The following is a 144,179-nucleotide window of genomic DNA, read 5'->3' on the forward strand; positions in this document are numbered from 1 at the left end:
TTGGTATAACAAAATTTAATCATTTTTTTTTATTATCTAAAATTTTTGTTTTTCACTCTTCATTCTTTATTCGAGTGATTTAATCACACTTTAGTTGCAAGACGATTCCCTCGCACAAAGATTTGAAGAGAGGAGATAATTTTAAAAAGAAAAGAGAAGAGAAAGAAAAATTAGATTTTAGGAGAAGAGAAAAAGAATGTATTGAATTGAAAATTAACAAATTACAAGTAGAAAGACTCTTCCTATTTATAACGAGATTACTTGCACATCAGTTAGTTATCAAAATATCTCTCTTTGACGTATTACAACATGCATTCAACTTAATGCAAACTATATTCTGCTACCTATCAGATACACATAGCTTCGACTACTACTTGTTGTATTCGACTTAATGTCAAATACATGTAGATTTAACTATTACAAACTATAGTCGACTATTACTCTAACGACTATGTTTGACTTTGACTCTTTCGAATACATGTTGCTTCAAGTAAATCGAATCATGAATCTTACAAACATGCATAACACAAAGAATTACATATTTAACACACCACCCAGTTCATTGTATCTAAGCTATCTACATTCATCATAGTTCTCATTCTCTTGAACAATTCCACCTGCACAGTCTTTGTTATGATGTTTGCCATCTAATTTTCAGTTCTTCGGTGTTCCAAGTTCAGTTTCCCGTTTGATACTAGCTCTTTAAGATAATGGAATCTCATCTCAATGTGTTTGCTTCTTCCATGTGCTATCGGATTCTTGGCCAAATTGATAGTAGACATGTTATCAATCCTCATGATCATTGCTCCATGATTTTCACCTGCAATCTCTTCGATCAGATTTACCATTCATGTTGCTTGACATGCACAAAGAGATGCAGTTATATACTCAACCTCACATGATGACAGGGTTACAAATGTTTTTTTTTGTTGATTTTCAAGCAACTGGTGCACCATCTAGCATAAACACATAACCAATTGTGGGTTTTCTATCCTCAGCATCACCACACCAACTTAAGTCAGTGTATCCCACTAGTTTGCGTTTTTTTCCTTTATCTGTTGTGGGAAAAAACTCCATAATCTAGTGTTCCTTTGAGATACCTTAGTATCCTTTTGGTGGGTGCAAGATATCCTTTTGGTGGGTGCAAGGTGAGACACCTTTGGCTTTTGCATGTACCTACTCACCATGCCTAGGTCAGGCCTTGTGTGACAAAGGTATCTTAATGATCCAATGAGTTTTCTATACTGAGTTAGATTGACTTCATCTTCATTAGTATCCTTTATCAGTTGCAATCTTGGTTCAGTTGGTGCCGAAGTTGTATTGAAATCCTCCATCTTTAATCTTTTGAGTATCTCACCTGCATATCTTCTTTGATGCAGCATCAAGCCTCTACTACCTTGTAGAATTCTATACCAAGGAAATATGAGATGTTAACCAAGTTAGAAATTTTTAATTCCTTGCTCATGTCATATTTAAAGTCTTTGATCTCCTTCTTGCAACTGCCTGTTATCAACAGGTCATCTACATATAGACAAAGTATAAGCAATTCACTCTTGCTTCGTCTAGCATATACACCATTCTTAGTTGTGCACTTTACAAACTAGTTCTCCCTTAGAAATCCATTTATCTTCTTATTCCAAGTTCTCGAAGCTTGTTTAAGTCCATATAAGGCTTTATGAAACCAGTATACTTTTCTTTCTTGGCATTGCTTCACAAAATAGACTAATTGTGCTACATAAACTTCTTCATCTAAGGGGTCATTTAGAAATGCACATTTCACATCCATCTGACACGTATACCATTTATTCATGTTTGCTAGGCCAAAAACCAACCCGATTGTGTTTATCCTAGAAACTGGTGCTAAAACTTCATCAAAGTCGATTCCTTCTCTCTGAAGAAATCCTTCGGCTATAAGTCTTTCCTTGTGTTTGGTTACTTCTCCTCTTGGATCCAGCTTAACTTTGTACACCAATTTCTCATCAATTGGCTTCTTACATTGTGACAATTCGACTAATTACCATATTTTGTTGACTTCTATAGACTTAAGTTCCTCCATCATGGTGTGCATCCACTTCGAGTCTTTCGATGCCTCGATTACACTGACTGACTCAGTATTTGCATAGAAAGTATAGTGTATCAGCTCACCTTCATCATTTACCTCATCATCTGATGTGATCACATATTTCTACAACCTTCAAGGTATGTTTCTTGTCCTTTGAGGTTTGCTAGTTCCTTCTTGAATTCTTCCTCCTTCTAGTTGAATTCCACTATCAGCTTCACTAGTTGGTTTATCACATAGGATTATCACTTAATACTTATTGATATTATCATTCCAATCTCACTCCTTCATCTCATCTATGATCACGTCTCTTTTAGTTACAACTTTCTTGTTCAAGGGATCGCATAGTTTGTATCCACCAGTTGAGTGATATCCTATCAGGATCATATGGCTTGACTTGTCACCAAGTTTCCTTCTCAACTGACTAGGAACATGTTTATGTGGTATGGATCTAAATACCTTCAGATGACTTAAGCTAGGCTTAACACTAGACCAATATTATTCTGGTGTGATTCCTTCTAGCTTCTTTATTGGCCATCTGTTCAAGATATATGTTGCAGTCAACACAACTTCACCTTATAATTTGTTTTGTAGATTCTTTCCCTTTAACATACTCCTTACCATGTTCATGATGGTTTTATTCTTCCTTTTAGTAGTACCATATTTTAAGGAGTGTGTGGTGGAACCACCTCATGCATGATCCATTATCTTTCACATAATGCATTGAACTCTCTTTACACATATTCTCCACCATCATCAATCCTCAAAGTCTTGATCTTGTGAACACTTTGTATCTCCACCATATATTTAAACTTGGTGAATACCTCAATCATATCACTTTTCTTCTTGATTAGGTATATCCATAATTTTTTACTGAAATCATGTATGCATGTAAAAGAAGTACCTGTTACCTCCATTCGAATCTACATGAAGAGGATCATACACATCTGAGTATATGATCTCAAAAGTGGCTTTAAAATTACTTCTTGCATCTTTGTTGAAGTTGTTTTTGTGTTACTTTGCTTGAACACGTTCTTCACACACTTCATTTGGAGTCTCGATTTTTGGTTGATCTGAAACCATGTTTCTTCTCTTAAGATTGCTAATGTCTTTGAAGTTGAGATTCCATGTCTATAGTGCCATATCCATTCATCCCTGCTAGCTACAGTTTCCAAATATGTGTTTTCCATCATATCAAGTTAAATTTTGAAGGTTCTCTTTTGAGACATAGGTGCCTTCAAGATTAACTTGTCACATGAGTCAAGTACTCTTAGAATATTATATTTTATTAACACTTTATAATTCTTTTCGATTAGTTTCCCTATGCTGAGCAAATTCTATGCCATGCCTGGTATGTAGAATACATTGGAAATGACCTTTCACCATCATTCCTTATGATAGAAATATCACCAATACCTTCAGCAGCTAGGGTATTGTCACTTGTAAAATTTCCACCTTGTTCTTCATCGAAAGGCTGATGTTGACAAACCAATCTCTCCTTCCAATCAAGTGTGATGAGTAGCCAAAGTCTAAGTATCATTTGTCCTTGAGTTTTCCTTCTTCTTTTGTTGTGACCATCAGCAACACTTCTTCTTCTTCATGTTTTGCAAGTCTTCCATCACTTTATCTATTGTCTCTTTTGTTTTCAGGATAATCACTAGCATAGTGACCATGTTTCTGACAATTGAAACACTGAATATGACTCTTATCACATCTTTGTCCACCATCTCTTCCTCTACCTGCACCACCACCCCTGTGATTCCTTCGGTTTGTGGGTTGTCTCTAATTTGACGAATTTCCTTCTTGTTGGTGGCTCCTACCATTTGAATTGTTGTAACCTCCTCTACCTTTGTTTTCGTTCTATCTTCCTTTGCCTTTCTTTTCTTTTTCTTATTGTGCATGTAGAGCCACATCACTTTTCGTTTTGCTTGCATATCTTTCAGCCATTCTTTCTTCATGATATTCAAGCATCCCTTAAAATTCTTCTTTTCATGTTTGAAAGATCCTTAGATTCTTCTATGGCTAGCACCACATAATCAAATTTTGGATGCAATGACCTCAAGATCTTTGCAACTATCGACCTTGATGTCAACACTTCTCCATACATCTCGATTTGATTCACCAATTGTGTTACCCTAGTAAAGAAATCAGCCACACTTTCACTTTCTTCCATCTGAAGCAACTCATACGTTCTTTTGCGAGTTTGTAACCTCACTTCTTTCACCTTCTCAGCATCTCCAAAATATTTCTCCAAAATGTCCCTTGCTTCCTTCGATGAGTCTACATCACCAACTTTCTTTAAAAAAATTTGGAACAACGCATTCATGGATCATAAAGAGAACTTTATAATCTTTCTTCTTCAAATCTTTATGTATCCTTTTGTTCATCCATGGATTTGTCACCAATTAGTGCCACTGCATTCTTCACAAGATCCCAAAATCCTGATAGCAGAAGGAAACCTTCATCTGCTTACACGAATTATCATACTTCTTGCCATTCAAGATGGGAAGATTTACAGGAAAATTCACATTTAGATGAGAAGTCGTTGCTCTCTGCTTCCCAAGAATCTCAACCTGGCTCGGATACCAAATGTTGGAATTGATCTTGATAGAACAAGATTTAATCACTTTCTCAATTGATCCAAGATTTTCGTTCTTTACTCGAGTGATTTAATCACTTTTTTGATTGATCCAAGATTTGCATTCTTCACTCTTTGCTAGAGTGATTAAACCACACATTGGTTGCAAGATGATTCCGTCGCACAAAGATTCGAATAGGGGGGATCATTTTAGAGAGAAAAGAGAAGAGAGGGAAAAATTAAGTTTTGGGAGAAGAGAAGAGAATGTATTGAATTGAAAATTAACAAATTACAAGTACAAAGTCTCTTCCTATTTATAATGAGATTACATGTGTAACGCCCTGGACTGCTTTCAGGATTATCGACTGACCCCACAAACCAACACGGGTCTTTTCAGCATGTTTTGTCCTCAGCATGTAACACCCGAGACCAGAGAGGTTGGAGATTGGTTACATGTAACACCCGAGGGTGAGGGAGTGGTTATCGGTGCATGAGTTATGACAATGAGACACTTCAAGCATCTTCTAGGGAACAATCGAATTCACATCGGAATGAGAGGGATTCTGAGGATGTGCAGGTATGAGACTGCATGGTTGAAAGAAGGCTTATAAGGATTAATTGGTACTACATATACCAATAAGATGCATCTTCTTTCGGTGATCTAATAGATAAGAAATCCATGGTTAAGTATGCTTGAATTAGAGTAGTATTTGGATGGGTGACCTTCTGGGAAGTTTCTCGGAAAGCGTTTGTAATGCCATGGACTGCTTTTAGGTAGTACCAATTAATCCTTATAAGTCTTCTCTCAACCATGCAGTCTCATACCCGCACAGTCTCAGGATCCCTCACATTTCGATGTGAATTCGGTTTTTCCCTAGAAGCTGCTAGGAGTGTCTCATTATCATGCCTCGTGCATCTACAACCACTCCCTCGCCCTCGGGTGTTACATGACCACTCTCCGTCCTCTCTGGCCTTGGGTGTTACATGCCCACCAGCTTCCTCTTGGTTCATCCTCGAACCATATCGTATTGGGAGAGGTATGGCTCTGATACCATTTGTGACGCCCTAGACTGCTTTCAGGATTATCGAATGACCCCACAAACCAACACAGGTCTTTTCAGCATGTTTTGTCCTCACTCACGGGTTTTTCGGGAAACTTCCCAGAAGGTCACCCATCCAAATACTACTCCAATTCAAGCACGTTTCACTATGGACTTCTTATCTGTTAGGCTACCGAAAACAAGATAAGTAGTTCTCAAAATGTCTCCCTTTGACTTATTACAACATGCATTCGAATTAATGCAAACTATATTCGACTAGATATCAAATACACACAACTTCAACTACTACTTATTATATTCGACTTGTTTTCCAATACATGTAGATTCAACTATGACAAACTATAGTAGATTATTACTCTAGCGACTATGTTCGACTTCGACTCTATCAAATACATGTTGCTTCGACTCAGTAGAATCCTGAATCTTACAAATATTCTTAACACAAAGAATCACATATTTAACATATATTACTAAACCTAGTTCATAATAAAGATACATTTGATTTAAATAGAAAGAACCCAGTGGGGCATGACGCAAAATTAAAGATGATGGTTTTAGATGATATAACTATCATTCAGGAAGTGTGGAACACTTCCACTTAAAAGGATGTGGCTTTTACGCCATATGTCTCTAAGAATAAAAAAAGAAACAAAGAGCTTATAGGAGTGGAGGGATGATAACACCTGATTTCGTAGTAGAACTAAGCAACAATCTTCGTGAAGATTTTATTCTAGAACACAAGAGGGCTAGGTAACGAACCTATTAGACGTTCACTTAAAAATATTTATTCAACGCACGGACTTGACATAACATTCATAGAAGAAAACATGATCTCTTTCCATCAAATACCAAAATTGTACTTGACTTAATTTAATGTCACCAAATTCGGTATGAATACAACACCAGATCTCCGCCAAATTTATGGGTCTATGGAACAACGATTGGAGTTTATATCTTATTTATTACTCATGATCAATGTGTGGTACTAGAGATTAACAATTAAAACACAATAACTTACCTAGCCTTAATTTATGTAAACACTTCCTTTCTCAGAAGAAGGGTTATGTAATACCCCGTTCCGGAATTTTAACTAAAAAGTTGATAGTGCATTGCAATAATGTTTGAAGGCCCAAGGGTAAAATGGTAAATTTACCACCAAATATGTTTTTGTTAAAATTCTCAATGATTTCCATGTGATAGATTAATTTAAGGAATCATAGATTGGAGAGTATACTTAGAATCCCAAAGTCCATCAATTAGAGAAAAAAGGGAAAATGAGGTTTCATGAGAGAGTGCGGGGCATACTATTCTTTTGGGCTTGAATATTTTATTAGTGGATATTAGTTATATTTGAAGAAGAAAATCTGAATTTCTTCTCCTTATTCCCATAGCAAGGTCACGATGGAAAAGATAAAAAGAGGGAAAAGCTTAATTCATCCCCACCTTCCACCATCAAATAGGTTTCACCATTCCACCATCTAGCTTGGATTTTGGTAAGAAATATATTATATTATTCTTTTTCTTATCTTGATTCATTATTATAATATCATTCTTAATTGTGTTTCATGGTGATACAGTGTCATCATGAGGAGGAATTGGGGCCTTAAGAAGAATGGAAAAAGTATAAGGAATTAGGTGTTGAAATCCATCCATGCATGTGGCTGTGAAGAAAAGGGTTCACCATCATCCTTGCGAAGGTGAGTTCCCCTCCCTCATTCCTTATTATTTTGGGATTAAGGGTTGTAAAAAAATAGGGTTGGATTATTTAGATTGACATTTGTTGTATGATTTATATGCACATTAGACGTTTGATGTTTTTGCTTTTAGGGAATTAAAATAGTGTTAATGTCTATGATGTGCTTTATGAATATTTATGTGTGTTGGGTGTTTGGAAATGGTTAATGGATACTATATACCTTAAGAAGTAGAAATCTTATGCGATTAGTGAGAAAAGAGGTAGAATAAAAATGTGTAACTTACGATTATGACACCATGTTAGTAACTTGCTCATAACGTTTGCTATAGAGATCCTTTATGATTGAAATTTAAATCATTAGAAACTAGACAAAATTTAGAACAAAATAGATTTATTGTTATACCCACTAATCACATATCTAGAATAATAGTTAACTGTATATTTAATTGGTACTAGATACATGAATGCAAGTATTTGGAATTGACCCAGATTAAAATTTTACAATGAAATAGTAAAGTAACTCATACATCATGAATTCGCCAACACTGTGGAAAATACTCTATTGAATCTTCAATGCCAAGTCTAAAGCTGTGAGTGCGGGGGTGAGATACTAATCTCAATGATCTTCCCGATTTAAACCATTAAATCACTCTCTACCCTTCTATCCGATTAAGGCATACTTGAATATTCCGTCGAGGAAACTCACACCTTTTCCACGTAACGTACTAAGTTGCAAATAACTCAATTATAACATTATTACATTAACTCCTACCATATCATGGAGTCAAGACTAATATAGGAGAGACTACGTCTCAGTGAAGTGAGTTCCTAACATATCTAACATAGGATGACACCATACTCTTAATGAATACAATGTATCATAACATCATATTTACCTTCATCTATAGAATAAAGTAGAATACTATATAATTTACTCGCCTCAATTGCCTCCAAGCGTAGTTCCACGGGCTTAGGCATGTTATAATAAATTAATAAAGTAATCTAATTAATCCTACCTTCCATAACCAAATTGGTATTTTTGTAGATACACATAATATGTGTAAACTGTCCTAGTCCATTTTTTAGATGTGAATCAATATAAAGAAGTCTAGTCTATTAAGACCTTGTCTTATTGAATATAATTAGCGTTCCAAATATCATGGTTCCAATATATTTTAGATTTATAATGTGATATAAATCCCTCTCGCCTATTATATAATTGGTAATATATAGTAATATCACTCATATTCTGTCATATACATATAATATGTATAAACCGACATAGTCCATTCTTTAGATATGAGTCAGAATAAACAAGTCTAGTCTACTGAGACCTTGTCTTATTGATGATAATTAGCGTTTTAATTATCAGGGTTCTCAATATATTTTGGATTTATAATGTGATATAAATCTCGCTCACCTGTTACATAACTGTTATATATATATATATATATATATATATATATATATATATATATATATATATATATATATATATATAATATATATATATATATATATATATATATTAGAGATAGAGAGAGAGAGAGAGAGAGAGAGAGAGAGAGAGAGAGAGAGAGAGAGAGAGAGAGAGAGAGAGAGAGATGTGTATATTCTTTCATATATGACTTTGTAAAATCATCATAATCTAAGAAATATAGCATGGAATTACAAAGCTTTCAAATCACATAGAACTATAACTTAGCTTTCATACACATTCAGTTTCATAAAAAACCAATACCTAAGAAGGTTTTCAAAAATAGTAGAATTTTGGTCAAAATTGAAGCACGCATTTCTCCACCATTTCCTAATGAAATTAAGCAAAATAAAACTTTATTTTATATGAAATCAAGTCTAGTTTCTGAATATGTAATTTTCTTTTCAATTTAAATTGCCTACTAATACACTTTTTGAAATTACTAAAGGGACTCCAAAAACGGGACAAAATTTTGGTCATAGTTGCGAGTCATATATCTCCATCATTTCCTAATGGAATTTAGCAAAATAATAGTCTACTCTATAGGAAATCAAGTCTAGTTTCTGAATATTTAAATTTCTTTTTAGTTTAAGTTCTCAAAAGATATTATTTTTAAAATTCCTATGGAGCTTCAAAAACGAGATTCGGGAAAACAACAACTATAACATCATATTCACTTGAACTTATTCATAATTTCTTCATAGATTCGAACATGCATTCAATTAATTGGGATCTAGGGTTAAAGAAAAGGACAATAAAAACTTAAGGGAGGTGAAAATCACCTTTTATCCAGAAATTGCAGAGATGATGTTGATGGTGATTCTTCTCCTTCTAGCCACATGCATCATCTCCTTCAATCTTCCTTTGATTCTTTCCAATTTTGAGCTAAGAATTTTTAATCAATTGAAACTCATGGAGAAGTTTCTTAAAGTGAATTTACTCTTGCATAAAAATGAGTGAGAATTAGAGAGAGGTTAACAAAGAAAATGGAAAGATGAAGTGTAAAGATACTTGCCTTGGTTTAAAAATTGGATAAGACATTCCCTCTTCTTTTTTATCTCCTCTATTTCACGTGAAACTTTTGATTTGGAAGAGGAAAAATTCCAAGTTTTTGGTTCCAACTTAAACATATATACATGAGAGAACACCTTACCAAATGTACCAAATTGCCCTCAACTTACTTGAGGAGATTCTCACTATGTCCTTTTCCTGTAATAGTGGATTAATGACTTAACCATGGTCCTCAATCACATTAAGTCCTCTATTGAACCAATATGTAAGACCATTTTAATTTTTCCAAAATATCCTTGGTGGTAAGTGTTGGTTCTAGGTGTTGGCAGCAATTTTGGTAAAACCAAGAGTGTTCACAAGATGTCACATGTGATGTCTTAACATAAGATATCTTGTACCTGCTGGATATTTAAAATATAATTATGCAGGATTGTTCCAGGATGTCAGACCTGATGTCATGACATCTGTATACAGAACATTCAGTCTGAATGTTATGTATTATGTGATTGCGCTTTTAATGGCAATCTGTGTATGATTGATGAGTTAATTGAACACGCTATCAATCAGTGATTACAACGTGATTAACTTATTTTCCAAAGAGATCTAATCAACTGTCATGAGAAGATTTAAATGGAAAATAGTTTTAGGGTTTTATGATGTCCAAGCCCAGCTGAATGCTTCTATAAAAAGGACATGAAAAACCTGATTTGATACACAAGAAATACATAGTGGATTATTGAGAGAGAATAAGGGTTTTAGTCTTGTGTGGTCGTGTGACTTGTAAGTCATTCAATTCATCCATAGATGATTGAATTGGTCTGATTTTTGAGTTGTAATTTGTCACTCTAAGCTTTTAAGCATGAGTGTGTGTCTACTTGATTGAAGCTGCTAAGTAAGATCAAGTGTGTGTCTTTGAAGAGTGTCTTCTTTTCAGTATAATTCTTGTTTAATATCACTGGTATGATTTAGGGGGAGTGAGTGGGATCTCATATCTAAGAGTTCTTAGGTAAAAGTCACACGGGTAGAGATTAGGTGAAAAAGACTGCAACTTGTTGTCGCAGCCCGAAAAATACGGAGGTGCGAAAAAAACAACCGGCGAGAAAGAAATGACAGAAGAGTCGCCACCGTGCGTTATTTATCCCAAAGGAGGGAAAGGAAACGCTCGAAGTAAACCTGGAGAAAGGAAAAGGAAAAGACAAGGTCTCGCAACCAAATCTTGGGTTCGGGAGTCGATTATGCGAAGGGAAGGTATTAGCACCCCTACGCATCCGTAGTACTCTACGGGATCCACTCTTGTTGTTTCTTGTCTAAAAGGGTGTGTGTTTACCTAATGTACTATTTACTAAAAGCAAGGGTCAAAGAAAAATGACTCGCACGGATGTCGCATCCATTGCATACGTATCTCATATGAATATGAGAATCAGAGTCTTCGTAGCTCGGGTACCTATGGGTTAAAGAGATGTGTGCTCGCTAAGACGTCGCGTCTTATGCCTACGTATCTCATCGGGAATGAGAATCAGAGCAAAACGTAGTTCAGCTAACTACGGGAACAAAGGTCTCGATTGCAACTAGGGCAAGAGAAAGGGAAAGTCTCGATCGCAACGAGGGCGAGAGAAAGGATCGCAACGAGGGCGAAGGCAAACAAGGATTAGTTGTTAGTTGTTAGTCAAAGTCAGCAAGATATCGCATCTTGTGCCTACGTATCTCATCTGAACATGAGAATCAGAGTTGCCGTAGTTCGGCTACACGCACACAAACAAACACAGGCAAAGGCAAATGTGGAGCCTGACTGCCAATCACTGGACTTACATCAGCATCCGAACCAAACACACACAAAAGGGGCAAACGTGGAGCCCGACTGCCAATCACTGGACTTACATCAGCATCCGAACCAAACACACACAAAGGGGCAAACGTGGAGCCCGACTGCCAATCACTGGACTTACATCAGCATCCGAACCAAACACACACAAAAGGGGCAAACGTGGAGCCCGACTGCCAATCACTGGACTTACATCAGCATCCGAACCAAACAAAACCACACTGGAACCCGAATGCCACTTGATGGACTTACATCAGCTTCCAAGCACACAACAACCAAACAAGTTAATAGGGAGTCGGGAACTCGAGCCTATAACTGTCAAGCACACACAAAAAGAAAAAAAGAAAGGTGCCCGGAGAGATCTCGCACGATCTCCTGCCTACGTACCTCATCTGGTATGAGAATCAGGGCGACGTAGTTCCCCTGAAAGGGAAAGAAAGAACATGCAAACTAGTAGGGAGTCGGGAACTCGAGCCTACAAGTCATCAAGCAAGCCAGAAGAGACGCTGAGACGTCAGAAGAAACGGCACACACAGACTAACAGGGAGTCGGGAACTCGAGCCTGATAGATGCCAAACAAAACACACGCAAAAAAGAAAAGGGTGCCCGGAGAGACCTCGCGCGGTCTCCTGCCTACATACCTCGTCTGGAACGAGGATCAGGGTGATGTAGTTCCCCTACATAGGGGTTGCCATCTGAATATGGACTTAGAAAAGGAGGACACCAGTTGTGTCAAAGGAGAGTGGGCGATGTGTTCACGTCCTAGCAGTAGGTGTCGCAGCTCGCTGAATCGAGTCTTAGGCAGTTACCTCTTTGCAATAGAACGGACTACATGCCACAAGATCGGAGACGCTCGGAAAGGTCTAAAAGAAATGGGGAAGCTCTGCCCTAGAGTTGTCATGCAATGTGTACTTAAGTGTTAGGATTTACAAATGGGGATATCTACCTAATGTTAGCATGCAAAAGGATATGGGAATCCTACCTATGTTATCATACAAGGGTTCTACCTAATGGGTGCTACCTAATCGGAACACGAATCGACGAATGGAGCGAGGAGAAGTGTTAGGGATAAAGGTAGATGGCGATGCATGAAGCAATCGACTTACAAGGTTGATGGCGATGCATAAAGCAGTCGACTTATAAGGTTGATGGCGATGCATAAAGCAATCGACTTACAAAAGGGTGGATGAACACGTGCTGGTTCTGTTAGGTTTTGAAAATGATTACTCGACGTTGGATCGAGGTTTTGATCTTGTTTTGAAATGGTTATCGAATGTTCATTTTAATTCTTGTATTAACAAGTGAATAAAGAATGAAAGAGTAAATTTTATACATTTCATGGGGGAGGGATACATTTGTTATGAATGGGGGTTGTCATGGCAATCAAAACAATATAAATATATGCCTCATACACCATACAAGTAGGCCACAATCAAACAATAAGATATTTAAACAAGTACATGATCAAATCAAATAATCAAAGAAACGAAATGAATGAGCATTAAACAATGTATGAGTGTAAGTGCGAAGGAACCGGCTCATTGTAAGAAAGCCCAAGAGTAAGCTATGTGAGGTCGATGGCGATGCTTAAAAAGCAATCGACTTACAAGGGTGTAAAAAGTGGGCTCGATATTAAACCGAGAAAAGCATGATTTTTATAGTTTGAAAAAATGGTTTTTGAACTATGCATTTACTAACAAATGAAATTATAATAGACATAAAAAAGATATTAACAAAATACTAAAAGAATAAAAAATGCTAAAAGAAAAATAATATAACTAAGAGAAATAAAAATGCCAAAAAATGCCACACATGAGTGTTGAACCCACCCCACTCAAGAATATGCACACTGCCCTTCTCCACCAGACCACTCAGGGTTATTTGCTACTGAGATACTACACTAAAAATATGAACCGGGCTAAAAAAAATAAAAAGATTTAAGAACAAGATAAACATTTTTTATGGTTTTTGTATTAAAAACAAATTAAATTAAATAATAAAAGAAAAATTAAAAAAGGAAAAAAAAGAAAATGATTCATCGCCATCGTCCTCAACCTCATGAACCCCCTCAAGCTCAGAGAAATCTCTCCCTCTCAACGTAGCCGCTTCCGTCTCTCTCAACACTGCGTCTCTCATGACTCAACAGTCGCGTCTCTCTCAATTTCACTCACACCCAAACCCCTTAATCGCATTTCAGCAAAGTCTCTATCAACAAACACACGAAAATGATAAAAGGAAAAAGGAAGAATTCTCACAAAGTGTCACGGCGGCGATGAAAGGCGTGAAGAAGTTGGCCTCCCAATCCAGGTATTCGATTTTGGGACTTTAGGGTTTCGGTTGAGATTTTCGCCTCCAAGTTTTTCTGTGAACAGTGGCCGCTCTTCAAAATCGCCCCCTCTTTCTTACTGATTTCTCTCCTTTTATAATCCCATTGCTAGGGTTTGGATGAGATCAAAAGAGTATGGAATTGGAAGTGCTTTCTTTTTTGTGCTGCTCTGTTGTCTATCCCATTTTGGTGTTTGCTCTGAAAAAGGTAACATGTACCTTGTACTTCTTCTGTGAAAAATGTTTCATTTTTGTTGCTTGTGAATTCTTACCATCTTACCGAGTTGTAGTGATTTTACTGCAGTGAATTAACTACCTTTTTACTGCAGTGAAAATGGAGGACTTGGTTTGATTTCAACATCTGAAGGATGGTTTGTGATTTTTCCTTGAATTTTAGTAGTTTCATGGTGAGTTGGTTTGATGCAAGATACTATCCATGATGATGAACTGTACTCATGTCAAACACTTCCCTGCTGCTGATTATTGCTATTTTGTAAGTTTGCTGTAATAGCCTGAACTTGGTGTTGGATGCAGGATGAACCATGATGAACAACATGACTGCTTTGATTTGCTCCTGCTGTGATGTCTTCAGTAGTTTGGACTTGATGCAAGCATGTAGTGTTATTGTCTTGGATTGATGCAAGAGTGTTTGGACATTTTGGACCAAGGTAGGTTGTGGTTGGACTAGGCAATGCTGTGATTTGCAGGTTCAGTTGGTGCAGCACAACACATAAAACGGCATTGTTGTAGTACAAGTCATGATTGGAGCCATGTTGAGGTACATCTCATGAAGGGGTATGCATTTGATCTCTTGTTTTCAACTCCTTGGTCTTTATATCCACCAGCATCAACTCCAAACCTTCCAAGCTGACCAAGAAGAGCAATGATAGCAACCGCAGCATTCTCCACCACACAAGAGTCCAGTACATGAAGCAGCTGAGGAACAAGTTTTGTGTTGGTCCATTGCCAGCCCATTTTGCTTGCAACAAGCTCCAACAATGAGAGAATATCACTAAGTTGGCATAAGGTAACATCAATATGAACATCTGGTTGAGTACGACAAACCACATGGTTTTTTTCAAACAGCACGACGCATCACAATTTATGCTATTGGTACATGGAACCACATCCTGACTAGACCACTGTCCGTTATTATGATTGTCTAAAAGGGATTTGAAACTTGAAGAATCAAACTGTCCTTGCTGAAATAGATGCTTCTTGATCTTTTCTAAAAGCAAGAATGTAACAACATCAATGGACTCGGCACCTTCCGAGAAAGGGCATTTATTGTTAGTACATAAATCAATACGCAACTGATTTATTGATGGAAGACAAGAAGCAGGAGTGACAGATATGCTCCCTCCCTCAAGAAACATAACTAGAGATTTCAAGACAGTCACCGTCAAGCCAAAACTGCACGAGTCAAAATACTTCTTTCCGCCCAGGTTAGCAAAAATGTGAAGAATAGTTAGCGCCATAAAAGAACCATATCTGCACAATCTAAGAATATTATATGATGCCTCATAAAGAAATCCAATATAATCGGTTGCAGCACATATTGATGCTAGTATAATACCCGCCGCTACCAACTGCTCATCCGTAGCTTCTTTAGAACATGATGTGTCTACGCCATCCAGAAAACTATCATTTATGAAATCAATATCAGATGAGGTCTCAGTAGGTACTATGTCTTTTAATATAACTCTTCCTTTTATAAGAAAATCTTCAATGAAGTGGAGCAGCTCCAGCAACAAATTTTTTCTAACAAAATGATCCTTGTGCCTGCTATTTTGGCTATGATTTGCATGAATCTACAAGATGATGACAGGGTTATGGCTGCTGCAGGACCACGATTGTAGGATGTGTTGACAGGATATTGTAACAGCAGGTATGACTCTGTGTAGCATAATTGACATTGTTATGACTCAAATGGGATATAACTACATGACTTGCATTATCTGTTGACTGCTCCTGCTACAGACTGTAGGTTCATTACTTGCAAGGGAGCATGGCTGGCTACTGATGTTGGTTGGGACAGGTATGGTTGATGCGGTGACAACAGCTGCTTGGACAGATGACGAAACTGAGGCATTGGCCAACCAGCCAAAGCATTAGCATTAGTAGTTGCTGCGGCAGGTGGAAAGGGACCATGAGCTCCCACTCCAAGGGAAGTATAAGCAGCAGGCTTTGCAACAGCAGAAACTGGAAGATTGACAGGTGTTGGTGCCAGAGGACCATTGGAAGGTGAACATGAGTGATCGATAAATAAAGTTTTTATATCTGGGTTTGGCCTTGGGTTTTTTTGCAAAGCTGGTGCTGCCGGTTCAAACTTTGATTGATTAATGTCCGCAATCTTGACGACTTCAATGCAGGAAAGATAAGCTTATCACGGAACAGAGGATTTGCCTCCATGAGCTTTTTTAGCTCTAACAGCATAATCCCTCGAGCAGTTTTGGTGTCACCATACTTGGACAGCTGCTCATTCTCCCTGAAATTAGTTAGAGTTAACAGTTGGGTTATTTCTTTGTATAGTTCTTCATTGAAGGTGGCGAATACTTTTAAATCACCCACTAATATCTCAACAACCTTTGCCTTGTCTTGCCTATCAAGTGCTTCCAGATATTTCTGCTTCCTGATTTCAAAGAATATTTTCATGGAGTATCTATTATCATCCACTTTGGTAAACCCTGATAAATACTTCTCAACTTCATCCCATTCACCGGCCTGCACTTTTTCCTCAAAGTATTTCATATTGAAATAAAACCCGGATTCTTTCTCAAGCCTGTGACAAAAACATCGGTGAGGTTAGTTCCAAATATGAGGCTTGTGAATCTTCCTGCTGGTGCATCTCTTCCTCTACCGTATGATGGTAATGGTTCAATCACAGGCCACTCAGTTATATCCTGAGAAGCAAGAAGAACAGCATCTTTATCCAAATAGAGAGTAAAGTGACTAGTAAGACTAAAACTACCAGTGAGCCATTTTCCGGCAGGAACAAAGAGCTGAGAACCACCTTCGGAACCATACTGACTCAGATTACTAATTGCAGACTGAAAAGCCTTTGTGCTCGATGTAACTCCGTCTCCAACACCGCCGAAATCCGTCGAAGAAACACTGTGTGCTCTACAATTTATACCATTGTACTCAAATGAAGCAGTCACAATTTTAGCTTTTTTACTCTCAGCTAGACACAGAAGTGTCACCACAAAGAGAGCAAAGACTAGTTTAATCACTTGTAGCCTCATGTGAGTTTTCCATAAGAGCTTCATCGTAAGAGAAAGAAGTTTGGAACTTGATTTTGGTATATTATTTGGCTTGACCCTTCAACTCTATGCTTTTTTTTTCACTGAACTGTTTTTTGAATGTGTTATTTCAATGCAGATTTTTTAGGTTGGGCTGAATAGATGCTAGCATGGCTTTGGTTTGCTGCAACAGGTTTTGGTATCTTAATGTGGTACCAAACAATGAACATGACTGCCAGTTAACTTGGGCTTATTTGTATTTTTGCAGACTGATATGAATGATATGCAACCTTGCTAATCCACGGCCATTTCCCGATCAGTTTGTGGCAGCAGATGTGTTGTAGCAGGCTAGCGTGATGACGATGGTATGGTGCTGTTGCAAAGCAGGATGTGACATGATTGTGGCAGCAGCATTGGCTAGACCATCTACATCCATGGATTTGTTGCACATGTATAAGGTTTTTGTTGCATCCAAAGGGCATGAGCAAAGGATAATGGTTGAACTGTTAGGGGCTCCTTGGTCCATGGTTAGGGGCAGGCCAATGGCGAATGGTTAATGGTTCAAAAGCTACAAAGTCAAGGTGCACCACATGTGTTACTTGTGATGGAAGCTACCAAGAACGAACATAAATAAACATGAGGGTTGGATGACACATTGAAGAAAAAGGCCAGGCCAAGTTGGGTGGGCAAGAGCAAGTGAGGGTTGACTTTGGTCAAATTTGACCAAAAAGTCAACTGTTGACCAAAGTCAACAGTTGGTCAAAAATGCCAAATTTTGTATTTTCTTATATGGAATCACATGTAATGGTTTAAAATGGATGAAATGGATTGGAATGGTTTGAAAAAAATGATTGGAGATTGTTTTCACAATTGGCTTGAATGTTTGACTCTTGAGAAGAAAATAACTTGACTGATAATATGTATGAACAAAACCATGAAATAAGACCATAAGGTTATAACATCCATGAACCAATAACATGACTGGCAAGTGGTTAGAAACACAAGAAACTTGGTTGTTCAGATGACCCAGACCATAGAGGTATCCACAATCACAACACCATGACTTTGAATCAAAACCAATCCTCATATAAAAACAAAGCAAAGTTAGGTCAAGCATGCCAAACGAACAAAAAAATTCAGGATCAAAATCGGGGTATGACAGCTGCCCCTATTTAAGCGTCTTCAACTAGAGAAAATGAAGCAGGACGTTCTTCATATGATCATAGTGGGAGATGATTAAATACTAAGAAGACCCGGATTTTGATCCTGAATCCCCATGAAATAGTTAACAATGTCTGTCAGAATCGGCAAAGAAGCAATCTCGAAAGAAGAGTCCGTCAGGTACGGTGAAAATCGGCCTGAGTACCGAAGCAGAAAGTTGACCTGGATACCAAAATAAATGGTAACACAGGAATACCCATGGCCTGAACGCCGCACTAAGCATCGGAATATGAGAGTATCAATGTTGGTCTGATCACCGGAAATCTGGTCTGAACACCACTTCGATCTGGAAATCGGAAACTGGCTTGAATGCCACTTCGGTCTGGATACCGGGAACTGGCCTGGACGCCACTTCGGTCTGGATACCGGGAAAACTGGCCTGAATGCCACTTCGGTCTGGATACCGGGAACTGGCCTGGAATGCCACTTCGGTCTGGATACCGGGAAAACTGGTCTGAACACCACAAGTTCTTCGTCCTGATGGTTGAGAACTTCTTCGATCTGGAAATCGGAAACTGGCCTGAATGCCACTTCGGTCTGGATACCGGGAAAACTGGCCTGAATGCCACTTCGGTCTGGATACCGGGAAAACTCTGGCCTGAACGCCACTTCGGTCTGGATACCGGGAAAACTGGCCTGAATGCCACTTCGGTCTGGATACCGGGAACTGGCCTGGAATGCCACTTCGGTCTGGATACCGGGAAAACTCTGGCCTGAACGCCACTTCGGTCTGGATACCGGGAAAACTGGCCTGAATGCCACTTCGGTCTGGATACCGGGAAAACTGGCCTGAATGCCACTTCGGTCTGGATACCGGGAAAACTGGCCTGAATACCACTTCGGTCTGGATACCGGGAAAACTGGCCTGAATACCACTTCGGTCTGGATACCGGGAACTGGTCTGAACACCACAAGTTCTTCGTCCTGATTGTTGAGAACTTCTTCGATCTGGAAATCGGAAACTGGCCTGAATGCCACTTCGGTCTGGATACCGGGAAAACTGGCCTGAATGCCACTTCGGTCTGGATACCGGGAAAACTCTGGCCTGAACGCCACTTCGGTCTGGATACCGGGAAAACTGGCTTGAATGCCACTTCGGTCTGGATACCGGGAACTGGCCTGGAAGCCACTTCGGTCTGGATACCGGGAAAACTTCATGTCTATCAGCATTGGCGAAGATAACAAAACAGTGATAAATGAGCCGGCACGCATGCCAAAGACCCAAACTGGGGATAACAATCGAAAGATTGACCAAAGAGTGCATGAGATATATTATCTGTAACCGTCAAAATGTAGATAATACACTCGCATGGAAGATTATCCATAACCGGGTTGCAGGTTGTTAAATGACTAATCGACCGAAAAGAAAAGCATCAGGGTACCAGGACTAGTCATGCAAAAGATGACCAATCAAAAGAGGATAAAGTTGCTAACTATGAGCAAATACCCAAAAGAAAGGGGAAGACCCACTGGGGACCATACTGCTTGATCAGGGCAAGTATCCAAAGGGGACAAGACTATCAATACCACAAAGAGGGGATTACATCTACCGGTTAGTAGGCAGAAAACCACGGAAAAGTAACCAGTCATCGATAGGATGAGCACACAGGGTTAACTCCACCAAGGGGATGAAAGTGGGATTTTACAGCTACCAGTTAATAGGTAGAAAACCACAAAGATAGGACTTACAACTACCGATTTGTAGGTAGAAGCCACCAAACGAATCTACTGTGAGACAGAGTGAGAAAAAAGGATTTACAACTACCGGGTAGTGGGTAGAAGACCGCGAAATCCGCCAACAATCAGAATGAACCACAATGGTTACCTCTGCTAGGGGTTGAAAATGGGATTTTACAACTACCAGTTAGTAGGTAGTAAACCACAGAAATAGGACTTACAACTACCGGTTTGTAGGTAGAAGCCCACAAACAGCATGAACCACAAAGGTTACCTCTGCTAGGGGGTGAAAGTGGGATTTTACAACTACCAGCTTGTAGGTAGAAAACCACAAAGATAGGACTTACAACTACCGGTTTGTAGGTAGAGGCCCACCAAACGAATCTACTGTGAGACAGAGTGAGAAAAAAGGATTTACAACTATCGGGTAGTGGGTAGAAGACCGCGAAATCCGCCAACAATCAGAATGAACCACAATGGTTACCTCTGCTAGGGGTTGAAAATGGGATTTTACAACTACCAGTTGGTAGGTATAAAACCACAGAAATAGGACTTACAACTACCGGTTTGTAGGTAGAGGCCCAAAAAAAATTCCGCTGAGGATGAGATGAATGAGTGCCGGTTAGTGAGCGACTATTCATTTATGCCCCAGGGAAGCACAAGAGACAGCGAACAAGAAGCCAATTTAGGATCGATCCAAGAAGGCAAACTGAATCAAGACTCATCCTAATGAGGAAAGAACTCAATAGGGAAAACCCATCCCATTATGGAGGGAACGGAAGCAACCGTCATCCACGAGGATGTATCTCGGTGGGGAGCGCAGAAGGAATGGTGGACATTTTCTGCCTAAGGGGTCGACTCTATATGGAGAGATCAGACACGCCCACATATGCTAGGGGAATTGAACCAAGCTTGCAAAATGATGCCAACTTCGGGGAGTAACACTGCTGGGGATACCCACTTAACTAAGGAGTCACTTGTTGGGAAAACACCAACTTCTCAACCATGCTGATGAACCCAATTCTGAAGCCGATCCAATGGCGCGATGCTAAACTCTTCCCAACAACCCAAACTCGGCTGGTCACCACGGCCTAGGGCTAATGGATATGTTTGCAATGTTGATGCATGAGTTTTTTCTTTTACACAATGCCCCATGATCATGGAAATGTTATGCACTAGTGATGCAATATGCTATGCTTATCTAAATGATGAATGCATAAACACACGTCTCCTCCAGAGACAACACCGGGGAACTCCAGGAACTGTGCTGAGGATCTTATAAGCACGTCAACTTCCACCCTGTTGGGGAAAGACAAACCTTGCTGGGGATGCACTCCATCGAACCCAAACTGCTTGGAGATTACCCTGCTAAGGGAGGCAACCCATTCTTATCTCTACTGGGGATGATTTTCTCCAAACCCGATCCGCTTGGGGATCTCACTGAGGGAAAACCATCGACACAAACCCTACTGGGAAGGCAGTAACCTTCAGGCTCGCTGAGGAGAAACCATGAGAGGTTCTACAGGGAAAAGATACAGTCATGCTCGAGACACGAACAATTGTCTTACCTATTGGTAATCATACCGCCCTTGGGAGAGCACTGTGGGTCTCCTAAGTATCCTTCCATCATTGTGAATATTCACTTAGTTCGAGAACAATTTTGAAAAATTTATTTATTTTGAAAACAATGATACTTTATCAATTAAAACATGCAAAATGTTTGTTGAGTTGAAACAAATAAGAGTGCAAATAATTGGATAAAAGCTCAAATTGATGTGATGGAATGGTAGTCTGCAAAGGGCGAGACTCCATAGATCTGTACAAGTTTGAAATCGGTGATATATATTGGAGAGGGCTACATTGAACATAATGACCTTTCCTCTACCATTCTGAATTTTCGATGTATTCAAAGCTTCAGTCGACGACGAATCGAGAATTCCTGACGGATGGCAGATATAGAGCACAGTCTTGTCGAGATGCAGTTACTTGCCAAATCCCTAATTTTTTTGCCTAGATTGCCCCAGTATGAGGTGATCAATCTAGCGGGATGCAAATTCTTTTTTCAATGTCTCTAACTTTTGCCTGGATCGCCCTTTCGGGTTTTCAATCCACCGAGACGCTCCTTTTTGCCTAAGTCTCCCTTTGGGGTGTTCGACTTAGCGAGCTATTCTGCTTTTTTTCTTTTAGGCGAAGTATTTCTTGACTGCATCGGAATTCACAGGACGAGTGAACTTCTCCATCCATTGTTGGAAGTGTCAAAACATTGCTTGAAAAGGCTCTCTTGATAACATATGGACATTCATAGCTTGGGGGTTCACTTGCCCCTGGAATCGGGCACGAAAGACAAGACCTTCTTGAGCACAAGGTCACCTTCTCGGAACACACGAGGCTTGACCTTCTTGTCGAATGCTTTCTTCACTCTCCGCTGATATGACTGACCATGACACATGGCAGTTGATCTCTTCCTTTCGATTGGATTCACCTGGTCGTAGTGACTCTGAATCCATTCAGCATCAGTCAACTTGGGACTTTGAGGGTGCTATTTTTTTTCTTTTGTTTCTTTCTTTCTTTTTCTTTCTTTTGATTTGGGTTTCTTTTGATTTTGCACCCTCCTCTTTCTTTTTTCTCTTTTTTTTTAATGCCCCGGTTGGCTGTTCTGCTGATTCTCGAGATGCAGCTGAGTGTGATCTTCTTTTCTTGCTCAAGAAGTCGGGAAATCTCGTCAGGAATCCCTTCAACATCATCTTCGTCCGCTTCAAATACAGGGAATTCAAAATTGGGAGATGACGTCCGATCATTATGTTTAATGGGTTTAAGAAACAACCTGCATAATGATTTTGATATGAAAAGCTTTTTGGAAATCAAACAAGACAATCGTTATGCAGATGAAAAGATTGTTTTTATTCCTGTTTTTAGGGTTTTTTGTGATCACCAATTTCATGTAAAAAGTGAAAAAGGAAAACAATTGGAAAAAACAAATGTTTAACATGCATTTATTTGAATGAAAATATCATTGCACAAAATGTTGCCAACAATGTCATCACTTCTCCTTTTGGCATGGGAGAAGGGTTTTTAAACAAAGTGATTATTACTCTGACTTATGAACGACTGTAGGAACGCCCACAGTGACCCAATTGCGATAGATCCCACCAGGGATGACAAATGTCAGAATCCTTTGCATCAACAGCTTCTGCTTTTGAACAACCCTCTTTGTTGAAGATCTTAGAAGAAAAGCCACCGCCGGCCCGGGGCTTGTTGTCTTCAAGCTTGATTAACACTGGGACCTAAGTCCTCGAAGCTCAGAATCCCTGATCTGACAAGGTCCTGAACCTTCATCTTCAGCTGGAAACAACTATCCACATCATGACCAGGAGCACCCGAATGATACACACAATGCTGTTCAGGCCTATACCACCACCGAGGGTTGACGGGGATAGTCGGCGGGTCTCTGGGAGTAATCAAGTTCCGCTCTATCAATGAGGGATACAGCTCTGTATAGGACATAGGGATCGGATCAAAAATGATCTTCTTCCTCTCATTACTCGTACTGGCTTGATTACCATTGGGAGGCCGGTAAGCCTGCTGCTGAGGACGATGTTGTTGATGTTGGTACTGCTGAGTTGGTCTTCTCTGTTGTTGTTGAGTTTGAGTGGCTGGAATAGTCACAGCAGCAACTTGCCGATACTGTCCTTTGTTCACACTCCTCCGACGGTGCACAACGTTTGTTTCACCTTCTCCCCTTCTGGGTGCCCCAGAGGATGGCTTTTTAGAACTTGAAGGATTTGAAGAGCCAGGATGGCGAACCGGAGCAAGAGTTGCTCTGACATTAACAGTCTCTGTAGCAAGGGGTTGTCCACTGATTATAATACCCCTTAAATCTTCACCCACGGCATAGTTGTTGACGGGAATAGTGACAGCAGTAATTTGATCATTGACAAAGACCCCCTCTGGTGAAGCACGACTAGGCGGCAGAGTCACAGCTTCCTGGCTCTGGGCTAAGGCACGCAACTCCTCTTGCCCCTGAACAACCCCTTGCATCATGCTCATGAACTGAGCCATGTCCTGTCTTTGGGCTAAGGCACGCAGCTCATCTTGCCCCTGAACAACTCCTTGCATCACGATCATGAACTGGGCCATGTTTGCCCTCATCTCAGCCAACTCAGCTTGGACTTGATCCATACTCCTCTGATGATTCAATCTGGTTGCGGTGCGGACGATGATCAACAATCCAGTCTCAGTCAAAACCCAGAGTGAGAAGTCTCTCCCAAGCATGTCTGCAATGCAAGGATGATATGTGCATGATATGCATATGATGCGGATGCTATTTTATCATGAATGATCCTGAAAAGGATATGCACATGCGAGTTAAATTTTTTCATGCATTATTATTTTTTGGAAAATAAACATGCTATGATGCAAATGATGGAGCCAAGACTAGCAGGCTGTGCATCTTGGCACACAGGATCCGAAGCTTCGGCTTGAACTCTGATCACAACCATCTGAAACCCAAAGTCAATCTGATCAACTGGCATCTGAACCCATGTCTGGAGAACTGAGTCACCATCTGAGTGAGCACCCACAGATTCAGCCCAGGGATCCGAAATAAACGGAACCCGCTGATAAACCACGGACAGAACTCCGGCGTCCCAGAAATAAACGTCCATAAATTTGGCTGAGCCAAAGTCACCATCACAGCACCACTGGCAGAAACCGTATCTGTAGAGATCAAACCCTCCCCTCACAGGTAGGTTCTAAGAACAGAAGTTTGTCAGCTTCAGCCCTTCAGTCGAGAATAATACGTTTACCACTGAAGGTTTGGCATTATTTCGGAATAAAAGACCTCCACTGACTCCTCTCAACAGGACAACCTAAAGCAAGTTCCCAGTCTCGGGGTCCTCGGATTGAGCAGCGAGAATGCGCCCACCAGAGCTAACATAATCACGTCTCGGAGGAGAGGCCTCGACTGAGTTCTCGGGAAATGGTCACCAGAGTCGACGATTTCTAAAGGAATATCTGTCATTATGGAACACCCATAGGACAAAATATATCCAACAGAAACCTCGTCTGGAATGTGGGTCTCATGAACGACTTAACGTAGCAACATGCCACGCAAGCCTCATGACTATCCACTCTAACACTTATGTGTATGCTCAAGCCTGGGTAGTGGGCTTATCTCTCATAGAACATCCCCCCTCAACAAATAAACAACCCACGGAACCCACAGATACAACAAACATATCTACATGAATGCAATAAGATAAAGCAGGTAAATGCGGAAAATAAATAACTGTACAAAAGAATAAACACCCAACAAACAAGAAACCTACAAAAGCTAGGAGGGACTCGCTTAGGGAAACCAGGTCCCCAGCAGAGTCGCCAGCTGTCGCAGCCCGAAAAATACGGAGGTGCGAAAAAAACAACCGGCGAGAAAGAAATGACAGAAGAGTCGCCACCGTGCGTTATTTATCCCAAAGGAGGGAAAGGAAACGCTCGAAGTAAACCTGGAGAAAGGAAAAGTAAAAGACAAGGTCTCGCAACCAAATCTTGGGTTCGGGAGTCGATTATGCGAAGGGAAGGTATTAGCACCCCTACGCATCCGTAGTACTCTACGGGATCCACTCTTGTTGTTTCTTGTCTAAAAGGGTGTGTGTTTACCTAATGTACTATTTACTAAAAGCAAGGGTCAAAGAAAAATGACTCGCACGGATGTCGCATCCATTGCATACGTATCTCATATGAATATGAGAATCAGAGTCTTCGTAGCTCGGGTACCTATGGGTTAAAGAGATGTGTGCTCGCTAAGACGTCGCGTCTTATGCCTACGTATCTCATCGGGAATGAGAATCAGAGCAAAACGTAGTTCAGCTAACTACGGGAACAAAGGTCTCGATTGCAACTAGGGCAAGAGAAAGGGAAAGTCTCGATCGCAACGAGGGCGAGAGAAAGGATCGCAACGAGGGTGAAGGCAAACAAGGATTAGTTGTTAGTTGTTAGTCAAAATCGGCAAGATATCGCATCTTGTGCCTACGTATCTCATCTGAACATGAGAATCAGAGTTGCCGTAGTTCGGCTACACGCACACAAACAAACACAGGCAAAGGCAAATGTGGAGCCTGACTGCCAATCACTGGACTTACATCAGCATCCGAACCAAACACACACAAAAGGGGCAAACGTGGAGCCCGACTGCCAATCACTGGACTTACATCAGCATCCGAACCAAACACACACAAAGGGGCAAACGTGGAGCCCGACTGCCAATCACTGGACTTACATCAGCATCCGAACCAAACACACACAAAAGGGGCAAACGTGGAGCCCGACTGCCAATCACTGGACTTACATCAGCATCCGAACCAAACAAAACCACACTGGAACCCGAATGCCACTTGATGGACTTACATCAGCTTCCAAGCACACAACAACCAAACAAGTTAATAGGGAGTCGGGAACTCGAGCCTATAACTGTCAAGCACACACAAAAAGAAAAAAAGAAAGGTGCCCGGAGAGATCTCGCACGATCTCCTGCCTACGTACCTCATCTGGTATGAGAATCAGGGCGACGTAGTTCCCCTGAAAGGGAAAGAAAGAACATGCAAACTAGTAGGGAGTCGGGAACTCGAGCCTACAAGTCATCAAGCAAGCCAGAAGAGACGCTGAGACGTCAGAAGAAACGGCACACACAGACTAACAGGGAGTCGGGAACTCGAGCCTGATAGCTGCCAAACAAAACACACGCAAAAAAGAAAAGGGTGCCCGGAGAGACCTCGTGCGGTCTCCTGCCTACATACCTCGTCTGGAACGAGGATCAGGGCGATGTAGTTCCCCTACATAGGGGTTGCCATCTGAATATGGACTTAGAAAAGGAGGACACCAGTTGTGTCAAAGGAGAGTGGGCGATGTGTTCACGTCCTAGCAGTAGGTGTCGCAGCTCGCTGAATCGAGTCTTAGGCAGTTACCTCTTTGCAATAGAACGGACTACATGCCACAAGATCGGAGACGCTCGGAAAGGTCTAAAAGAAATGGGAAAGCTCTGCCCTAGAGTTGTCATGCAATGTGTACTTAAGTGTTAGGATTTACAAATGGGGATATCTACCTAATGTTAGCATGCAAAAGGATATGGGAATCCTACCTATGTTATCATACAAAGGGTTCTACCTAATGGGTGCTACCTAATCGGAACACGAATCGACGAATGGAGCGAGGAGAAGTGTTAGGGATAAAGGTAGATGGCGATGCATGAAGCAATCGACTTACAAGGTTGATGGCGATGCATAAAGCAGTCGACTTATAAGGTTGATGGCGATGCATAAAGCAATCGACTTACAAAAGGGTGGATGAACACGTGCTGGTTCTGTTAGGTTTTGAAAAATGATTACTCGACGTTGGATCGAGGTTTTGATCTTGTTTTGAAATGGTTATCGAATGTTCATTTTAATTCTTGTATTAACAGGTGAATAAAGAATGAAAGAGTAAATTTTATACATTTCATGGGGGAGGGATACATTTGTTATGAATGGGGGTTGTCATGGCAATCAAAACAATATAAATATATGCCTCATACACCATACAAGTAGGCCACAATCAAACAATAAGATATTTAAACAAGTACATGATCAAATCAAATAATCAAAGAAACGAAATGAATGAGCATTAAAAAATGTATGAGTGTAAGTGCGAAGGAACCGGCTCATTGTAAGAAAGCCCAAGAGTAAGCTATGTGAGGTCGATGGCGATGCTTAAAAAGCAATCGACTTACAAGGGTGTAAAAAGTGGGCTCGATATTAAACCGAGAAAAGCATGATTTTTATAGTTTGAAAAAATGGTTTTTGAACTATGCATTTACTAACAAATGAAATTATAATAGACATAAAAAAGATATTAACAAAATACTAAAAGAATAAAAAATGCTAAAAGAAAAATAATATAACTAAGAGAAATAAAAATGCCAAAAAATGCCACACATGAGTGTTGAACCCACCCCACTCAAGAATATGCACACTGCCCTTCTCCACCAGACCACTCAGGGTTATTTGCTACTGAGATACTACACTAAAAATATGAACCGGGCTAAAAAAAATAAAAAGATTTAAGAACAAGATAAACATTTTTTATAGTTTTTGTATTAAAAACAAATTAAATTAAATAATAAAAGAAAAATTAAAAAAAGGAAAAAAAAGAAAATGATTCATCGCCATCGTCCTCAACCTCATGAACCCCCTCAAGCTCAGAGAAATCTCTCCCTCTCAACGTAGCCGCTTCCGTCTCTCTCAACACTGCGTCTCTCATGACTCAACAGTCGCGTCTCTCTCAATTTCACTCACACCCAAAACCCCTTAATCGCATTTCAGCAAAGTCTCTATCAACAAACACACGAAAATGATAAAAGGAAAAAGGAAGAATTCTCACAAAGTGTCACGGCGGCGATGAAAGGCGTGAAGAAGTTGGCCTCCCAATCCAGGTATTCGATTTTGGGACTTTAGGGTTTCGGTTGAGATTTTCGCCTCCAAGTTTTTCTGTGAACAGTGGCCGCTCTTCAAAATCGCCCCCTCTCTCTTACTGATTTCTCTCCTTTTATATTCCCATTGCTAGGGTTTGGATGAGATCAAAAGAGTATGGAATTGGAAGTGCTTTCTTTTTTGTGCTGCTCTGTTGTCTATCCCATTTTGGTGTTTGCTCTGAAAAAGGTAACATGTACCTTGTCCTTCTTCTGTGAAAAATGTTTCATTTTTGTTGCTTGTGAATTCTTACCATCTTACCGAGTTGTAGTGATTTTACTGCAGTGAATTAACTACCTTTTTACTGCAGTGAAAATGGAGGACTTGGTTTGATTTCAACATCTGAAGGATGGTTTGTGATTTTTCCTTGAATTTTAGTAGTTTCATGGTGAGTTGGTTTGATGCAAGATACTATCCATGATGATGAACTGTACTCATGTCAAACACTTCCCTGCTGCTGATTATTGCTATTTTGTAAGTTTGCTGTAATAGCCTGAACTTGGTGTTGGATGCAGGATGAACCATGATGAACAACATGACTGCTTTGATTTGCTCCTGCTGTGATGTCTTCAGTAGTTTGGACTTGATGCAAGCATGTAGTGTTATTGTCTTGGATTGATGCAAGAGTGTTTGGACATTTTGGACCAAGGTAGGTTGTGGTTGGACTAGGCAATGCTGTGATTTGCAGGTTCAGTTGGTGCAGCACAACACATAAAACGGCATTGTTGTAGTACAAGTCATGATTGGAGCCATGTTGAGGTACATCTCATGAAGGGGTATGCATTTGATCTCTTGTTTTCAACTCCTTGGTCTTTATATCCACCAGCATCAACTCCAAACCTTCCAAGCTGACCAAGAAGAGCAATGATAGCAACCGCAGCATTCTCCACCACACAAGAGTCCAGTACATGAAGCAGCTGAGGAACAAGTTTTGTGTTGGTCCATTGCCAGCCCATTTTGCTTGCAACAAGCTCCAACAATGAGAGAATATCACTAAGTTGGCATAAGGTAACATCAATATGAACATCTGGTTGAGTACGACAAACCACATGGTTTTTTTCAAACAGCACGACGCATCACAATTTATGCTATTGGTACATGGAACCACATCCTGACTAGACCACTGTCCATTATTATGATTGTCTAAAAGGGATCTGAAACTTGAAGAATCAAACTGTCCTTGCTGAAATAGATGCTTCTTGATCTTTTCTAAAAGCAAGAATGTAACAACATCAATGGACTCGGCACCTTCCGAGAAAGGGCATTTATTGTTAGTACATAAATCAATACGCAACTGATTTATTGATGGAAGACAAGAAGCAGGAGTGACAGATATGCTCCCTCCCTCAAGAAACATAACTAGAGATTTCAAGACAGTCACCGTCAAGCCAAAACTGCACGAGTCAAAATACTTCTTTCCGCCCAGGTTAGCAAAAATGTGAAGAATAGTTAGCGCCATAAAAGAACCATATCTGCACAATCTAAGAATATTATATGATGCCTCATAAAGAAATCCAATATAATCGGTTGCAGCACATATTGATGCTAGTATAATACCCGCCGCTACCAACTGCTCATCCGTAGCTTCTTTAGAACATGATGTGTCTACGCCATCCAGAAAACTATCATTTATGAAATCAATATCAGATGAGGTCTCAGTAGGTACTATGTCTTTTAATATAACTCTTCCTTTTATAAGAAAATCTTCAATGAAGTGGAGCAGCTCCAGCAACAAATTTTTTCTAACAAAATGATCCTTGTGCCTGCTATTTTGGCTATGATTTGCATGAATCTACAAGATGATGACAGGGTTATGGCTGCTGCAGGACCACGATTGTAGGATGTGTTGACAGGATATTGTAACAGCAGGTATGACTCTGTGTAGCATAATTGACATTGTTATGACTCAAATGGGATATAACTACATGACTTGCATTATCTGTTGACTGCTCCTGCTACAGACTGTAGGTTCATTACTTGCAAGGGAGCATGGCTGGCTACTGATGTTGGTTGGGACAGGTATGGTTGATGCGGTGACAACAGCTGCTTGGACAGATGACGAAACTGAGGCATTGGCCAACCAGCCAAAGCATTAGCATTAGTAGTTGCTGCGGCAGGTGGAAAGGGACCATGAGCTCCCACTCCAAGGGAAGTATAAGCAGCAGGCTTTGCAACAGCAGAAACTGGAAGATTGACAGGTGTTGGTGCCAGAGGACCATTGGAAGGTGAACATGAGTGATCGATAAATAAAGTTTTTATATCTGGGTTTGGCCTTGGGTTTTTTTGCAAAGCTGGTGCTGCCGGTTCAAACTTTGATTGATTAATGTCCGCAATCTTGACGACTTCAATGCAGGAAAGATAAGCTTATCACGGAACAGAGGATTTGCCTCCATGAGCTTTTTTAGCTCTAACAGCATAATCCCTCGAGCAGTTTTGGTGTCACCATACTTGGACAGCTGCTCATTCTCCCTGAAATTAGTTAGAGTTAACAGTTGGGTTATTTCTTTGTATAGTTCTTCATTGAAGGTGGCGAATACTTTTAAATCACCCACTAATATCTCAACAACCTTTGCCTTGTCTTGCCTATCAAGTGCTTCCAGATATTTCTGCTTCCTGATTTCAAAGAATATTTTCATGGAGTATCTATTATCATCCACTTTGGTAAACCCTGATAAATACTTCTCAACTTCATCCCATTCACCGGCCTGCACTTTTTCCTCAAAGTATTTCATATTGAAATAAAACCCGGATTCTTTCTCAAGCCTGTGACAAAAACATCGGTGAGGTTAGTTCCAAATATGAGGCTTGTGAATCTTCCTGCTGGTGCATCTCTTCCTCTACCGTATGATGGTAATGGTTCAATCACAGGCCACTCAGTTATATCCTGAGAAGCAAGAAGAACAGCATCTTTATCCAAATAGAGAGTAAAGTGACTAGTAAGACTAAAACTACCAGTGAGCCATTTTCCGGCAGGAACAAAGAGCTGAGAACCACCTTCGGAACCATACTGACTCAGATTACTAATTGCAGACTGAAAAGCCTTTGTGCTCGATGTAACTCCGTCTCCAACACCGCCGAAATCCGTCGAAGAAACACTGTGTGCTCTACAATTTATACCATTGTACTCAAATGAAGCAGTCACAATTTTAGCTTTTTTACTCTCAGCTAGACACAGAAGTGTCACCACAAAGAGAGCAAAGACTAGTTTAATCACTTGTAGCCTCATGTGAGTTTTCCATAAGAGCTTCATCGTAAGAGAAAGAAGTTTGGAACTTGATTTTGGTATATTATTTGGCTTGACCCTTCAACTCTATGCTTTTTTTTTCACTGAACTGTTTTTTGAATGTGTTATTTCAATGCAGATTTTTTAGGTTGGGCTGAATAGATGCTAGCATGGCTTTGGTTTGCTGCAACAGGTTTTGGTATCTTAATGTGGTACCAAACAATGAACATGACTGCCAGTTAACTTGGGCTTATTTGTATTTTTGTAGACTGATATGAATGATATGCAACCTTGCTAATCCACGGCCATTTCCCGATCAGTTTGTGGCAGCAGATGTGTTGTAGCAGGCTAGCGTGATGACGATGGTATGGTGCTGTTGCAAAGCAGGACGTGACATGATTGTGGCAGCAGCATTGGCTAGACCATCTGCATCCATGGATTTGTTGCACATGTATAAGGTTTTTGTTGCATCCAAAGGGCATGAGCAAAGGATAATGGTTGAACTGTTAGGGGCTCCTTGGTCCATGGTTAGGGGCAGGCCAATGGCGAATGGTTAATGGTTCAAAAGCTACAAAGTCAAGGTGCACCACATGTGTTACTTGTGATGGAAGCTACCAAGAACGAACATAAATAAACATGAGGGTTGGATGACACATTGAAGAAAAAGGCCAGGCCAAGTTGGGTGGGCAAGAGCAAGTGAGGGTTGACTTTGGTCAAAGTTGACCAAAAAGTCAACCGTTGACCAAAGTCAACAATTGGTCAAAAATGCATTTTTTGTATTTTCTTTGTAAATGGAAAATGAATTATTGGTTAGGGTGAAATTTAGGGTTTAAAGAATTTGGGTTGACTTTGGTCAAATTTGACCAAAAAGTCAACTGTTGACCAAAGTCAACAGTTGGTCAAAAATGCCAAATTTTGTATTTTCTTATATGGAATCACATGTAATGGTTTAAAATGGATGAAATGGATTGGAATGGTTTGAAAAAAATGATTGGAGATTGTTTTCACAATTGGCTTGAATGTTTGACTCTTGAGAAGAAAATAACTTGACTGATAATATGTATGAACAAAACCATGAAATAAGACCATAAGGTTATAACATCCATGAACCAATAACATGACTGGCAAGTGGTTAGAAACACAAGAAACTTGGTTGTTCAGATGACCCAGACCATAGAGGTATCCACAATCACAACACCATGACTTTGAATCAAAACCAATCCTCATATAAAAACAAAGCAAAGTTAGGTCAAGCATGCCAAACGAACAAAAAAATTCAGGATCAAAATCGGGGTATGACACTTGTGTTGTTTACTGGGAGTCTCTAAACTGATTCTATTTAGTGGATTTCCTTCCTGGCTTGGTAGCCCCCAGACGTAGGTGAGTTTGCACCAAACTGGGTTAACAATTGCTTGTGTCTCTTGCATTACTGTTCTTTATCTTTATCCTGTTTGTATTGTTCAGATATTAGTGTCGTGACATTACCTTCGACATCTCATATCTGATACCAGAATTTCAATTGGTATCAGAGCAGGCATCCTGCTCTGGTTCTGGGTGAGATCTAGGGACGATACTTTCTGGTACTATGGAGAGAGATGGAGGATTTGTTCACAGGCCACCTATTTTGGATGGATCCAACTATGACTACTGGAAACCTCGAATGGTAGCCTTCCTAAAATCTCTGGATAATAAGGCTTGGAAGGTTGTGTTAACAGGCTGAGAACATCCAGTAGTTACTAAGGAAGGAAAAGCTACAACTGATAAAAAGCCTGAAGAACAATGGACCAAGGAGGAGGATGATCTAGCCCTTGGAAATTCTAAAGCATTGAATGCTATATTCAGTGGAGTAGACAAGAATATCTTCATATTGATAAACAACTGTGACGTGGCTAAAGATGCTTGAGACATTCTCAAAACCACTCATGAAGGCACCTCTAGAGTGAAGATGTCTAGACTGCAACTGCTCACCACCAAGTTTGAAAATTTAAGGATGAAAGAAGATGAAAATATTCATGAATTTCATATGAGTATCCTTGAAATTGCTAATGCCTCAGGAGCCCTGGGAGAGAAGATGTCAGATGAAAAATTGGTAAGGAAAATACTCAGGTCACTCCCTAAGAGATTTGCTATGAAGGTGATAGCCATAGAAGAGTCTCAAGACATCTCCAATATGAGAGTTGATGAGCTAATTGGTTCCCTCCAAACATTTGAGATGGGAATGTGTGATGGATCTGAAAAGAAAGCCAAAAGCATAGCCTTCATGTCAAACACTGAGGAGGAAGAGGAGGAAAGTGGTCAGGATGTTGATGAAGATCTGGAAAATGATGTAGCAATGCTGGGAAGACAATTCAACAGACTTCTGAAAAAGATGGATGTAAGATCTAAAGCAAATGTCAAGAACATCTCATCTGACATTAGTAAATCCAACAATGCTGGAAGAAGAACAAGGTCAGATGAAAAACCCAAAAAAGGAAAAGGAGTTCAGTGCCATGAATTTGATGGGTATGGACACATTAGAACTGAATGTGGAACCTACCTCAAGAAACAGAAGAGGAGTCTTGCTGCCACTTGGTCTGATGAAAGCGAAACAGAAGAGTCTGCAAATCTGGTGACTGCCTTGACTGGAAGATGGGGTTCTGATGAAGACTCAAGTGATGATGAAGTAACCTTTGAAGAGTTGGCCACTACCTACAGAAAGTTGTGTCACAGAAGTGCAGAAGTGTGTCAACAGGTTGAAAGCCAGAAGAAGGTGATAACTCAACTGGAGAATGAGAAGGTAGAACACTTGGAAACCATCTCTAAATTAAAAACTGAAGTAGTGGTTCTGAATGCCAAACTAGATGAGAGTCAACAAGTTGAAATCCAGAAGAAAGTGATAGCACAGCTGGAGAATGAGAAGGCAGAACATGTGGAAATCATCTCCAAGGTAAAGACTGAAGTTGTATTCTTGAATTCTAAACTGGATGAGATGACCAAGTATGTAAGAATGCTAAACAATGGATCTGACACCTTAGACAAGATTCTCCAGACTGGACAAATAACAGGAGACAAATCTGGCATTGGATTCAATGAATCTAAGCCTGAGTGCAGTTACACTGGTGGCAAACCTAAATCCAAACCTAAGTACAGCCATATTAAAAGCAGACTTGAGATGTCACATGATATGTCACAACATCGTAAGGGAAGATAGCAGAAAAGGAAACACCAAAGATGGAGATGTCATTACTGTGGAAAATTTGGCCACATAAAGCCCTTCTACTATAAGTTGTATGGTTATCCTAGTCCTGCTCACCATCAACCTAGACCCAAACATCACAGGCCTGTCAACAAAAAGCAATGGGTTCCTAAGACTAATGTTACAAGTCTAATAGCTCACACTTCCTTCAGAGTTTCAACCAAAGAAGATTGGTATTTTGACAGTGGGTGCTCCAGACACATGACTGGAAACAAAAACCTGTTAACTGGCCTCCATCCTCATGCCACAAGCTATGTAACCTTTGGTGATGGAGCAAAGGGTGAAATCAAGGGGATTGGTAAGCTTGATTGCCCTGGAGTTCCTGACCTTGACAATTCCCTACTTGTTAAGGGATTAACTGCAAATCTAATAAGCATCAGTCAACTGTGTGACCAAGGTTTAAATGTAAACTTCACCAAAACTGAATGTCTGATTACTAACAAAGAAAATGAAGTGATCATGAAAGGAGTTAGGTCTAAAGACAACTGTTACATGTAGAGTTCTCAAGAAACTGGTTACTCTTCAATGTGTACTTTAGCCAAAGAAGAAGAAGTGAAGATATGGCATCAAAGATTGGGCCATTTGCATCTTAAAGGTATGAAGAGGATTATGTTTGTTGAAGCTGTTAGAGGAATACCTAACTTGAAGACTGATGAAGGAAAAGTCTGTGGGGAATGTCAGATTGGAAAACAGACAAGAATGTCACACCAGAAGCTCAGACATGACACCACTTCCAAAGTTCTGGAACTCCTCCATATGGATTTGATGGGACCCATGCAGGTGGAAAGCCTTGGTGGGAAGAAGTATGCGTATGTAGTGGTGGATGACTTCTCCAGATACACCTGGATCAATTTTATAAGATAAAAATCTGAGGTGTTTAAAGTCTTCAAAGATCTTTGTCTCAAACTTCAAAGAGAAAAGGAAAGTCAAGTTATCAAAATTAGAAGTAATCATGGGAAGGAATTTGAGAACAACAAATTTGCTGAATTCCGTTCTTCAGAAGGAACTCATCATGAGTTCTCATCTCCCATTACTCCTCAGCAAAATGGTGTGGTGGAAAAGAAAAATAGAACTCTTCAAGAATCAGCCAAAGCTATAATTCATGCTAAGAAATTGCCCTACCACTTTTGGGCTGAAGCTTTGAACACAGCCTGCTATGTTCACAACAGAGTGACCTTGAAAGGGACTCCTACAACCCTATATGAAGTCTGGAAAGGGAGAAGACCTACAGTCAAATACTTCGATGTGTTTGGTAGTAAATGCTATATCTTGACTGATCATGAACAAAGAAGGAAGATGGATCCCAAAAGTGATGAAGGAATTTTTCTGGGCTACTCAACAAACAGCAGAGCATACAGAGTCTTTAATTCCAAAACAAAAGTAATGATGGAATCTATCAATATTGTGGATGATGATAAACAGACTGATGTCACAAACGATGTTGAGACATCTCCAAATGATTCCCCAACTGATTTCTCAGACAAAAAAAATGAGAGTAAACCTCCTCAACTGAACCTGAAGATGACAAAATCAACAAGGGAGGTATTGACAAAACCCTATTTGTTAAGAATGAAGGAGGAAAACTCATGGTGGCTCAAATATATGTGGATGATATTGTGTTTGGTGGGATGTCAGATCAGATGGTCGAACATTTTGTTAGACAAATGCAGTCTGAGTTTGAGATGAGTCTTGTTGGAGAGCTGACCTACTTTCTTGGGCTACAAGTCAAGCAGATGGAAGATTCTATCTTTCTATCTCAAAGCAAATATGCCAAGAATATTGTTAAGAAGTTTGGCATGGAGAATGCAAGTCACAAAAGGACACCTGCTCCTACACATTTGAAAGTCTCCAAAGATGAAAATGGTGTTTGTGCAAGATATCAAGCTGACTGGGCTGGAAGTGTTGGTGATAGAAAGAGCACATCAGGAAGATGTTTCTTCTCAGGGAACAATTTTATATCATGGTTTAGAAATAAACAAAATTGTGTGTCACTATCCACTGCTGAAGATGAATACATAGCAGTTGGGAGTAGTTGTTCTCAACTGGTTTGGATGAAACAAATGTTGACTGAATACAATGTCACACAAGATGTCATGACATTGTACTGTGACAACCTGAGTGCTATAAATATTTCCAAAAATCCTATTCAGCACAACAAGACAAAGCACATTGATATTTGTCATCACTTCATTAAAGAACTTGTGGAAGAGAAAATCATAACACTGAAGCATGTTATTACTGAAATGCAATTAGCTGACATATTTACAAAGGCTTTGGATGCTAATCAGTTTGAATGTTTAAGAGGGAAATTGGGGATTTGTATTCATGAGAATTTATAGCAATTAAAATGGAGTGGAAAAAGGAATAAAAATATTGTCTGCCCACTTAAAAGAAAATGTCCCATTTATGGTAAATCATTACCTAGTATTGGTACTAGCATCTATACCATTTTCACACGCTACCTCAACATAACCACTTCCATCTTCATCAAACTGCTCAGACCATCTCTGCTAGGGCAACAAGAATTTTCTCAAAAGTTCAACAAAATGTCACAACATCCCTCATCCTCTGGCTCAAAACCCACTCACAAAGCAAGGACTCCCTCCATGGAGTTTCTGGGTGAAGGTGTTTTGGAGGTTATTCCTCTTTCTATAATCCCAGGAGACGCCCCTGGTTCTTCTTCCACGGCAGGAAACAATCAAGGTAACAACTCTAAAAACCCTCCACCTAAGGATGACATGCACTATACAGATCGTGTCATTAGGAACCTGGTTACTAGGATCCTAAATGAAGGACACTCAGTCAAGGGAGTTTCGACTCCTCTGTCTAGAAGGGACCCCTCACCTGAGGTGGAAACTCAAACTGAGAAAGATGATGACTCATCTAGATCAGAGAAAGACATTGTTGCTGAGGGACTATGTTCTCTAGGTAAAACCTTGCCTAGTATGAAACCTGTAAATGCTTCTCAATCTAAGAAGCATGAAACTGCTGAGAAGGTTATTGATTTGGAGGAAGAGAGATCAGAAGAAGAAGATGACACCTTGGTTCATCACTTGAAACTAAGTGTTGCAAAGAAAATGAAGATCAGGAAAGGCAAGACTGTGGCTGAGATGTTGACAACCAGAACTAGTAAGAAGGCTGCTGCTGTAGGTCCTTCTAAATCATGGAGTAAAGTAGAGGTCAAGAAGAGGAAGGTCAGAGAAAGCTCTGATTCTGAAGATGATGTCGAAGACGATGTCCCAGACATCTCTCCTGCCAAAAGGCAAACTGTTAGAAAGTCTCCAGCTAAGGTTGCAGTTGTGTATTTGGACAACATTTCCTTCCATCTGGAAGATGGTGCTGCCAAGTGGAAATTTGTTATACAGAGGAGAGTTGCTGTGGAGAGGGAACTAGGGAAGGAGGCTGTAGAAGTGAAGGAGGTTATGGAATTAATCAAGTCTGCTGGTTTGATGAAAACAGTTAGTGCATTGCCCCAATGTTTTTAAGGTTTAGTGAAGGAGTTTGTGGTGAATATCCTAGAGGATATTTCTGACAAGAATAACAAAGAATTCTGCAAGGTGTTTGTGAGAGGAAGGTGTGTAAGGTTCTCCCCAACCGTAATCAATAAATTCCTAGGAAGAGGAACTGAAGGAGTTGTTGAGTTAGAGGGTATCGACAATAAAGTCTGTAGGACAATCACGGTTGGCCAAGTCAAGGAATGGCCAAGCAAAAAGCATCTATCTGCTGGCAAATTAACTGTAAAATATGTCATCTTGCATAAGATAGGATCAGCCAACTGGGTGCCAACAAACCATACCTCAACTATCTCTAATATTCTTGGAAGGATAATTTATGTTATTGGAACCAGACTCAACTTTGATTATGGAAGGTTCATATTTGAACAAATTGTTAGACATGCCTCCACTAATGCAGTAAAGCTGCCAATTGCCTTTCCCTCGGTCATTTGTGGAATTATTTTAAGCCAACAACCCGGTATTCTAAGCACAAGTGATATCCCTAGTAGAAGGAAGCCTCCATTGTCCATTCATTACAAGTTATTTGAAGGAAGTCATGTCAATGACATTGTCATGACATCTGCAAGGAAGGAGCCAGCCTCACAAGGTGGCCTGATTGCTCAATTAAAAGAAACCTGTAAGGAGCTGGAAACTGGGATTAGGGTGGCCAAGGCTAGGAAAGAGGCTTTAGAGGTTCTCATTAGTAGCTTGGAGCAAGAAGAGATGGATAAGGTTGGTGAAGCCAAGGAGTCAGATCTACATACCTCAAGTGAGAGGTCTAATTCTCAAGATCAATCTAGTGGCAGTTCTAGATCTGAAGATGAAGAAGATGCTACCTCCTCAGACTAAGTTGTGGTGATGGTCCCCCTGTTAATGATATATGTTATGGATGCTATTTTGGATGCTTGGATGATTTGTTGTTTTTCTGTTTGATATTTGTAATTTTTGGCAGTCCTTTCTGATGCCATGATGTAATATTTGGACTCTTTATGAGTTCCCTGGATTTCTGATTATCTCAGCTAATGCAGTTGTGTATAATTATGGTTTTGTATCTCCTGACATTGTGTTTTAACATTTTATATGTTATAACATCCTTTGTTACATTCTCTGCTGGACTGATTGACATTTATTTTGTCTAATTGGTCACTTTGGTCTATTTTGACTAAAAATGGGGAGAAGTTATTATGTGGAGAACTGTAGTTAATGTGTGGAGATATGGAGAACTGCAGTTATTATGTGATGTATGGAGATGTGGAGAGCTGCAGTTATTATGTGCTGATGTAAACATATGAACAGCTGATGTTGAAGGAGATGTCTGATGTTGAACAGAATGATGTTCTGTTCTGTGATGTTGGAGGAGATGTCTGATGTTCTATGCATGTTCTGTGTTGCACAGGTGATGTTGAAGGAGATGTCAGAGGGTAACTCTGAATGTTACATGTGCTGAAGGAGATGTCTGTATTGAACAGACTTCGGGGGAGAAGAAGTACCCATGTGTTTTTTATCTGTGTATTACTAGTTGCTATTATAGCTAGTAATTGTGTTTGCTTCCGCTGCTGCTTAACTGTTGTTATGTTGTTTAACTGCTGATGTGTTTTTTTCTTGTGAACAAATGGACTGATATATGTTTTAGCCAAAATTTGCCAAAGGGGGAGTTTGTTGGTTCTAGGTGTTGGCAGCAATTTTGGTAAAACCAAGAGTATTCACAAGATATCACATGTGATGTCTTAACATAAGATATCTTGTACCTGCTGGATGTTTAAAATATAATTATGCAGGATTGTTCCAGGATGTTAGACCCGATGTCATGACATCTGTATACAGAACATTCAGTCTGAATGTTATGTATTATGTGATTGCGCTTTTAATGGCAATCTGTGTATGATTGATGAGTTAATTTAACACGCTATCAATCAGTGATTACAACATGATTAACTTATTTTCCAAAGAGATCTAATCAACTGTCATGAGAAGATTTAAATGGAAAATAGTTTTAGGGTTTTATGATGTCCAAGCCCAGCTGAATGCTTCTATAAAAAGGACATGGAAAACCTGATTTGATACACAAGAAATACATAGCAAATTATTGAGAGAGAATAAGGGTTTTAGTCTTGTATGGTCGTGTGACTTGTAAGCCATTCAATTCATCCATAGATGATTGAATTGGTCTGATTTTTGAGTTGTAATTTGTCACTCTAAGATTTTAAGCATGAGTGTGTGTCTACTTGGTTGAAGTTGCTAAGTAAGATCAAGTGTGTGTCTTTGAAGAGTGTCTTCTTTTCAGTATAATTCTTGTTTAATATCACTGGTGTGATTTAGGGGGAGTGAGTGGGATCTCATATCTAAGAGTTCTTAGGTAGAAGTCACACAGGTAGAGATTAAGTGAAAAAGACTGTAACTTGTGTTGTTTACTGGGAGTCTTTGAACTGATTCTATTTAGTGGATTTCCTTCCTGGCTTGGTAGCCCCCAGACGTAGGTGAGTTTGCACCGAACTGGGTTAACATTTGCTTGTGTCTCTTGCATTACTGTTCTTTATCTTTATCCTGTTTGTATTGTTCAGATATTAGTGTCGTAACATTACCTTTGACATCTCATATCTGATACCAGAATTTCAGTAAGTTCTCATTTGCATAGTAGCTATCACAAGTGAGAGTTTAAGTGGCATAAAAGATACACAAGAGAAAAGCTGAATGTTTTGATTGCTGATGTGCTTGCTAGGAGAGCCATTTCTCGCTAAGGGAGACTTGCAGAATCAGCAAAAAAATTTTTACTACCATTTAATCTTATGTAACTATCATCCACCAAATTTTTACTGTATGGCACTCGTTTTCAAATAAAACACTAGAGGCACTTTACAAAATTTCATTTGCCTCTCATTTTCTCTCTCACTCAACACCAAACCCTAGCCTTCATTTTCTCATTTCCTCTCTTATGTTTCTCTCACTCTCAAAGCAACACAATATTCACACCATCCATTTTTTCTTGTGCACTCAACTCTCAGATATGCAAGTTAATATTTTTGTTTTATCATTTGAACTTTATGTAGATAAAAATTCAGATTAGGTTTTGGCACTCGAAGTAGAACTTTGAATCTATTTTAGGTTGTATTCAGGGTAGCGTATATGTTCTATGATAGATCTATAACTCTTTGCTCATTAAGAAATGTTGTGGATATGGTTGATACCTCTTATGCTCTAAGAAATCCATTTATAGGCTTGCTTGCTTAGCGAGACTTTCTGCGCTAAGCGAGCCCTCGCTGCAAACTAGGCTAGGTGAACTTTGTTGAACCCAAAATTTGGGGTATTCTCGCTAAGCGAGCATAACAGGGCACCTGAATAAAAATGTGTGCATCTTTGAAACATCTCAGTAGTGTTTAGCATTTGATTGGGGTCTATAATTCATTCTAACTACACTGAACAGAGTAACAAGTTTTGCTTGTTATTCTTAATTTTGGACATGTTTTGTTGTAGGAATGGCTCCAAAAAAATCATTGCCTCTAAGAAACAAAGGACCGCAACCAGCATTTCTAGGGCACCAAGGGTATTTGATTCAACAAGATTTTTGGGTCCTGAGCAGGAAGAAAGGTTCTGATAGTTAGATAAAAGAAAATTTTGGTCTGAAAAGAAATTTGAAATAGAGAATAGGGAAACTTCAAGAGCATATCTCAGATAATTGAAATAAGGAAGTGGAGCATGTTGGTTAGCCCTCCCGACTACCTTAACTATGAAGTGATTCAGGAATTTTATGTCAATGTTCTTCCTGCAAATGAAGAGAAAATCACTTTCAGGGCCATGGTTCGAGGAAGAACCATATGCTTTGATCATAATGCCATTAATGAATATTTAGGAGATCTTATCACTTTGTGGGATGGTGAGTTGTGTGCCTATGCAAGACACCTCAACCATGGGTCCTGGAACACACTGAGTTTATTTTGCTGGAAGGAAAGAGTGTTCAGCTTAATGCTTCCAGGATCCCCATCAGATTTTTAAGAGAGGACATGAAGCCAGACACCCAAGTGATACTACTCATGATAATCCGCAACATCAACCCAAGGAGCCACACTTCCTTTATACCTTTGCAGACACCTTACCTCTTTGATTTCATTTTGGAGAATTGAAAAGTGGGTATAGCTCGAGTAATAGAGAATGAGCACAAAATGATCGCTTAAAGTGGCCATAAACTTGGCGCAAAACACAAATGCCCTCTAGTCTTCATAGACGTCATTATAGGATTATGTAGGGCTGCCCAGATGATTATCCCGACACAAGTACACAAGACCATTTCTGGACCAATTAATGATGTTTATGTCTCCAGGTAATGATTAGGGAAGAGAACTTGAAGCACCGGTAGAGCTCCCGCAAATCCCTCATCTCCTTCATCTCCAGCAAATCCCTCATCTTCTTCAGCTTCAACAAATCTTGGATTCCATGACTGGGATCCAATGATTATAGTTGTTTTTACTTATACTAGGGACCATAATGAGTCCAATCATAGAGCATTTGCTTATATGAGGGACTAAATGTATAGGCTACAGATGCAGATATGAGGGTCATAGGAGGAGGCCCTCAAAGGCTTTCCAATCTCATATTTATTGGCCTGGGGTCAGACCATTTTATCCTGGGGGAGGCAGATGCTACTGGACATGGGGATGAAGATGGATAATAAGAGGATGAGGAGACTGGAGAGGGAAAAGAAGGATTAGAAGAAGATACAAACTCAAAGGAAGGATCTGAAGAAATCCAGGAGGACATGAGTGATTAGTAGGAGATAGATGACTGAAAAACTCACCACTACTGAGTGTTATCTTTAAATATTTCAATCATTCATATCTCTTTATATTATGCTTTTATTACTTATCTTTTGTATTGTTAAACTTATTTGGATTTGTGTTGTGATGTTGGGATTTTCGTTGGTGTTTTAAGAAACAATAACTTTTTAATGGTGCTTTATGTTATTTGAGTTTGTTTTGAATTTGTTTTAAGTAGTAAGAAGTAATAGTGTTTTTTATTTTAATTTGCATAATTGTTTGTTTTTTTCATTTTTGGTGTTAGTGTTCAAACTTGTCTTCTAAAATTGCTTGAAGAGGCAAAGAGTGAACACTCAAGATTTGAGTGAATCAACAACAAGTGCAATGGTAATGATAAGAATTTGAAAATGAATTGCATAAGCAAAGGTACATGTTTATTGCTTTCTAGAATAAAGCATGAATATGAAACTTGTATTTTTCCCTAAATCAATTCATGTATTTTTCCGTAACAACATATCTTAGCTTGATTCACTTAGAACAAACCAAAAGGTGAGGAAGTTTTTCAATGTTTACTATATGCACAAGAGACTGACAATTGCTTGTTTTAACTCAGTTGATTTAAGTTTAATCTTGCAATTGTTTTGAATCGTATGAAAGCATAGAAATGATCAAGGAATTTTTCTTTTAATTTGAGCACAACCACTTGACCAAAAGTAATATACCTTGTGAGTGAGCGATAATTCTTTAACCCTTTCGAGCCTAAGTGACGGAATCTACATTAGTTATGAACGGTAGAACTCATTAAGCAAGTCAAACACTTAGTGAATTTTCTCTATTCATTCAAAAGCTAGTTCATAATTGATCCTCAGATAGATTCTGATTCTTCTTGAAAACTCAAACCCTAAACCTTCATTGACTGTTTAATTTATGTCCATTTCCCTAGGCTAGGGAAGAATTCAAATCAAATTTTAAGGTTTTGTTCAAGTTGGGGATAAAAAATATGAAAGGTCATTTCAAAAATAAGTAACATGAAAATAAAAGTGATGAATGACAAAATTATGAAAAGAGGAAGAAAGAAAAGTTTGAAAGAAAATAAGTGGCAAGAAGAGATTGTGCCTACCATTTTGCATCAAGGGTGTAAAAATCAAAAGAGGAAACAGGTGTAAATGAAGTTATGTGTTGAAAATAGCAAAAGAAAGTAATGCTCCTCTAGACTTTGGCCATTTTTGTTCAATTTCCTTTAGATATGACATTTCTTTGTTAACCATGCCACAGTAAAACACTTGAAAGACCTTAGTGATCTATGATTTTGTGCTTTCAAAATGATATGCTTGAATGGATGCATAAGTTGATCAAGATGTTATAAAGATTGTTGGATGTAAGTTCAAGTCCCATATATTATTTTCAAATTCTTCATCCACTTATAAAGAAGTGTGTTAGGTGTAATTCATAATGGCATATGTTATTGCCTTGGAATGCTCGGCATGAGTTTTGTGTTTAAATCTTGTTTCATGGTTATGGTTTGATTCTAGTATAGTGATAAGCATAACACTAACATTTTCATGTGCATTTTACAATTGAACCATGCAATTTCATCTTTTCTATCAAATTGGTTGATGATAAGAAAACTTGATGAATTGGCTCTTTCATTCAAATAGCTTTTTGAGACTTTTATTTAAGGACAAACAAAGTTCTAAGTTGGGGAGAGTTGATAGGTTCTAAAATATGGTAAATAGACACATGGAATTAGTGCACTTATTAACTTATTTCGCACGTTTCGAGTATCAAAACTCCAACCATAGAGAAAATATTGGATACCAAACATTTTTTGACTGCATAACTAATTCTAACCATTTTTATAGGTATTTTTGCTCACCTTGAAGATTGGTCAAGAAAAGCATGGAATTTGAGCTTCACTACTCTCGCCCAGCGAGCTCTAGGTAAGGAAAGACAAAATGTTAGTTGTATGAAACATCATCATCCTCGCTCAGCCAAAGTCCAAGCGAGCTCTCACCCAATGAGCATCAAGTGAGCTCCCGAAGAGGAAATATAGAACATCATCAATATGAAAAATCATCATTCTCACTAAGCCAAAGTCCAAGCGAGCTCTCGCCCAGTGAGCCCCAGGTGAGAAAAAACAGAATGTCAGCATCTCTCAAATTCAGCATTCTCGCCTAGCAAGGTCGAAGCGAGAAATCTCTCTAAGTAATCCTGTTAGACGATAGTACCGATCTAGAAGGGGAGGTTGAATATATCAGTTTTGAATTTAAGCGCTTTTTAAAAATGTTTTCAACGGTTGCAAAAGCACCCTAGATTGAAATCTTCTAAACGATCATGTTAATGGAAAGATTGGATATACGTGAAACCGAATGGAATTACTTAAGATAAAGAATATAAACCCCTATCTAAATCAATCAATTAACTACTATGATCCTTGATATCTTTACCTCTAATAGTGCTCAACACAATAAGAGATCAAGGAAATATTACTAAGTTTGTGTGAAATTAATTTTGTCGAACACTTGGTGTGCACTTCACACTAAGTATCAATTTCACTCAAGTTGAATGTGCAAAATTTTACTCAGTTGCAACCAAAGTGATTGCAACAATTTATCGAACAGTTGATATGCACACAAATCAAGCGATATTGATTTAATGATTAATTTCACACACAAAGTAATTAATGTAGAATTTAAAGAGTTTAGGGATAGAGAGAACAAGATCGGATTTGTTGAGGCAGTTCACCTATCGTCCTCGCTTAGGGTACGTCTGCCCTCAATTCTAAATCTAGAATTGAGATGTTTTTATTAACAAATTGCAAAGTCAATACAAGAGAACAAATTATCACTGGTGATCAACCCCTAGAGTTGTTGCAGATCCTATTTTATTCTTTCGAGTTGAACCAAGTACTTCAAGCACTTCGAACAAACATCTGTTTACCGCTACCTTATTGGAAGAACGCCTTGTTCTCCAAAACTTCAGCTCGGCTGATTTCGAACGCAAGTTGCTTGAACCCTAAGCTTTTTCACAACCCTCCATTTACCACTACTTGTTTGACCGAACCTTCCGTTCTTCAAACTTTTCACTCGGCTGAATCTGCGAAGCAAACGTTAGTGCAAAACCCCCCAATTATTGGAGGACAAAACCTCATGGGTTTTATTCAATAAAAACCCACACAAAGTCTCAACCCAAACTAAGATAATCCAATCTTATTTGGATGTTATCACAGCTGCAATGCACAATGCTCAACAATGATTATTATGTGTGATTATTGAGAAATGCAATGAAGAATGAAGATGATGATCACTTTGGCGTATATCTTTCACTTTTCTTGTTGGAATATTGAATAAGATACATTTGAATATTTATATGATGTATGGACAAATAACTAACATAACAGAAAATTTTCACAAAGTTACACAGCAGAAAATTAAGTAAAACATGCGACGAGTCGACTCAAACAGGGGATGAGTCGACTCAAATAGAGTTTATTATAGGGTTGAGTCGACCTACGAGTTGACCTGTTCAGACCCATGGCAATATGATTGGGAAATGAGTCGACCTAAAGAGTGGATGAGTTAACTCATTCAGGTTTTTCAGGAATGAGTCGACCTATGACTCGACCTGTTCGGACCCAAAGGTTTTGCTCCGAGTCATGAGTCAACTGACAAAGGTTAAACTTCTAAAAATGATTTTTGCAACATATTATGACCAATTTAAGCCGATCTCCTATGAACCTAGTATGTTTACTATGATTAAGTGCATGATTCACATATATGATATTCTCCTATATGCTTGAACACACGGAACCTATATTTTGAACATGTTAAAGGATGAATGCTTTCTATGCTATGATGATATTATTCAAAGACACAATGTGGGCGACTAGAGAGGTTTGACATCATTAAAATAAAGACTAGGCATATTTGCCCTCACATACTCCCTCTTTTTGATGATGGCAAACCGTGGCATAAACACGTACTTTGATAGATATCCTCCCCCTGATTTTATGCATTCCTTTGAACATCCTACTATATTATCCATCTGCTAATGTTTGTTCCTGCTATAATATCCATCTTCTAATGTTTGTTTCCATTGCTTTCTCCCCCTTTGACAACATCAAAAAGAGGCAAGGAAACGGTCAACATGAAGTAAAAAAATATTCAGAATCACTTAGTCAGCGACTTTGCAACACATGGTCATTAACAACAATGCACAAATCATGTAGTTAATGAAAGAAGTATATGCATAATTAACACACGGTGAAAGAACCAATATAGAAATAACATTACAATAGGTGTTCAACGAATACATTAAGACAAATAAGTATCTAGAATAACATGCACACATAAGGAAAATTGATATGAGTTGAGTTTGAACAGTCATCTAAGGTCGTTGTCCACGGAATGGTTCATGTATGCCTCTATAACCGGAATGTGGATGCACAAGTCTTTCTTCTTCATAGAGGCTGGTTAATTCAATGACGTTCGTGTTCAGCGTGTTTACGGAGCCTGCGAGAACGCGATTTAAGCCTTCAATCCTTTGTAGGATGGCAGAGGAAAAGGAGTTGAAATTGTCACTGTGAATTTAGATTTGGCTCCTTAGTTCCACATAACGTTCCTCTTGGATGGAGGCAAAGGATGCAAAATTGTCACCTTGACTCTGACTTTGTTCCTGCAAGGCTGCGAACCTCTCGTCTTGAAGTGTAGCGAAGTTTTGCTGCTGGATTTGCATGGTTCTTAACATTTCCATTACTTCAGAGTTTTCGGATGGAGAAGAGGGTGTGGGCATATAGGATGAACGATTGTTGGTCCATCCTATGTGTTGCCATTCACCCCATCCTTGATTATTGGACAGATGTTGTCCGGGAATAGGACCAAGCCAATCACCATGGTCAGTGACTTGATGGTCATGCTCCATTGGTTGAGAGTGGACTTCGTTATTTTCTTTCTCTTCTTCAAATTCTTCATCTTCATCATCATCATCATCATCACCATCCTCAATATCTTCCACACGCAGAGCGATCCCAAGTGTAACCCATTAAACTCAAAATCTTCTGACAAAATTGTTGATGTACAGTTATTGATTTGTAAGGAATTTCTGGAACTGAAACATTTTCTCTATGAAGTATGCTTTGAATGAATGAGGGATAATAGAGAGCAGTTCCTCTTCCTGACTCTTTTAGTGCAAAGATCCAAAAATGAGTTTTGCAACATATTATGACCAATTTAAGCCGATCTCCTATGAACCTAGGATGTTTACTATGATTAAGTGCATGATTCACATATAAGATATGCTCCTATATGCTTGAACACACTGAACCTATATTTTGAATATGTTAAAGGATGAATGTTTCTATGCTATGTATCACGGAATGGACATGCATGATATATATACATTTAAACGCGACCCGAGATATCAAGAACACCAAGTTCCCTACGGATGTGGAAGAAAGGCTATGTCGCAAGTGGTTTTATAAAAATATCGGCAAGTTGATGTAACACCTCAAAATTTGCCCTCCTCTTATTAGGACTAGTTTGATACATTGCATTGCATTTTATTCTAGGGCATTAGGCATTGCATTTTGCATATCATATGAAGATAAGAAGATCATCCTCCAAAGTCTTTTTCAGAAGATGGAGAAGTTACATGGTTCAAGCCTGAGGGTTTCCATGGATTGATGATCAACCATCTGAGGGGTTTGTACTTCAATTAGGGTTTCCTGATCTTTCAAAGGTTTTGAGCATTATCTTGTTTGTAAGGATATATTACCATCGTCATGGTTATGTCATCATCCAGGGCTTCATTGTTCATGCTCAGGTTCCTCTGGATTAGGGTTTTGACCTTTGGTCAACCCTGATCATTGCCTTTCTTCCAGCCAGAGTTTATCAAGGAGATGAGTTATTTTATTGAGATGAAGATCACATGAGTATCATATTGAGCTTACATGAGCTAGGGGTTCATTTCTGATCAAATTCCTCAAGTGGTAGAGGCTCAAGCTGATCAGGGCATTGCAAGGTCATCTGAGGACCAAACAAGTCAATTGTGCCAGAGCTGAGGGCTATGAGGTGAGGAGATGAGTTGAGACACCTCATTCATGTTCAAAAGAAGTTAATTCATCATTTCAAACATATATCTTGAAGATTTTAAAGTCAGGGCAAAAGTTTCCAAAAATGGAAAGTGACCTGTAATTTCAAGTTTCCAAAAATGGCAAGTTTCTGGTCCATATTCAACTTGACTTTCCAACATAAAATAAGCTTCAAATGGATTTTTGGTGAACATGAAAGTTGAATATCTTTCTCTCCTCTTTTCAAAAAGTCCAAGATCATATCCATATGATGAATGGTTGAGGAGTTATGCTCAAATGATCATAAAGTGTACATGGAGGTTCAACATGCCATAACTTTCGATCCAAAACCCCAAATTGAGCCACTCTTTTTGCAAAATGCTTGTCTTGACCAAGAGTTTCCAAATCAACCATTTCCTTGCTTGAAAATTGCTCATGTGATAACTTGTTCAATCATGTGCATTTTGGAGGGAAATTCAAGAATTCAAATTTGGTTCAAGCTACAATCAAAATACCACTTCCATTGTGTTTATTAGATGATTTTAAGTGGATTTGGACCATTGCATGGCACTGTTCATGCAGGAATTGTGCATGCTACCTCACACTTGCCATTTTTGCAAAACACCTCTTATTTCATTAATTTTAATTAACCAAGCCTAATTGTGATTAGCATGGTGATTAGTACATGATATAAAAGCTAAATCCTAACAGAATTTGCTCATAATCACAATTCTAGATCTAGAATTCCATTTTCCCTCCAAAACTCTCTCTCCTTGGATTTCAAATTTTCTTCACACAACCACAAGATTTCTTCATAGATCCTTCATCCTCATGGAATTTGGAGCAGGAATCATCCATTATTCGTGGCAATTGAGCTGGTTTTGAAGACATTCAAGCACATGAACATGTCAATGGAAAGTTGAAATTCAACAAGATTCAAGAGGATTCAAGTGCTTATTCCTATTCAAAGCTTCAAAAGAGGTGTTAGAGAGAAGATCTGGAGCTTGTGGAGGCTTGAACACGTGATTTGAAGCACTGCCATTCCAAGTAAGTGGTATTTCGACCTTCATTATTTGCCAATTCATGTACATGATTAGGAAGATCTTGTTGTGGTGATGATTCTGATATGATTAGATTTAATTTTGGTTAAGAAATGAGTTAGTTATGATGACTTAAAGTTTTGCACATGAAACTTCTTTGCTTCGATCCGTGCGTGTTAGTGAGTTTTAGGATGAATGAGCATGAGATTCGTGATCTACTCGTTGAGACCTTTCCAACCATATGCGTTTCATCAATTTCTGGAAATTTTTCTTGCTGTCTCCGCCGTGGATCCACAGGAGAAGACGGTGGAAACCATCGTCCACCGCCTCTACTACTGTAGCTAGGGTTTGCAGCAAAATGCTGCGTTTTGGAACGCGCTTTGGACCGAGCGTGCCTCTGTTCGATCCTTGGCCGTGGCTTTTCGGAATTTGTTTTTCATGAGCGCACATTTGAACCTGCAGAGCGCGGGTTCGATTCCTTGCCTTGGCAATGTGCTTTGTTTCAGCATTTATTTTGAGCGCTTATTTGAACCTCCATGGCCTGAGTTCGAATCCTGGTTTTGCATGCTTGTGAATTTTATTTTTTGAAGCGCTCTTGTTACCTGGCACGCGTGGGTTCAAGTCCTGGCTAGGCACATTCTGATATTATTTGATTTCCATTTGAATTTCCATTTTTAACATTATTTTCCTATTATGTCATTTTATTTCTTCATGTTTAAAAAATCACTAAAAATTGTAAAATAATGCAAATTGATCCTAGTTTTTTTTCACATGCTTGTTTGGATGTCTAGTTTTTTTTCATATTGTTTGCATGAATTTTTCCTTTCTGGATTTTTATTTGTTGATTTTTGATTGGACATTGTGCAATATTGACATGTTGTGATCAATTACTTGAAAATGCTCATGGTTTATCCAATTGGTGTGAAATTTGACATGCTTGTTCCTAACATGTGACTGGATTTTTGAGAATTGGTTTGGCATTTTTATCATGTTCTACCACTGTTTTGGATACATGGACATTTGGTGTGACAATTTGTGTCACAATTTGTATGTTGCATTTGTACATTTTCATTCATATGCCATTTGATCTCTTCTGGAGTTGATTTTTTGTATGATGTTCATTCTTAACATGAGGAGCTTGTATAAAAATTTTCATGATCATTGGATACATTTCTGTTTTAATATGGATTTTCTATGTTTGATGTCCAATTTTGATCACATTGTTTTCCTTTGATTTATCTTGATTAATTGATGGCTTTGCCTTTTGATTTGGCTTTGGTCCTTTTGAGGACTCTTTCTTATTTGATTGATTGTGCTTCATGTGGAATATTGACTTCTGTTTTGGTTATTTGCTTTGCCTTTGACCCTAGTCTTTGTACTAGTGGTTTGTATTTACCAATTGTGTTTTGTTTTTCAGGCTTGAGCATTTGACACTAATGTTTGGTGTGATCTCATTACTTGAGATGCAATTTGCTTTGTTCACTAACACTTGTTGTGTTGTAGGTCCATTGGTGCGATGGACTCACTTGAGTGATTGCATTTATGACTTGCATTGTGTACATATTGGAAAGCCTTGTTGTTGTCTGTTTGTTTCTCTGAATACAATACTGACTGGTTAGCTTTTGTACAGGTACATTAGTCGCTATTAGCTTTGCTTTGATTTGCTTTGCTTTGGAGTGTGGTTGGTACACCACTGAGGTAGTTTAGCCTTCTAACTCCATGTAGTCTGGAAGCCCTGTCGCTTTTTTGGCAGGCGTTTGGCTGAAGTCCTCCTTAAGAGGCAATGACTGTGTTTGTTTATATTTGTGCCAAAGACCTCCTTGTCGAGGCATGTTACTTGTTAAGTCCTCCTAAGTGAAGAGGCAATTGATAGATAGAAGGGACTAGTAGCCAGTCCCCTGTTAGCCGTTGAGTCGTTCATTATGCTCGCACTACGTGCTGACGCTTTTGAACCTAACCCAAGATCCTTGTATAGAGTCAGTCAAGTGGAATAGGGTCCCTCATTCTGGACCCCCACACTTTCATTGATTCAAGCTCACCCGGCCAGGGTTAAGAGCTATGAGGTCTAACCCTCATTACCTTTCATCTGCTCACCCTGACGGTCAATGTCAGTGGTTAAGAGCTTCGGACACCCATACAGTTTTGGCTTGTTTGTCGAGGTTGATATGACCCCTTGACTAAAGCCCGACCATTTGTCTGAGCCTCTTGTTTGTGTATAGAGTGTGATGATTGCTTTTGATATGTTTATCTGCTTTCCACTTATTATCTCCTATTCTGTAGGAGTCGTATGATCAACTTTCGAGGAAGTTGAACGTACGTAGAGATAAACTTGAGTTGACTCACTTCCTGTGTGAGTCAAACTCTTGTTAGAGACCTCAACCTAGGGTTTTAATTTGCATGACGACTATTAGGCTCGAGTCAGTCTCCCTTTTAGTTCGTTATTCCCTTGGTCTCTGGTTAGGAGAGAGTTTCTCCCCTGTTAAGGGGAACTACGTCGCCCTGATTCTCATACCAGATGAGATACGTAGGCAGGAGATCGAGCGAGATCTCTCCGGGCGCCCTTTTCTCTTTTTTGTTGTGTTGTGTGCGTGCAACCTTTTTGCTTCTTTGGACGTCTCAGCGTCTCTTTTTTGCTTGTGTGCCAGCTATTAGGTCCGAGTTCCAAACTCCCTATTAGTTTGTGTGTTCATCCTTTCCCCTGTTAAGGGGAACTACGTCGCCCTAATTCTCATACCAGATGAGATACGTAGGCAGGAGATCGAGCGAGATCTCTCCGGGCACCCTTCTTCTTTTTTTGAGTGTGTTTTTCTTGAAAGCTATTAGGTCCGAGTTCCCGACTCCCTTTTAGTCTGTGTGTTCAACCTTTTGTTTCTTTTGACGTCTCAGCGTCTTCTTGGTGTTTTTGTGACAACTATTAGGCTCGAGTTCCAGACTCCCTATTAGTTTGTCATTTGGAGAACCTTTGGTGTTCGCTGGTTAGCGATTGTTTATTTGTTTGGAGTCGGATGTAAGCCCATCGATTGGCATTCTGTTTCCTGTTGTGTGTGTTTGGAGTTGGATGTAAGCCCATCTATTGGCATTCTGTTTCCTTGTTTGCCTTTGTTTGGAGTCGGATATAAGTCCAGCTATTGGCATTCCGTTTCCTGGTTGAGTTTCTTTTGACGTCTCAACGTCTCTGTGTTGTGTTTTGTTTCGGCGTGCGTTAGCCGAACTACGACAGCTCTGATTCTCATTCCAGATGAGATACATAGGCATAGGATGCGATATCCTAGAGAGCCCGTTTCCCATTTCCCCGAACTACGTCGACTCTGATGTTTGTTTCTGACAAACTACGTAGGCCCAGGATGCGACATCCTGCCGAGTCCCCTTCCTCCGTCTTCTTTCGCCTGTTTTATTATTCCAATGTGTGTGCATTCTTTGAGCAGTTCATCAACAACCTTTTCCTATTCTTTTGAGCGTGGATCCCGTCGAATACGGCGGACGTGAGGGGTGCTAATACCTTCCCCTTGCGTAACCGACTCCTGTACCTTGTAATCTCTGGTCGTAAGACCGTTCCTTTCCCCTTTTTCAAGTTTACTTCGAGCGTTTACTTTCCCTCCTTTGGGATAAATAACGCACGGTGGCGGCTCTGTTTGTTTTTTCCGCCGGTTGTTTTTCGCGTTGCGACAGCTGACGACTCTGCTGGGGACTGAAGTTGACCTCTTGCTGGTCCATCTTCCCTAAGCGAGTCAATCCTAGCGCTCTTTAGGGTAGTTTTGGTTGTTGTTATTGCATTCATGATTATTATACTGTGATTGTATATATTTGCATATATGTTTGCATGCATCATATTATCACTGTGCTGGATTCTGGACAGGTTTGGTTCCTTTGATTTAGGGTGGGTGTTCTGAGTGGGGCTAAAACCCAGGCCCGAGTATACACCTAGGATTAGCGTGGTCTCACGTTTCATCACATGTTGGATCAGCATGTTATTGCGACGTGACATACCACAAGTCGGACGAGGTTCTTTGGAGAAAGCCCTTCCGGGTGGAGTATTCCACTTTGGTTGGGTTGCCTCTTCTGAGCTGTTGACTTCGGTGACCGATCTTTCTCGAATCTTTGGTTTAGATGATCTTATGAGAGCTGCAACAGCACACCCGAAAGGGCAAACCCGTTGAGTATCTTGTCCGATTGTCGAGACTATTATCCGCCTTAGGATGACCTTATTAGAATTCACCTGTGAGGGGAGGGTTTGATTCCTGCAGATGCATGTTCTGGTGGTGACTCTGTGATGGTGACTAATGGTTCAGTTCTTGATCAGGGTCCTATTTATAAGTCGGATTTATGGATATTTATTTCCGGCATGCCGGAGTGCTGTCTGCGGTATTTATCAGCGGGTTCCGTTTATTTCGGATCCCCGGGTTGGATTGGAGGATACTTGTTCAGAGGATCTTGTGGTTATCTGTTCAGAGGATTTCTGTGATGATGGTGATGTATCCTCAGGTTCCGTTTATTTCGGAACTCTCAAGTTGGATTTATGGTTACTCCGTACCTCAGATGGTTGTGATCAGTTCCGAGACCGTAATCCAGTACAGTTGATGATCAGATGACTTGGAGGATGGCACTGTGACTTGCATTCATGCATCAGCATCATTCCCATTTCGCATTCATCCGCATCTAACTCATGTCTATCCATACTCAGGGTACATTCTCGATTGAGATTCTGGTTAAGAGACATCCTGATGTCAGAATGTTATTGTCAAATTATTATCCGTCTCGATGAAGCCAGAGTCAAAGGACAGAATATTCCTCATACGGATAGACATTGCATTCATGTGTGAGTCATAATAACCTGTCTTCTGTTTTGCAGGTGTCAGTTTCTAACGTGTTTGATTGACTCAGGAATCGTTGCTCGCGCACGTAGAATCATTCCTTTGCACATAGCTCGTCCGCACAGATACCCTACCAGACGCAATAAATCCAAACTGATGGATCTACCCAACGCTGACATTCTCGAGCTGAAAGAGAAGATGAGTGAGTTGATCAACGTCATGCAAGGGTTCGCCTTGGGGCAGAAAGCGATCACCGAAAAGGTGGATAAGGCCGAGGCTTTAGCCAAGGCAAAAGGAAAACAGGCGGTGAAAGAGGATAGGTTTGGGATTGGTTATCAGTCGGGCCGAGGCTTGTCTGGGCAGAATAGAGGACGTCGTCCGCCATTCACATTCACTAGTGCTAGAATGCTGGATCCAGATCGCATCTGTGCGGTGGGTGAGGAGATCGACAGTGACTGCGAGCTCGACTCGTGGATAAAACCGTGTGTACCAGGGATGGAGATCCAGAACTGGAAGGCCGAAAAGATCATCACTGTCACTCTACGTGAAGAGTAATATTTCTGTTATTCAATTCTGTCTGCATGAAAACCATACGTTTTGCCCGAAACATAATGGTTCATTGTAAGGGTCACCTCATGTGTTTCATTTTGCAATGTTTGCATCATCAATAAAAGGATGTTTTTCATTAAAAGCGGTGTTCCCTGTTTTTCATTTGTTTTTGCAGTTTAAAACAATAAAAATGGCAATGTTTATTTTCATTTTTCTTCCTTTTAATTTGCTTCGTTCCGACTCAAAAGCAATGCATGAATCAACATTCATGTAGATGCGATCATTCTCCGGATCTCATTGATAACAATCCTGTTACACCCTCATATGACTTCGACAATCCGATCTATCATGCCGAAGAAGAAGGCGAAGAAGATTGTGAACTTCCGGAAGAATTAGCTAGGTTGTTGAAACAAGAGGAGAAGATGATTCAACCGCACGAGGAACAAGTTGAGGTTGTTAACCTGGGCACCGAGGAGGTCAGAAAGGAAGTGAAAATCGGGGCCGCTTTGGAGGTAAATGTCAAGAGCAGAATGGTAGCCTTGTTGAAAGAGTATGTTGATATCTTCGCCTGGTCTTATCAAGATATGCCAGGGTTGGATACCGATATCGTTGTGCACAAGTTACCATTGAGAGCAGATTGTCCTCCAGTGAAGCAGAAGTTGCGCAGAACTCGACCTGAGATGGCCATGAAAATTAAAGAGGAAGTGCAGAAGCAGTTGGATGATGGTTTCCTAGCTGTCACTAATTATCCGCCTTGGGTCGCGAACATTGTGTTGGTGCCGAAGAAGGATAGAAAGGTAAGGATGTGTGTGGACTACCGGGATCTGAATAGAGCTAGCCCGAAGGATGATTTCCCGTTACCTCACATCGATGTGTTGGTAGATAATACAGCTCAGTTCTCGGTGTTTTCCTTCATGGATGGCTTTTCTGGATATAATCAAATTAAAATGGCGCCAGATGATATGGAGAAAACAACGTTCATCACACCATGGGGCACTTTTTTCTATAAGGTGATGCCATTCGGTCTCAAGAACGCCGGTGCTACGTACCAGAGGGCTATGGTGACTTTGTTTCATGATATGATTCATCATGAAATTGAATGCTATGTTGATGACATGATAGCAAAGTCCCAAACAGAAGAGGGGCATCTGGTAGATCTGGCCAAGGTGTTTGACCGGTTGAGACAATTCAGACTGAGGTTGAATCCGAATAAGTGCACTTTCGGAGTGCGGTCCGGTAAGTTGCTGGGGTTTATTGTAAGCGAAAGAGGAATCGAGGTTGATCCTGCTAAAGTAAAAGCAATACGAGAAATGCCTGAACCGAGAACAGAAAAGGAGGTTCGTGGTTTCTTAGGTAGATTGAACTACATTTCACGGTTCATATCTCATCTAACAGCCACGTGTGAACCCATATTTAAGTTGCTGAGAAAAGATCAAACGGTCAGGTGGAATAATGATTGCCAAGCGGCATTTGAAAAAATAAAAGAATATTTGCAGGAGCCTCCGATTCTGATGCCTCCTGTGGAGTGACGACCGTTAACTCTGTACTTGACAGTCCTCGAGGGGTCTATGGGGTGTGTACTGGGGCAGCATGACGAGTTTGGTCGAAAAGGGCATGCAATTTACTACCTTAGCAAAAAGTTTACCGACTGTGAAACAAGATATTCACTGCTCGAGAAAACTTGTTGCGCTTTGGTATGGGTTGCTCGCCGACTGAGACAGTACATGCTGGTTCATACCACTTTGTTGATTTCCAAGATGGATCCGATCACGTATATTTTTTAGAAGCCAGCATTGACCGGACGGGTTGCGAGATGGCAAATGATTTTGACTGAGTATGATATACAGTATACCTCTCAGAAAGCAATCAAGGGGAGTGTATTGTCTGATTACCTCGCCCAGCAACCCATTGAGGATTATCAACCGGGGAAGTTTGAGTTCCCTGATGAGGACATCATGTTTCTCAAATCGAAAGATTATGAGGAACCGATCCCGGAGGAGGGGCCCGACCCTGAATCCGAATGGATTCTGATGTTTGATGGGGCCGTTAGCGTGAATGGCAGTGGAGTTGGTGCTGTTTTGGTTACGCCGAAGGGATCCCACATTCCTTTTGCTTCCCGGCTAACAGTTGAATGCACCAAAAATGTGGCTAAGTACGAAGCTTGTATCCTGGGTATCGAACCTTAGTGCGTACACCTACTAGGGCAACACCTTTCTCGTTTGTGTATGGGATGGAAGCCGTGGTACCAGTTGAGGTTCAGATTCCTTCGTTGAGAGTCCTTATGGACGTGAAATTGAAAGAGGCGGAATGGGTAGGGACTCGGTATGAAGAGTTGAGCCTGATTGAGAAAAAGAGGCTGGCGGCCATTTGTCACGGGCAGTTGTACCAGCAGCGGATGAAGCGTGCTTTTGATCGAAAGGTGCAACCTCGTGTGTATCATTTGGGAGATATGGTATTGAAAAGGATCCTTCCTCCTCAGAACGATCGTAGGGGCAAATGGACACCCAATGATGAAGGTCCATTCGTGGTCAAGAAGGTTTTCTCTGGCGGAGCCTTGTTGTTGACGACCATGGATGGCGAGGATTTTCCATCCCCTGTGAATGTGGACGCAGTTAAAAAATACTTCGTATAAGAGACCCGTTTGACGAAAAGAATAAAATAGTCCAGGCAAAAATGGGCATCCCGGCGAACCAGAAAAAATGAAAAAGTTCGGGCAAAAATTAGGGATAAAAAGAAAAAACTGTACACCCGGCAAGTCGAAAACCCCACAAGGGCGGCTTGGGCAAAAAAGGGTATCCCGGTGGACTGAAAACCCGAAAGGGCGGTCCAGGCAAAAAAGGGATTGAAACGAACAACTGCGTCTAGCATGATCGTTTGTGCTTTGGATATGACATGGATAATCCCCGACAGGGATCGGTCGGAAGCGTCTTGTTCAGAAGGCAGAAAGTGTGGAGAGTCTTGAGGACATATGGGGTGTAACCGGGTTGGAACTCGATGAGATCACGGGTTGACATTGCCATTAGGATAGATTTTTCCTTTTGTGCGCAATTACCTCTTTTCAGGAATTGCTTCCTGTGTATTGCTCAGTTACGAGCCACCTTTTTCAATCAATAAAATGCATATTCAGTCAAATAATTTTGTTTTTGTTTTCATTACCGCTTTGATTGCAAAAACATCCAGTTATTTTTGATAAAGAATCTTTGCATTTTGAGACATAGGGGTCCCTTCCAATGCATGTTCATAAGATTGAAAGCCTGAAATCTTATTCGGAAGGTTGAGTGACCCAGGTGTTGAAATTTTGGCACGCCTGGGGCACGTTTTTATCTAACGATCTTTTTTGCAGGTGCTGTTAGATATTTTCACTCACTTGCAGGTTGTGATATGAAACTTTTGACAAAAGATCCCCGTGAAGTCCAATCAGGGACAAGGGATTGAAGAATGGTGAAAAGATGGCGAAAGGATTGCGACGATCCTGGAGGGTTAATCAAGAAGACTCTTCAAAGTATGAAGTGGAAAGTTGACATTATGGTTAGATGGTGAATGCCGGTGTTCGACGAGTCGACCGGTGTTCCGTGCCAGATATTCCGTATTTTTCCCTAGCAGGGTCGGGATTGTTATCTCCCCAGCAGGTCCGAGATCGGTGTTCCCTCAGCAGCCAGGCCTGAAGTGTGTTGTTTCCCCTAGCAGGGTGGAGATTGTTATCTCCCCAGCGGGTTCGAGATCGGCGTTTCCTCAGCAGCAAGTCTGAAGGTTGTTGTTTCCCCTAGCAGGTTTGAGATTGTTATCTCCCCAGCAGGGTTGAGAGTGTTGTCTCCCCAGCAAGTCTGAAGGTTGTTGTTTCCCCAGCGGAGGTACGCGTTAGTGTTTTCGTTCCCCAGCGAAGTCCCCAAGCGGATCGGGTTCAGTGGAGGTTATCCCCAGTGAAGGGTTATTCTTTCCCCAGCGGCAATGCTATTCCCCAACAGGGTGGAGACTGGAGTGATGTCGAGTTCCTCGAGCTCCTCAGTAGAGTCCCCTGAGGGGGATACTTTTTATGCATTCATCATTTAGAGAAGCATAGCATATTGCATAATAAATTGCGTAGCATTTCCATGGTTATGGAGCATTACGCTGAAAAAAAATCATGCATCAGCATTGCAAGCATAAGCTAGTCTCAAGCCGTGGTTACCGTTTGAGAATTGGTTTAGTTGGTTGGAAGATCAGCATCAGCATTGCAAGTATAAACTAGACTCAAGCCGTGGTTACCGTTTGAGAATTGGTTTCGCCGGATGGTGAAGATGTTACTCCGAGGAGTTTAGCATCATGACGTTACGCGATCAGCGCGACTCAAGCCATGGTTACCGTTTGAGAATTGGTTTCACCGGATGGTGAAGATGTTACTCCGAGGGGTTTAGTATCGTGACGTTGGATCAGCGCGACTCAAGCCGTGGTTACCGTTTGAGAGTTGGTTTCGCCGGATGGTGAAGAAGTTACTCTGAGGAGTTCGGCATCGTGATTTTGGATCAACAGTATTCCCCAGTTAGTCCCCGGCAAACGTCTGCCTTGTTTTGACATATGTAGATGTCTTCCTTGCGATACCGGTAAGTGTCGTGTTGGTCCCCGTGTGTCCTTTCTTTGGTGTCGGTAAACATCATTGTTCGATGTCGGTAAACGTCGAGTTTCTTCCCAGTCATCGGTCAATGTCTGGTCGTGTATCCTTTCTTCCCAGTCATCGGTAAATGTCTGGTCGTGTATCCTTTCTTTGGTGTCAGTAAACATCATTGTTCGATGTCGGTAAACGTCGAGTTTCTTCCCAGTCATCGGTAAATGTCTGGTCGTGTATCCTTTCTTTGGTGTCGGTAAACATCATTGTTCGATATCGGTAAACGTCGAGTTTCTTCCTAGTCATCGGTAAATGTCTGGTCGTGTATCCTTTCTTTGGTGTCGGTAAACATCATTGTTCGATGTCGGTAAACGTCGAGTTCCTTCCCAGTCATCGGTAAATGTCTGGTTGTGTACCCTCTGATATGTCGCCATCAGAGTGGTGGTTGGTGTTATTTCCGGCATTGCCAACGGAATTAGCATCGGAAAATGGAGAACGAGGTTCATTGTTTGGCAGCAAGAGTGACATGAAGTTGTCAGGGTTCAAATGCGGCGATCAGGGTTCATCCGCGCGAAAAGAAAAAAAAGAAAGAAAAAAAAAAGGAAAAAATCAGAAAATTTTGGGGTTCAAGAAAAGCAAAAAATAATAATAATCCCCAGCGGAGCGCAAATTGTTCGTCTGTTCTTGGTATTCAACCACTTTTCACTCTGATCATCTGAAAGCCGAGGCTGTTCATATCGACAGGTTCACAGTGGATTGAAAAGGGGCAGCTGTAACACCTCAAAATTTGCCCTCCTCTTATTGGGACTAGTTTGATACATTGCATTGCATTTTATTCTAGGGCATTAGGCATTGCATTTTGCATATCATATGAAAATAAGAAGATCATCCTCCAAAGTCTTTTTCAGAAGATGGAGAAGTTACATGGTTCAAGCCTGAGGGTTTCCATGGATTGATGATCTACCATCTGAGGGGTTTGTACTTCAATTAGGGTTTCCTGATCTTTCAAAGGTTTTGAGCATTATCTTTTTTGCAAGGATATATTACCATCATCATGGTTATGTCATCATCCAGGGCTTCATTGTTCATGCTCAGGTTCCTCTGGATTAGGGTTTTGACCCTTGGTCAACCCTGATCATTGCCTTTCTTCCAGCCAGAGTTTATCAAGGAGATGAGTTATTTTATTGAGATGAAGATCACATGAGTATCATACTGAACTTACATGAGCTTGGGGTTCATTTCTGAGCAAATTCCTCAAGTGGTAGAGGCTCAAGCTGATCAGGGCATTGCAAGGTCATCTGCGGACCAAACAAGTCAATTGTGCCAGAGCTGAGGGCTATGAGGTGGGGAGATGAGTTGAGACACCTCATTCATGTTCAAAAGAAGTTCATTCATCATTTCAAACATATATCTTGAAGATTTTAAAGTCAGGGCAAAAGTTTCCAAAAATGGAAAGTGACCTGTAATTTCAAGTTTCCAAAAATGGCAAGTTTCTGGTCCATATTCAACTTGACTTTCCAACATCAAAGAAGCTTCAAATGGATTTTTGGTGAACATGAAAGTTGAAGATCTTTCTCTCCTCTTTTCAAAAAGTCCAAGATCATGTCCATATGATGAATGGTTGAGGAGTTATGCTCAAATGATCATAAAGTGTACATGGAGGTTCAACATGCCATAACTTTCGATCCAAAACCCCAAATTGAGCCACTCTTTTTGCAAAATGCTTGTCTTGACCAAGAGTTTCCAAATCAACCATTTCCTTGCTTGAAAATTGCTCATGTGATAACTTGTTCAATCATGTGCATTTTGGAGGGAAATTCAAGAATTCAAATTTGGTTCAAGCTACAATCAAAATACCACTTCCATTGTGTTTATTAGATGATTTTAAGTGGATTTGGACCATTGCATGGCACTGTTCACGCAGGAATTGTGCATGCTACCTCACACTTGCCATTTTTGCAAAACACCTCTTATTTCATTAATTTTAATTAACCAAGCCTAATTGTGATTAGCATGGTGATTAGTACATGATATAAAAGCTAAATCCTAACAGAATTTGCTCATAATCACAATTCTAGATCTAGAATTCCATTTTCCCTCCAAAACTCTCTCTCCTTGGATTTCAAATTTTCTTCACACAACCACAAGATTTCTTCATAGATCCTTCATCCTCATGGAATTTGGAGCAGGAATCATCCATTATTCGTGGCAATTGAGCTGGTTTTGAAGACATTCAAGCACATGAACATGTCAATGGAAAGTTGAAATTCAACAAGATTCAAGAGGATTCAAGTGCTTATTCCTATTCAAAGCTTCAAAAGAGGTGTTAGAGAGAAGATCTGGAGCTTGTGGAGGCTTGAACACGTGATTTGAAGCACTGCCATTCCAAGTAAGTGGTATTTCGACCTTCATTATTTGCCAATTCATGTACATGATTAGGAAGATCTTGTTGTGGTGATGATTCTGATATGATTAGATTTAATTTTGGTTAAGAAATGAGTTAGTTATGATGACTTAAAGTTTTGCACATGAAACTTCTTTGCTTCGATCTGTGCGTGTTAGTGAGTTTTAGGATGAATGAGCATGAGATTCGTGATCTACTCGTTGAGACCTTTCCAACCATATGTGTTTCATCAATTTCTGGAAATTTTTCTTGCTGTCTCCGCCGTGGATCCACCGGAGAAGACGGTGGAAACCACCGTCCACCGTCTCTGCTACTGTAGCTAGGGTTTGCAGCAAAACGCTGCGTTTTGGAACACGCTTTGGACCGAGCGTGCCTCTGTTCGATCCTTGGCCGTGGCTTTTCTGAATTTGTTTTTCATGAGCGCACATTTGAACCTGCAGAGCGCGGGTTCGATTCCTTGCCTTGGCAATGTGCTTTGTTTCAGCATTTATTTTGAGCGCTTATTTGAACCTCTATGGTCTGAGTTCGAATCCTGGTTTTGCATGGTTGTGAATTTTATTTTTTGAAGCGCTCTTGTTACCTGGCACGCGTGGGTTCAAGTCCTGGCTAGGCACATTCTGATATTATTTGATTTCCATTTGAATTTCCATTTTTCACATTATTTTCCTATTATGTCATTTTATTTCTTCAGGTTTAAAAAATCACTAAAAATTGTAAAATAATGCAAATTGATCCTAGTTTTTTTTCACATGTTTGTTTGGATGTCTAGTTTTTTTTCATTTTGTTTGCATGAATTTTTCCTTTGTGGATTTTTATTTGTTGATTTTTGATTGGAAATTGTGCAATATTGACATGTTGTGATCAATTACTTGTAAAATGCTCATGGTTTATCCAATTGGTGTGAAATTTGACATGCTTGTTCCTAACATGTGAATGGATTTTTTAGAATTGGTTTGGCATTTTTATCATGTTCTACCACTGTTTTGGATACATGGACATTTGGTGTGACAATTTGTGTCACAATTTTTATGTTGCATTTGTACATTTTGATTCATATGCCATTTGATCTCTTCTGGAGTTGATTTTGGTATGATGTTCATTCTTAACATGAGGGGCCTGTATAAAAAATTTCATGATCATTGGATACATTTCTGTTTTAATGTGGATTTTCTATGTTTGATGTCCAATTTTGATCACAATGTTTGCCTTTGATTTATCTTGATTAATTAATGACTTTGCCTTTTGATTTGGCTTTGGTCCTTTTGAGGACTCTTTCTTATTTGATTGATTGTGCTTCATGTGAAATATTGACTTCTGTTTTGGTTATTTGCTTTGCCTTTGACCCTAGTCTTTATACTAGTGGTTTGTACTTACCAATTGTGTTTTGTGTTTCAGGCTTGAGCATTTGACACTAATGTTTGGTGTGATCTCATTACTTGAGATGCAATTTGCTTTGTTCACTAACTCTTGTTGTGTTGTAGGTCCATTGGTGCGATAGACTCACTTGAGTGATTGCATTTATGACTTACATTGTGTACATATTGGAAAGCCCTGTTGTTGTCTGTTTGTTTCTCTTAATACAATACTGACTGGTTAGCTTTTGTACAGGTACATTAGTCGCTATTAGCTTTGCTTTGGAGTGTGGTTGGTACACCACTGAGGTAGTTTAGCCTTCTAACTCCATGTAGTCTGGAAGCCCTGTCGCTTTTTTGGCAGGCTTTTGGCTGAAGTCCTCCTTAAGAGGCAATGACTGTGTTTGTTTATATTTGTGCCAAAGACCTCCTTGTCGAGGCATGTTACTTGTTAAGTCCTCCTAAGTGAAGAGGCAATTGACAGATAGAAGGGACTAGTAGTCAGTCCCCTGTTAGTCGTTGAGTCGTTCATTATGCTCGCACTACGTGCTGACGCTCTTGAACCTAACCTAAGATCCTTGTATAGAGTCAGTCAAGTGGAATAGGGTCCCTTATTCTGGACCCTCACGCTTTCATTGATTCAAGCTCACCCAGGCCAGGGTTAAGAGCTATGAGGTCTAACCCTCATTACCTTTCATCTGCTCACCCTGACGGTCAATGTCAGTGGTTAAGAGCTTCGGACACCCATACAGTTTTGGCTTGTTTGTCGAGGTTGATATGACCCCTTGACTAAAGCCCGACCATTTGTCTGAGCCTCTTGTTTGTGTATAGAGTGTGATGATTGCTTTTGATATGTTTATCTGCTTTCCACTTATTATCTCCTATTCTGTAGGAGTCGTATGATCAACTTTCGAGGAAGTTGAACGTACGTAGAGATAAACTTGAGTTGACTCACTTCCTGTGTGAGTCAAACTCTTGTTAGAGACCTCAACCTAGGGTTTTAATTTGCATGACGACTATTAGGCTCGAGTCAGTCTCCCTTTTAGTTCGTTATTCCCTTGGTCTCTGGTTAGGAGAGAGTTTCTCCCCTGTTAAGGGGAACTACGTCGCCCTGATTCTCATACCAGATGAGATACGTAGGCAGGAGATCGAGCGAGATCTCTCCGGGCGCCCTTTTCTCTTTTTTGTTGTGTTGTGTGCGTGCAACCTTTTTGCTTCTTTGGACGTCTCAGCGTCTCTTTTTTGCTTGTGTGCCAGCTATTAGGTCCGAGTTCCAAACTCCCTATTAGTTTGTGTGTTCATCCTTTCCCCTGTTAAGGGGAACTACGTCGCCCTGATTCTCATACAAAATGAGATACGTAGGCAGGAGATCGAGCGAGATCTCTTCGGGCACCCTTCTTCTTTTTTTGAGTGTGTTTTGCTTGACAGCTATTAGGTCCGAGTTCCCGACTCCCTTTTAGTCTGTGTGTTCAACCTTTTGTTTCTTTTGACGTCTCAGCGTCTTCTTGGTGTTTGTGTGACAACTATTAGGCTCGAGTTCCAAACTCCCTATTAGTTTGTCATTTGGAGAACCTTTGGTGTTCGCTGGTTAGTGATTGTTTGTTTGTTTGGAGTCGGATGTAAGCCCATCGATTGACATTCTGTTTCCTGTTGTGTGTGTTTGGAGTTGGATGTAAGCCCATCTATTGGCATTCCGTTTCCTTGTTTGCCTTTGTTTGGAGTCGGATATAAGTCCAGCTATTGGCATTCCGTTTCCTGGTTGAGTTTCTTTTGACGTCTCAGCGTCTCTGTGTTGTGTTTTGTTTCGGCGTGCGTTAGCCGAACTACGACAGCTCTGATTCTCATTCCAGATGAGATACGTAGGCATAGGATGCGATATCCTAGCGAGCCCGTTTCCCATTTCCCCGAACTACGTCGACTCTGATGTTTGTTTCTGACAAACTACGTAGGCCCAGGATGCGACATCCTGCCGAGTCCCCTTCCTCCGTCTTCTTTCGCCTGTTTTATTATTCCAGTGTGTGTGCATTCTTTGAGCAGTTCATCAGCAACCTTTTCCTATTCTTTTGAGCGTGGATCCCGTCGAGTACGACGGACGTGAGGGGTGCTAATACCTTCCCCTTGCGTAACCGACTCCCGTACCTCGCAATCTCTGGTCGTAAGACCGTTCCTTTCCCCTTTTTCAGGTTTACTTCGAGCGTTTCCTTTCCCTCCTTTGGGATAAATAACACACGGTGGCGGCTCTGTTTGTTTTTCCGTCAGTTGTTTTTCGCGTTGCGACAGTTGATTTTTGATATCAACATGCTCGAAGACAACATCACCTTTCTCAACATGATCCCTACGGAAGTGATGTCGAATTTCAATGTGTTTAGTGAGCGAATATAGTATAGGGTTTTTAGTTAGATTTATGGCGCTTGTGTTGTCACAAAAAATAGAAATACGTTCAAGTTGAACATTGAAGTCGACTAATTGTTGTTTGAGCCACAAAACTTGAGCGCAACAGTTACCCGCAGCAACGTATTCCTCCTTGGAGGTTGACAAAGCAACTGAAACTTGCTTTTTGCTGTGCCAACTTACCAAGGAATTTGAATAAAAAGGACAAGTGCCACTGGGGATTTTCCTATCCGATTTGCAACCGGTAAAGTCGGAATCAGAGTAATCAACCAAAGAGCAATCACTTCCCTTAGAGAACCAAAACCCATACTTTGAAGTATCACAAAGGTATCTAAGTATGCACTTGACGGTTTTTAAATATGATTCTTTGGGACATGATTGATACCTACCACATATACATACACTAAACATAATGTCTGGTCGGGATGCGGTAAGATAGAGGAGAGATCCTATCATACCTCTATACCTTTTGATATCTACGACCTTACCATTTTCATCCCGATTCATGTTAGCAGCGGTAGGCATTGGAGTGTCGATCACTTTGGAGTTTGCCATATCAAAGCGTTTAAGTAGCTCATTACAATACTTCGTTTGGCTCACGAAGGTTCCTTCTTCAAGTTGCTTGATTTGAAGTCCGAGGAAGTAATTTAGCTCCCCCATCATGCTCATTTCGAGTTCTCCCTGCATCAACTTAGAGAACTCCTTGACCAAATTAATGTTAGTAGATTCAAAGATAATGTCATCTACATAGACTTGAACTAAGATGGAGTGTTTTCCTTGACGCCTAATAAAAAGGGTAGTATCAACCTTCCCTCTTGAGAATCCTTGCTCTAGTAGGAATTTCTTAAGACGCCCATACCATGCCCTAGGGGCTTGTTTGAGGCCATACAAAGCCTGCTTGAGCTTATAAACATAACTTGGATGGTCATGGTTTTCAAATCCGGGAGGTTGAGATACATAGACCTTTTCATTTATGTGACCGTTAAGGAAGACACTCTTGACATCCATTTAAAATAACTTGATATTTTGAGAACAAGCATAGGTAAGTAGAAGGCGTATAGCCTCGAGACGGGAAACCAGAGCATAAGTTTCTTCATAGTCTATGACTTCCTCTTGGTTATACCCTTGAGCAACAAGGCGAGCCTTGTTGTGAGTTATGACTCCGTTTTCGTCTAACTTGTTCCTAAACACCCATTTAGTGTCGATTACTCGATGGTCTCGCGGAGGGGGAACAAGATCCCACACCTCATTTATTTTAAATTGATTAAGTTCCTATTGCATAGCTAGAAACCAATTTTCATCGAGTAATCCGTCTTTGGAGTTTTTAGGCTCATTTTGAGAGACAAAAGCGAAGTGATAACAAAAGTTACTTATCTTAGACCGTGTTGTAACTCCCTTTGAGATATCTCCTAGAATATTATCAATGGGATGATCCTCGGAAGATTTCCATTCCAAAGGAAGGTCACTGTTATTGATGGAATGATCCTCCTCTTTCTTTTTGGAATTAAGATTCGGCTCCTCCTCAGCTTTTTCCGGATGGGTGTCAACACGATTTTCTTCTTGATCTTTTATTATGTCTTCCGAAGGAACACCTGCACCATTAACAATACTACCTTCTCTAACATTTTTTGGATAAGACTCATCAAAGGAAATATGCATGGATTCTTCAATAATAAGTAACTTTTTGTTGTATACTCTATATGCTTTACTAGATTGAGAGTATCCGAGAAAGATACCTTCATCAGCTTTTGAGTCAAATTTACCAAGGTTTTCTTTACCATTGTTTAACACAAAGCACTTACATCCAAAGATTTGAAGATGTGAAACATTTGGCTTCCTTCCCTTTAGCAATTCATAAGGGGTTTTGTTTAGAATAGGACGAATGAGTATCCTATTCAGTACATAGCAGGTCGTGTTTATGGCATCAGCCCAAAAATATTTAGGAAGGTTGTTTTCATTGATCATAGTTCTTCCAAGTTCTTCTAACATTCGGTTTTTACGTTTCATAACTCCATTTTGTTGTGGAGTTCTTGGAGCAGAAAAATTATGATCAATGTCGTTTATTTCACAAAATTGCTCAAAGAGGTGGTTTCCAAATTCACCTCCGTATTCACTTCGAATGGTAACTATGCTAGTGTTCAATTTGTTTTGAGATATCTTGGCAAATTTTTCAAAAGCAGAAAAAGTGTCGCTTTTACTTGCTAAGAAGATAATCCAACAAAATCTAGAGTAGTCGTCCACTATGGCAAAACCATAGTAGTTTCCACCTAGACTTTTAATTCTAGATGGCCCAAAGAGGTCCATATGGAGAAGTTCAAGGGGTCTCGTTGTGGGAACAATATTTTTAGATTTAAACGAGATCCTTGTTTGCTTTCCCATTTCGCACGCATCACATAGGTGATATTTTGAAATTTTGATTTTGGGAAGACCAACTACTAGATCTTTTGAGACAACTTTATTAAGCAAGTCAAAGTTGACATGCGTTAATCGCCTATGATAAAGCCACGAGTCTTCACTCATGAAGATGAGACATTTAGTGCTTGTCGAGGATACTTCATTCAAGTTGAGCATGTATACATTGTTTTCCCTCCAGCTCTTAAGCACATCGTTCTTATTTTCATTATGTTCAATCATGCAATAGTCTTTTGAAAACGAGACTTTATATCCTTTCTCACATAATTGGCTAATGCTAATGAGATTGTGCTTAAGGCCTTCAACTAAAAGGACGTCTGAGATAGTGGTAGAGGAGGGATTACCTACACTACCTTTTCCAAGTATAGCTCCCTTGTTATTGTCACTGTAGGTCACAAACCCTTTCTTCTTAGCCACAAAGTCAAAGAATAAGGAAGAGTCACCCGTCATGTGTCTTGAGCCTCCACTATCGAGAACCCATGTTCTCTCTGTATCCTTAAGACATTCCACCTACAAATTTAAACAAGGGATGGAGGTACCCAATTTTCATTGGGTCCTAGTGTGTGAGTGAAACTTTGGTTGCATTTGAGAAACCATTGAAAAATGCCTTTAGGAACTAGAAATCTCCTAAATCGACATTTAGCAATAGTATGTCCCTTTTTGCAATAATATAGACAATTTAAGTTCGGATGAAGGTTGCTTTTGCTAACTTGATCCTTAACCACATAAGTGTATTTTTTATAAGGATTATTCATATTGCTTCTAAAGTGTGATTGATCAATAGAAAAGGTAACTTTAGGTTGTAAAACCTTGTCTAATTTGGCTTGGAGAGTTCTAACCTCTCTTTGCCAAATATGACATGTTTCACATCCACCCCATCTAAACCAAAATCCCTTATCGTCTTCCTTTTTGCCTTTAGTAGCCTCTACCATAGATTTCTTAAGGGTTTCTAATTCCTTTTTGGAATCAGAAATCTTCTTTTCTAAATGGTTGAAAATTTTCTTATTAGAGGTCAAGCGTTTAAAAGCTTCCTTGGCCTCGTTGTGTAGAGTACTAAAGGCATTTTGCAAATCAGCATAATACATTTTATCAGTATGATCATATTTGGAATGACTTACATTCTTTTTCTTCCTTTGGTGAGCTGTAAGACAAAGATTGACAATTTCTTCTTCATCACTTGAGTTGTCATCGCTTGAGGGCTCGCTATCGCTCTCCCATGCGACGTATGCTCTTCTAGGTTAGCTTGGTTTGTTATGGCGTTTGTCTTTTCCTTTGTATTTCTTTAATAAGGAACACTCCGACTTATAGTGAACGGTCTTTCCGCAATTGAAGCATGATCCTTTTAACTTGTTTGTCTTGCCTTCCTCTCGATTCGGAAATTTTGATTGCCTTCTGTAGTTGACAAGATTTTTGTCCGAATGTTGGACTTCATTTTTTCTAAGGTATCGGTCGTACCTCCTAACGAACAACCCCATGTCTTCATTCGAATCTTTGTCATCATCACTTGACTCACTTTCACACACATCATTGGTGGATGACTTATATGTTGAAGCCTTTAACGCAATAGACTTCCTTTTGATGTTCTTGTCTTTCTCCTTCTTTTGATTCTTCTCATGTTTTTCAATATTCATGAGCTCTTGCTCATGCTCTTGAAGCTTACCGAACAATGTCATCATGTCCAGTGTTCTTAAGTCATTGGCTTCCTTGATCGCTGTGACTTTTGGTAGCCAATCCCTGTTAAGACATCTTAATATTTTATTAGTAGCAACATCATTAGGGATATTTCTACCAAGAGCATTTAACCGATTGATTAGATGATAAAATCTCTTTTGCATATCGGCAATTGTTTCACCATCTTCCATATGAAAAAGGTCAAATTCTTGAGTTAGGGTGTTGATTCTAGCTAGTTTGACATCATTGGTTCCCTCATGGGTAATTTGCAATGAGTCCCACATAGCTTTAGCACTAGTACAATGGGAAACCCTATAGTACTCATCAACACCTAAAGCGGCAATGAGCATATTTCTAGCTTTATAATCGTAGCTGTACTTTTTCTCATCTTCTTCATTCCATTGTGCTTCCGGTTTAGGTACAACAAAGCCATCCGCATTGGTCATGGTTATTTCCATAGGACCATCTTGGATGACTTTCACTTTCCTATCAATAGAGTTGATATGGATACGCATACAATCTTTCCAATAACTATAATTTTCGCCGGTAAAAATAAGCGCCCTATTGTACGCCCCTTTAAGATCATTACTCATTTTCTAAAAAGCTATATGCGAAGCACTAGATGAATTGACGCTCGTGATACCACTTGTTAGACGATAGTACCGATCTAGAAAGGGGGGTTGAATAGATCAGTTTTGAAATTAAGCGCTTTTTAAAAATGTTTTCAGCGGTTGCAGAAGCACCCTAGATTGAAATCGTCTAAACGATCTTGTTAACGGAAAGATCGGATATACGTGAAACCGAATGGAATTACTTAAGATAGAGAATATCAACTCCTATCTAAATCAATCAATTAACTACTATGATCCTTGATATCGTTACCTCTAATAATGCTCAACACAATAATAGATCAAGGAAAATATTACTAAGTTTGTGCGAAATTAATTTTGTCGAACACTTGGTGTGCACTTCACACCAAGTATCTATTTCACTCAAGTTGAATGTGCAGAATTTTACTCAGTTGCAATCAAAGTGATTGCAACAATTTATCGAACAGTTGATATGCACACCAATCAAGCGATATTGATTTAACGATTAATTTCACACACAAAGTAATTAATGTAAAATTTAAAGAGTTAAGGGATAGAGAGAACAATACCAGATTTGTTGAGGCAGTTTCCCTATCATCCTCGCTTAGGTAGGTCTGCCCTCAATTCTAAATCTAGAATTGAGATGTTTTTATTAACACGTTGCAAAGTCAATACAAGAGAACAAATGATCACTAGCGATCAACCCCTAGAGTTGTTGCAGATCTTATTCTATTCTCTCCCCTTGATTCGAGTTGAACCAAGTTCTTCAAGCACTTCGAACAAACATCTATTTACCGCTACCTTATTGGAAGAACGCCTCGTTCTCCAAAACTTCAGCTCGGCTGATTTCGAACGCAAGTTGCTTGAACCTTAAGCTTTCTTCACAATCCTCCGTTTACCGCTACTTGTTTGATCGAACCTTCCGTTCTTCAAACTTTTCACTCGGCTGAATCTATGAAGCAAAGGTTAGTGCAAAAAACCCCAATTCTTAGAGGACAAAACCTCAAGGGTTTTATTCAAGAAAAAACCCACACAAAGTCTCAACCCAAACTAAGATAATCCAATCTTATTTGGACGTTATCACAACTGCAATGCACAATGCTCAACAAAGATTAATATGTGTGATTATTGAGAAATGCAATGAAGAATAAAGATGATGAGCACTTTGGTGTATATCTTTCACTTTTCTTTTTGGAATATTGAAGAAGAGACATTTGAATATTTATATGATGTATGGACAAATAACTAACATAACAAAAAAAAATTCACAAAGTTACACAGCAGAAAATTAAGTAAAACATGCGACGAGTCAACTCAAACAGGGGATGAGTCGACTCAAACAGAGTTTATTACAGGGTTGAGTCGACCTATGAGTCGACCTGTTCGGACCCGTGGCAATATGATTGGGAAATGAGTCGACCTAAAGAGTGGATGAGTCGACTCATTCAGGTTTTCCAGGAATGAGTCGACCTATGACTCGACCTGTTCGGACCCGAAGGTTTTGCTCCGAGTCATGAGTTGACTCATAGAGGTTAAACTTCCAAAAATGAGTTTTGCAACATATTATGACCAATTTAAGTCGATCTCCTATGAACATAAGATGTTTACTATGATTAAGTGCATGATTCACATATAAGATATGCTCCTATATGCTTGAACACACGAAACCTATATTTTGAACATGTTAAAGGATGAATGTTTTCTATGCAATGATGATATTATTCAAAGACACGATGTGGGCGACTAGAGAGGTTTGACATCATTAAAATAAAGACTAGGCATATTTTCCCTCACAAATCCAACTCTCTCTAAGCGACACAAGGCGGTTTAAGGAAGAAATGGTAGAAATCTTCATGGTGAAGAAAGGACATCTCGCTAGGCGAGACTAATAGTCGCTACGCAAGATTAGGAATTCAAGGTTTGTATAAATACCATTCAAACACAACCAGAAGGGGATTATCTAATTTTTCAAAGATATAAAATAGAAGGAAACAAAGTAAAAGTCGGAATTCAAAGAAGTGAATGTGGAAATGCAACAATCGTCGAGAAATCAACATTGATGCTCATTTATCTCTCTTCTTCTCATATGTACCTAGGCCCTAACTACCATGACAATGAGTAGCTAAATCTCTCTCTTGTTTGGATTAGATTTAATTAATTATACTTCCATGTATCTCTTTTGATCATTTTTATATATAAACTAGTTACTTATCAATCTTGATGTTATCTTTGTTTCAACGTTAATTTTATAGATTTAAACTACTATTGAGAAATACCGTTTGAATCTCGGTGTAGGGTAATCATTTGTTAGAATCTAAACTCTAGAAATAGATATGGATCGAGCATTTACCACGAGTATCGATCCTTAATGCTACCGTATTGTTCAATAGGTTGAAAGACCGTCGATTAAACAATACAATATTGTTTAGACATAAATAATGTCAGTGAGCGATACATGATAAAATTGAATAGTAACTAGGACTTATATACCCGATCAGGAAGATACATGCGAAGTAGGTTAACAAAATCTAATCCCATCAAGTTCATATCTCTGTTACTTTATTTATCATTTACCGTTTTTACATTCCTGTACTTTTCGCAACCAAATATCTTACAAACATCACTAAAAATCATATTAACTGTTGAATAGCGGTAATATAGCACTAGTCCTAGTGGATACGATAACAAAATACTTACTTTTGATTCTACACATCTGCAGACTACTGTGAACAGTCTCAAGATGTTACTAAATGCCACATTTCTTCCATCTTATGAATATGATCGAAAGTGGTATTTTTGGGGGCATCTATTAGACTGTGATTTTTGGAACTACATTGAAACCAACTAAGCCTGGTTTGGAAGATTCTCATGAACAAATCCACAAGATTAGGATCAGTCTCCCTTCAAAACATGTCCAAAATCTCAAAAACGTTTGTAGTGAACTAACATTTTGACATGAAAGTGTGATGTAAAAATGGTAAGTTCGACTTGCCTGTTAGGTATTTTGGGACTTAAAATATTTTGGAGTCCAAAGATTAGGTGATGCAGAGACGTTTCGACACCACACTACAAGATTCGATAGAAAAGCTCTTGGACATAAGTAGTTAGAGGTTGTAAAGACGGTTTCAAAGGCGAACAACAGTTTGGAAACAGTTCAAAGGCCAAAGACACATGGAAGCATATTAGAAAATTGAAGTTCGCGTAGTGGGATACATGTCGAGTTATATGGTAGTAAATATTATCGACAGTTATTGATATATATAGTATATAAGTTAATTTCATTCATGTAGTCAAGATTCACAAATTTCATCATTATTCCTTGTAAAATGCGAGTATCCAAGTCACCGAGAAAAAAGAGTATGTGAGAAAACATGTATGAATCTGCGTCCTTTTTCTAATTTTGTAATCAAAGCATTTTTATTTAAATTACTTTTATCATTTCTTTATTTTACTTCAAATTCTTAGAACAATCATACATTATTTTTATTGGGATTTCTATCCAACTTCCTTTATATTCAATCATGAATACCCAAGTACAAACATAGTTTCTCATATCTTTTGCATAATATATCTTATAATTTTTTTGAATTTAATCATTTAAATTAACAAAAACTTATAATCTAATTTATATATATATATATATATATATATATATATATATATATATATATATATATATATATATATATATATATATATATATATATATATATATATATATATATATATATATATATATATATAACATGTGGAGTACGGGAAAAAATTTGGTCAAAATAAAATTAAATAAAAGCAATGTCAATTCAAAAGTCATCCAATTTATTTGCAAGCAAATGGGGACATCCGTACATGCCATGCCTTGTCATTGTTGATTCAACCAATCGAAGGTTTTCTTGACGGTGTTCGTACATCCCGTAAATGTCGGCAAAATAATTTTCGTTTTTCAACATGTTCATATATCAACAATTTTATTTGACACATATATCAACAATTTTTAAAATATGTTTTTCTCTCTTTAGCTATAATAATTGAACCTTGCTATTATATAAATATAAATGCCAAATGTGCATGCAAAGTGGCTCTGAAAATGTCAGGATATTTACGCAGCTATGAATTATGAATGCCAAACTGGCTTCCAATCAATGTTTAAATCTACTGCATAATGGCTATCCACAATTTTAATCAAACATATATATATATATATATATATATATGTATATATATATATATATATATATATATGACAGTGATGCAGACAGCAATTAGGTATAAAATAACAATGTACTATTAGTACGTTAGCTAGCTACGAACATAGTCCCGCGTTTAAGGTTAGGAAAGAAACCGACGCGTCTAAATTGCATTAAATGATTTGTCGCAGCAAAAACACGGTATGAAATGACATGTACAGTACCATAGTAGTCTAAGAAACTTCGTGTGTTTTTCGTTTGACCAATACTTTTTATATACTCCACTCACTCTATCTAACTCTACAATCAACACTTGTTAATTAAACTCTTCTAACTGAAAAGATTCAGTATTGTCATTGTCTCAGGAGAAGAAGTTATAGTCATGGAAGTTACAAAGAAGTTGAAGCTAAAGCACTTGATATCAAAGGTTTTGAAGGGTGTTCTCTTTTTGGAAAGAAGTAAAGTGTATACAAGAAGAGGTAACTATGTGAGAGTTAGAAGCATTGGTGATGATGGTTATAAAGAGAGTGAAGAAATAGCAACAACAGTGCCAGAAGGTTGTTTTGTTGTTATAGCAATGCAAGGTGAAGAAAGAAAGAGATTTGTTCTTGAGTTGGAATATTTAAGAGATTCTCGTTTCATGAAACTGTTGGAGGAAGCTAAGGAAGAGTATGGTTATGAACAAGAGGGTGCTATTGCTGTTCCTTGTAGGCCTCAAGAACTTGAAAAGATTATAGAGAATCGATGCAATACCACTTTGTAACACATGGTAGTGCAATACTATATGTTCTTTACTTTTTTTTTTCTTTATATACATTGGTCTGATTTTTTTTTATATATAGGTAAGATATTTGAAACAGAATAGTTTTACCTGTTGCTGATTTGTATATTTCATGTCTCAAACATATGTATAATTACTGTGTTAAAAGTGATTACTGTGATAACTTATTCTTTAACAGTTATAACAGAATTCTTGTGAAATTAAGGAGTGGAGTATTTGGTTTGGTCTTATGTCATCACCTTTTTGAGATGAATGGATAAATTATGATGTTAAGATGTTTTGTATGTGTATGTAGTCATTATTCATGTCTTTGAGTTATATTTCATTTATGACATTATTGAATAGGTTTATTTGAGTTTATCCTATGATCATGTGATACTGTTTAGAAGATTTAATCAAACTAGGTTATGGTATTTTTTTATAAATTTTTGTGAATTTATAAATTATTTAAGCTAATTAATGAAAACTATTTTATTTTTTTGTATAAATTTATAAATATTTGTTTTGATAAGCACTTGTATTATAAGTTACAAATAATTTTATTTTATTTTAAAATGAATGTAAATTAATCATTAGTATTATTTGAATTATAAAGATTATTAGTTTATGATGTTTTTTCACAAACAAAATAACAAACATAAAAGGCTTGTATTGTGTTGTTTTTAATTTCTTATGTAAGTGAATTAAAAGGAGCATAACCTTTGTTTTTCATTCATATGCATAAATATTAGAAGATTTTTTTTAAATAATCAATTTTTAAAAAAAAATTTCAAAAATAACCATAATTTCAAAAAAATTACAAAAATGGGCACTTTTTTGCCCTAAATTACACATGGGTGCCACCCTAGATGGCGCCTACCCTTTAATAGGAGGGCAAGTCGCCACTAGGAGTGACGCCTACTCCTATTTTTTTTTAAAAAAATTTTTTTGCTTTTTTATTAAAAATTTTTTTAATATTTTTTTAATTTTTTTAAATCTTTTTTAACTAACTTTAAATTTATTAATTTATTAATTTATGTTTATTATAAATTATATTAATTTATATTAATACATATATATAAATAATATTATTTTAGATAGATATATATATATATATATATATATATATATATATATATATATATATATATATATATATATATATATATATATATATATATAATATATATATATATATATATATATATATATATATATATATATATATATATATATATATATATATATAAATTTAATTTATAACTAAATAATATTATTTATAAATTTTTGGGAGAATTAGGGTTAATCATGTTAGGGTTAATTAATCAATTATAATTAGGATTTATTGATCGGTTATAATTAGAGTTTGGTAGTTATGACCTAATTCAAACCCTAATTCTCCCTAAGACTAATTAATCAAGTGCGACACTAATTAGGGTTAAGTACATTGGTGTACAACCTAGACTTTTTCCTATAAATAAAGTGTTATTTCCTTGTATTTTCTTCACCACTTTTTCCTATCACTTTCTCTATCAAGTTGAGTTCATGGCATCCCCCAGACCGTCATCATGGCAGCGAACATCATCAAGGCGGTCAGATCCTGAACCAGTAGTCTTAAAAAGGGATGAGCATGTTATTTTCTCCCCTGTCAAACCCCCAATGGAGATGAAATTTTGGAACATCCGTTCGTTGGACCAACTAAAAAGGTCCTTGATGTCTTGGTTAGAGGGAGATTACCAACCTGGTGAAGTCATCAGAAGGATTCAGAGGCTTAGAACAAGGTTCTCATTTGAAACTGGAGAAACGGTATGTTGGTGGGTTGAAGTTGAAAGCGACATTGATTGCATCTAAATGATGCATGGATCAGATGACATAGTGTTAACTGTTGTAATTTCCTAGATTTTAATGGTTGTTTGTGTTGTTGTTCTTGTATTTGTTATTGTTCTAGTACTTATTCTTGTTTTAGTATTTGTTTTAGTATTTGTTGTTCTAATGTTAGATGTTTGTGTTTGTTGTTCCAATGTCATCTTCTATTTGGAATAAAAAATAAACTTTATTCATAAATAGCATTGGTACACAGAGTTATGAATATGAAAACTATGTTGTGGAACTAGATCCAAGATATGGACATTTGTTCTTATTATGCCCCAGTTGTCGACATATGCTACATTTCCTCTGCATTTTCTCTGCGACGTCCATTTCAGTTCTAATGCGCCTGCTGTTTGGGCGACCACTTTTATTCCGCCGCATCGAATCGTTGTGCCAAACAATTTCCCCGTCATACTCTAGCCAATATGCCTCCAATGCTACCACCGGAAAGGGATTGTCGTATACATTTAGCAATGTTGCAACTTTGTAGATGGGAGACATTAGCGACAATGCATCGAAGTGGGTGTGTGAACACGCTGCAATGACATGGGAACAAGGCATACGATAGGCCTGAAATTGACCACAGTCGCACCAACAGTCTGGTATTAGGACCCTATACTCTTGTCTGGGCAGCCCCTGGTTGTGGTCAATTGTTTCCTTGACACTAAAAGTGTGGCCATGGCGGTCGAATTCCGTAACCCGATGGCTGCTGGCTTTGGCAGATTCCTGCCTCATAAACTTCATGCAGGCATCACTATACACTTGACTCGTCTGTAACACTGCATGTCAGCGCTTGCCTCTTGTTACGAACAACGTTGCCATCCGAAAATCGGTCGCACTCACCAAAGTGGTTACCGGGAGGTTACGTATGCCCTTAAAGACGTCGTTCATTGATTCCACAAGATTTGTTGTCATGTGGCCCCACCTCACCCCATCGTCGTATGACCTAGTCCACTTTGCTCTGTCAAGATTATCGATCCACCTCCCTGTATCAGAATTTGCTAACACTATTTCCCGGCGGTAGTATTGGAATCCAGGTTGGTTTAATGCATACCCCGCGTTTATCAAATTTTGCTTCAAGAATTTATCTTTGAACTCCCGCACAAAATTTTGAGCAATATGCCTGATGCAGTTGACATGCGTAGACGGGGGGTCATGCCAACCATTTGCTGGATTATTGTATGCACTGTTTATAGAAGCGTGCCTGTCAGAAATCACACAGATGCCAGCTTGTGGAGTCACGTGCGTTCGGAGATTCTTAAGAAAGAAACTTCAAGCAGCAGCCGTTTCTCCTTCTACCAATGCAAAGGCTATTGGGAAAATATTAGAATTTCCATCTTGTGCGACCGCCATCAGTAACGATCCTTTGTATTTCCCATACAACCAAGTTCCATCGACTTGAATAAGCGGCTTGCAGAATGTGAAACCGATGATGCAGGGACGGAATGCCCAGAAAAGTCTATGGAATATTCCATTACCTTCTAGACGAGTTCCGTCAGGGGATTGTGCCGGCAAGGTGTCCATTATAGAAACCGTTCCAAGTGAATACAAATGTAGTGCAGCCAGGTAGCGTGGAAGTTGTTTGTATGATTCCTACCAATTATCGTATACCAGTTCAACTGCCTTGGTTTTCGCTAACCAAGCCTTTCTGTACGACGGTGTATATTTGAAAACAGCAACGCAATGGGAGATAATAGTTTTGACCTTGAGTGACGGGTTAGCTTCAACAAGAGGTATTATGGAATGGCAGATGATATCATGGCTAAGTTTGCGATGATCATGTGCCATGTTTGTGTTGACGCAAGTGTGAGCTTGAGAAATGGACCCTATCACCCACACATTATGTTTCTTCTTGTACGATGCCATCAACCTATACCCACACTCCGGGTTTTTGCATAAAATAACGTATCTTTTCGGGTTTGATTTGTTAACATCGTAGTCAACACAGTTTTTCAAGTGCCAGTTTTTTATTGCTAACAGACACTCTTCCTTGGTCTGAAATTGGTCACCCTTCTTTAACTCCTCATCAGACCTCATATATGGGTTGTAGAACATATCTGACGAGGGCTCATCCTCGCCCAAGTTAATGGTTGTGAAGTGCGCAGGCGGTGAGTAGCGTTGCGCTATAGGTATTTGTACTTGGTCTTCGTCTTCGGAATCACGGTTCACCAAGTCATCAACCACGTCTTCTGCATCATCAACCACATCGTCTTCAACGGGGTGTTCAACATCTTGTTCGTCATCAACCAAAGGATCAATAACCTGTGACTGAATATTCTGAGTTGGTTGAAATTGTTCCAAGATAATGTACAACACTATATAATCATTACCAGAATACTCATGGTTACGAAACATGTTTTGTGCCTCCATGTCGTTTTGAGTCAATGACTTATAAAACCTGACTAAGTTATTTTCAGAAAAAAAAGGTTGTTGATAAAAAAATTGGGACACAGGTTGTCTAAGTTTGGACTCAATCTTTTTTTTCAGATAAGAGAAGTCAGCTCCTCTATTTAGACAAAAACGAGTGCAATCGGTGTTTCTAAATAGGAAGCCAGACATATCACATTCATAAGTCTCACCATTCACGTGAGCTTTGATTTTGTATTGTGATGAAGATGCCATGATATGTGAAGATATGTGTGAAATATGTGAAGATATTGTGAAGATTTTGTGAATACCTGTGTGAAAATTTGTGTGAATACTTGTACTCACGCATGCCTATATACACGGATTCAATTGTGATGCATGCGTTAGACGTGTCACATTTTTGCATGCAACACATCCACCAAGCCTTCCCCTAGACAAGACAAGTGCAACCTAACCTGTACCAATGCATGCTAACCTATCCACCTAGCCTGCAAGATTCTCACGCATGCCTATCCATCAAAGTCATATCCACCTAGCCTGCAAGATTCTCACGCATGCCTAGATACACGGATTCAATTGTGATGCATGTGTTAGACGTGTCACATTTTTGCATGCAACACATCCACCAAGCCTTCCCCTAGACAAGACAAGTGCAACCTAACATGTACCAATGCATGCTAACCTATCCACCTAGCCTGCAAGTTTCTCACGCATGCCTATCCATCAAAGTCATATCCACCTAGCCTGCAAGATTCTCACGCATGCCTATCCAGCTCCACCTAGCCTGCAAGATTCTCAGCCAACTTTGCATGCGTTACACGTGTCAAATTTTTGCATGCGTTACACGTGTCCAATTTTTTTACATATTCATACTATTTGAATACGGTTATAAATAGCAGGTCATTCTTGAAACATTTCATCATCCACTAACACTTTTTTTCAGAGAACACCGGCGAACTTTTCATCAACAAACCTACGTTCTACATTGCAATCATGTCTCTTCTTACCATGGGCCAAGAACACAGAGGCACTAGGGCGGACATTGCCTCATTCGTAAGTTTTTCTTGAACATTGCCTCTTTCGTATGTTTATAATTTATTTTTTAAAACTCCAATCTAATGATTGTTTATATTGTTTGTTTTTAAAGGATCCCAAGAAATTTCGTCAACGTTCACACCCTATGGCTTATCCAGACCCATGGTGCGTACCTTACATAGAGCGTGCGGGGTTCGGTCATGTTATGCATGTGGTAAATGCCATAATTGATGTGAAATTTATTCTTGTTTTGTGTGAACGTTGGAGACCAGAGACACACACTTTTCACCTACCAACTGGTGAATGTACCGTCACACTAGAGGACGTGTACATTCTTTTGGGTCTTCGAATAGATGGTAAGCCTGTGACTGGAAATGTTCAACAGCCCAACGAACTATGTGTTCAAATGTTGGGCGTAGATCTAGTCGAGGGTGAGGGATCTGCGAAAGCAAGGGGCCAGGGTATTAAACTATCGAGCCTCCAATTCTACCACGACGCTATAATTTTGACTGAGGATTCGTCCGAACAAGAAAAAATAATAAAAACAAGGTTTTACATTATGTTATTATTTGGGAACTTGCTATTTCCCGAAGGCACGGGAAATAGCATAAACTTTATGTACTTGAGTTTGCTTGAGGACATAGATAGAATAAGCATGTATAGTTGGGGTTCTGCTGTATTGGCTTTCCTATATAGCTCTTTGTGTAAAAATGCACAAAATGACCACTGTACATTTTCTGGATGTGCTTTTTTGCTCCAAACATGGGGGTGGTGGAGATTGCCGAGGCTAGCCCCCGAAAATCCTAACGTCTACTCCTTCCCCTACGCAACTAGGTAAATTTATGATGTTATTTCATTTTGTATATTTATTCTATAAATATTTGTAAATAATATTATTTATCTTTTTTTGTTTAGGTTCATTGCAACTGGACTAGATTACAGTCTTACCCCGAAAAATAAAATAATATTTTATCGTCAACTCTTGGATCGTCTCTGAGCACAAGATGTATTACCACTAAATCATTCATCTTCTAACTAATTTATTAATATCAAGCATTCTCAATAAATAACATATTTATTTTTTTCTTTGCAGTTTATTTGGAGACCATATTTGGGATTGGAACATCAACCCAACCCCGAAGATGCAGCTGTTTGGACAGCAAAAACGGCTATCATGTGGTTCACCACTGTGGAGATGCACCAAAGTGACCGTGTCAAACTGCAATTCGGAATGCATCAAGAAATCCCAGGCCCCCCAATGTCTTTGGAACCTTGGCATCTCATAAAAGTCAGCCACCAGTGGTATGTCCAAAATTGGAAGGTATTTGCAAAGGAGTTCCGTAAAATGTGGAAAGAGCGTGCCCACTATGTTCTACAATTTCCGGTGGCGCCCAACGAAATGAAGCCGACAAGGGAATATGTGGATTGGTATAGAGCAAATACAAATCCAGAAATGATTGTGTCTGACCCGTTCTATTTGGACGATCCCCGAATGCAACAACCATATTTCCAACAACAACAACCACCACAATATTCCCAACAACAACAACCACCACAATATTACCAACAACAACAACCACCACCATATTACCAACAACAACCACCACCACCGTATTACCAACAACAACCACCATAACACATGTCCACCCCCCAACCAAATCAACACTACATACCACAAACTCAACCCCAATATCATGAAGATTAACAACACCAACCTCAACATTCCCACCACCATCAACAGTCCCAACACCTACCACAAACTCAATCCCCCCACCAACACCAATCCCAACACTTCCATCACGACGATGTCCCGGGCTCTTCCAGTCCTCCACTTAGCCCCGACACAGGTATACAAGAGGATTACCAACAAGACTACTACACACCACAACAGACATTGTTCTTTAGCCAACCCGATTCAACCCTCAACTACCAAAGGCCACAGTTCGAGGGCGCACCCAATAGGAGTCAGTTTGTCCCACCGAGACAAAGCTTTGAGGGCGCAGAGGGCAGCTGCCTTTCCTACAGCATTGAAGGGACTTCGACCCAACCACAACGGCAAAGGGCAAGGGGACGCGTTAGGACTAGGGGTGGGAATAGGGAAGCACCACCACCACGTGAGCCGTCTAGACGAGTAGTTAGACCTCCCCCGTGCGGATCGTACTAGGGACCGTATAATATGTAAAAAATCCCAAATTAATAATGCATTTTAATTAAACTTTATAATATTTGTCTTGTGTATTATTTTAATATAAATATATTGTGTTTATTAATATAAATTAATATATATTTATATATATATCTTGTGTATTTTACAAATATATACATAGTATTATTTATTTACATGTATATAAATTAATATATTTTAATAATTTATAAATAATATTATTTAGTTATAAATTAAATTAATATATAAATTAATATATATATATATATATATATATATATATATATATATATCTTGTAAATAATATTATTTATATATATGTATTAATATAAATTAATATAATTTATAATGAATATAAATTAATAAATTTAAAATAAGTTAAAAAAGATTTTAAAAAATTAAAAAAATAATTAAAAACATATTAAAAAAATTTAAAAAAAAAAAGCAAATTTTTTTTTTTAAAAAGGAGTAGGCGTCACTCCTAGTGGCGACTTGCCCTCCAACTAAAGGGTAGGCGCCATCTAGGGTGGCGCCCATGTGTCTTTAGGGCACAAAAGTGCCCATTTTTATAATTTTTTTGAAATTATGGTTATTTTAGAAAAAAAAATTTAAAAAATAATTATTTAAAAAAAATGATCTAAATATTACTTCTAGTGTTATCTATAAGGAATATACAACTATATTATAAATATTATATAGAAAAGGAAAAATTACAAAAATAAAATAAAAATTAATAAAAAAAAAACATTATTAATTTCGTATGTATAATTAAGATAAGAAAAAATTAAATTAATATTTAATACTATGTTGGAGCGCAAGTTTCGAACTAACGATTCTTAACTTATATTAACTTTTTTTTAAAAGTATTATTAACACTTACTAAATAAATAAACAACTATATTACAAATATTATACACAAACGGAAAAATTACAAAAATAAAATAAAAGATTATAAAAAAAATTATTAATTTCATATGTATAATTAAGATAATACAAAATTAAATTAATATTTAATACTACGTACGTTTCGAACTAGCAATTCTCAACTTATATTAACTTTAAATAAAAAGGTATAATTGACACTTACTAAATGAAACTGGTTACATAAAAAGGAAGATACCTATTTAAAATAAAACTTACTATAAAATTTGTATAAATAATGTCTCTTATATCTAAACGAATAGCCCATCAAAGATTTGTTGAACATTTTGTGTAGTTTTTTCTAATAGCAAAGGATGAATAATATATTGAAAAAAGAATAAAAATAAAAATTACATAACAGTAGTTAAGAGTACGCGCAATAATAACGAAACCAATCTTGATAATAAATTAGGACCTAAAAAAAGAAACAAAAACAAGAACAATCAAATTGCCATCAAAGAGGAATACAAGTCAACCCAACAATATCATGAATCTTACGACAGACAAACCAATAAAAAGAGCAGGTTAGGAGAAGGAATACATAATCACCTGCACATAACAAAAAGGAGAGCAGTTGGTCACCCAACACACTTATGACTACTCGACTACTTAAGCGAGTCCTACTCCTAATCAACCAAAGTAATGACAAAACTTAAATCATGGGCATAAACCCACTTCCAAGTCAAACTAATATTCGTAGATATCCAATGATTAACCATCAAGTTTTCCCAACAAAAAATATTTTTTTTTTCGTAATTTTCAAATAGTTCGGACCACTAGATATCAAATCGGGATCAAGTCTAAAGATGATTGCTTACCATGAGTAAAACCCTATAACAACTCAAAAACCCCTAGAATCGAGTGTGGCAGAGGCCCCAACCTTCTTACCCACTTAAAAACTCTACCAGATGGCAGAAGCAAACTCACACAAAACAAAAAGAAATCACCGAGTCCACATTCCCAACACATACAGCATACTCCTTATTACTAGACCCTGACACAACTTGACGCCTCAAAAGATTTTTCCTAATCGGCCGCCTGTTTTGAATAAGCTCCCAAGAGAACACCACAACTTTAGAAGGCGACCAACCTTTCCAAATCCTAGACAAACCTAGCACTACCCTCTCAGACCTACCTTTCTTAATCCCAAAGAAAGCAAAAAGATTGTCACAAGCATAACCGACCAAAAAGCCTCTATTCGGATCAGGCTTCAAAGCCCAAGCATCTTCCTAACTCACATCCCTCTGAATAAGGGAAAGAAAAGCCTCAAGGAGCTCATCCTCCCATAAACAAAGAGTTTTCCTCCACCTAAAACTTCAAACTCGGACATCCTTTTCTCGAGCACCCAAGGAACCCATGATTTGAGACTTCTTCTCCAAGATAAGAAAAATCATCTTAAAGGAAAAAACACACAAAAGGATAGCCCCTAGAACCTATTCTTCTGGCCATCCCCAACCAACCTTACATAAGATGAGGAAAACCAATGAACCCCTTTATTCGTGGAGTCCCAAGAAGAGAGACACCTCTTCATCAATGAGACACCCTCCTAAGACACACATCCCTACCTCCCAAATACGTATATTCTATTTGAGGAAAAATGGTACATTATGCATAAGTTCATTAAAAATGTATTATCCTTGTTAATGGTTGCCTCCTTCAAGAGATAAATGTTTAAAGAAGGCTTAAGTAAGGGACTTTTTAGCCCTTTTGTGTTTTTTTTTCTCGTAAAAGGGTTAGGTGGTTTACTTGGAAGGACAGTGGACCTAGGGTTATTCTTTGGTGTAAAGGTTAGATCTCCAAGCCTCATGGTGTCTCATTTTTTGTATGTGGATGATACTTTTATTTTAGGGGAGGCTACGTTTGAAAACTTGTGACTCATAAAAACACCCTTTAAATCTTTTAAAACAACTTTTTTTATGTTTTTGTTGGTTGTAAAATGATTAAGTGGTTTTCTTGGAACGGTAGTGGACCTAGGGCTTTTCTTTGGGTTTAAGGTTAGATCTTCAGACCTTATGGTGTCTCATTTGTTGAATGTGTATGATAATTTTATTTTAAGGCAATCTACTTTTGAGAAGTTGTGACTCATAAAAACACCCTTTAAATCTTTTACTACAACAACAACAAAAAATTTCCTCGGTTGAAATAGAGGTAATCTCGGTTTCACATGCAAGGTAACGAAGGGCGTCATGAAAAGCGCACACTTTACCTCTTAGTTTTAAAAAAAATTGACGGGTATTATGTAAAGGTCATGGGTCGATCCCCGTTGAGACCTTCTTGGAATTCTGAAATGGAAAAAAACACATGCTGTAACACCCTAAATCCCAAACACTTATTTTATAGGAGGGAGACTTTTGTCTGCAAAATGTGATTTGTGTTGTTACAATGCCCTTAGCGTTAACATTGGTACCTATAAAATTAACTTTAGTTGATCCAAATTTGTGACCATGTATGATTAGTTGTGTTGATATGCTTTCTTAAGTTCTTTTGTATCTAAGTTGTTGTATTTTACTGTTTTCACATGCTAGCTAAGTTGTTTGAGGACAAGCAACGGTTTAAGTGTGGGGGAGTTTGATAATACAAAAACACACTGTATATTTTGACTCGATTCACATGCATTTTAATGTCGATTTTATATATTTTGGTAGTATTGTGCTGGTAATATGTGCTTATTTCAGGTACTTGGCAGTTTGAGGCTTCTGTGCGACAAAACGATGAAAAAGAGCATAAACGGGAAGAAAAAGCAAGAATTATGTTGTCATAACGGTCACTTTACTATCATAACGACCTTCATGCACTCAACGGAGGTCAACCCGTAAGCTAAAGTCAACAAAATGAGGAAGACACGTCAAAAAAGGGTGACGGCTGGCCCGTAAGCACGAAGACGGGCGTCATGGTCATGACGGACGCAACCAGCGTGATGTAACACCCTGAATTCAATTATTTATTTAATTGAATTTAGTTGCATTTTATTTAATTATTTAATTTAATTCATATATTTTCATTTGAATAATTGGTAAATATATGTGTCTTGGTGGATATTTGAGAGAGCTAATAGAATGGTAGAAATTAATTAGATTTACTTTAATTAATTTAAGTTGAGTGCAATAATTAAAAATAAGGTGGTTGTAGAAAAAATAAGGGAAATAATATAATTTGGTGGATAATTGAATTATTATTAATTAAAATAAATAAAAGAAATTGGAGTTAGTAAGAGGAGTAAGGGCAAAATAAGGAATAAGAGAGTGAGTTGAGGGTAATAAGGGAATAACATAATTTAGAGAAATTAAGTTTTTGTTTAAATAGAAAAGTGAGAGTTGGAACCTTTTTATAGTACGTATTATTTTGGATCAAGAGAAAAGAGGCAAGGGGGGCAACCTAGGGTTTGGGAAGAAAACTAAATTGTTTAGGAGCTTAGGATTTGCTTTGCTAGAAATCTAAGGTAAGGGGGAGATTACTCTACTATGAGTATATACTGTATGAAGGGTAGAGAGGGATCCTCACCCTCCTCTAGGTTTTTCTTTAGATTTCACCATTGTTGATGTGTTCATGTGTTCTTTATGAAATTTATATAAATTGTGTCCAATTGTTATGATTCATGATTTAATTTATGTGTTATAACATGTTTAATTATTATGAGATTGTTATATGTTGTTAACTTTATGATATCATGTGTTTTGGGTGTTATAATATGAAATGGTTTGATGTAAGAGAGTTAGGGGTGGGGAAGATAAAGTAAACATGTTGAAAACTGGAATTTTTGGAAATTTAGCTCATGCCAATCGATTGCACGAGTGAAAAATTAGAAAAAGTTGAAAGATAGAGTGATGCCAATCGATTAATTCCATTAATCAATCGATTGCTCTTAGCCAAAAAGTGGAAAATAGGAAAAATAGAATGTTATGAGAAATTGGATCAATCGATTGACATTCCCCTGCAATTGATTGACACCTTGAAATTTTGGAAAAATTGTTGAGTTGAAACGTATTATTTTACCCGACTGTTTTTGCCATAACTTTGGTTATATAAATCCAAATGAAGTACAGTTCGAAGACTTGGAAAGCTAACTTGAATGGATATCCTATAGTGATGTTTTAAGAGGCTAGATGAGTAATGGAATTTGTGAATATTAGTTGTTTTTACTTGTTACCACTACTACGAAAAATACATATATTGACGGTTGTGAAACACATATAATAACAGTTTCACGTTCGTTGTTAGGTAGCATGTGATTGTATGTAAGTTGGTTTCCACAACGGCGAGTGACTATGGTTATAAGTTAGGTATCACGCTTCTTATAACAACGGGTAAAGAAAACAATTGTTATGAAATAATTTATAGGTCCTGGGTTCAAATCCCAACAACGTCATTCTTGCATTTTATTATTCTAGATAGTGCTCTACTTATAACAACGATTGAATTAAAAACTGTTGTACTATTATGTTTTTTCAATATTTTTTCAATTTTACAGTATTCCCAAATTTTCAACCTGGATATTTTTTAATCGTATCAGACCAGAAACAACAATACACCCATTTATGAATAGAATTAGACAAAAATTTGTATACATCAGTGACATTATTCCATTAGGAACCAAAAATTATATTACATCAATGACACAATTCTATTAGGAACCAAAATTTGTATATTATATCAAAACCAAAATGGCACAAAACAACCTACAATGTAGATATCATTACATCAAATAATACTATCTTGTTGTCTTGGTGTCTTGACTTTAAACACCTATAATTTCAAATAATAATAGTTGTTAGAAAATAACATCATTAGAAATTATAACATACAATAAATTATTAATGAAAAAATATAATATACTTGTTAATTTTATCATATGCCTTCTTGATGATCGTTACAAATAGCATGTGCATCATCTCTATCAACTTCTTCATATGAAGTAGGCACTTGTGTTGCATAAGAAGGAGTGGAAGAAATACCAAAATGTTCATCATCAGTATGAGAAATGTGTTTTCTTTTGAGAATAATTGATCATCTCTTCGATAAGTTCACAGTGTCTGTCACATAAAAAACTTGTTTTGCTTGAGTAGCCATGATGAATGATTCGGTGTTATAAGTTGTCTTACCAAGGTCAACTTGTGTGAATACTAACTCATCAGTTTGTACACCATTATTATTGGCAACCCAATTGCATTTAAATAAAGGCACTTTGAAAATAACATGATCAATCTCCTTAATGACACCATAGAACACGGTGGTTGCCAAAATAGGATTCTTATCTTTCGAACTTTGAGAAATGCATGGATTCAGCCTCAACCATAACCCCAATATTTGACATTATATTATAATCATCTTTTTCTTTTGTATAAAAGGAATAATTAGAAATATTGTATGTCGTCCAAGTTATCACAGTAATTTTTGGCATGTGTGACAACCATTTAATTGTGTTGGATGCACCATCATCGTTAGAAATCCTCTTATTAAACCAACTTATAAATTCCTTGTTATATCGTGTCAACAACCACTTGTCATTCATTCAGGAATATTTTTTTATTTATAATTGTTTTGTGAGTAGCTATGTAACTTTTAACTACACTAAGATTATTCAATATATAGAAATGTGCTTCAGGTGCTACATCATGATCCATTGACTTAACATTTAAACTTTGTATATATCTACCTTCAAATCTGTCAGCATGACGATACTTTGAAATTCAAATAGACTCTATTTCCAACAAATAGTTTGAACAAAACTTAAGCATTTCTTCTGTGATGTACATTTCAACGATCGAAGCTTCTGGTCTGTGATGATTCTTCGTATATCCTTTAAATATTTTCATGTATCGCTCTATAGGATACATCCACCTAAAATAAACTAGACCGCAAAATCCGACTTCTTTGACTAAATGAACAAGTAAGTGAACCATATGGCCAAAAAAATGATGGAGGAAAATACATCTCCATTTGACACAATATTATAGCAGCCTCATCTTCTAATTCATCTAATTTTTTGAAATCAAGAAATTTATTGCATATAGCATTGAAGAATAAGCACAATCTGGTTATAATTACTCTTGCATTTTTTTGAAGGATACCACAGATAGCCACTGGTAGAAGTTATTGCATCAAGACATGACAATCATGAGATTTTAAGCCAATCAACTCGAGATCTTTCATTAATTAATACAAGTTTCTTAATGTTTGAAGAGTAACCTTGTGGAACTTTGATACCATGCAAACACTCGCAAGAACTTTGATATTATTATATTCACATATAAGACACGCTTTATGTCCTTTGACACTATATTCATCCAAATTACCATATGCAGGAAAGTCATTGATTGTGCAAAACAACATTGCACGCATCTTAAAATTTTCACCAGAATATGCATCATCAACGCCAACACCTTTATCCCACAAAAGTTTTAAATCCTAAATTAATGGACTTAGATAAACATCTATGTTGTTTACAGGTTGTCTTTGTCCAGAAATCATTATACCCAACATCATATACTTGCGCTTTCATGCAGAACCAAAGAGATAGGTTGTAAATCGTGAGAAGAATGGGCCACGAAGAATGGTTAGTACTCAAATTACCAAAGAGGTTCATTCCATCTGTGGCAAGCCCAAGCCTAAGATTTCTTGGCTCAAGGCCAAAATTTGTAAACAATTAATCATTTTTCTTCCATTACAAAGAATCAGCTACATGGCGAATGTTTCCATCATATTTTCTTTCATCTGCATTCCATCTAATATTTTTTTGCGTCATTCGCATTAGAAAAAAGTCTCTTTAACCTTGAAATTATTGGCAAGTACCATAACACTTTAGTAGGAGAACGCTTCTTACTAACACCGTCATTGTCATCACCATTATTATTCTTCAACTTGTAGCGCGACTCACCACATTCTGGACATTGATCCAAATTTTCATGATCTTTCCTGTATAATATGCAATCATGAAGGGCATACATGTGTTTTTAAATATTCCAAACCCATTGGACACAATATCTTCGTGGCCTCATAACAACGATCTGGAAAATTGTTATCTTCTGGAAGCATTTGTTTCAACAAATCAAGCAATTATGTGAAACTTTTATCTGACCACCCACCTTTTGCCTTCAGATTAAATAGTTTTAACAAAGTGGACAGACGTGTAAAATTGGTGCACCCCTTATATAAAGGTGCATCTTTATCGCTATATAAAGTAGTATAAATATGAGCTTTCATTTAAGACGATTCTCTAATATCAAGGATCATATCTTCTAGTCGATCATCCATATCTTCACCATCTTCATCCATTTGTGATATCACATTTTAATTATTATCCATTTCTCCATGACACATCCATGTTGTATAATTTTGACATATTCCATCACAACATAGATGATGTAATATTTCTTTCTTTGATTGTTTTTTGATATTCCCACAAACAACACAAGGATAATAAAAGATATCATTATTATTGGGAACATTTTTTCGACGAATTCAAGGAATTTAAGAACTCCATTCTCATACATCGGACATAATCTACCAACTTTCATCCAACTACGATCCATAACAAATTCTAAAATTTATATCAAAAGACTAATCTGAATGGAACATTATGCTACAGACACAACATCCTAATATGATTATATGCATATGATTTGAATAAAACATGAACATGGCAACATGAAAAAAATGGAAACACCTAAAGCCTATTCACAATATTGCAACATGAGCATGGTAACATGGTAACACCTAAAACATATTCACAAAATCTGAATAAAACATGAACATGGTAACATGAACAATACATATGACAATGTCAATGCCGAAAGCATTGAATCATGAAATGCAACAAAAGTCAGTATCATTTATCTGTTAACAAAAGAAACCAGTAACCCTAGCAAAGAACATAAACATTCAGAAACGTCAGAGAGAGAGAGAGAATGGTAAAAAAACCCAAGCGAAGAACATAAACATTCAGAAGTGTCAGAGAGAGAGAGAGAATGGTAATGTACCGTAATTCGAAGAGGATGACGATTTTGTTTCCATAAATGATATTCATTTCTAAAAATGAATGAAGATGGTGAAGATTTCGCTATCAATGTCGTCTCGCTCACTATGGCACCCTTGTGTGTTATGAACGAAATGAAGTGTCTGTTATAGTTTAATTTTATGGGAATACTTTCACAAAGGTTGCAAGCTTCAACTGTAGTGAAATATGGAACATATAACCACGGTTGAATGAAACAAAAGTAGTTGTTATTCTTTCAATTTTTAAATAACAATAAATATGAAGGGACACAGACTTATTTTTATTGAAAAAATGGAAAAATGATGATGATGGGATTCGAAGTTTGTCATCCAAATTCTATGACCACGGTTATTTTTAGGAACCGTGATGAAAGGTTTCTTAATAAAATAAAATAAAAGTATGCGCGTAAAAAATATGATATGACTACGGTGAAAAAATGGTAGTTGTAATATTGTGTCACCGAATGTATATTTTCTAGTTGTGTACGTAACAGTTGACAATAACAAACAAATGGTTAATCGTTGTAACTAAATAAATTAATAATGAAGCAATGTTAATATGAGTTAACGTGATTGAGTATTGTGTTGATGTTTATTCGATGTTTGAATATATGATGTGAAGTGCAAGTATAATTATGTGAATTGTTGTAATCAGTTGTTGATGATTGTTGAGATGCGTAGTTCGGAGCGAGAATTATTGTTGATGTGTTTAAATGCATGATTTTTTACAGTCATATGTGGGGTTGTAATCGTCGTTTGTTCTTGTCACGAATGATTGTTTACAGTCAGATGTGGGGTTGTAATCGTTGTTGTGTTGTTGTCGTTGCATTATTGTATGTCATATATCATATGTTGTCGTTATTGTGAAAGAGGTGAGTCACAAGTTTAGATGTGGGGACTTGTGATTTGTCCCAAGCTCAGAGAGGGGGCTTGGAGCTCAGATGAGGGGGTTCGGGGTTCATATGTTGGGACCTGGTTTGTATGAAGAACCATTGTTGAGTTGGTACCACATGCATATAGAGTCGAGGTGTTGTCACATTGCATATGAGTTGGTATATGTGAATTCATGATTGTGGTGCGAATACATTACCTGTTGATGATTGTTATTGCTGTTGTTTAGGATACGCTTCCTGATCTTTTGCATCGCTAACATATTTGAGCATATTCTCACCCCTTTGCTTTACGTTGTCCACCATGGACATCTTGTAGATAATCAGGAGTAGAGTGTAGGTGATATGAGTGGAAGATAGCTTCTTGGAGCTCATCTTCATTTACTTTATGGCTTATCATTTTTTTAGTCGGTTAAATGCTCTGATCTGTAACATTAGGAACTGAGCGTCTTGTTTTATTTTGTTGTTGAGTTAATGATTGGATTATGATATCTTAATTTCTTATTTAGACTTGTTGAGATATTTGAAGTCAAAATCTGGTACGGAACACGCGAAAGCGGGAGATACCTTTAGTTTAATCCTTGTCAATAAGAAAATTTGTTCTCGTTATAAATATAAGATATGATTTTGTGAGTACCAACAGTTGACGAGAATCTCATTTCGGTCTCTTGTCATTATAATTAAGTTAAAACCAACTTATTTTCCACTTTTACAAAACAAACACATTTGCACTGCCTTAGATAAACAACGTAGTAGTAGAGAACAATACTTGTCATTTGATCTCTGTAGGATTTGATACCTTTTAGACTAAAATCGACAAAGTCGTGCACTTGCGGCCCTGTCAGTAGCAAACCTATTTCTTGCTAAGCATAGACACGGGCTTGAGGGCAACTGTTTTGGGTCGGTCATATCGACCCTAACCAACCAACATGGGGGAATAGTAACCCTTCAAATCTTCTTAGCACGTGAGAATTATACTCATAAAGCTAACAAAGATCTCAAATACAAGTGCATGCAACGACTCTCAACAATTCACTCCTGACAAATAGTGAGTTCGTTATTCCCTTTCTATTGTATATAGAGAAGGCACCAATTCAGGTATGCGGTTTTCAAACACAATTTTAATTCACTCTTCTTCCTCACATATTGACTTGAGCGTTTGAGTGCTAACCTTTCTCGTCAACCCCCTCTCCATCGCATCGGAACATCAAATCCATCATCACTTTCGATCCTCACTCTATTTTTGTTCCAGAACGGAACAAACCCTAATACAACTAGTTAAGTTGATGGAGGTGACAAAGAAAGTCTCGAACACGAGAAAAATTACGTAACCGGCTCCCATTCAATGGTAGTTTCACGTACAACTTCCTCTTCTTGAGTAGCACCCTCATCCATAACATTGGTTGTTTCCATCTGCCTGACTTTCTATTGTTTAAAAATATGGAATGTTGTATCGTGTGATGGTCTCCAAACTCAAATTTATTATGGGAACAATGGAGGTGCATTTGGTAGTGGTAGGCACATAATTTTGTGTTATGCAAGTATTAAATGTTGGCCCAATTTTGTGCGAAAGTCCACTCATAGCAAGATGTGGTTCCAAAATGGCAGAGTTGGCCTTGGAGAGTAAATCCCCTTCGCGTGTTAGCTGACGTGCGTCTAGGGTGGGTTTAGTAGTTTTGCTGTCAACGCTTATTGTTTTTAAGAAAACATCAATCCCCTTGATTTTAGAACTCCCTAAATCTCTAGGTGCATTATTGGATAAAGATTTTCCTTGACCATAATTGACTATTTTGTTGTATTTTTTCCTCTGCACCAGTAGTCAATCACCATAAATTACATTTATTTCTCCATATTCTTTTGCTATAATTTTTGCATTATCTACGCCCACTTCCTGCTCATGGATAACATCATTTTTCGGCGGACCTCTTGGTTGCGCCACTGTAGGAACGGTCGGTTGCGTTATATTATCTGGTGTTTTCTTACAATCAAGGGTGTGATGTCCATAACAGCACAAGTGGAACAAATAATATGAAGACCTTCATATTACACGTTGTACCAGTGGCCATTAACATTGACCTTACCGACAACCGACAAGGTCAGATCAATCTCCATGCAAATCCTCGCAAACCTTCCCTTTACCCACAATAGATTTGAAACCAAGAATGACACTTTCATCATAATACAATAAGTTAAGCCATAAAAATTGAATCCAAACCAGAGTCTTCTCCACCTTTGTGATAGGAGATGCAAAGTCTATAGTCCATTGACCCACTGCCAAATAAATTTCAAACAACATTCATGGGCCTTGTGATATTATTTTCTCCCTATCTGCGAGCATTTCGTACTTGACCATAAAGAAACCATTGTCAACATTCATGATCTGAAAACCTATGGTAAGTTTCTAGATCTTCTTCAACATATCCTTCATCAAATGATAGCCCATATTTTTCTCAAGGAGTTTGATGACTAGCGCCTCCTTTCAAGGATTGCACAGTTGCTAAAAAAGTTTCTCATCCATCATGACCTTTGGTAACAATCAATTTCCTCCTTCGAGAGAGACTTTCATAAGTCCCTTTTTCAACCAGGTTCACTCTTTCCTTAATGGTAGCTGCTCTTTGGCCTTTGGTGAGAATATCCTAGAATGACGGTCTAGGAGGCTTAGATACACTTTCATCTAGTGGCGGGGGCATGGAAGCGGCAAAAACAAATGACTTTGTGTGAAAATTGTTTCGCTATTCTAAAGTTGTTGCTATTAATGTGGCTTATACGGTTGATCTTTTTTTTATCTCCAAGACATAAGCAAAATTATAAATTTTATAGAATGTTAAGATATTTGATATTAAAAGAATAGCGGTAATAGGAAAGACTATTTTTTAAGAAAAAATTGGTGAAACACTTTTTTTAAAAAATAAATATCAGACATCATTTATAATTATATATAAAAAAATAAGGGAAATTGGATATTACACTATCCAACTTACAAATTAACCGTTTGTCAAATCTAACCTAATGATATTGTAAGTGATTATTTTACTTCACCTAAATTGATATACTATATATGGTTTAGATTCTGATTTTGGACAAATCCAACTCATCAACCCATTTACCCCTAATTCAAATCACACTACTATAGACCCGACCCTTATTCCTAAACAAGGTCCAATGATAAAATCCAACTTAATTATTATTATTATTTAGGTAACTACTAGCTGAAGAATGAAGATCCAACTAAAAACATACTCAATTAGTACGAAAAGTAGAGGTGACATTCTGAAGATTGCTAGGCTAAGAATATACATATATATTTACATACTACTTAAATAGTAGGTCACTAATAATAATCAATCAATTTTGATTATTGAGTTTTTTATTATTAAATCACTTACTATTGTAGTAGTTCACTATGATTGCGCAATAGATTAAACATCGATGTATTAACATTCACCAATGGGAAAATATGGACCTGTCACGCGTTCTACATATCGTGTGAATGGCGGTGAGAAGAATTCTTTATACCAAAATTTTCTTCTACTGAGCAGAATAAAAATATGCCTTTTTTAGAAAGAAATGAGCCAGTTGCATGTGCCAATATTCCCCCATGCTTTATTTAAGCCTACTTGATTGTTTACTTTACTTGTGTATTTGGAGAAGCTCCAACTCGTTCTAAATTTCTAATGCCTTGACTAACATCACAGAATTTTTTTCAAATAAAAAGCAATTGACTTATCATTTATTGTATATTCATTAGTTATCTAAAACCAAGAGTATTGTTGGTTTTTGTCATGGTGTTTCAAAACCCACTTGCAACTAAAGTACTCAACATTTATCCACCTCCTTCTGACCAATCAAAGTCCCAACTACCAAGAGAAACTTTAGTTTAGAGGGCAATGCAATGCCACATGAATGAGAAACCTGATGTGGGGCATGTTGTACTATCTGGTTTGGTTTGGTCCGAAAGAATCTTATTTGCAACCTACTACTCTCTACGGGAATTTCTTAATGCACCATATATTATTTACTACATGAAAATACTTAAATCTCTTTAGATTTTGAAGATACATTTTCAGACGCACCCACATCTCAGTTAACGTAAAAATATTTTGGAGATACATCTTCCAACTTATTTCAGAGATGCATCTCTGGAATGTTTTGGAGCTTATATCACGTCAGAACCCTTCTTCTTCCTCATTTCTGATATTTCTCAAAACCTCTTCAAACTCTCAATTTTTTTCTCATCATCAAGTCCAAAATCAAACAACAATCTCAAAAGATCTTCAATCAACATCAGAAACATCATTCAACACTGAAGCAAAGTTAAAAATTATAAGTTTTTTGATGTTTTGGAAAGTTTGAGTTTTTGTGTAAATGAGTAGAAATCAATGATTAAGGTTAAAAATGAGTAGAAACCACATGAATGATAGTTTTGACATAGTGTAAAACATGTTTGTTAGCTGAAAATGATGATCAAACAATTATTTTTTGTGTTTGCATGTGTCTATTGGTGCCATTGACGCACATGTTATATTATAGAAAATTTCGGAGTTGCATCTTCCAGTAACCGGAGATGCATCTCCAAAATTTTCTCAGTCTTTTTTTTCTTGCTTGTAATGTTGTTTGCTTGTAGTAATTGGCTGGTTTACTTTAACTTACATGCATTATGGCTGATAGACACGATAGGTTGAGGCACGGGAGGGTTGCACAACATGCATCAGTGCGGCGGGAGAAGAGTCAAGTTTCGAAGGCTCCTCTTCCATTTGGTCATGCGGAGGCATCTACTTCTAGGGTTCATACTTCTCCTTATGCTTCTCCATCTTCTTCTTCCTGTAGGAGACGGGTTTCACCTACCAACACATCACTCCCTCCATCCTCCAGTAGGCGTCATTCACGTATTCATGCACCAGAGGTACCCGAGTCACCGGTGGTACTAGAGACACCTCTTACTGCTGATATTGTTGATGCTTCTGAGTCAGTGCCACCTCATATTATTGATGTTGTTAAGTCATTGCCACCTCCAGATGGTGAGGATGCTGAGGATGCTGAGTCAGAGGCATTTGAAGGAGGCCCTGTAGAGTTGTCATTATTTCCTCTATACCCAGACCATACTGCCAGACATATCTGGAACGGAGAGGTGGCATTAGTTAGATTCATTCGTTTTAATTTATGTTTATTTTAATTGACAAGTTTCTGACATTGATTTTTATTTTCTCCAGGACCATGATCCGCTGAAGTTTATTAACCACAGACGGAAGATTACTGGTTTGCCTCCGCCGAATGAGGATTGATTTCAGGCAGTTTTGTCCCTATATGGGATGAAGGATTTGTGCATGACCGATTATATTGTTAGAACAAAATTTGTTCAAGATCCTAAAAGGTTTTGATGATAACAAAGTATTTAAAGAACAACAAAGTTTATTAATGGTTATTCTAGTGTGCAGAATCATAAGACATTAACCTTGATAATAATTAAGTTAATCACTAAGAAGAACTATTAAAGTGAAGCAAAGTTGTTCTGAGTCTGAAGTATCAGAACCAAGCTTCCAGACTCTGATGAGTCTATCCATGTTTTCTAGATGTTGAACTTGGGCTTATCATGGAATCTAAAGATCAGCAAGATCTGAAGACTGGAATCTTTTGAAGCAATCAGTCATTGTCACAAGGAATGACCCTGCAACTTTTGAACGCGTTTTACCAACACTTCTGAAGGATCTTCTTCAAAGCAATTTGTCTACATCATATCATCAACTCTACGAGTGTTTATCCAGACTAGTTCTGATCAAGACTCTGATGAAGACAAGCACATAACCTATGAACTCCAAACTCTGAAGTTTCACTTCAACCAGGTGCTGAAAATATACTCCAACTTCTGATCAAGCTTTAACTAATTCTATAAAGAGCCTCTGAATCAAGAAGTTAAGTATAAGGATAGCAGTGACTCTAAATAAGCTTCAACAAACGTCTACAAGACGATTTCAAGTCTGAAGTTATCCATAGAAGTCACGTGACAATAGTATAATACTTTATGTTTAATCAACATAAAGTTATGTTGTCGGGATCTTATCTCTCCAACTGCTTCGAACTTTACTCTCTTCTCCCAACGTCTTTATGCTAGTTGAGTTAAGACTCATTCTATTATCCAACAGCTAAAGACCTTCAACGACTAACATGATAGTTTTAATGGTTGTTTGTACTATGATAGTTTCAATCTTCAACGACTACCAGAATCTATTTATAGATGAAGATTGAAAACATTCAAAAGAGTTCTGAACTTGTGAAGTTCATGGAACAATCTCTCTGAGTTGAACCTCTACCTCTCAAGAGAATGAATATGAGTTTAAGATTTTGTGACTGGGTTCACATGGATGTGATACAAGTTCACTGAAATGAGATGAGGGAAATACACTTCAAAATATTTATATAACCATAAGGGTTAAGTGTGTGAGAGCAGGGATGAAACATATTTACATACATTCTGAAGATAGAATATGTGAATATGTTCATCAGAACAAAAAGGCACAATGAAAGAAAATATATGAAAGGAGAGAATAAGAATGACCAATTCATTCTTCCAGACTCAAGAGCAAACAACTCACATCTGCTCAAGAGTGTAAACCTTTGTGTATCTGCTTATCCAAGAAGCACTCACATGAACACAAGGTTATACTAGATTCTTATGGTTAAGAGAATCTGAAGACTCTAGTTGGTGTGCTCATAGTAAGTCTATTTCTGATTAAATTGAGCATTAAAGTCCTAATCTGATTAGTTAGGAAAACAAGTCTCTTTCTATGTGATTGAGCAAAACTCCTTAACATGAGCTTAAGGTGGAAAGTCCTGAACAAGTGTTTAGGCAAGGAAGTATCGAGTTGGGTGCTTGAGCATTGAAGTCTCATGCTTCCGGGCAGAGTAGGAAGTCTTGGTCTGGGTGACTAAGCAAGAAGTCATAAGAAAAGGAAGTCTTGAACGAGGAGATTAGGCAAGGAAGTCTTGATCTGGGTGATTGAGCAGGAAGTCCTGAACAGGTAGTTTAGGCAAGGAAGTTTCATGCTTTAGGGCTTGAGCAGAAGTCTCTTTATGTGGATTGAGCAGGAAGCCTTGAGTTGTTGGCTTAAGAAATTGTAACAAGTCTGATTGTAGTTAAAAGCTCTTGTATTACAAGGGCACTGGACTACTCTCGATTTGAGAGGAACCAGGATATATTGTGTGTCTATTTATTTACTTTTGCATTTATATTTTGTTGTGCAAAAGAACTCTGAAGTCACACTCAATTCAGATTCAGCCTCTTACTCAAATCAGAATCTGAGCGTGAAACCTTAGGTTCTAAAACATAATTGAAGAAGAAAGAAGTAAACTTCTCACTTCGGATATTTACTCTAGTATCAGACTCTGAACGTGGTTCAAAATATGATGTTTCATAATCAGAAGTGAAAAGAGAATTTTCAGTCATACACAATTCAACCCCCCCCCCCCCCTCTTGTGTATTTTTCTCACCTTTATATATTTCGATCAACCACGAGATGCTTAAAGCAATCGTAGATAGATGGAACTCTGAGACCTCGTCATTTCACCTCCCGCTTGCTAAGATGTCTATCACACTCGACGATGTGTCGTGTTTGCTACATCTTCTGATCAGGGGGAAAACTTCTAGATCATGAGAGGATTATCAAAGATGAGGCACTCGAGATGATGGTAGACTATATGGGGGCTGACCCAGCAGAGGCGAAGGAGGAGTTGGATAGAACCAGGGGGCTCATGTTAGGTTTGAATGCGTAAAAAATGTATATACATATGAGCTTCAGAGAGCACATCAGGTTACAAGTGATGGCGAGTAGGTGAGGCTCCACGGAGCGCATGCTATGAGAGCACACCTGTTATATTTGGTTGGCACTGCGATTTTTATGGACAAGAGTACCACTTATACAGATGTCATATACATACGGTACTTTCGAGATTTCGAGCGGATCCATGAGTACAACTGGGGGTTGCTTGTTTGGTCTACTTGTACTCGAAGTTATCATAGGGATTTATGTGGAAGACGAAATAGGTCACAGGCAGCATCGCACTACTTACAGTATTATTTATTGGTCTTCTAATATTTTTGTGTCATTTTCATTTCATCTTTACAACGCCATTAGTTATGATTCGTGTTTTCCAAACTTTTCAAGCTTGGAACCTCCAGAACTTCCCGCACATCTCCGATTAGCCGAATGTACCGATTTACACTGAGGATATGTCACATGCTACTACATTTGCTCCGCTCAGAGGGAATCAAGTGACTCAGATGTTCAAAGTGTATCTTGATCGCTTGGTTGCCGAGGACATGCACTTCAACATTTATGTTGATCACCGTGAGACGCAGCCATTTGACGAGAGAGTGATATACTCTGGATGGTTGGCCTGTGGATCATGTCTCACTACTTCTCATCTTCTCGAGCGCGTCATGCAGCAGTTCGGCTACACTCATACCCCAGACACCATGTTATATCTATTCCTCCTGCTTTGACACATACACAAACGGATGCCATGTTTGATGATTATGAGAGTCATCTGGTATCGGAGGAGGCACAAAGTACCATAGTTGTAAGCGACTAGAGTTACGTCGACATGTACATCAAGTGGTTCTTCAGGGTGTCACATATGTATATGGCGTAGGCTGCTTCAGGAGATCCATCGAGACCAGATCATCAAGAGATACTAGAGTAGGAGCAGGCACAGTTAGATCATATTGAGGATGTCTTGCCTATATGTCATCGCATAGTGGAGATTGCGTAAGTAGGCATTGACAGAGGTGTCTTTTCTGATGGGTCTTATATGAGGAAGTTCCTAGATGCCTTCATGATAGAGGACACGGGGGGAATTGATGTACCGGAGATATCGCCGAAGGGCGGGGAGGATTGATGGCCGAGAAGCCCGATGAGGCAAATGAGACGTAGTCTGACATACACAATATTGTAGTAGCATATAGTAGTTGTACTGTGAATTGTATTTTATTTTCACCTCATGCTACTTTATCGGTGTATTTGACTTTATTTATGTATGACATTTGGACCATCGGGTTTTATAGACGACATTTTTTGCATATGGATTGTATGGTTTATATGGATTGTATGGTTTAAATCTTCATTTGAATACACGAAAATAAAACATAACAAGTGTCGCAACTGCGAAAAAAACAACCGGCGGGAAAAAACAGAAGAGTCGCCACCGTTCATTATTTATCCCAAAGGAGGGAAAGGAAACGATCGAAGAAAACCTGAAGAGAGGAAAACACAAGGTCTCGCAACCAAATCTAAGGTTCGGGAGTCGATTATACGAAGGGAAGATATTAGCACCCCTACGTATCTGTAGTACTCTACGGTATCCACTCTTGTTGTTCTAGTCTAAAGGGTGTAGGTATATCTAAAGTACTATCTGCTAAAAGAAAGTTGAAAGAAAATGACTCGCAAGGATATCGCATCCACTGCCTACGTATCTCACCTGAGTATGAGAATCAGAGTCTTCGTAGCTCGACTACCTATGGGCGAAAGAGAAGTTTGCTCGATAAGACATCGCGTCTTATGCCTACGTATCTCATCTGGAATGAGAATCAGAGCAAAATGTAGTTCAGCTAACTACGGGAACAAGGGTCTCGATTGCAACTAGGGAAAGAGAAAGGGAAGGTCTCGATCGCAACGAGGGCGAGAGAAAAGAATCGCAGCAAGGGCGGAAGCAAACAAGGATTAGTTGTTAGTCGTCAGTCAAACTCGGCAAGACATTGCATCTCGTGCCTACGTATCTCATATGAACATGAGAATCAGAGTTGTCGTAGTTCGGCTAACTAAGGGTCAAGGATTGCCATCTGAACATGGACTTACAAAAGAGGACACCAGCTGTGTCAAAAGAAAGTGGGCAATGTGTTCAACGTCCTAGCAATAGGTGTCGCAGCTCGCTGAATCGAGTCTTAGGCAGTTACCTCTTTGCAATAGAACAGACTGACATGCCACAAGATCGGAGACGCACGGAAGGTCTAAAAATGGGGAAGCTCTGCCCTAGAGTTGTCATGCAATGTGGACCTATGTGTTAGGATTTACAGAGGGGAACATCTACCTAATATTAGCATGCAAAGAATAAGGGAATTCTACCTATGTTATCATACAAAGGGTTCTACCTAATGGGTGCTACCTAAACGGAACAAGAGTCGACGGATGGAGCAAGGAGAGGAGCCACGGATAAGGGTAGATGGTGATGCCTGAGGCAATCGACTTACAGGTAGATGGCGATGCCTGAGGCGATCGACTTACAAGAGGATGGATGAATACGTGTTGGTTCTGTTAAGTTTTGAAAATGATTACTCGACGTCGGATCGAGCTTTTGATCTTGTTTTGAAATAATTATCGGATGTTCATTTTAATTCTTGTATTAACAGATGGATAAAGAATGATCGAATAAATATTATACACTTTATGGGATAGGGGTACATTTGTTATGAATGGGGATGGTTCATGGCAATCAAACAATAAGAAAATATGCCTCAATCATCATACAAGTAGGCAACAGTTATCAATCAAATCAGATAAGTAAACAGGTATATAATCAAATCAAAGAATCAAAGAATGAAATAAGGGAGCATTAAACAAGGCATGGGAAGTACGAACATGTTAAACAATCAAGCAATAGTAAGCATGTATGGAAGAAACAAGTACAACAGATAACAGATGAATCAGACAGATGCAAAGATGCAGAAAAAGGATCCACTGAAATAATTAAATCAGGAAATGAGGTAAGGATCAAATAAAATCAAGATAAAAGGCCTCTAATACATGGCCTATGAGATGAACAAGGGAGGATCAAAAGATCTCTTCAATTGCCCTAAGCAATCCCTAAATCAAACATTGATCATAAAGAAATCGACTGAAAATTCAAGCCAACTTAAAAAATATCAAATAAATAGCAAATTAATCAAGAAAATTATGAAAAATTAAACTAAGTAAGGTGGGGTCAAGACATCATTATCCCCCAAAAAGATTTTAAAAATAATGAAAATTGGTATATGAAGTAATTGAAATAAAACAGAAGTCAAACCAAAAGTCAATCAACAAAACTAGGTTAAAATTAAATCAAAAAATAAATTGAAAATGTGAAATAAAAATCCAAGAAAAAGTCAGGTTGACCATGGGGCAGTGGTCAACCTTCATCCCAAAAATCAGAAGCTAAAAGTAATTTTAAGTTATAAAAATAAAATCAGGAAACAAATGTATGCTAAAATGGACCACTTGGAATGAATAATTAAAATAAAATATTAATACTAAATAAATGCAAAAATAAAAATTAAATAAAATTAAATAAAGCATCAAGCAATATGGAAAATATTTTTGAATATTTTTATGAACAAAGAAAATATTTTATATTAATTAAAATCAAAACAGAAATAAATTGGAAATAAAAAAAATGAACATGAAAAAATGGGGGTGTATCAGCATTTTAAATGAACTGGAAATAGGTTATACGCGCTGATGGGCCATAAGCGTGGGGTGTGGAAAGCGAACAGCGAAGGCCCGTGATCCAAGTCACCAATTAAATCAGGCGTGACACTTAAATGAACATTTAATTAAAAAAACTATGTGAACCTTATGTCAATCGGTCACTTTATTTTAAGTCACTACAAGACAAAAAAAGACGGATGGCCAGGATTAAAACGGAAGCGACGGATCGAATGGCTCTCAAGATGACACACGGTCATCTTCTTCATTGAACCAAAACCCTAGCCATGCTCATGCAAGAAAACGCAGGAAAATAGTGGGTTTCTCTCAACTTCAACACCAAAATGCGAGCACTATAATGCATCAAAAATCATGAAACAAAGCCCAGATCTCAAGTACAAAATGCAAGGATTAACATGGTAACTTGTTTTAGGTGAAATGGTAGCTTATTCATGGAGAAAAGTTGACAACAAAGTGTCAACATGAACACGGGCATGAGCAGAAAATTAACAACACAAACTCACACCATGAATAATGCCTCGTACTGAGGACTTCAAAAGCAAGCATAAGCATATGATTAACATGGAAACAGTAATGAAGCAAGCATGATAATGGCTATAGATGTGTCAATAAATGGCTATGGAAAAGGGACAAGAAAGTTACCTAGTGGAAGTCTAGTCCACTGCTTCTTGATTGTGGAGAGAATAGAAGAAGATGATGCTTCCTAGGTGCTTCAAAAGCTTCAACTCAAGAGCTTGCTGAGAAATAAAATCTGATCTCCAATGAACTTTTTCCTTGCTTGCTCAAAAATTCAATGGCCTCCTCTCATGTTTAGGGTTTTTGCTTTAAATATGGTGGGTCAAATGCTCCTTAATGGGCTCTGAAATGATTTGCTTATCCATGAGCCAATGATGTGCATTTGGTGAGGTGTATGAGAAATAGGAGAGAGGGCACGTGAGATCATGGTTTCTTATTTTGGCAAAAACTTTAAGTGAAAGGAAATATGGTGCATGGCCAAATGAGGAAAACAAACATGGGCTATGTGGTCTTGCATTTGTGCAGCATGGCTGGTTTGGTTTGGCAAGCAAGAAAAACAATTCAAAGTGGTGACTTTGTGGCAACATAACTTGATGAGCAAACCACCAATTGATGAGATAATGCAAACAGTAGAAAGATATCATGGAGTATGGAATGTTTCATGTTGAGCATGGGTGGAAATAATGAATGGAAGAAGATGAAAAATGGACCTCAAGATCATGCCACACCATTGCAGGATTGGTTGGGCAAGTTAGGCATAAAATCTGCCTAGAAATTTCAAGTCATGGTGCCAACTTTAAGTGAATGTATCTCTCAAACCATGGATCCAAATGAGATGACTCCAAAGGGAGGTGAAAGAGGACATGACAAGGTATAATTGTTATGAAGAAAATATTTTCCATTGGTGCCTTGAAGTGCAAGAAAACTGGCCAAGAAGTTTTGACAAAACTTAAAGATTTTTAGACTTAGAAATTTTTCTAAGTGTCCTAAAAATATGCTTTACTTTGAGCAAGCATAACTTTCTCAATTTTAATCCAAATGGAGAAAACTTTATATTTCTAGAAAGCTTGGAACAAGAGGAACAACTTTCATGTTGGAGAAATTTTCACATGGAGCTTTTATCTTGATGGAAAATGGGCTTAAAGTGAGTGCAAAAATCATAAAAACTTGCCCAAAATGGAAAGTCAACCATTTCCAAATTGAGTAACTTTTCCAATTCCTGATTAAATGATGAATCCATGATCCAACCTTGATCAAATTTCACATGTATGCTCCCCTAGGCATGGATTTTGAGGTTCCACTCTCAAAAAAAGTCAGGAGTTGACTTTTCTGGCCTCACAGTTGACCTTTCCCAAACTGTCTGATTCCCGATTCCAGTGATCAATTGAAGCACTTCTGGCTCAAATAAAAAGATGATTTTTGGTATTGAGACCCTTGTGGACATATGGAGGGCCATGGAAAAGAGTTTCACCCAAAGAATCAGAAATAAACTGATTTTATACCGAACCCTAATTTTAGGGCAAAATTGATCGGGAATTGATTGCACTACTTGCCAATGGATCTTTCTGAGATAATTGTGAGTCTTCCTAGGCCAAGATGCCTCTCCAATCATGATATGGATGATATCCTCTACTTCCAACCAAACATTGCCTGTTGCAGGTAGCCATGAAATCCTAATTTCCTGATTAAATCCAGATGAACACTCTGATGCCTCTGAATCCTTCAATGATGAATTGAGGACCATAATAAGATACCTGGAGCCCCTTGAAACCCTTGAGACTTGTATACTTAGAGAATGAAGTCCAATTCTCAATCTTGCTTTGTGTGGGCTCCTTCTGTTAAGGAGTGATCAATCAAAACCTGATTTCCAAGTCACTAATGCAGTATGCAATGAGTATGACCTAGTATGATGCCAATGAAGTGTGAAACATAATCCCATGCTTCCAGGGAAAATTGTAGGGTAAATTTTGGGGTATTACAACATGTTGCAGTGGTAAAAGTATTGAGATTAAGTTATTGATTAACTTAACTCACAAAGCAAGAGTCGCCACCGCGCTTTTCCAAAGGAAAAGGAAAAAAGTACGAACAAAACTCGAAGAAGTTTTTAAATCAAAACTAATAAAAGAGATAAGGGTTCGGGGGTTAGTTATGAAAAGGGAATATGTTAGCATCCTAAACATCCATGGTACTCCATGGGAACCTCTTTAAAAATGTGTTTTTGGGTTTGAAAATGGGTATTGTTTGCAAAAGATTGGAGAGATGGGAAAATAAATATTTTTTTATGATTTTTGTGTTTGCCAAGACCTTTTGAAATCTCATGCCTACGTATCAACAAAGTGTAATGGATGATCAAAACCTCGTAGTTTGTGGAAAAAATAACAAAGGGGTTTGTTTTGATTCATTTTTATGAGAAGGCATTTTATCATTTTAAGAAGAACACTCGACTAATCACCCATAAGTATGAGAATTTTGCATTATCATGAGAAGGGCTCCAACTTGGATAAGGATCAACAAGTATGCCACTAGCTCTCACAGATGGAAAAGAATTGTCATCAATACTATGGGGATAGGAGAATTATATCTCAACTATAGAAATTATTCATGTCTAAGCTTTGAGAAAAAAATTAAAAGGAAAAGTGCACAAAGGGCACAAAAATGATTTAAGTGAGTTAGGCATTTTTTAGTCTTTTGAAATTGGTCTGAATATGCTTAGGATGAATTAGCATTTATTAAGAAAAAGGTTTTGAATATCACTTGACAAAAGTCAAGGTTTATTGAGAAAAATGATTCAAGTTAAAAAACAAGAAGGTTTTGGAAAAGAGGGAAGATTTTGAAAATTAAAGAAAGGGAGGAGAAGAAGAGACTATCCTAGAGCATAAAGTAAAAGCTATGGAGGAAAGATCTAACCAAGAGATAGCAAGCTTTATGACATAAGTCAAGCAAGAATTCCTTCCTTTGGATTAAGCCTCAAACAAATAAACAAATAATAATTCATGTATCAGATGAAACCAGAATGACCAGATCAAGTCTTTAAAGGAAGTCTCCAAGCCAAAGATACTAGATGAATTCCAAGGTCTCAAATCACAAGTCTCGGAGCAAAGGTTAAGATCCTAATTCTAAGTCCATAGTTCCACAACATTGCAAAGGATAGTAACCACAAGTCCATGAATCAGGAGAACCGAGTTTCTTTTTTATATTTTTTCTTATTAGTGTTTTCTTTACAAGGACATAAAAGAAAGAGTCCAAATGGACAAAGAACAAATAATAAAATCACAAATAATATGATATAGAATGCTAACATAAAGTATGAAGTAAATGGCATAAAATAAAGGAGCATAAAGTAAATGACTTAGAAGTAAATGTTAATACAAGTAAAATGTTAGTAAATGATGTTAGTAAGCAAAATGAAAGATGATTTCGTCATTTTTTGGAGAACACTCAACTATTCATTCACAAGCATGAAAATATGAACATATACATCACTTATGAGAAGGGCTCCAACTTGGATGAAATCAACAAGTATGTCACTAGCTCTCACAAATGAAAAGGGAGCAATATTTTCATACAATACCATAAGGAATAGGATACTTACAATCCCACTTGTAAAGATGTTTTTGCTTTTGGGACAAATTTAGCGTTATGATAAGCAATCGTAATTAGACTTGTGTAGAAGTCACAATCATCTGAGGTTGGTCAATAATAATGTTAGTGTTAATACATGTTAGAGAAATGATATGTAAATCATTCTCCTAAAGTCATGCCACACAAAACAAACAAAGGAGGAAAGGATCAAGCACAAAGGCTAGGAGGATGGTCCACTACTTCAATCCACACTTCATGACACTTGGGACAAACTTATGCATCAATCCAAAGTACCTTAAGTGATCCATGATCAATTAGGAGGTAGAGTTGAAATGATGAAAGTTCATCAAGTACCAACCCACACATCATGAACAAGATGGACACAAATCATCCAATTGATCAAAGGAAAAGAATGGGATGAAAAAGAAGGGGACAAGAGAGGTCACACCCAAATTGGACCAAAAATTTGATCAAGTCATCATCAAAATCAATCATCCATTTTGGTGGATTAGGATTTTCACCCCATCAACATCCAAGATCCATTGAGTTTGATGAGACTCATGAGTCAAACCATCATGATCCAAGGCCAACAGAAATTCACAAAGGTCATACCAATATAAAGTGCAATTAAATGAAATAAAATGCATCAAAAGTATTTTTAAATGAATTTTTAAAATAGAAATAAAATGAAAATTCTATAAAGTCATTTGAAACACCAAATCAATGGCCAAGAAAATTATGGAAGGTGAGAAATAAAATGAGAAACATGTAATAAATTTTTCAGAATTAAAAAACGCAGAAAAGTATTTTTAAATAAATTAAAACAAAGGAGAAAAGAGAAAATTCATGAAAAATAAAAAATCAATGAAATAAAATGCGTAAAAATAAAAGTCAGATGAAGAAAAAGAATAGAGAATTTTAGAAATTATTTTGGGATTTTTAGGATGAAAAATGGAATTACTATGAATTTTAAAAGAAAAAGCAATTAAAATTATAAAAGAAAAATAATTAAAATCAGAAAAAACATGGAGCGTTGGATCAAGCCTCATTGATTGACGTGGCAGATCCAACACTCCTTAGGTTAGAGAGCATGATGGAACGCGCTACAAGTAGCACACATAATCCAATTCAAATCCAACCAATCAAAATATTTCAAATGTCCAACGTGTCTGGCCAAACTCAGACGACCTGGAACACTCCGGTCATCTTCTCCGGTGAGCTCTCATCGGAGCTTCATCATTTGGAAAATTCAGAACACGAGACCACCACCATTGTGATCATCTTCGCATCCTGAATTCAACCTCATACTCCAAATCCATTTATCTAAATCGAGCAAAGGGAATTTCAAAGAAGTTTCAAAAACAAGTAAGGCACGAAAAATTAAATTAAATGATGAACACGATCAATCAACGCCAGTTAAGTTATGGGGAAGCATTAGAGAGTGAAGGACTACATTGTGGTAACTTGTTTGAGTTCAAATGATGCTCAAAACTACCTTGTCCAGATGGTGATCAGAAGTTGATGAAGCTCGATATGGTCATAGCACTTCAGAATGTATCAGAGCTTGGGAATTATTGCAAAAGTTTCAGAGGATGTCGAAGATGCTAATGGAATCAAGAAATTTGATTGAAACAAGTTGAAACTCAAAACACGATAGTTGAATTTTTCTGAAAAATTTCAAGTTGCAGCAGGGATTTCTTGGCTCTCCAAAGCTTGGAAATGAATGCAGTAGCTTCCTCTATTTATCGGAAATGTGTTTGGATCCAAATATATGTGAAATGATGTTGAATTCGTGCAAAACGCATTTGATCCGATTGTGAGAAAAGTGTGATTTGCAACTCATCAAAACTCAGCCAAATAATGCGTTTTGAGGGTCAATTAACTTCTAGAGACTTTTTTAAACATGTTTAGGTCCAAAACACATGTTAATTTGGCTTGTAGTTGAGATTGGTGAAGTTCAAAATTCGGGCAATGGTATTTTCTTCGGTTACAAGTCACCCATGTTCAACCCAATGGGGCACCCTACTCAGGAGGCCTTTTGATCTCATTCCTTTTGCAATGTGTTGACATTATGATAAAGATTACAATATGCCAAGAAAGGTTATATTTGGATGCTTTAGCATAAAGTTATGTCATGTTGAAGTTGGCATGAAAAACTGATCATATAACTTGGAAAAATTCGAGTGCTTCATGGATGAAAATGACCTGTAATATTTCAATGAATTCCATGGTCTTCCAAGCATATTCTGACTTTGATCCTTGAAGCAAACTTGTAGAGGGTATCACAAATGACATTGTGCAAAACGAATCAGCCTCAAATATTAAAAATTGAAGAAGATGTGATCTTTGAAAGTTAAGGAAAAATCACTTGAAAATAGGTCAAATTTCACTAAGTCCACAAATGACATATAATGTCTCCAAACTTTTAATGATCCTCCAAGCATAATTGACTCTTATCATGTAAAGAGAAGTTGTAGAGGATGTTGAGAAGAGTCATATGCAAAAAGAAGCATTCAAAAATATTGAGAATTGAAGGAATTCTGATCCTTGGAACCTTGACTTCAAATGTTGACTTTTTGGTCAAACCACTTAGAACAGGCTTGTGTACTTGGACGTTTCCTTGCATTTCAAAGCACATGGGTGATCATATGAACTCAAAATAAGATTTTCTTGATTGTCTCTTGATTAAACTTCTCAAAGCTTGAAGTTACTTGTTGAAGAAGACATGAAAATAAACACATGAACCTTTGACTTTTCTTGAGAAGTAAGCAACAAAACTTTGAGATACCCTTGATTGAAAAGCCCTACCTTGCACAATAAAAATAAAACAGATATTTTTCTATTTTGATTAGTGGTTAGATAAGCAGATAATCACGTAAACACAAAGGTAAAACACCAACAAAGAGGTGCTTGATGATCCCTGCAAAAGCAAAACCCACAGATGAGAGTGAGATGGACCAAGAGGTGGTGTTGTTTGTGTGCAATGATGCAAATGATATGTGGGATCTTAGAATTAAAAATTAGGGTATGTCACATGTATTATTCTGTTTTGATAGGTTACGGAGATACATCTCTATAAAATAAACGGAGATGCATCTCTAGTACAATAAACTTGTAAAATGACTTCTAAGTGTGATGTAGTGTATGTTTTAAATTGTTATGGAGATGCATCTTCGGTTTATTTAACGTTTCAAGGTACGTTCGGAGATGCATCTTCAAAATCTGGGGGCATTTAAGTATTTTCACGTGGTGCCTAAGTAACATATAGGTTGCATTAAGAAATTCCCCTCTCCACGGTCTTTAATATAAGGCCAAATCAATCTTATGTTATACTAAGGACCATGTTTATATCCAAATCATTAATCTCGATATTTTTCTTAATAACTTCTCTGATTGTTTTTTTAGGTCTTCTATTTGTTTCTAATTGTTTGCATTCTCTCTATCTGATCTACCCTCTTTACTACAAAATTTACTGATCTTCTCTCTACATGCTCAAACCATCTAAGTCTATTTTCCATCATTTTTTCCACTATAGACGCTATCCGACATTCTCTCTAATATTTTCATTTCTAATTCTATCATGTCGAGTCTTACCACACATCCACCGTAACATCTTCGTCTCTGTTACACTTACTTTATTCTCGTGTTGATTTTTAATTGCCCAACGTTATGTCCCGTACAAAATCGCAGGTCTTATTGTGGTCCGATAAAACTTTTCCTTCAACTTGAACGGTACTTTTGCATCACATAAAACACCTTATGTTCTTCTCCATTTCAACCACCCTGCTTGAATTCAATGGTTTTTATCCCCCTTCTATTTCTCCATCATTTTGTATTATAGACCCAAGATATTTAAATTGTGTTACTTGAGGGATAATATGGTCTCTAACTTTCACCTCTAGATTAGAAACGCTTTTTCTTTTGTTGAACTTACATATCATATACTACGCTTTACTTCTACTTAAGTGAAAATCATGCCTTTCTAAAGCTCATCCAAGTTTTCAACCTCTCATTTAAATCCTCATTCGTTTCTCCAAGAAGAACTATATCATCTACAAAAAGCATGCATTTCGATGCTAGCTCTTGGATGTGTTCTGTGAGTACATCTAAAATTAAGGTAAAAAGGGTATGGGCTTAGGTAGGGTAAACCAATTTTGTACAATTTTGTATATCCCCTTAGTCTTATAGATTGGAACTAAGGTATTTCTTATCCATTCCTCTGACATGCGCTTTGATCTCATAATTTCATTGAAGAGTTTGGTGAGTCACTCAATACCTATATCACCAAGAATTTTCCACACTTCAATAGGTATGTTGTATGATCTGACCGCCTTACTGTTACTCGTTCTTTTCAAAGCTTCATTTACCTCCTGTTTCTGAATCCGATGGTAGTAATTTTAGTTCCAAATTGCTTCTCTAATGTCGAGTCTGCTAGAGTCCATTAAGATATCATATATTTCATTAAATAGGTTATAGAAATATGTTCCACATATCCTATATATTTTTTTCTTGAACCAAGACTTTGTCTTCTTCATTTTAAACACACTTCCCTTGTTCCAAATCTCTTGTCTTTCTTTCTCTTCTCTTAACAAGCCTATAAATAAATTTTTCTCCCTTCTTGGTTCCTAAAGATTGGTATAATCCTTTAAAAGCTTGGATTCTTTCTTCACTCACCGTCTTCTTGGTCTCATACTTAACTTTCTTGTACTTTCCCCATGTTTCAGCATTTTTACGCCTAGACCAAACTTTAAAACAATCTTTTTTTTCTCTATTCATTTGGTCATTTTCATTCTACCACCATGATCATTTACCCCTAGGTCAAAAACGTCTTAATTCACCCAACGTCTCTTTAATCACTTTTATAATCTCTTGGACCATCTTACTCCACATATAATTTATTTCCTTGTATTTGTCCAAGATCTTGTGTTGGAAAATTTCTTATTTTTCATCCCTCAAATTTCACCACTTGATCCTTGGCGCTTCCATGTGACTTTCTCTCTTTGTTCACCCCTTAATTCTTACATCCATAATTAAAACTCTATGTTGGATAGTCAAATATGTCCTCCAGTTTTATATGTGATAAGATGTTCATCTCTTTTCTTAAACCATATATTTGCTATAGTAAGATCCAAAGCCGACGAAAACTCCAAGATGGATTTACCCTCCGCATTCACCTCCCCTATGTCAAACTCCCCGTGCATGCTCTCAAAACCTCTTGCTACACTACCTACATGTCCATGAAAATCCCCTCCTAAAAAAAGCTTCTCTCCTTGAGGTATATTCTGAAATAATCGTTCTAAATCCTCCCAAATTTTACCTTAAACACGATGTACACGGCCAACAATAATCTTAAATGCGATATCCAAATCATAATGATAATTTGACTTCATTTTGGACAGCCCAACTATATGCTCGTGTAAAATTGAATTCAAACTTATCAATGTATGGTCAAAGTGAAAGGTGGCTCTTCATAAATAGTACTAGTACAAGTAATAACATCATGTCAAAATTACAAGGTTAAGTGGCCAATATTGACTAATGATAAGCATAAGCCTACAACAGAATTTCATACATCAACCAACAGTTATATCAAACACATTCAAATTCTTTCATATTATGAGACAGTATTTTTCTTGCACGTACGAGGGATAATGACACTTGATAGTTGATATACCTAGAGTTCTTAGTGTTTCAGCTTCAAATCCGTTTCCAGGGGAAAAACTTTGCCTCGGTGGTTGAAGATCATGAAGTCTAGGTTGGCAGGTAAAGAAACAATCCTGCATTGAATTGGAAGCAATTCTGGTATAAGGATCCAAATAATTCCATGACAAGTTATACTTCCATTAGCTATGAACACAAAATGAAATTACAAAGCCTTGCAAACAGAAGATTTCAGATAAACTGCTTCATATTAATGTGAAGAAGGTTCTCAGTGCTTTGATCAGCTTAAGCATAAGTCTTCCCAAGGAAGAGAGAGAGTATACAATTTCCTTTGACCCTTTTCTTTAAGATCAATGATGTCAATATTGAAAATATTAGTCAAATCAAACCCAACCGCCAACGGTCCACTAACAAGTTATGACTTATAAATAAAAAACCTGACAAATACAACTTAAGTCGTCCAATGCAAATTAATTAACCTTGTCAATACAATGAATAACATCAATGATAATTTAATTAATTAGTAATGTTTTGTTCATATAACAAACTAAGGGATGAACAATGCTTGATCTGCTGAAGCATATTTAACTTTTCCTTTGTCCCTTCTCTCTTTGACAAATGATGTCAGTACTGAGCATTTTAGTCAGATAAACCTAGCTGCTATTAATTTGACAATAGACTATGATGTATCATGTATGAATGAAAAGAACATCATAGCAGTGTTGTTAAATAGCAGCTATAGCGGCACTGTAACACTTTAACTTAGAGGAATTAGGACAAACTGCTATTGTTTGCAACACACTATCTACTACCATATGTGGTCGAATAGTGGCTGTAGTGGTGGTGTAGCAGTATTGCGTAGCGGAATTGTAACAGTCTATTTTCCGCTATTGTTAACACTGCTCCGTAGTTCCTTTAGGAATTATTCAAAAACGCATTAGGTGAACATAAACCACACATGGTGCTTAAATGCCCCATAGCAAAATAATGGACTTTGCCGATACAATGAGAACATATCAATGATCATTTGGTAGTGTTCATATATGCAAACCACGCCACTAGTAGAATCCTCATAAACCATCAAGGAAGACATGTCAATTTCATATATAGCATGATAGGAAACCAAGGATTTGTTTGGCATAGATATATCGCAAAAAGTATACCAGAGAACAACTGGTATGTCATTCGTAAAGTTAAATAAGTGTGCCTTTAGTTTGAGTTAAAGACAAGTGAAATTGAACATAAATAAAATCATAGATAACCAAATTACTCGACAATGTAGTCTTATTTGTTGAAAACAAGATTGTATGTCTTCATTTTATCCCAACTTAATGAATGTTGGCTATTCATTCATATTTCTTACCTAGAAATATCATATCCATTTGTTTTCAAAGTGAAAACTCGTAACAATGATTGAAGTGGATTCAAATTATTCTTGCTTTCAACTTCTCAAAATATTGCATAAAGTGAAACTTTTCCATTCCCTCATAAGTCAAAACTTAAACACCACTTATTTTTCTTCTTTTGTTTCACTCCATCTGTTTCTAGGTGACCCTTGACCGTCATATAAGGTTTTCCACACATAACAAAAATAATAAATGAATGAATGAGTGTAAAAAATTTAAAATACGTTCTTACTAACCATTGGGGTTTAATCCTTGTCATAAGTGAGTGGTGGAGTATAATGAGCTGAGAGTAATGTCTAATACTATCAATTACTGTGTAAAATTTTTAAAAACTAACCATGTTTAAAGCACAAAAAATGACGCCCAATTTGAATATTTTATTTTTTCTAAAACGACGGCCAATGAGAAACGGAGGGAATACTAATTTTTTACTTTTTAGCTCCACTCCTCTCTGTCAAGTATTCTCTACGAACAAAACTAGCTTCAAATAAATCAACAGAAGTAAATCAAGGCAAAACAGACAAATCTTCAATATCTAATATGAGAACTCAAGCTAGGTATAGTACATTTTAGGAGTTATTTGACTTTGAACATTATTATAGTTCCCTTCTGTAACAAAAACAACAACAACCAAGCCTAATCCCACTATGTTGGGTCGGTTACATGGATCAACTTTCGTCATATTGTTCTATCCAGAACCATGCTTTTATCCAAATCATTAATCTCGAGATCTTACTTAATAACTTCTCTTATAGTCTTTCTAGGTCTTCCTATTTCTCTATTTGTTTGAATTCTCTCCATCTGATCTACTCTCTTTACCACAAAATCTATGGGTCTTTTCCCTTCTCTAACATAAAAGTAAATCTTTCAAACCAAATAACAGACAAAATCTCCTAACAGATCATTCACATCCACTAGTCTAAACAAATATCTCAGAACAAAAGCAACCTAAAAACAAACAATTAAAGCAAGAACCCTAAATAATTAAATAGAATGATCCTAATATAGAAAGGGATAGATAAGAAGAAGAAACCTGTTTTCATCAGATTGTGGGTGTATGGACAAAAACTTCCCAGGCACAGTTAGCGCAGCCCAGAAACAAAGCACCAATCCAACAAACAGCTCAATCACCACCTGCATCATCATAATCACATAAAACCCTAACTCAAAAACACCAAACACAAAACCAATTAAAAAAAAAAGTTTCAAAATTAACTAATTAACTAGGTTACATTAAAAGGAGGTGCTGAAAACTCTTCTTCAGTAATCTTCAACAAGCTCTTATCTACAATGAAGTAAGATGAAAACAAATTAACGAGAATTCAAAAGTTGAAAGCTTAAAGCAGAAATAGAAACAGAAAGGTGTGGTTACACTGGATGGTGGAATAAGCGGCGTGAAATATAACGAGAGCACCGAAAACTCCAACAGTTAAAGCTAGAGCCATTGTTGTTACAACAGAGATCTACAGTAAGGAGCTCTGGAAATTTGAAGATGGTGACTGAACTGAGTAAATCGCCGCAGAATTGCAAGTCAATTGTTATGCTACCAAATTTCAGCCCCATACAAACATGAAATTCCAATTTTATCCAAAGGTAAATTCTCATTTTTACCGTTCAAAGATAGTTGAAGTGAATCTTGTAAAAAAATAAAAAGATGATTAAAGTGAAAATCCGCCAAAAAGTAAAAGTTAGTTTTAGTGTAAAATAACTCACTCACAGAATGATTCTTTCATTTCAAAATTTACATATTTACAAATTAACATATATACTGTTCTCCAAAATAATTTATTTTGATTATACAATTCCGAAAAACTTCAGTATAGAAAAATCTGGAAACTAAGCAAAGGTATTCTATAACTAAATGATGTCCTAAAAACTGAATATTGATTAAAGAAGAATAGGGAAACAATAGTGTTTGAAGCTCAAAGATCTTCAATGGCACCATAAAGCAACTTTCGCAATGGAAAAACTTGACATAACTTCGTTTCAACATGCATAGCGGTGGCTATGGCGGTGGGTGCAACACTGACAGAAATTGCATGTCTGTTGGGGTCATGTTGAGTTTTCATTCATGGAAGATGATGGGCCGTTTGAAGAGAGAACAAAGAGAAGATGAAAAGGGAAATAATATAAGGAGAATTGGTCTACAAGAGATAAGCACATGATTAGTTTTAAAAAAACTCTTAATCTTAACCATTGATTTAGATCTAAGGGTTGATAATTATTTTTTTTCTCACTCCCAAATATATATATATATATATATATATATATATATATATATATATATATATATATATATATATATATATATATATATATATATATATATATATATATATTATATATATATATATATATATATATATATATATATATCTTAATTGATCGATAAATGATTGTTGTGGATTACAACAATCGGTTCGAGCTTCCAATACGGTGAAGAAAAGATTGAATGAAAGGTTAGCACTCAAACGTCTAAATCAGTACGAGAGTGAGATAAAATAAATGAGATTCAAATTCGAATTACTTGAGAGTGTGTTCTCCCTTTTTATATGATAGGGTGAATATAAGAATTTGATGGTTTATTTAAGGGTGTACATGAGTTGGGTCAACCCACAAAAAAATTGATCAAACTCATCAAAAAAATCCATAAAAGTGATTTAAGTCGGGTAATTGGGTGGACATGGGTTTAAAAACTAAAAAATCAATTAAAAAATTGGGTTTCTGGTAAAATCGGACTCAACCCCAAAAAATTTGTTGATCCACTAATCTTATATTTAATATTTACAAATTTAATGATTTTTATGAATATTATTTAGATGTTGCAATTTTAATCTCTTGAATATTTACTATTTTAGTGAACTATGACTCTAATTAATTTTGGATATTTCACTTTTGGTTATTTTAATGCTAATACGCTTTTATGTCAAGCAACTTTAGTTAGTTGTTATTATTTTATGATAATTTTTATTAGTTGATGTATCTTTTACTATTTATGATGTTGAAAAAATAGTAAAAATATGTTATCTACTTTTTTTAAGAAGATAAAAACGTTGAATAATTTTTATAAAAAAATAACATGACTCATTATTTTGTCATTTAATACTAAAAAACAAAAAAATATATTTGGGCAATCCACTATCCAATACAACTCAACCCAAAAATGAGTGGATTTGCCCAAATTGGCTCATTGGTGTGGCGGGTGATTATTTTACCTCACCAAAATTAGAGTGCCCTATATGGATTGGGTATTGGGTTTGGCCAAACCCAACCCAAACTGGCTCATGTACACCCATAGGTTTATCGGCGGAAGATACGAAAATCCGTGTGATTGATTTTGGATTGAGATTATTGATAAGTGTCAGACTTAAGTTCAATAGGTAGGCACTTATCGCCTTATTTCACAAGTAATCATTACAAAAACTCTCTAATTTATCTATAAAAAGTAACGAAAGATCTGTTAGACTTTTCTTGCATGCATTTATCAAAAATAGGTGAAAAGAACTAGAAAAACAAGTATCAGCACGAAGATAACATGCAAAAGTAAAACCCAAAGAAGCAAGACTCGTTGGCCCTATCTACAGGCATGATAGGTGCAGAGTAGAGCTAAGTGACAGCAATATGTCCAAGTACTTCATGGTGAAGGAAGGGTTGGCACGTTAGTCGAAGGGGTGGTGTGTTAGGCGAGCAAAGGGGACCAATGACACGTGGAAGACCTGCAAGCATTGTTTAGTGAAGAAGAAAGCAGACTGGTTAGAATGTCAAACAAGGGTAAGCGCATTAGGCGCATTGACAGTGCGTCCAACGAGAGCCTCTGAATTTTTCCTATAAATAGAAGTTTTTAGTTCGATGCAAATGGAGTTTTGGTGGTTCAGAGGAGTACAAAATTGGAGTAGGTTCACTCTGGTCTACAATAGAAGGATAAGAAAGGAAGTCTGAAGGTGGAAGCGCACCTCAAGTGACAGGGCAAATCCTGATTCTAAAGTCAACTTCTCTAAAAAAAAGGCAATTATTATGCTAACCATGTGTAAGTGTATCTAAATTTTCTATTTTTGAGGTTTGATGTAGTCATTATATTCATGTACTAAATAGGTCATTATGTTCTATATAAATATACTCATGTTGTAATATTTATGACTCTTTAATATTAATGTTTGTTTTAGCTTTGCAACTTAAAACTTGTTTTCATGGTATGACCTGGCATAGAAAAGTGTTTGTCATTACTAGATCCAAGATAATCATTTATTGATTATTACGCCTAGACATGGGTATAGTCTCAATGTCCACATGCATTGTAGAAAGATCGTTGTGGAGTCTTGCTACTTTACGACTGTTGCGACTTAATACTTTGTGTTGGTTAATAGTAATATATATCGTTCTATTAGGTAATACATTGATCTCTTAGCGTGGAGACCGAAAGGAGATGCGAATTAGGGTAACATGTGATAGTATTATACGCTAATTATAGGATTATATTACTGACATATAGATGTGCATGATAGATACGTAATTATGAAATCTACCCCCAGCAAGCATTCTCACTGTTAATAGTGAAATCCCTAACTTTACTTTAGGTAATTTATTTTCTGTTATTTACTTTTCCGCATCACAACAAACACAAAACCATTTTCTTACTTAGAATAATATATCACTATTACTTTTTATTTTAAAACATTTATCTTTGTGGATACAATGATTGTAAAAATTATTTTTGCTACACACGCAATAAAATGGTGTTGTTGCCGAAGACTGGTGTTAAGTTTTAAAGATAGAGCATAATTTTTATTATTTTAAATATTGTTTATATTTACTAATATCTGATTAATTTGTTTATAGTCACTAACCTACTAATCTTTTTAGCTAGTTGTGTTTAAAGTTATTTATGCAAGGTAACAAAATTGTCAAAGATTTCACAAAGAAATGCAGAAAGTGCTTATGCAGTAAAAAAATTATTATTGCCCTCTAAAATATTGCCCTCTACTAGATGAAGTAATAAAATTCTTAAACAACCAACGAAGACCATGACAATATCAAAGCTACAACAACTTAAATTATGAGCAATATGCAGAACCAGACCCTCCTTAATAGAACGATATATTAAGATTGGAAGAGACATTAAGAAGTTCGTGAAAATGACTATGGAAAACTAGAAAAGAATACACGCTTCAATAAAAAAATCTCGCAATGCAAACTTTTCATTTAGTCAAGGATCTACTTGATATATTGACCAGTGACAACACTCAAACTAACTCAAATTAATAATATAAAGTGAGTAAAAATGACAATGATGAAAAGAAGGAAGTAGTTATTGTTGAAACAAAAAAAAAGGAAGAAAGTGGGAAAGAAGTTGAAGAAAAGGAGTTGGAGAAACATTTAATTAAAAAGGCAATAACAAAAAACCAAAGAATAAGATAGGAAAAATTGAAAATTTTACATGTTCAAAATTGACTCTAACCAAGAACAAAAAGCAATACTCAAGATTTGTAGATATTCTCAAAATACTGTAGAAAAGAGCATCATTCTATACAGGCGTCGAGCTAATGACATCAAGCAAACACTTCTTGGGAGACAACTCAATCATATTTTGTAGTTTTCCCTATAAATAAGATTTTATTAGGTAATTTCAACTTAATCACATTGATGAAAAGTTATATGCCAATCCACACAAAACATGGGCTTGCTAAGCTCAAAATGTACAAGCCATTTCTTGACCAGCACGCTCAAGAAAAACCCCAAATGTCAGGAACATAAGTTCTCGACTAGCGCAGCATAGCTCGCCTTGCATGAGGTCTGTTTCAGAACATTCAGAAGCGCAAACAAACTTAAATTTTAACTCCCCTGCTCAATTTTTCTCACTTACTTAACTTCTCTCATTTTCGAAAAAACTCTAGAACCGCGAGAGAACATCATTCAAGGTCAAAATCTTCACCACTCCGAACTTTAATCTAGTACATGGATTACTTGGGTATGTCATTTAACTTTATTTTTCTTAAAATATCCATTCATTATGGACTTTTCTTAAACTTATTGTGAATTCCCTAATGTGGGTTAAATTTAGGGTGACTGTATTACTCCTTAGTGATACAGTAGGATAAAGTAGGATTGACATGCTTAAAAGTTTGAATTGGTTCCTTGAATGAACAAAATAGGGGGAAATATTGCATGTTGGAGACAAATAGGTACATAATGGATGTTGAATCTAAAATTATCCATTACTTGTGTAATGTACTTGGTACCTAAAACGTATATTTGATACAACATGTCTGTGAATGTTCACAATATCATGTTTTTCAGCAAATATGGAAAATTTGTCATATTATGCTAACATATCCAAATTATATATGTGTTGTCTGTTACTTGTTTCAGATGGCTTCAGGAAGATCACACTCTAGAAATTAGAGACAAAATGCTAACATCGGTTCACCTTTCGTGACATATGATACACATAGGTACCAAAGCTTCATGCACAAGCAGATTTACACTAAGTTGGAACATAGATATTGTTAGGTCTGACATATTGTGATTGGGTGCATTTTGGAAAAACACAACTATTTTTTATAGATGTTAAACAAGATGTCCTGGCATGTTGTTTCAACATTACATCATGACCCAACTTAAGTATCTTGTGAGATTTAGTCTCTTTAATGTTTTATCTGAAGATTCTCTAAAGATTTAGTTCACGTATATGGTTGAGTGTTTTCCATGAACCTGAAGACTATTGTGTCTTGACTTATTTACGAAGTAACAATGTCAAGAGATTTTAGGAAACATCTGATTTTATTGAGATCATATCTTCAGAAGATTGTGCAGAGATCTTGGATCTGCTGCAAATCAAGACCGAAGCCCATGCCTTTTCACTGCTATTTATATAGAAGTTCTAAACCTAAGAATGTATCGAAGCAATGCAGTATATTGTTAGAATTAGGTTTTCGTGTGTGTGCTTTGTGTAAGACATTTGAGTATCTCCTCGATACTTGAATTGGACCTGGTGTATTGAGCTGTAACTAACAATCCCTCAAAAGCTTTTAAGCAAGAGTGGATTGTGTTTCTCAGTTGTTAGTTGTCGTGTGTTCGGATTTCCTTCCTGGCTTGGTAGCCCTCAGATGTAGGTGACGTTGCACCGAACTAGGTTAATAATTGATTGTGTTATTTATTGTCATACTGTTATTTTAATCATGTTATTATTTGTGGTGTGATAATGTGCTGACCTTAAGGTCGTGACATCGTGTACGACGTCAGGGATCGGCTTGCCAGAATTTCAATTGGTATCAGAGCAGGCATCCTGCTCTATTTCTGGGTGAGATCCAGGGAAGATCCAACTAAATCACATATACTAACTTTTGGATACCATAGGTTGACATTCTTTGTTTCTTTGAGATACTTCATGATCCTTTTAACAACGGTGAGATGCGATTCCTTTGGATTGGCTTGAAACCACACACAAAGACACACATTAAACATTATATCAGGACGATTTGCCATCAAATATAGTAAGGAACCAATCATACCTTGATACTTTGTGATATCAATCGAAACACCTGATTCATCTTGATCAACATAAGTTTCGGATCCCATTGGAGTAGACATTGCCTTGCAACTATCCATGTAGAACCTTTTCAACAACTCTTTGTAGTACTTTCTTGGTTGATGAAGATGCCATCCTTTAGTTTATTAATTTGGAGTCCAAGAAAATAGTTCATCTTACCCATCATGGACATCTCGAATTCTCTTTGCATCATCAATGAATATTCTTCACACATTTCTTTGTTTGTTGAGTTGAATATGATATCGTCAACATAGACTTGAACTAATAAAGTGTTACCTTTTATTTTATTAATAAAAAAGGTCTTGTCAACTTTACCTTTTTCAAATCCTCTTTCACAAAGAAATTTGCTGAGTCGATCATACCACACCCTTGGTGCTTGTTTTAAGCCATAATGAGCTTTCTTCAACTTGAACACATGTGAAGGATTCTTGAAGTCTTCAAAGCTCGGGGGTTGTTTGACATAAACTTCTTCATTGATGTAGCCATTCAAGAAGGCACTCTTGACATCCATTTGGAATAACTGAAAATTTAATGAACAAGCATAAGCAAGTAATAAACGGATAACTCCTAACCTTGTAACCGGAGCGAAGTTTATTCAAAATCAATGCCTTCCTCTTGATTGTATCCTTGGGCCACCAACCTTTCTTTGTTTCGAACAATTATACCTTTCTCATCAAGCTTGTTCTTAAACACCCATTTGGTACCTATGATGTGTTTACCACTTGACTTAGGGACAAGTTCCCAAACTTGATTCCTTTTGAATTGGTTTAACTCTTCTTGCATAGCAACTATCCATTGGTCATCTCCTAAGGCTTCATCAACTTTGGAAGGTTCAATTTTACGCCATATTCAAGCATGCATATTTGAGATTTAATCTTGTTGTAACGCCTTGACTAATATCACCAATGACTTTATCAATTGGATGATCTCTATGAGTTCTCCATTCTTTAGGTAGATCATTATTATTCTACTCTTGTTGAGTTGGTTCTTCATGATGTTACTTTTGATTATCATTAATGACTTTGGAAGTATCTTCTTGATAAACATCTACAATATCATCATCATCACACAAAACAACATCCCCCTTGGGAGGGTTAGTTTCATGGAAAGAAAAACATGCATAGATTCTTTAATAGTTAAATTTATTTTATTATAGATTCTATATGCTTTACTAGAGAGATAATAACCAAGAAAAATACCTTCATCGTACTTTTCATCAAACTTACCAAGGTTGTCTTTGTCATTGTTTAAGACAAAGCATTTGCATCCGAAAATGTGAAAATAAGCAATGTTTGGTTTCCTTTCTTTGAAAAGTTCATAAGGAGTGTTTTTCAAAATAGATCTTATAATAACTCTATTACTTACATATCATTTCGTGCTTACCGCATTCGCCCAAAAATATTTGGAAGATTCGAGTCGTTAAGCATTGTTCTTTCAAGTTCCACGAGTGACCTATTTTTTCTCTCCACCATTCCATTTTTTTAGGAGTCCTTGGTGCCGAGAAATTGTGAAATATTCCATGTTCTTTGCAAAATTCTTCGAAAGAGGCATTTTGGAATTCTCCGCCATGGTCGCTTCTTATGGAGGCCATTTTTAGTGATTTCTCATTTTGGATTTGCCTTGCATACTTCTTGAATGCATCACTTTTCCGCACTAAAAAGAATGTCCAAGTATATTTAGAAAAATCATCAACGGTAACTAAAGTGTATACATTACCTCCGAAGCTTCTTGTTCTTGATGGATTAAATAAGTCCATATGCAACAATTGTAGTGGCCTTGAAGTGGACACCACATTCTTAGGTTTGAATGTTGATTTGGTTTGCTTTCCCTTTTAACAAGCATCACATAATCTATATTTGACAAACTTCATCTTAGGAAATCCAATGACAAGATCATGCTTGACTAGTTAATTCAAGTGCTCCATATGAATGTGAGCATTTCTCTTATGCCATAGTCATGTGTCATTGTTGTTCACCATGAGACATTTTACCTTCAAAGACACATCAAGGGAAATCATAAATATATTATTAAATCTCGTACCTTTGAGTTTTACCTCATGAGTGACTTCATCTTTAATCAAGCACACATCCTTGGTGAACTTGATTTTGAAGCCTTTGTCACAAAGTTGGCTAATACTTAGAAGATTATGCTTTAGTCCTTCAACATAAAGAACATCTTCAATGGATGCGAAAGGTGGTGCTCCAACTTTGCCTATACCAATAATTCTTCCTCTGTTGTTATCACCATAAGTGACACAACTCTTGGCCTTTAATGCTAGATTTGAAATTTTGTTAATATCTCTCGTCATATGCTTGGAACAACCACTATCAAGATACCAAAGATTTGATGTGGTTTTCAAACATACCTACAAAACAAATTAAATTTTGTTAGGTACCTAAATTGATTTGGGTCCTTCATAATTAATGTCTTTCTTTACCCACGCGTAATGCCCACTTGCTATGCTAAAGTTTCTAACATAGCAAGCATTAGGTGTATGGCCAACTATTCCACAATAAAAACATATAGGTTCAAAATTGCTTCTATATCTAGGAACATAAGATTTATTTTTAGTAAATCTTTTCCTTTTAGGATAGTGATGAACAACTTTTTTTTGGTCACTTTCTCTTTGGTAGATTGTTCACTAGCCTTAACAAACATGGTTTGGTTAGAACTTGGTTTAGAAAATTTTGAATAACCAATACCACTTTTGTCATTTGAATATCTTTTATGTCTAAGAACATCCTCTAATCCAACTTGTCCTTTTTCATATCTTTCTAAAACTCTTTTTAGTTTGACAATTTGAAATGAAAGTGACTCACAATGTTTACATACAAAATTATGTTTTTCACTAATCATCTTTTGTTTTTCATCATCGACATCTTTTTCCATTGTCACGACTTTTTCTTCTAGAGATGAAATTAGTTTGTTTTGAGATTATATTATTTTATTAAGAATTTTTAATTCTTTAATAAGTTAATTTATAGCACCTTGTGCATCACTATCATAAATAGAGAAGTTGTTACTAACCTCATCTTCTTCATCATCGGAGCGGTGTGAAGCCATTAATGCTAGATTTGCATATTCGTCGCTTTCTGATTCGAATGAAGAACTTATCTCATTATCTTCCCATGCAACATACACTTTTTTATTCTTGAATTCCTTATTGCCTTTAAAGCCACCTTTCTTGGATAATTTCAAACAATCCGACTTTATATGACCTTGCTTTCCACATTCATAGTATGTGACATCTTGTGTAGATGTGAAAGCCTCTCTTTTCCTGAAAGATTTCTTTCTATTTTCATAGTTAAATGATTTATCATTTTTACCAAAGAACTTACCGAGTCTTTTAACAAGAAGCATAAAATTCTCATCTTCTTCAGGATCATCAATTGTTCGTTCTTCTTTTGAGTCAACTTTTAGAGTGATACCGTTGGACTTTTTCTCTTGTTTTTCATTTTGTTCAAGTTTTCCAAGTTCTAATTCGTGTTCTTGAAGCTTTCCGAACAATGATGCGGATGTCATGGTTGGGAGACTCTTCTTCTCGGATATGCCCGTTACTTTCGGTTGTCATTCTCTTGTCAATGATCTAGGAACTTTAAGGTTGAGATCATCATTTGTAAAGGTTTTTCTGAGTGCAATAAAATGATTCGTTAAATGGATGAATCTCTTCTGCAATGCAACAATGGATTCTCCAGGCAACATTGTGAACATTTCATATTCTTGACTCAATGTGTTTAATCTGGATCTTTTAACTCCAACAGTTCCTTCGTGAGTCTCCACCAAAGTGTCTCATATTTCTTTTACCGATTGACATTGAGATATGCGGAAGAACCCATCCATACTTAATGAACTTTGAACAATATTGATAGCTTTCTTTTTATTAAGTATTATTTTCTTATCGTCTTCATCATAGGATATTTTAACCTTAGGAGTGCCAACACCATTGACCATACTAATTGGATTATGCCGACCATTTTCAACGGTTTCCCATATACCATCTCCTTGTGCTTCTAAATATGCTTTCGTGCGGATTTTACAGAAGTCAAAATATTCTCCAGAAAATAGAGGGGGTTTGTTGTTACTACTACCATCTTTGAAAATCGGGTTTACACTTGCGAAATCCATCTTCTGGATCTAAGGAGCAAGTTACCAATAACCCGCTCAGATGTCAAATGTAAGTTAAGTATGTGTCTAAGAGGGGGGTGAATTAGGTTCTTTGAAAACTTTTTCTGGTTTTATGAAAACTTGTTCTTTCTTTTCTGGTTTGGTTATGCAATGAAACGGTAAAGTGCAGAAAGTAAAGAACACCGAGACGTATACTGGTTCCCCTCACAATCCGAGAGTACTCTAGTCCCCTTACCATATGTAAGAGATTTTATTATAGTTAGATCTTATGGACAAGACAGCCTAGTCTTTCTATACAGACTCTTACAAGAATACCAAGAACAATCCTCTTGGATTTTTCACTAAGTCCACTAAGAGAACAATCCTCTCTTAATGACTCTCTTGTTTCCAACAGTCTTGGGCAACAAGGATAATAAGAACAATATGAGTTTTTACAAGTTTTTGAAAGATGGAATAATATATCAATCTATTGATTGATCTTCTCCTTTTAAGTAATCAATTTTCTTTATGAAATACAAGTTCTCTAAGAATGGCATGGATGAAACTATATGAATGTATATTGAAAATTTTGTGTAGAAAGTTTCACTAGAAAGATTAATCAAGAACACTTGAGAGAATTTGAAAAGATAAAGAGAAAAATTGTTTGAAATATTTGTGTAAAGGAGGTGTGTTCAAATTCTGAAAATATGTGGTATATATAATCCTTAGATACCTTTCTAAATGGTCATAATTCATGAGCGGATGCCATGATTCAAGAACACATTTCAGAAAATGTTTTCATGAAAGAATGCATTTCTTTCTGCCACTAGTTCAGTGGTAATTTATTACCTAATATGGTGTAATCAATTACACTTGAGCCAATGTTAAATAATTCAAAAAAATTTACTGTGTAATCGATTACCCAGAACATGGTAACCGAGTACCTGCTGCAAAACTTGTCACGGGAGGCAGTGCAGACAGCTGTTAATCGATTACCTCAAACCTGGTAACCGATTACCATCAGGGCAAAGAGATATAATTTAGTGAAAAGTGAAATGTAAGGCCAAATGAAAATATTTAAGAGGCCTAAATGAAACATGATATGTATGTATGAAAACCTTGAGCACTTGAATGAACATAGAGAGGTTGAGAACTTTATATCTTGATAATTTGATCAAATCCATAGAAATCTTCAAGACATGAAATTATTATATAAGTGAAGCTTGACTTGTGCTTGAGTCTTAAACCATTCTTTTTGCGATGCACATTTGTTTGTGTAGCGGGGTATTCGTTACCATTAGAGATATTGACTAACTCCAAGGTAAATCATACAAGTCGAGTCGCCACCGCACTTCTATTTATCCAAAGGAATGGTTAGAAAGCGAACAAAAACCTAATAGTTTTAACAAAACTAGTAAAAGAAACAGAGATCTGGGTAAGGGGGTTGGTTATGCAATGGGAAGGTGTTAGGCACCCAAAACATCCTATGTACTCCTAGGGAACCCTTTTCATACTTGTTGCAAATGTTGTTTGTTTTTGTGAAAATTTGTTTGTGCAAACATGATTGAAAAGATGAGAAGAGAATATACAAGTTATTTACATTTTTGTGTTTGGATGGATAAACCCATTGCCTACGTACCATCTTATAAAAAGATTAGGATCAAAACCTCGTAGTTTGGGGTAAAAATCTCAAAACAAGTTGGTGAATTGATTTGGTCCAAAAGCCTTAAGGTCTTTTGTTATCAAAGGGAGAAAACTCAACCAAACCACAAATCCACCATGTGAGGATAGCTTCAACATGCTAGTGAGGGGTTAACCCTATAATAAGCATGGAAGACTCATTGTCCATCACTAAGGATATAGGTGAGTATTACATCTACCACAAGGATAACTCAAACCTAATAGCTAAAGGTTATGAAAAATTTGATTAAGAAGTGGCCATTGGAACCACAAAAAGAAATTTGAATGGGTTATATTTACCAATTAGAAGTATGTACAAAATAGTCAAAGTTGACTTAAAGATTCAATTCAGAATAAGTATTGTGGAAAGAAAGTTTGAAAATCAAAAGCATAAGGCTTAGGTTTCTAATGTTTGAAAGCAAAGGCTAAATGTTTGCACAAAAGATTTTGGCTTGGGTTAGAATGGAGAGATGAAGAAGAAGGGGCTAAGTCCTAAGTAAAACAAAAAGAGAAGGGATGAAGAATCAAAACCACAATAGAGTCCCTCTCTTGAGATCATATTGATGATCCAAGTAGCTCCCATCCTTTGGAATAAGCAAGCACAAAGCATAGGCAATCAAACAAGTCTCATAAGAGATCCTCAAGGTGTCTTGTATCTTCCACTTGGATGAACATGGCAATGGTCCTCCAATTAAGCTCAAATGGAAACTCCTAGCACAAAAGCACACACATCAAAAGTTCCATGAAGTAAAACAAGAATGGACAAGAGTGAGTTTAGAGATTTGGTCCTTCTAATCCATCTTCATCATTAAGATCCTTTTACTCCAATTTTGCATAAGGAAAGGTCCTAGAATCTAAGTCAAATTCTCCATTTCTTTGCATAGGGAAAGTCCTAGAAATTAAGTCCACTTCTTTGCATTTGGTCCACAACAATCAAAACAATAACACAAGCATAATAATATATACATAATTATGTGCTCAAGTGAGCAAAAGGCAAACGACATTAACATAAACATGTGCTCAAATGAGCAAAGAGAAAAGTAAATGGATAATATGTGCAAGAATAGTAAATGGCATAAAGTAAATTGCATAAAGTAAATGTTAATTGTCAATAGTTAGTGTTAGTAGTTTGTGTGCCATAAGGCAAATTTAGCGCTATGTTAAGCAATCGTAATTGGACTTATGTAGAAGTCACAACTATCTGAGGCCGGTCAATAATAATGTAGGCAACAAACACAAGTTAGGAGTCTTGACTAGTGAACCAAGTCCCAACAACTTGCCATGCCAAAAAGAAGAAGAGAAATGATCTTGTATTGGTTTAAGCCTTTTGCATAATTTAAAAGACAACCTATCCTTAATGCAAAGCCATTCACTTGATCAATTGATCAAGATGAATTAGATTTGAATCAAAGAAGATTAAATCTCCCTAACCAATGCTAACTTATCAACCTTCAACTCATTGATCAAGAAGAAAAGAGATAGAAGAAGAAGGAGGAGAAGATGGATAAGAGAAATGGAAATGGCAAAATTAAAGTGCACTAAATGAAATACAATGTACCAATCCTCATATGTTGACCAATAACATTGAAAGTCAAGGTCAAACAATTAAAAACAGAAGTGAGGTGAAGATTGGGAGTCAAGAAATGAATAAACTATTTTTGGCATTTTTTAATATTTAATTAAACTTGAATTAAAAATAAAAGAAAATGTCAAACTTCAAAATTACTTCAAATCAATCTTGAAAGGTCCAAGTAATTTATCCTAAGTTCAACAAGGTCAAACAAAGTTTGACAAAAAATTTCAGCATTTTTAAAAGTCAGAAACTATTTTAAATCAATTAAAAATGAATAAAAATAACCTAATTGAACTAAAATCTCAAATAAATCTCAAATCAATTCAAAAATTGATGAGAATATTTTTCATAGATCTATCATCATTCAAATAGGTTAGGAAAATATTTTTGTATTTTTTGAATATCAAAAACTATTTAAAATGAATTAAAAATAACCAGAAAAGAAAAAATTCACAAAAAATATCAAATGACAAAATAAAAATAATTAAAAATCAGAAATAGAAACTAGAATTTATTTGGGAAATAATGCAATTGGTCCCATAATTTTTGGATTAAAAATGAAAGAGATATTAATTTTTGAAATAAAATGGAATTTAAGAAAATAAAAACAGAAAATAGAAATTGCAAAAATCCACAGCGCTTGGATCTGAGCTCATTAATTGAGCTGGCAGATCACAAGGCTGGGAGATGCGCGCACATGGTATCCCTTAGTCAACCGCGTCACACAAAGATTAAATAGAAGTCATAACAAACAAAGGCTGAGATTAAATCTGGGAAATGGATCCAATGGCCAGAATTCAAACTGGAAATGATAAAGCCACCGGAGCCACCGTCTTCTCCGGTGAGCTTGGATTTTCCGGCCAAATTGCATAAATTCAAAGCTTAATGAAAATGCACGATCTACACATCTTTAGAAAGCTAGGATGATGTACATCATCCATGTACCATCCATTTTCACTCTAGATCTACATAGTGTGAGAAATCAGAGATGGAAAAATCTGGTGTTCATCATGAACTCAATGGATTTCAAAAATTGAATGCATAAACATGATGCCTCTATTGAGAGGACTTCAGCCAACACAAAATCTAAGCCAATAGGTCAATGGATTAAGAGAATCAAAGAAAATACCAGTTGGAATGGAAGCTTGAGTTCTGGTAATTTGAGCACTATGCCTTGCTTGCTTTGCTTAAACAGAAGTTCAATGAGATAAATGATGAAGGTTTAGAAGCACTAGATCTGAGAATTCAACCAGATGAAGTTGAATTTCAGATCTGAAAAAAATTGAGAAAAATGAGCTTGCTTCTTTAGTGATGGCTATGGAAAGAATTTTGCAGCATTTCAGGTTGAATTAGGCGTGTGAAATGAGTGGAATGAGGTCTCTATTTATAGAGGAAGTGGCAAGGAAAGTGTGGAATGATCTGTGTGCATGGCATGTGAAGCTTCATTGCATGGGCTTGCATGATCATGCACATGGCCCAAAAACAATGCCAAATGAACTCTGAGCATCAGCCAAATGGAATTGGACGTGTGACTTGCAAGGCAATTGCTTATGCACCAAGTTTTCAAGTGAATTCCTCATTTGTACCTAAACAAACATCTCTTCGAAAATACCATTTAGAAAGTCCAAACATAGGCATATGGGTAATGGTTGGAAAGCTCTCTGTATAAGGAACAAATGTTATGTTGGACAAAAACTCATTTGAAGTGTGGAAATTTATGAAATTTGAGTTTAAAGTGCAAGGTGCATGACATGTCAAGGCAAGGTTTCTAAAATTGGCCAACTTTCAAGCCCTTCTATTTTGATGATGCAAGCATCAAATGAAAAACCCTCCAACATAAAAGTTGTAGATATTTTCAAGACAATCAAAATGGACTTAAATTTTGCATCATTTGGATTTTTGATGAAAGAATTATGGGCACTTGAAGTTGGACTTTTTTGACTTTTAATGCCTTTGGTCAAAAAGGACCTATAATGTCTTGCATTATCACATGTATTTCCTTTGAGATTTTGAACTTTTGTTCAACATAACATTTGAAGTAGACATCTTAAGATTTCCAATGAATTTTCTCCCACATAAAAATCATAAAAAATGAATGAGTTATGTCCTTGGGAAGTTGACCCAAAATTAGGGTTTCAGTCAAAATGACCTATAATGTATTGGAATGGAAGATGGTTTTCCAAGCTTAAAATCAATTTTTGATGAACATGAATGTTGTTAATATTGTCCTTAAGAACATTTTTTATTTTGGAACCATCTCCATTTGACCAACACATAAAACGTTAGGTCTAGTTGTACCCTTCCCCATGCGGATTTACCTCTCCGTTGGTTTCGATAAACGTTGAGTTTTTCTCATTCGTCCATTGGCGTCTGATTGTATACCCTGTTCCCAGTCATTCATTAATGTCTGGTTGATTCCCAGCCAGAATCCCCAGTAGACGTCCTATTCGGTTTCTGATTGTGGTGCCTTTCCCTCGTGAAGTGGCTTCCTCCTTCTCCGTTGGTGTCGATAAACGTTGAGCTTCCTCCTTCTCCGTTGGTGTCGATAAATGTTGAGCTTTCTCCTTCTCCGTTGGTGTCGATAAACGTTGAGCTTTCTCCCTCTCCGTTGGTGTCGATAAACGTTGAGCTTTCTCCTTCTCCGTTGGTGCCGATAAACGTTGAGCTTTCTCCTTCTCCGTTGGTGTCGATAAACGTCGAGCTTCTCCCCGTCGTCCCTTGACGTCTGGTTGAGTTTTCCCATTCACCCGTTGATGTCTGGTTACTTCTCCGTTGGTTTCGATGAACGTCGAGTTTTTCCTAGTTGTCCGTTGATAACTGGATGTATTTCCTGGTCGTCCCAGCTGGGTTACTCCTCTCCGTTGGTTTCGGTAAACGTCGAGTTTTTCCCACTATGTCCGCTGACATATGGTTGTATCTTTCCCAGTTCATCAGTCATCCATTGATGTCTGTTACCTCTCCGTTGGTTTCGGTAAACGTCGAGTTTTTCCCACTATGTCCGCTGACAGGTGGTTGTATCTTTCCCAGTTCATCCGTCGTCCGTTGATGTCTGGTTACCTCTCCGTTGGTCTTGGTGAACGTCGAGTTTTTCCTAGTTGTCCGTTGGCGTCTAGTTGTGATTTCTGTTCCCATTCATCGTGTTGAGATGTCTGGAGGTGGTTGTGCCTTTGAGGAGAAAAAGAATTAGAAAAATCAAATTCCCAGTAATAAATATCAGATCCCAGTGGACGTTTCCGTTGGTGATTCCCCGCATTGTGCAAATTCTACGGTTCTTGGTAGTCAATCCCTGTTTACCCTGAAAGTCTGACAGTCGTTGCTCTCATCCATTCGGGTTCCCAGTTGATTGAATAGGGGCAGCTGTAGCACCTCAAATTTGCACCCTACCTTTTATGCATACATTTTCATCATTAGGTCATTAACATAACATAGTCCGTTGCATTGCCTTTTGCCCAAGTGCAAGTTCAACTGGCAAATTAGGTCAAACTGGTCAGGAGATCAGGTCAAACAAGCAAGCATGTGCCATTTTCATTAGGACAAAGCCCTAGGGTTGATTTATCAAGTTCATATGGTCTAAGGATCATTGTGAAGTGGTTTGGCCAAAGATTGGATGCTCAGAAGTCATCAGTCAAGCTGAATTTCTTCAGAAATCCTAGAAAGTCAACTGTGGTCAACTGTGCCTGATTTTATGGATTGGAAGGTGTGAGATGGTTTGAAGAGCCTCATTCATGTCCATATAAGTCTCATTTGACATATCAAAGACCAAGGTTGAAGAATGGGAGGTCAGACAAGAAGTTTCCTAAAATGGCAGGTGACCTGTAATTTCAGCTGCCCAAAATGGAAAGTTTTGCTCCTTCAAATTACTTCATCATACAAGCTTCAAATGGAATTTTGTCCAACATGAAAGTTGAAGATCTTGATCTCACCATTCCAAAAAGTCCAAGAACTTGAAATTCCCATGTGTGGTTGGCAAGATATGGTCCAATCATTTTCAAAAAATGCCCAAATTCAAAGTGCCATAACTTTCACATGGAATGGCCAATTTGGGTGATTTTTCTTTGAGCAAACCACATTTCATATGATCTTTCATGGTGCATAATCAAATTTCATCAAAAACTCTCATGGCAAAATGGCATTTTTTAAGTGAACACATTTGCATTTTTAGCATGAAAAGGTGATTTTGAGAAATACAAGCCATATGCATATGAGACCTTTTGCAGCACATCACAAATGATATTTTGGACTTGTGTGAACTGGTTTTGAGCTGATATGTGGACTGGTTTGGAAAAGGGCATATTGGACCTAACACTTGAAAATGCACATTACACTAATCCTTTCCATTTGCTAATCTTGATTAATTTTTTGGATTAAGCCTTGGTATAAATGATCTAATCTTAACAGAATGCTTAATGACATTCCATTTTTTCAGATCCAAAAGCAAAACACAAGAATTCTCTCATTTTTCTCCATTTTGCACTTTCACATTTCTTCACAATTCATCAAGATTCCCTCCATTTTTTCGTGTTTTCTCTTGTGATTCATCATCTGTAGGTGTGGTAGCAGTTCTGTTGAAGCTCACAGTGGAAGAACCTTGAAGATCCATGGCCATGGCATTTGCACCTTGTGTATAACAGTTGGAGATTTCCACCAATACAAGCTGCTTCGAGCTAGGATCTTGACTCCACATGCTTGTATACACCTTGCTGCGCATCTGTTTTTTGGATTTCAAGGCCTGAACTCAACAATTCCATAACTGCATTTCGATTAAGGTTGGAAATCAAACTCCATAATTGCTTCAATTAGGATAGGGATTTGATAGAATGTTCATTGTAGAGTAGCCTAAAGCTTGAATCGTGCGTTTTCATTGGATATTGGCTGAGAAATCTCGAATCAAAGTCTAGATGTTAAAACTTCTTTCAATCGATTCTCATTGTGTATGAATTTCTGGACAATTTCATCATGATATTTGTAATCTACGTGCTTAGACGGTTCCAACCATATGCCATTTGTTGATTTTGGTTGAAGTTTTATGCATTTGGATTTTCTGGAATTCGCTTGATGAACGCGGTGAAGAAGATGGTCCAAACGCGTGTTTGATCTTCATTGCCATGGCTTGCGTTCAAATTTCATGTTTAGCGCCAAACCGAGCCAATCACCATGCGCCACTGAATTACTGAAACGCACGCGTTTTGGCCAGGCGGTGAATAATTACAAGTTTGCCATCAGACTTAATTAAATCATTTAAAAAACTTCAATAAACATTTCAATATTTCAATTAACTTCAAAAAATCAAAACAAATCCAATTTGAGTGAGGTTTTTTTTGTTAGATTCCAAATTTTGTCTAATTTTTTTTAGGCATGGTAGTCCAAGTTGTGCCTGGTGATTTTGTTGACTTTGCCTATTGCCTTTGACTTGTATGCATTTTGTGTATGTTTCACCATATTGATCATGAAATGATGATGCCTTAGCCAAAATGCATGAAATTTTATAGGCTTGTTCTTGACTCATTGCTGGTGATTTTGATGTATAGTTTGTGAATTTTGGATTTATGGTTTGTAAGATATGATGTGTGCAAGTTGAGTGTGACAATATGTGTCACACTAGGTTAGGTCAACTTCATGATTTTATTTGGCATGCCTATGCTTCTCCAATTGCTCCCAATTTTTGCATGTGATATCATCTGTATGTCTAGTTTTGCCATGATTTTTTGAAGGAATGGTTGAGCCATTTCCTATTTGATTGAGATTTTTGCTTGCTGTTTAGACATTTTAGGGTTTTGCTTGAGTGATTGCCTTATATGCTATGTGAAATGCTCATACCTTATCATATGAAGATGAAATTTGATGGAGAGATTCATAGCATGTTTGAGTTCACTTTGGCTTTGGTCCCATTCATTTCTTAATTGTTCCCACTGTTTTACATTTGATTGAAGTTGATGCTTATTTTGCTACCATATGTTGGCTTGCTTGGATTTCTGTTGACTTTATGATTTTCATTGACCTACTTCCTCTTGTCCAAATGGCATGAAAATTGATATGTAGCTCATTGAATGTGTCCTGTTTAGGCTGGAATTTTTGTGGAATTTATTGAGCTGTTTAGGTATTTGTTTGAGTGTGACCATTATGTTTGCTCATATATGGTTCATAATTGCCTAGTTTGACTTAAATTGTGTATGAAATGAATTTGGTGCATAGTTTTGATGTGAGACTAATTAGATTCTCTTCTTAATTGATTTATTTTGGTTTTGATCATTTTTCAATTGCTGTTTTGGATTTTTCATCTCTTTTCGGCCCTAGTCTTGGACTAGTGGTTTATGATCTCACTTTTGAGTTGTGTTTCAGGTTGATAGCACAAATGGCCTATGCTTGATGATGTGCTTCCATTGGACTTGACTTGTGAATAGTATATAGCTAATTTTGACTTTGTTTTGCAGGGTTTGACATTTGAGTTTGAGCCTTAATGGCTTGCACTTTGGTGCATTGGCTTGAGTTTGTCTGTGTATAGTTAATTGTGAAGCATTTGCTGTTTAGTTCTGTGACTTGAATACTGATTATATTTGATTGATTTCAGGTACCATAGTCGCTTTAGTTCCTTGAGAACTAGCTTGCTTTGCTTTGCTTAAGCATTGAGGTAGACTCTCTTGTCTCCATGTAGTCTGGAAGACCTGGCCTGTTACTTGGCCAGGCACCTGTCTGAAGTCCTCCTTAAGAGGCAATGTTTGTGCTTGTTTATTTTTGTCCCCAAGCAGGTAAAGACCTCTATGAGGCAATTGGCGGATAAGAGAGATATGCAATCTATCTCCCGCTCTTCTGTAGAGTCATCCCTCTGCTCACACCAAGGTGTTGATGCACTGGGATACAAACCCAAGATCTTGTACAATGTACAGTTGTGTCAGTGTCTTAAAGTGTAGAAGGGTTCCCACTTTCTGGACCCACACTTCTTTGTCTATAGCTCTCCCTGACCAGGGATAAGAGCTGTGAAGTCTTATCTTCACTCACCTTTCATCTGGCTTCACCTTGGCTCTCAATGTCAAGGTTAAGAGCTACCTTTACCCCTGTACAGATGACTTGCTCTTGCAGTCTTACCCTTGTTTGAGCCTCACTTGTGTGCATATAGTGTGTGCTGTTTGTGACTGTTTGCTATTGCTTGTGCTTTAGGATAGGCTTGCTTCCTGTGCAAGTTAGCTAGAAACCTTGATTTAGGGATGACTTTACATGATAACATCTAGGCTCGAGTCGTAGTCTCCCTAGTTGTGTCTCCCTTTGTTATCTGGTTAGGCTAGTCCTGTATCCCTTTGTAGGGGAACTACGTCGCCCTGATCCTCATACCAGATGAGGTACGTAGGCAGGAGATGAGCAGATCTCTCCGGGCGCCTGTGTCTTTGTTTTATGTTGTTGTGTGCTTGGAAGCTGATGTAAGTCCATCGAGTGACATTCGGGTTCTTGGGTGTGTTGGTTCGGATGCTGATGTAAGTCTAGTGATTGGCATTCAGGCTCCACGTTTGCCTTCTTGTGTGTGTTTTGGTTCGGATGCTGATGTAAGTCCAGTGATTGGCATTCAGGCTCCACGTTTGCCTTCTTGTGTGTGTTTTGGTTCGGATGCTGATGTAAGTCCAGTGATTGGCATTCAGGCTCCACGTTTGCCTTTGCCTGTGTTTGTTTGTGTGCGTGTTAGCCGAGCTACGAATGCTCTGATTCTCCTTCGTCCAAAGGAGATACGTATGCATAGGATGCGACATCCTAGCGAGCATGTGTCGTTCCCCAGTCCGAACTACTATGACTCTGATGTCTATGCTTGATAGACTAAGTAGGCCCGGGATGCGATATCCTGCCGAGTCAGTCTTGTTTGTTTCCTTGTGTCTCTTCCAGCCAGGGTGTGTGTGTTTGGGCAGTGTTTTAGCAACCATTTTCCTTCCTATTGTGCGTGGATCCCGTCGAGTACGACGGATGCGTAGGGGTGCTAATACCTTCCCTTCGCATAACCGACTCCCGATCCCATTCTCTTTGGTCGCGAGACCATGCTTTTTCCAGGTTTACTCTGAGCGTTTCCTTTCCCTCTTTTGGGATAAATAACGCACGGTGGCGGCTCTATTGTTCTTGTTTTCCCGCCGGTTTTTCGCGTAATGCGACACCAAGCACACAAGGAGTTAATATCAAGCAATTCAATCATTACATACAATACAGTAATCCCAAATTGCACAAAAACATGTCACAAAACAAAACAATACAACAAGCATGAAAACTTGGCAAAACCCTCTAGGCAGACTGTAGATTCCCCAGCAGAGTCGCCACTTTTCTGTAGCGGGGTATTCGTTACCATTAGAGATATTGACTAACTCCAAGGTAAATCATACAAGTCGAGTCACCACCGCACTTCTATTTATCCAAAGGAATGGTTAGAAAGCGAACAAAAACCTAATAGTTTTTTACAAAACTAGTAAAAGAAACAGAGATCTGGGTAAGGGGGTTGGTTATGCAATGGGAAGGTGTTAGGCACCCAAAACATCCTAGGTACTCCTAGGGAGACCTTTTCATACTTGTTGCAAAGGTTGTTTGTTTTTGTGAAAATTTGTTTGTGCAAACATGATTGAAAAGATGAGAAGAGAATATACAAGTTATTTACATTTTTGTGTTTGGATGGATAAACCCATTGCCTACGTACCATCTTATAAAAAGATTAGGATCAAAACCTCGTAGTTCGGGGTAAAAATCTCAAAACAAGTTGGTGAATTGATTTGGTCCAAAAGCCTTAAGGTCTTTTGTTATTAAAGGGAGAAAACTCAACCAAACCACAAATCCACCATGTGAGGATAGCTTCAACATGCTAGTGAGGGGTTAACCCTATAATAAGCATGGAAGACTCATTGTCCATCACTAAGGATATAGGTGAGTATTACATCTACCACAAGGATAACTCAAACCTAATAGCTAAAGGTTATGAAAAATTTGATTAAGAAGTGGCCATTGGAACCACAAAAAGAAATTTGAATGGGTTATATTCACCAATTAGAAGTATGTACAAAATAGTCAAAGTTGACTTAAAGATTCAATTCAGAATAAGTATTGTGGAAAGAAACTTTGAAAATCAAAAGCATAAGGCTTAGGTTTCTAATGTTTGAAAGCAAAGGCTAAATGTTTGCACAAAAGATTTTGGCTTGGGTTAGAGTGGAGAGATGAAGAAGAAGGGGCTAAGTCCTAAGTAAAACAAAAAGAGAAGGGATGAAGAATCAAAACCACAATGGAGTCCCTCTCTTGAGATCATATTGATGATCCAAGTAGCTCCCATCCTTTGGAATAAGCAAGCACAAAGCATAGGAAATCAAACAAGTCTCATAAGAGATCCTCAAGGTGTCTTGTATCTTCCACTTGGATGAACATGGCAATGGTCCTCCAATTAAGCTCAAATGGAAACTCCTAGCACAAAATCATACACATCAAAAGTTCCATGAAGTAAAACAAGAATGGACAAGAGTGAGTTTAGAGATTTGGTCCTTCTAATCCATCTTCATCATTAAGATCCTTTTACTCCAATTTTTCATAAGGAAAGGTCCTAGAATCTAAGTCAAATTCTCCATTTATTTGCATAGGGAAAGTCCTAGAAACTAAGTCCATTTCTTTGCATTTGGTCCACAACAATCAAAACAAAAACACAAGCACAATAATATATACATAATTATGTGCTCAAGTGAGCAAAAGGCAAACGACATTAACATAAACATGTGCTCAAATGAGCAAAGAGAAAAGCAAATGGATAATATGTGCAAGAATAGTAAATGGCATAAAGTAAATTGCATAAAGTAAATGTTAATTGTTAATAGTTAGTGTTAGTAGTTAGTGTGCCATAAGGCAAATTTAGCGCTATGTTAAGCAATCGTAATTGGACTTATGTAGAAGTCACAACTATCTGAGGCCGGTCAATAATAATGTAGGCAACAAACACAAGTTAGGAGTCTTGATTAGTGAACCAAGTCCCAACAACTTGCCATGCCAAAAAGAAGAAGAGAAATGATCTTGTATTGGTTTAAGCCTTTTTCATGATTTAAAAGACAACCTATCCTTAATGCAAAGTCATTCACTTGATCAATTGATCAAGATGAATTAGATTTGAATCAAAGAAGATTAAATCTCCCTAACCAATGCTAACTTATCAACCTTCAACTCATTGACCAAGAAGAAAAGAGATAGAAGAAGAAGGAGGAGAAGATGGATAAGAGAAATGGAAATGGCAAAATTAAAGTGCACTAAATGAAATACAATGTACCAATCCTCATATGCTGACCAATAACATTGAAAGTCAAGGTCAAACAATCAAAAACAGAAGTGAGATGAAGATTGGGAGTCAAGAAATGAATAAACTATTTTTGGCATTTTTTAATATTTAATTAAACTTGAATTAAAAATAAAAGAAAAGGTCAAACTTCAAAATTACTTCAAATTAACCTTGAAAGGTCCAAGTAATTTATCCTAAGTTCAACAAGGTCAAACAAAGTTTGACAAAAAAGTTCAGCATTTTTAAAAGTCAGAAACTATTTTTAATCAATTAAAAATGAATAAAAATAACCTAATTGAACTAAAATCTCAAATAAATCTCAAATCAATTCAAAAATTGATGAGAATATTTTTCATAGACCTATCATCATTCAAATAGGTTAGGAAAATATTTTTGTATTTTTTGAATATCAAAAACTATTTAAAATGAATTAAAAATAACCAGAAAAGAGAAAATTCACAAAAAATATCAAATGACAAAATAAAAATAATTAAAAATCAGAAATAGAAACTAGAATTTATTTGGGGAATAATGCAATTGGTCCCATAATTTTTGGATTAAAAATGAAAGAGATATTAATTTTTGAAATAAAATGGAATTTAAGAAAATAAAAACAGAAAATAGAAATTGCAAAAATCTACAGCGCTTGGATCTGAGCTCATTAATTGAGCTGGCAGATCACAAGGCTGGGAGATACGCGCGCATGGTATCCCTTAGTCAACCGCGTCACACAAAGATTAAATAGAAGTCATAACAAACAAAGGCTGAGATTAAATCTGGGAAATGGATCCAACGGCCAGAATTCAAACTGGAAATGATGAAGCCACCGGAGCCACCGTCTTCTCCGGTGAGCTTGGATTTTCCGGCCAAATTGCATAAATTCAAAGCTTAATGAAAATGCACGATCTATACATCTTTAGAAAGCTGGGATGATGTACATAATCCCTGTACCATCCATTTTCACTCTAGATCTACATAGTGTGAGAAATCAGAGATGGAAAAATCTGGTGTTCATCATGAACTCAATGGATTTCAAAAATTGAATGCATAAACATGATGCCTCTATTGAGAGGACTTCAGCCAACACAAAATCTAAGCCAATAGGTCAATGGATTAAGAGAATCGAAGAAAATACCAATTGGAATGGAAGCTTGAGTTCTGGTAATTTGAGCACTATGCCTTGCTTGCTTTGCTTAAACAGAAGTTCAATGAGATAAATGATGAAGGTTTAGAAGCACTAGATTTGAGAATTCAACCAGATGAAGTTGAATTTCAGATCTGAAAAAATTTGAGAAAAATGAGCTTGCTTCTTTAGTGATGGCTATGGAAAGAATTTTGCAGCATTTCAGGTTGAATTAGGCGTGTGAAATGAGTGGAATGAGGTCTCTATTTATAGAGGAAGTGGCAAGGAAAGTGTGGAATGATCTGTGTGCATGGCATGTGAAGCTTCATTGCATGGGCTTGCATGATCATGCACATGGCCCAAAAACAATGCCAAATGAACTCTAAGCATCAGCCAAATGGAATTGGACGTGTGACTTGCAAGGCAATTGCTTATGCACCAAGTTTTCAAGTGAATTCCTCATTTGTACCTAAACAAACATCTCTTCGAAAATACCATTTAGAAAGTCCAAACATAGGCATATGGGTAATGGTTGGAAAGCTCTATGTATAAGGAACAAATGTTATGTTGGACAAAAACTCATTTGAAGTGTGGAAATTTATGAAATTTGAGTTTAAAGTGCAAGGTGCATGACATGTCAAGGCAAGGTTTCTAAAATTGGCCAACTTTCAAGCCATTCTATTTTGATGATGCAAGCATCAAATGAAAAACCCTCCAACATAAAAGTTGTAGATATTTTCAAGACAATCAAAATGGACTTAAATTTTGCATCATTTGGATTTTTGATGAAAGAATTATGGGCACTTGAAGTTGGACTTTTTTGACTTTTAATGCCTTTGGTCAAAAAGGACCTATAATGTCTTGCATTATCACATGTATTTCCTTTGAGATTTTGAACTTTTGTTCAACATAACATTTGAAGTAGACATCTTAAGATTTCCAATGAATTTTCTCCCACATAAAAATCATAAAAAATGAATGAGTTATGTCCTTGGGAAGTTGACCCAAAATTAGGGTTTCAGTCAAAATGACCTATAATGTATTGGAATGGAAGATGGTTTTTCAAGCTTCAAATCAATTTTTGATGAACATGAACGTTGTTAATATTGTCCTTAAGAACATTTTTTATTTTGGAACCATCTCCATTTGACCAACACATAAAACGTTAGGTCTCAGTGCATTTCAAAATGGTCAGATGAATTGACTGATCAACTTCTCAAGTCTACAACCCATATCTTGATGAATTGATGATTGAGGACACTCAAATAAGTTCAAATATGTATGGAATGATGAATTAAATAACTTCCCTTGATTATATTTGACCATGGGCTGAGGTTGCTTCATGAGCAAGGCATTGTGATGCACAGATGAATTAGGGTTTCTCTGAAGAACAAGATCTCAAACCCTTTGACTTGCTTGATCAAAAATGATGCATTGAGGTACTAGAGAGGCATATTTGATGGACGAGAGCTTTGGGAACCATTACCATGCTTGCTTTCATCTCCTCTTGACCAGTCTTTGTACCAATGATCTCCTTGAAGCTTTGGACTTTGTGATTGCTCAAGCTACAAACAAAAGATGTTAGTGACATATTTTTGTGCTTTTGGTTAGTAAGCAGAAGGAGAAAAGCAATGATATACAATTCAAGCATGCTTGGTGATCTCAAACCAACTCACAGAAGGTCCTACCCAAAGGCAAAGGGAACCAAGATGCTAATGATCCTTGAGGCTATGCAAATGAAATTTTATGATGCCATGAGGGATCTTAGGGACAAAATTGGGGTCTTACTGTTTGTAGAGCATGTCTTCATCAAAACACTTTGAGAA

General features: G+C 37.5%; 7 protein-coding genes across 7 annotated transcripts; 1 reads left to right on the forward strand and 6 right to left on the reverse strand.

Annotated features, from left to right (window-relative positions):
- Positions 1–16,065: 16,065 nt before the first annotated feature.
- On the reverse strand, positions 16,066–16,811 carry LOC127128986 (protein TPR1-like). Its single transcript, XM_051058326.1, has one exon. It carries the CDS (start codon positions 16,778–16,780, stop codon positions 16,304–16,306), a length of 477 nt encoding a protein of 158 aa, XP_050914283.1. The 5' UTR covers positions 16,781–16,811; the 3' UTR covers positions 16,066–16,303.
- A 1-nt stretch (position 16,812) lies between these two features.
- On the reverse strand, positions 16,813–17,330 carry LOC127130045 (probable polygalacturonase; the record flags this gene model as incomplete). Its single annotated transcript, XM_051059123.1, has 1 exon — positions 16,813–17,330. A coding segment is annotated over exon 1 (486 nt), but the record flags the coding sequence as incomplete, so codon positions are not given.
- A 13,354-nt stretch (positions 17,331–30,684) lies between these two features.
- On the reverse strand, positions 30,685–31,430 carry LOC127128988 (protein TPR1-like). The gene has a single exon (XM_051058327.1). The coding sequence runs from the start codon at positions 31,397–31,399 to the stop codon at positions 30,923–30,925; it is 477 nt and encodes a 158-aa protein (XP_050914284.1). The 5' UTR covers positions 31,400–31,430; the 3' UTR covers positions 30,685–30,922.
- A 1-nt stretch (position 31,431) lies between these two features.
- Positions 31,432–31,949, reverse strand: LOC127130046 (probable polygalacturonase; the record flags this gene model as incomplete). Its single annotated transcript, XM_051059124.1, has 1 exon — positions 31,432–31,949. A coding segment is annotated over exon 1 (486 nt), but the record flags the coding sequence as incomplete, so codon positions are not given.
- A 16,005-nt stretch (positions 31,950–47,954) lies between these two features.
- On the reverse strand, positions 47,955–71,092 carry LOC127130047 (uncharacterized). The gene is made up of 4 exons (XM_051059125.1): positions 70,968–71,092; positions 70,431–70,709; positions 69,844–70,028; positions 47,955–48,373 (listed from the first exon to the last, which is right to left on the reverse strand). The coding sequence occupies exons 1-4, from the start codon at positions 71,090–71,092 to the stop codon at positions 47,955–47,957; spliced, it is 1,008 nt and encodes a 335-aa protein (XP_050915082.1).
- Positions 71,093–75,731: 4,639 nt separating this feature from the next.
- On the forward strand, positions 75,732–76,477 carry LOC127128989 (auxin-responsive protein SAUR71). Its single transcript, XM_051058328.1, has one exon. It carries the CDS (start codon positions 75,806–75,808, stop codon positions 76,184–76,186), a length of 381 nt encoding a protein of 126 aa, XP_050914285.1. The 5' UTR covers positions 75,732–75,805; the 3' UTR covers positions 76,187–76,477.
- A 37,959-nt stretch (positions 76,478–114,436) lies between these two features.
- LOC127125792 (membrane magnesium transporter) lies at positions 114,437–118,153 on the reverse strand. Its single transcript, XM_051054612.1, has 4 exons — positions 117,433–118,153; positions 117,293–117,345; positions 117,094–117,194; positions 114,437–114,770 (listed from the first exon to the last, which is right to left on the reverse strand). Exons 1-4 carry the CDS (start codon positions 117,503–117,505, stop codon positions 114,677–114,679), a joined length of 321 nt encoding a protein of 106 aa, XP_050910569.1. The 5' UTR covers positions 117,506–118,153; the 3' UTR covers positions 114,437–114,676.
- Positions 118,154–144,179: the final 26,026 nt, after the last annotated feature.

This window comes from Lathyrus oleraceus, chromosome 3, assembly GCF_024323335.1.
Source record: "Lathyrus oleraceus cultivar Zhongwan6 chromosome 3, CAAS_Psat_ZW6_1.0, whole genome shotgun sequence".
In the NCBI taxonomy this organism is placed as follows: domain Eukaryota; kingdom Viridiplantae; phylum Streptophyta; class Magnoliopsida; order Fabales; family Fabaceae; genus Lathyrus; species Lathyrus oleraceus.

Excerpts from the sequence above, each read along its gene's own strand:
- LOC127128986 (XM_051058326.1), bottom strand. The coding sequence starts at position 16,780 with ATGAAATACTTTGAGGAAAAAGTGCAGGCCGGTGAATGGGATGAAGTT.
- LOC127128988 (XM_051058327.1), bottom strand. The coding sequence starts at position 31,399 with ATGAAATACTTTGAGGAAAAAGTGCAGGCCGGTGAATGGGATGAAGTT.
- LOC127130047 (XM_051059125.1), bottom strand. The coding sequence starts at position 71,092 with ATGACCAATGCGGATGGCTTTGTTGTACCTAAACCGGAAGCACAATGG. Across the intron at positions 70,710-70,967 it reads GCCGCTTTAGGTGTTGATGA|GGATTGGCTACCAAAAGTCA; the intron begins GTACTATAGGGT and ends ATGTCTTAACAG. Across the intron at positions 70,029-70,430 it reads ATGGGGTTGTTCGTTAGGAG|TACTCTACACAACGAGGCCA; the intron begins GTACGACCGATA and ends AAATGCCTTTAG.
- LOC127128989 (XM_051058328.1), top strand. The coding sequence starts at position 75,806 with ATGGAAGTTACAAAGAAGTTGAAGCTAAAGCACTTGATATCAAAGGTT.
- LOC127125792 (XM_051054612.1), bottom strand. The coding sequence starts at position 117,505 with ATGGCTCTAGCTTTAACTGTTGGAGTTTTCGGTGCTCTCGTTATATTT. Across the intron at positions 117,195-117,292 it reads TTTCAGCACCTCCTTTTAAT|GTGGTGATTGAGCTGTTTGT; the intron begins GTAACCTAGTTA and ends ATGATGATGCAG. Across the intron at positions 114,771-117,093 it reads CCACAATCTGATGAAAACAG|GATTGTTTCTTTACCTGCCA; the intron begins GTTTCTTCTTCT and ends AATTCAATGCAG.